Source organism: Cornus florida, unplaced genomic scaffold, assembly GCF_030987335.1.
Source record: "Cornus florida cultivar Cherokee Brave unplaced genomic scaffold, ASM3098733v1 CherokeeBrave_3.0.0_Hap2_Chr11, whole genome shotgun sequence".
NCBI classification, from domain to species: domain Eukaryota; kingdom Viridiplantae; phylum Streptophyta; class Magnoliopsida; order Cornales; family Cornaceae; genus Cornus; species Cornus florida.
The window spans coordinates 53,980,556-54,124,734 of record NW_026775581.1 but is presented as its reverse complement, the minus strand read 5'-3'; the positions used below and the strand labels follow the sequence as shown (position 1 = coordinate 54,124,734).

Here is a 144,179-nt window from a genome sequence, read left to right as displayed (position 1 = left end):
TGAAGGTAAGCTAATTGAGGGAAGCTCACTGAAGAGGTCAATTTTTGTGGCAGTGAGCGATGGGAGCTCACCAGAAAAATAAATTTGTGAAAGTGATCTCATGGAAGGGAATTCTTTAGATAACCCTGAAGTTGTGGCAAACACAAATAATTTGTTATAAAGGATTAAGCTCGTGAACGAGCTTAAAGACTTAGAAATCTTGAGCATGATGGACCTAAGACTGGGAACAAAAAGAGCATAGCACGAGACACGGTTCTAAATCGTGAAGAGTTACGTAGAAGATAAAGTACCAGGCATAGAAGGTTCCTGGTTTAAGTGACCAAAAATAAATAAACAAAATAAAATTAAAAAGTGAGTTGATAGTGAGCAGATAGACCACTTAAAGAAATTACAATAAGTTGTGTCATATGTTGGTGGGTCATCGTAAAATAATATATATATATATATATATATATATATATATATATATATTTGAAGGGCAAAAGATTACCAAAAGTTATGATAGCTCGAAGATTCAAAGGTCAAGAAGTAAATAATGACCGCTACTCAAGAAATTAGGTGGAGGTTGATATAGGTGGGTGATGATGTTTAAGGGTACAAAGAGGTACAAATCTTGTGTTTGAAAAAATTTGATCGGCAGTTCCTCAAGGGGAATCAATGGTGTGCATCGGGTGCTTGAAGACGTGCCAAGCTCTAGGCTCGAGTTTGCAAGGAGTTGGGCAGTATTATTCCAAGGTTCGAAGATGTACCACACTTGGATAATTCCAAGGGAGTCGGACAACAATCGGGCTAAATGATGTTCTTTGAGGATTTAAAGAGGTAACATACTCAAGCTTCAAAGGAGTAGGACAACGTTCCTCGTTTTGGCCTATACAGTTTACTCAAGGTGCTACAAGAAGTTTAGTTGGATGTGAGGTACAAGATCTCACTTCAAGAAGGTGGCTGAGGTGGCAGTCAGTGTTAGGTAGGGTTCACTGTTATTCATAAACGGAAGCAAGATAAGAAATAAAAAAGTTTGTTTTGTTGGATCAAATGGTTTTCTTGATCATGTTGATCTCCATGGAGCCAAGCAAGGAACCAGGAGGGAAAAGGCGTTAGAAAGAGAGAAAAAGAAGAAAAATAATAATAATAATAATAATAATAAAAATAGACAACATTCGCAACTGATAACCGTTGTTCAAGCCACAACAAAGTTTTGGCCCGGAGCTGCCCTCAAGCTATGGAGTAAGTGTCTAAGTAACTACAAGGGACACTGTCCCGAAAGGGATCACTAGAGGATGAGCTTTTTTATTATTGTATTATTATTATTTAAATGTGAATCTGTGATAATATATATCCATATAGCATATTATCCTACTATATTATAGACTTAAAGATGAAATTAGAATAAGGTTGCAGACTAAAACAATGTCAATAAAACTAAAAAGAAGTGAGAAGAGGTAAAGATGTGATAGCTCAATAATAACAGCTGACAAAATTGATGGTGCCTTGGAAACAGTAAACAGAAAGACGATTTGATGGGATAATGACATAAAAAGAAATAAATGAATTAAAAGTTATATTTTATGAGCTCAAAATTATAACTTTATCCTTTTGTATACATAAGTGACATGTACTACTGCTGGGTTACATACCAAAATATAGAGTCAAGTCAATCATTATATATATATTACCAATACAATAATGGAACACTTAAATTGAACACGAAGAAAGTCAGGTGCATAAATGGTGCAGAGAAAAAGAGTGGTTCATCACTTAGCAAAATGACACGCCCCGCAACCAAGAAGTTACACCACGCATGCGCCGCGCAGACGATGACATTGCAGCCTGCATGGACCGAGAGTTTTCTAGACTTCTCTACACAAGTATAGAACTTTCCAGAATTCTCTAGATTAGTGTGGAGTTGTCTAGCATTCTCTGGACTTGTCTAGAGTTGTATAGAATTCTCTAGAATTCTTTAGACTTGTCTTGCACATTGTATATAGTTCTAGAATTGTGTAGATAGTTCTTTGGAGGATTCTAGACACTTATTCTAGGCCACACATTTGTACACATCTAGAATGTTCTTATAAGGGCCAAAGGCCTATAAATAGGAGGTGGGAGTTTATTTGCTCCTCACCAAGCAAACAAGTTGTAATCTCCTCTGAAGTAATACAAGTGTTCATACTTTCACCCAAACTCTCTTGTTCACTTGCCTAACTCTCTTCCTACACACACACTTGTAAGCAAAGCACTTGTCTAACCTCAGTCTTCATTAAGGTAGCACACTCGGGTAGGCTGACTTAGCACTTCAAGGGGCTTGAATGTGTCTAAGGCCGCATGTGAGCTTGGAAAGGCCCAAGTCCATGACAGTTGGTATCAGAGCTAAGGTCATGAGGTATCACACCTTGTGTGGAGGAAGCTATGGCCGAGCACTCAGACGTGGTTAATGTCCCAGAGGAGGAGCCCCGTGGAAGGGATGATACTCGCCTTCCAGTCGGACCGAGGACGAGGGCTAGGACAAATGATGTAATACCCCTAATTTTCAAAAGGATATAATTGAAATTTAATTATTTATTTCATGTGAATTTTATTTTTGATTGATTGGTTGGTTTTTTGTTAGTGGTTAATTGAGTTACTTGTTTACATTTAATTATGTGGCTAATTGTATTTAGTTGGCTTATTTGAATTTACATTTTTAATTGAGTTATTAGTATCTGCTTATGAATTATTTTTGTGTAGCTTATTTGTTAGGAAATAAATGATTTAAATGTTTATTTTATTTTATTTTAAAATTTTATTTAAGGATGGACTTCGACAGTAAAAATGAACCAACGGTTTGGGTCACATGGACTACTTGGATAGGAGGTTTAAATGGGTAGAGATATTACCCATGGATAGTGGTACATATTTATATGGGTATATATGTATTTAAGTTTATATTAATTATTAATTACAATTAATAGTGACATTAGTAATGATTTTCAGTGTACGATATATATTATATAATTATAATGGTATATCTATATATATGATATCACGTTGGATTAGGCTGCTGACATATATTAGAATTAGGTTTTCTAAGCTTATATGTATATATGTTATATGTCTGTCGTAGGGTTTAGAAAACCCTATTCACGTATCTGTCAGAGAGGCAAGGAGAGAGAAATAAATAGAGAGAGAACATGGCAGGGGTTTTGGCAAAAGTCCAAGACCGAACCAAGGAGGAAGAAGGGGAGGTTGTGTGTAGGCTAGAATAGTACAACAAAGGGCTTCGACGTCAACTAGAGTTGTTGGAAAAATCTAGGAAGATGGCGTTGAGATTTCAATCCGAAATCTCAAAGGCAAGTTTTATTCTAACTCTTTCCCTTAGACTTGTGTTTTGTGCATGCCTAGGTAGTCTCCATGATTTAAATGGACATTTAAAATTGAGTTATTAATTATGCTTAAATTGAATGAAATTGAATGGAATTGAATCGAATTAAAACTGTTGTTAGTTAATATATGCTTTCGGTTTAATTCTTGATTTTCTTTGAATGTAAACTTGTTTTGATTCATGTAATTGATGCATAAATACTTCTTATAATTTGTTGGGACTGTCTGGAACCTAGAAAAGAGGGGTAGGAACCTTAATAAGGGCAATCGGAGGGTCAGACAATAGTCAGAGACGAAGAAGATGGAGGCTGGGAGAAGTGGAGGTGGCTTCCCCTTCAATAGAGGCGGCTCCATTGAAGTGGAGCCGGCTCCACATGGTGTAGAGGCAGCTCCTTTGGGAGTGGAGCCAGCTCTACCTAAAATTGGAGTCGGCTCCCCTTTTGTAAATACACAGTAAGTGTATTTTTTATGGTTTTTGGGATTTCGGGGGCTCCGATGTAGTTTTGAATTTGTATGGATGGTTTTAAATGATTTAATTAAGCATGTTAATACCCAAGAATGACTAATCCATACTAGGAACTTGAACATCATGAGATTTAAAATTAAATTTGCATGTTGTTAATGGCTTGGAAGGATATAAATTGCTTATCATTATGTTAGCAAATTAAATGGATGGATATAAATTTACTCTTGTAAATTACAGTATTATATACTCAGTTAAGTATCTGATTTTTATTATACTCTTCTCTGGATGTTAATTGATGAATTACTTAATTTTATTCTATCAATTATTAGATATGGATGATTTAAATTGTTTACTTTCACTCTAACAATTTAAACGGAGATTATATGATTATAATCATATATTGGTTGCATAATAGGATCTTGTATATATCTGACTTCTATTATGCTTATTGCTGAATGTATTTGATGATTATATTAATTGCTGCATCATTTATTGGATTTTGTGGATAATATACACCGGTATGGGACGGTGGCATATTAAAGATGGATTAGATCAAAATGCTAATTCCTGCCTATTCATACATACGGAATGGATTAATTAAAATAGTTAAATCCTACATGGATTCATGTCTTATCAACTAAAACAATTGAACGACATACTGGATGTTTGTTTCATACTCTGTATTAGGATGAGTTTATTTTAAATATATAATTATGTTACCACGATATGAGCTTGAGTCTCAGAATCGATGGTTAGGGAACGTATATGCATTTGGATGCATAGCTGGCTATAACGGTTTGATGTGTACCCTACTAGGTTTAGGTACTCATGCCCACCTCAGGTGCGTTTTACGTGATACCTACTAGTCAGGTTGAGACTGGCCTGTAGTCCAGTGAGAGTCCTGTAGTGTATATATATATATATATATATATATATATATATAATTATGGACTATATATTTATTGTGAGTTATCTAGGATGTATCTGCGTATCGGGTCTCTGCTTAGACTGTAGTAGAGTAGAACTTGTTTGTGGGCCTGACCTACCATTATTTTTTTTAGGTATTCGTCAGGAGGAGGGATTGTTCGTGCTGAGCAAAGATCGTCTACTTCACTCTTCCGGTTTAGTTACATAGAAGTTTTTTTATGTTTTAGTGTTATGATGTAGTCACTTGTTCAGTTGAGATTTTCTAGAGGTCCACATAGTATGGATACCCGAGTTATATCAGTATGGAAGGATTGGATGTATCAAAATATTTTCTTATTTATAAAAAATTTATTCTGAGGATTTCATTAATGGATTATCATTCTAGTTTTCTTTCAACAACTTTATTTATTCCTATTTATCATATTTGTACTCTGTGTTTGTTTATTGCCATTTGTTTTGATATCCTCGGGTATTCGGGCGTGGGCTTGGCCAACCCACATTCGGAAATCTGGGGGGTATCACAGTTGGTTTCAGAGCACTCCAGGTTCAAGTGTCCTTAGGAGTGTCTTTCGTTATATGACTTCGGTGTTGCGTCTTTTAAAACTTAGAGCCATATTAGGATTTGTTGCACTCTATTTACAATTTGTTAAGAGGAGCTGATGTCAATTATATTTCGTAGTTACAGAATGGTTGACACTTGGAAGACCCAAAGGAGTAAAGGAATACGTTATCAATTTCTTTGCCAGAAGGCAGAGTTAGGGATCGAAGGATTAGTTCTGGTTGGCGCTACTCTAAAGTATAAACCTAGGGAAGGATTTAGGTGTGTTAGGTCACCGTATATCGGGGCCAACATGAGTCCGGTTGTTCTCAAAAAGGAGACAAGCAAGGAGTAGGAGTCCAAAGAGGATCCTAATGGAGGAGATTTCAGCTTATCCAAGAAAGAGAGTACTGAATCTGGAAGATGAATGATTGATCGAGACAAATCTTATTTGTTGGTAGTATAGCGAATGATATTAGTAGAGTTGGTATTAATCAATCTACATATTGGTAAGTGTTCGTTTCATCTCTAAAAAAAGTAGATAAAAAGTACTATTTTAAAGGTTAGGGATCTGATGGAGTTCTTATGTGATACCCCCGGATTTCCGGATGCGGGTTGGCCAGGCCCACGCCCGATTACCCGAGGATATCAAATCAATTACCAATTAACGAACACAGAATACAATATAGAAAACAGGAATGAATAAAATTTTGCTGAAAAGAAACTAAATGGAAATCCTTTATTAAAAACTTTAGAATAAATCTTATAAATAAGAACTAGTCTGTTACATCCAACTTCTCCAATTATAATACAACTCGGGAATCCATCTGGTGGACCCCTAATCAAAAGCCAATACTGGAAAGCGAACAACTAAAAAGAAGTCCACTACTAAACCATGAAGAACCCCCTACATCGTCGGTAGAATGAGTAGTCGTCTCTGCTCAGCACGAACAAGCTCTAAGACCTGGAACTGTCCGTTACCTGAAAAATAAGAGTGGGTCAGGCCCACGAACAAGTTCTATCTTAACTACAATCCAAACAGAGACCCGATACGCAGATACATCCTAGACGTCTCAATCATATCTATATAGTCCATAATAGATAAATATATATCCACACTACAGGACTCTCACTAACTATGCTGAGGGTCTTAACCTGAATAAAAGGTAACATGCAATACGCACCTGAGTGGGCATGACTACCTAAGCCTAACAGGGTATACCTCAACCAACATAGCTAGCTACGCATCCTACTGCATATACGCACCCTAACCGTCGACTATGAGACTCAAGCTCAGATCGCGGTACCGTAATTTATATATATAAATTCCCATCCAAACCAATGTAGTGCCGCTCAACTGATTCGTTGCCATGACACGACATAAAATTAGGATTTAAGTGTTTTAATTAAATCCCTACTCCAATTATATATATAAGTTCCTTCCAAATACAATGTTGAGCCGGTCAACTATTCGTTGCCAAAACACAACATATAACTAGGATTTAAATATTTTAATTAAATCCCTATCCTTCCTATTAACAGAAAATATAAACAACCATCCAATATGTCGTTCAACTATTTTAGTTGACAGGACATGAAACCATGTAGGATTTAACTATTTTAGTTAATCCATTCCGTATGTATGAATGGGTTGGAATTAGTGTTTTGATCTAATCCGTCCCTCCGTATGTCACCGTCCCATACCGGTACATACCATGCATATGATCCGTAAATGATGCAACGTTTTATGCAGTACATCAAACACATCCAGATAATCCAAATAGATAATAAACAAAATTTAAATAGTTCATCATCTATAATCCAGAATCCATCCATGTAACTAACAAAACAAGATTTAATAGTTCATCAAGTTAATTATCCAGCATCCATCCAAGTAATTGACAAAAAATATATATATAATTAATTCTAGGCCAACATCCAATTAGATTAACAGAACCTAAGTATTAGTTCAGCAATCTAAGTCCAAACTATAACCCAAATAATTGCAGAAAGATGTTTAAAGGTTCAGCAATTTAAATCCAAGAGTTAAACCATGTATTGTTTAACAGTTCAACGACTAACATCTAGAGCATGAATATATCAGTTTTAATAAATCAATAACTCTATCATATATATAAATAAGTTTTAAAATCATAATATTGTCCAAGAAATTGCTAAAATTAATTCTAGCAATTCAGTTCCTTTTATTCATCAATTATATGCTAGGTTGCATCTTTGCATACTATTTTATTGTTTTAGCACCGAACCATAAACTATGCTACAAGTCCAATTTGTTAATTAAAAGACTCCCTCATACATCTAAAATTTAATTTAGAATCATATTATAGCACCCTAAATTGTCAAATTAAAATTAGACAATTTAACTTCCTTCCAGCAGTTAACCGCGCACAAGTTGTTAAATATCGCACTGTTAAATCCATTAATACAAAGAGGGTATTTTATGCAATACAAGACCTTAATTACATCCTAAATTAATTATTGAAACCCCAATTAAAGTTTTAAAACTGTTCAGAAACCCCAAGAGCCTAAACAGTTTCTGAAAACTTACAGTACGCATCAAAATTGAAAGAGCCTGCTCTAAAAAAAAAAATAGAGCAGGCTCAAACCAACATTGAGCCGGCTCCAAAAACTTTTGGAGCAGGCTCAAAGTGTTTGGAGCCGCCTCCAAAAAGGGGGAGCCCACTGTTCCGCTTCCTTCTTCGTTTCCGATGATCTGCTTCGACCCCAGCCACTTTTTACTCTTCAGTTGGTTTCTAAAACTAATCCTAAGGGTCTTATTAATACCAAATAGCATCCCAATGGTTTGGTTTGACAATTGAAATTTATTACAGTGATTTAAAACCTCTACCGATTCCTTATGCGTTAACATACAACTTGATCTTCGATTTGCAGACATAACTACAGGTAATACTAGAACATATACAGATAATCAAAAATGATCTTAACCATCCTATATATATTCCTTGACATCCTAATCCCTTGTTTATAATAATACGAATTAAATCATTCATTAAAACAGAATCAATCTGTAAGCTTAAAATAAACCAAATACACAAGTCATTCAAGAATTGTTTTAAACAACCATATATATACTGATAATCAACTTGACATATATTTCGCATGCCAGATTAGATTAAAATTCAATTAAAATCCTAGAGACATCTAGGTATGCACAGAACACAGGACAAAGGGACAGAGAGAGAATAAAACTTGTCTTCACCGTCTCTGAATTTTCCGATGAAATCTCCGACGACAGTTCCACCTCTGTTGCTCTTGGTTTTACCCACAAGCCAACCTCTGCTCCTCCTCCTCCTTGGTTCAGCCCTAGCCTAAGGTAAAACCCTAGACTTTCTCCCTTTATCTCTCTCTGTAATTCTCCCTGTAACTCTCTGTTACTCTCTCTGTTTTTCTCTCTATCAACACTGTACGTATATAGGGTTCTCAACCCTTTTTGAAGACATACTACCGTATATATATATAGGCACTAATCAAAACCCTAAGCCTAATCTTAATCCACCATAGAAAACCTAATTGAGGCCCAGTTTAGTCGGCGTGAGATAGTAAGAGACTAAACCCTATTTTTCATTACAACTAGGAATATTCCATTAATCCAATTAATTCCATTCAAAAACCAATAAAATATTTACACAATTAAAAACTATTTACTTTAATTAAAGAAAACAAACATACAAAGAAATAATCAGACAAGTCAATTAAATAACAATTTATCAATTAAATCAATTAAAAATACAAGTAAAGAAAACAATCTATTTAAATCCACAAATCAATTCAAACAACCCGTCATTCAAATACCACACATAGCCACATAAGCACTTAAGAATAATAAAATAAATACTGAAAACAATAAAATAAATAATAAAATTCCGATTATATCCCTTTCAAAACTAGGGGTATTACATTCTTCTCCCCTAACAAACGGAATTCCATCCTCGGAATTCACGAAACCCTGAATTATTGTTATTAAAATTCATTTCCATTGCGTTGTGGATTCTGCCTCTGTGTATGGGCTCCACGTGATTCCAAATCCTGCTAGAAAAATTCATAGTTCTTATTATTAAGAAACACCATAAATGTACAACTCCTAGGTTGTATCTAACAACGACTCAATCCTACCCCATATATATTTTATGGTAACAATCCTTATTCCTCCAAGTTTCATATAATAATTGCACCAATTTGGTATACAATAACAAAAGCCAATACAGAATTGTACAATGAACTAAACACACATAGTCATAGCATGCATTGCATACGCATACCTTAGTTTAAAACCCACCTATCCAAATATACCAATTAACATGTCCTTACATCAACCGGTTTACCTAACCAATTATTTGAGGTCTCAATATACCTTAATCATCCTAGTACATTAGAATAAGTGACGAAAATTTACATCACACTTACTCCGACAATCTTAACAGAAATTAATCCTCCAGTACCTTAAGTTCTATCTGAATAAGGTAACACCTCCACTAAGATCAACCCCAATATTTGAAGTTGACTTCCTTAATTTCCTCGTTAACAGCCAATGTCATTATTATATAGGCTAAAACTCCAATTGTGAACTCAACAACGAACCGAAAGATATTAATATCTTATTAGTTGTTGAAAGTGTCTACATCTATATTCCCTTCCATCAAACAGAACTTAATTGAAAGTGTGAATCACCTCTTTGATGCATCGAAGTCATCCCATAATCCACTCTATCCATATGAACTAATGTTCTACTAGTTCAAATTAAACTAAAAATGGAGTTGATTTCATTAGAAATCAACCGGTATCCCATCCAGAATCCGGATCCTTTGGTAAAATCAGCAATCCCTCAACTAAATCATTGAAGGCAAAGTCAGTTTGTCCCTCATCCTGATCCTCCAAAAAAAAAATCTGCTCCACATCGTGAAGCATCATGCTTCCACCAGAATGCAGAATGAACTAAGTGTTGTGAACTTCAATCCTTACATCCTCCTCTCAATCTGTCTACTAAAAGTACCATTAGTCTAGTACCACCAGCTTTCGTATGCACCCATTGCTTACATCGAAGCATTGTCAAAAGCTAACCCAGAAACTGTATCTATGCATCACCCATTAGTGATAAACTTACCGATAATAAAATTAACTGGTAATTCCATTTATTGAAGGTCAACTCATTATGACTTTTTCACACACAGCGTGCACCGCTTCCTTATATAGGTGTTCAGTCTCACCTTCCTATCCTTAACACACCCTACTTCTCTATTATGGGTAAGTGTCAAGTTAACTCCTTGTCTCGTTTCAATTGAATTTGAAACCTTTCGCATCCTCCATATAGTCATCAATGTCGGAGCAACAGCTAATTGTTGCAAAAGATAACCCTAAAAAAAAAATTCTACCTTTTTTTTTTTTTTTTTTTTCAGTCTAGAAACTTTGGTTCTTCCTCCAAGTGTAACACTAGCAACTCCTCCAAATGACACCCTCGTAAAATAATGTCTTGATTACGAATAGACTGCTAAAGATTTTATCAGCCCACTATCCTCTCTCAGCGTCATTCTAATAAGTACCTACCAGTACAAAATCCTCCGTCTGAACCATAGTGGCATTACAGTGATCTTTACCTACCACAACCTCACGAATAACTAAGATACTAACAACCACCATTATTATAGCGTTGTAAAAATGAATCCCCACTTAGCATTGAGCATATCAAACTAATCTGTTTTTTATTATTTGACTCATTTTGATAGTTTAACTATCACATCCTAACTAGTATACCATATTGATGCATATCCAGATCCATTAGATTGGCTAGAAGTTTGTATTTCTGCTCAATCCTATGACCATACTTTCACAAATCCTAGCATACATAGCGCTATTATCCATGTCATCAACACAATAGTTGGTTGATCACATACTTGTGTTCCCAACCAATCCATACTCCCAATCCGGACTAATTAACAAAAATGAAACACGTAATAACAAAATTGAAACACATAACAATTAAAGATGAAACAAGTAGTACACACAATACACAAAACAACCAAAATAAAATTCCACTTAAGACATATTCCATTCCAGAGAAGAAAACCTCATTTGAACTCAAGTTTCCAAAAGTTCATTCCATAGTTTCGTTGGTAATTATCCAACCTTGAAACTTATCCATTAACCGTAGCTTAACCGCACAATCGTTTGCTTAAATAAATATCCAAAGGCTTATCCCTCATCCTCCTAATATGCGGAATGCAAACCGTCTATCGTGGCTTTACAAACCAACTTAGAATGTCACAACCTAATCCCCATACTCTCCGGAATGTGATATAAAATCACGTCGTTGTTCTGGTAAGAACTCCATCCGGTTCTCAAACTCCTAAAGAGTACTTCGCAATTAACTCTTGGAGAGATGCTATGAAACTTTAACTATATGTAGATTGGTTCACACCAACTTCACTAGTACTATTCACTATACTACTAGTGAATGAGAGCACCCTTGTGCGATACTTCTTCTTCAAGCTTCAATATCCCCTTTCTTGGAGACGCTGATATCTCCTCCCTAAAATCCTCTTCAGAATCCTACTCTTCGCTTGCCTCCTTTTAGAGATCACTCGAAATTGTGTTGGCCCCGACATGTGGTGACCTAACACCTACACCTTAATCCGTTCTTGGCATATACTTCCTAAGCATGCTTTCTATACTCTAATCTTGTGTATTATTGAGGGATTAGTGTTGTATGATACATCTTAATATTCATGTATATATAAATCTTGATTATTTCATGGTTTGTATGGTTTAATGCTTCCAATTGACTATTCTATTCTATCCATATGTCTATGTATGCTAGAGTAGGATATTCATGTGCTTATCTCTAGATTTAGTGTTTTTGATGCATGTCTATGTGTATTGAAGCTATAGATCTAGAGATTATCAAGATGATATGCTTAATGAATGCTATTTTGGTTCATTTGATGGTTTATGCCTATTCTTGATGGTTTGTGCCTCTCCCTTAGTCTAGATAGCTTTATTTTCATGCTAGTAGTGTAGATTTAGTGTATTGGTAGTGTAATGTTAGATGGGAGGACAATATACTCTTGATGTTTGATGTTCCATGCTTGTGAGTCCAAATGGCATATTCCTCTAATATTGTGTTGTATGTGGATTGTGAGCTTAATGAAGGATTAATGACTTGTTTGGATCTATTGTGCTATCCCCATGTTGTCTAGACAATATATGTTCTATTGTTTAGATATATTGTGCTCTTCACATAATGTTTAGACAATACTTGCTTGATTTGTCATCCTTACCAATTGAATCAACCTAATGCACACACACCCTTATCATATTGCAACACATCCATTACCCTCAATTGATCACTTGTTAGTAGTATAGAAAAGTATTGCTTGGTGGTGATCTCTACACCCCAAGACCTCTCTCTCTCTTGTTTACTTCATATTATTTTATTTAGTTGAATTCAATTTAGCTTAATCAACCAATCAATCAATTGTGTGATCACTCGACCTACTAACCCTAATTACCATAGTTTCACAATTCGATACACCATCAAATCCCTTGGGACGATCCCTACTCGCCCTATCTATATTTTATATAGAGAAAGGTAGTAGTGGCTTTTTTATAAATGTAAAACTTGGCCACCTCCTAAATTCACAACTCTTCAAGCTTGACTTGGTATCGCGACCCTTGTAAAGGCAAGGACCGGTCAGTTTTTGGCGCCGTTGCCGGGGATTTTAAATTGGCAACGTCGAATTGTGAAATTCAATTAGGATTAGTACTCTTTTGATCGTGTCTTTACTTTCTTTTTATTTTCTATTTTTGATTGCTTATTGAATTTGCTCTCCATTGACTAGGTGCATTGAGCAAGGAGCTAGCAAAGTAATTCCAAGCTAAGGAGCAAAGCAAAGCAAAGGAAAAATGCTTAAAATGAAAAATTGCTAAGTAAAATTGCTAAGCTAAGCTTTTAATTTTGGAGTTGAAGTGCTAAAGGACTATTGTGAGACCTTCTTACTCAATCTCCTTAGATAAATCGGGGGCCCACGTGGAGGCATTTATTTGACATACATTGCATTTGAAAATTATGGTTGTGAAGTTTAATTGTAGTGTTGAGAAAGTTGCTTATTCGTGTTGCATTGTGCATGCATGGTCGTCGTTCATTGAGACCTACTCTTGTCCCTCTTGATTTGCATTTAGAATCCACTATTAGGAATCCAAGGGGAAGAGGAAGTTCACATAGAACCAATCTACCAACGGACACTCTCAATAATGATCATGTTGAAGACCTTGGTCACATAGACCAACAAGGCATCCTTCATCCTAATACGCAAAATGATAATATGCAAGTTCCATTAGGCATGCCTAGGCCATACATTCATCAACCTCCTCAACAACAAGGCCAAATTCCAATGGGAATTCTAAGGCCAATGTATGCACCACAACCCCCCATCATTAATCAAGCTCAATATAACCAAGGTGTCCATGTTGCACCTCAAGTTACTAATCCACCACTCGCATTGAGAGATCACTATGTGCCTAATGAGTATAATGCACCCACATGCATTCAATTGCCACCATTATGAGATTAAAGCACAAACTATCCAAATGCTACCTAACTTTCATGGACTTCCTAGTGAAGAACCTTACAAACATTTGGATGAGTTTCTTGAAGTTTGTTCTACCGTTCGATACACGGACATGCCGGAAGAAGTTTTAAGGCTGAAACTTTTTCCATTCACCCTTAAAGATAAGGCGAAGTATTGGTTTAACAACCTTATGCCTTTTTCTATAACTTCTTGAGCAGAAATGCAACAAGAATTTTTGAAAAAGTACTATCCGGTTTCTAAAACCAATGCTATGAGAACCGCCATTAGAGAATTCACACATGGGGGAGGAGAAACTTTCCACGAGGCATGGGAACGCTTCAATGAATTGCTTAGGAAGTGTCCTCACCATGACATGCCTAAATGGCAATTGGTCCAATTCTTCTTTGAAATCTTATCGGACAATTATAAAGGCATGGTTGATGCTTCAATGGGAGGTTCTTATATAGACCGGCAAGAGGAAGACGTGTGGCGTCTTTATGAGAGCATGAGTGAAAACTCTTTGCATAGAACATTGTCATCTAGGAATGGTAGAAATTCTCAAGGTAGGAAGAGTGTTGGCTTGCATCAAGTTGACCACTCAAATGATATAACCGCCGAGATGAAGTCTTTATCTCAAAAGTTTGATCAATTGATCAATCAAAACTTAGCGAATCAAGTGTCTTCCTTTCCTAACCATTCTCCTAGAGCTCAAAATGAATCATGTATGACTTGTTCTAGTATTCTTCATTCTACTTCTAATTGTCCTCATGGACAAATTCAAAATGAACCCATTGAGCAAGTTAATGCAACATTTGTGAACCAAGGGAACAATCCTTATGGTAACCATTACAATCCCGGTTGGAGGAATCATCCTAATTTTTCTTGGAAAAACCAAGAGGAGGGCTCAAACTCTTCCCAAGGCGGTTTTCAAGGGAAATACATTCCACCTCCACTTCAAAACCAAGGATCCCAAGGTTCAAGACCATATAACTCACAAGGAAATCAATTTACTAGTTCTCAATTTCCTAACCAATCATATTCTCAAGGAAATTCTAGAGGTTCCGCTTTTGAGGAAAAGGTTTTAAATGCTTTGGGCACTCTAGAAGCAAATACTCAATTGTTACATTCTCATTCTCAATCAATTGCCAAGCTAGAAACCCAAGTAGGGCAAATAGCTGAAACACTTAATGCTAGAGAGAAGGGAAAGATGCACATTAATGCCCCAATCAAACAACAATGTGTTGTAGAAACCAAATCCTCATTGGAAGGGCATAATGTTGAGCATGTCAATGCGGTAACAACCTTGAGAAGTGGTAGGGTAGTAGACAATCAAGTTAGAATGCCTAATGAAGAGAGTGAACCGGTACAACCTCAAGTTGTCACCCATCCCGTTCCACACACTATTCCTCCTTCATTGCATGTGCATGAACTTGAGAATGAGAAGCCCTCAAATTGTGAGTTGAAAGATGATTTCCAAAGAGATTCATTGAAAACAGTGTTGAAAAATGTGTTTGAGAAAAGTTCTTTGAAAAATGTTATTCATGATTCTTCTTTGAAAAGTGATTTGAAATCCAATGAATTGAACAAGTCCAATGCTAAAAATTCTTTGAAAGAAAATGCTGAAAGAGTTTTTGAAAAAGCTCCATTTCCGGACGCCTTGAAAGGGTCCATTTCAAAAGAAAGGCAAAAGACCAAGAACAATGAGATAATGGATATGTTTAGGCAAGTCACAGTCAATCTTCCACTTTTGGATGCAATTAAGCAAATTCCGGCTTATGCCAAATTCTTGAAGGACTTATGCACCCAAAAGCGGAAGAACAAGAGCCAAACATCAAAGAAAGTGGTCTTCACCAAACAAGTGAGTTCCATTCTACAACACAACACTTTGCCAAAGTTTAAGGACCCTGGTGCACCTACAACATCTTGTGTCATTGGTGAACATGTCATCAACCGGGCACTTCTTGACTTAGGGGCTAGTGTTAACCTTCTTCCCTATTCGGTTTATGTCAAATTGGGCCTAAGTGAATTGAAACCGACGTCGGTGGTTTTACAACTTGCCGACCGATCCATTAAGAAGCCTAGGGGGATAATTGAGGATGTGTTGATTAAGATTGATAAGTTCTTCTTCCCAGTTGACTTTGTCGTCATTGACACGGAACCGGTGCCCAATCCAAAGAACCAAATTCCGGTTATCCTTGGCCGTCCTTTCTTGGCAACCTCAAATGCCAACATAAATTGTAGGATGGGGATAATGAAGATTTCTTTTAGGCACATGAGAGTGAAGTTGAACATCTTTAACCCCACACCCAATCCATTTGACAAATATGAGGAAGAGGTTAATGTGGTAGAGGAATGTCATGATCTTGCTTGTGAAAGGAATGAGCTTTTGTGTATGAACAATGTTTCAAAGCCTTCATCTTTATCTTCAGCATTGCATGCAAGAAAAGTGATTTCGAACTCTTGTTGTGAAAGGGCGTGGAAGCCCAAGGAAAGTTTTGACAAGGAACTCAAGACGTCTTTTGAGTTTACCCCAACAAGTTCTTCCAAGAACCATTTGTTGGGAGTGACTCAAAACATCTCTCATCCCAAAAAGGAAGGGATGCATTGCAAGATCTTTGATCCAGGCTGAAAGAGCCCAAGGTCTTGCTAGAGACGTTAAAGACTAGCACCGAAACTCGTAGGATGTCAAAACCCTATTCCTCCCTCATTTCTATCTTGCATTTTGATTCTTGCGAAGTCTAGATACTGTTTTTGTAGTTCATATTCATTGGAAGGAACTGAGTAAGGGATTGCATGAGCATTCAAGTCATTTTGAGCATTTAGGCATAATTTCGATCGATCCAAGTTTTGGTTCGATCGATCCAACTATGGACTCGATCGATCCAGCTCTCATTTTGCACCCAACACTTAGAAAAATTTTGGACCTGCATCCAAATTCCAAAATGCATGCTCTCGGGATCTCCAAATTTTCAAAAGTTCGATCGATCGTAAACCATTTCGATCGATCGAACTACCTTTCGATCGATCTAACATGTGGTTCGATCGATCATGAGTCCCAAAACTTAGAAAAATTTTGGACCTGCATCCAAATTCCAAAATGCATGCTCTCAGGACTTTTCAAAATTTTTCATGTTCGATCGATCGAATTCCAAGTTCGATCGATCCAAGGTTCCAACACGTGTCAACTCTTAAGCCCTTAAACTTGTACATTCTTTATCCTCTTCGATCGATCGAAATCTTTCTTCGATCGATCGAAATTTGCATCTCATTAATTTAATTTCCTTTGATTTTTTTAAAATTCAAAAAAAATCCAAAATTTCAAAAAAAAAAAAAAAAATGCCATTAAGAGTGGAGACCTAAGTTCGATCGATCGAACTCCATCTTCGATCGATCGAACTCTGCATATCGTGTTTTTTTAAATATAACCGAGTTGGATCGATCACTTTGGATCGATCCAACTTCAAAAGGAAACCGAACCCTAGTCTCCCTCTTCTCTCAATCTCATCCTAATCCGGCAAAAACCCAATTCCCAATCATCTTCCCCATCTCTGGCGAGCAAATTCCGGCCAACTCAAGTCTCATTTTCCCCACGGCTTCACACTTTTCTCTCATCTCATCTCTCTCGGTTTAGAGGTAAACCGAATGCAATTTTCTTGATTCCAAGCTTAAATTGATGCATGTTATTGATTTTCTATGTCGAATCATGTTATAAATGTGTAAATCGTCCATTATTGAAGCTTGAATTTCCTGTTACATGATATACATATACATATCTATTCGGCCGAACCAAATTGGGGATTGTGATGTGATTTGTGGAGTTTGGGGAGTGTTTGGGTGTTGAGGATTGGATGTTTGGTGTGTAAATGGGCCCACAAACACGTTTGTGTGGGCCCCGTGCTCTAGATCTCACAGATCTGCGACTTTTCAGATTCGGCATTCGCACAGTTCGATCGATCGAACTTGTGCTTCGATCGATCGAAGTAGTGAACTTCATTTCACTACCTTCGATCGATCCAATCTTGTGCACTTTCATGCTTCGATCGATCCAAGTGTTGGATTGATCCAATTCACTTCGATCGATCCAACTTTTGAACATTTTTCACTTCGATCGATCGAAAATTTCTGTGATTGATCGAACTTAAAGTTCGATCGATCGAACTTTCAAAGATCACACATACACACTCCATTCATCTCATGTTGTCTTCATGCTATCTTTATATGCACAATGCCTGTGATATTCCACATTGGATGCATTTCATACATATATTGCTTAGCATGATTCACATTTTATCATTATCATAGATTTATGTCATCCGTATTTTGTCTATCTTATTTGACATACATGTTTCTATTATGCACTTAAATTTTTATATATCTGGCACTGACTTATATATTGAAATTTTCTTGTCTTTTTTACAGATCATGCCTCCGCGGTACAAGAGTACAGCTAGGAGATCTTCGGGGCCACAGCGACCCCGCCGACATATACGGCCCAGGATAGAGATGGTTGCAGAGCCATCTCATGCTCAGGAGGAGCCCGCACAAGCTACTCCCCCTCAGTCCCCATCCCATGAGGCTGAGGAGGGAGCTGACCACATGCCATCTACATCCCAGGCTCCTCCAGCCTTCACACCATCACCTTCTCCTGCGCGCCATCAGGCAGATGCAGCCGCCATGCCATCACCGCAGCCACCTTTACCGGCTCAGCGCCGTGACCAGTTGCTGCCGAGATATGCAGCCATAACCGTGGCTCAGGAGTCGTACTTCGATACTGAGTACTTCTCTGAGTCTATCCTGACCTGGTCTGGCAATCAGGATATCATGCAGCGGGGCCTCTCAACCATCATTGCCCTAGTCACCGGCCTTGTATACCCGCGACTGGTGCGGCTATTCTTTCAGCATCTCCGGCCCTAGCCACGATCTACCGCGGAGATGATCACTACAGTGGACGGCCACAAGATTGTCATCACAGTTGACACTCTGGCCCGTGCTTGCCAATGCCCACACCGGTGTCCACCTGAGCTTTCAGAGACATACCCGAGGCTGCATAGGCCTTCATTTTCTGACATGGTTGTCTCCTTGACAGGCCATCATGTCGGTGGTCAGACATTCGCCACCTGGACCTTCTTGCCTGATGACCTCTGGTTCATCGACACAGTTCTCTTCCAGAACATTTACATGGCGGGCCACAAGATCCAGAGGAGTCATGACTACTTGACAGCTCTTTACGCTTTTTACACGGGCTACTGGGTATCTATCCCAGCCCTCATCTAGAGCGTGATGAGGTTGCTGTATGATTCTTTCATTTCCAGGGAGGACCCTAAGCGGTCCAAGGTCCTGCCCTTCGGACACCTCATTACGCAGATCCTTCTTGACCAGCGCTAAATAGTGCCCCCAGATGAGGAGCCCCTTGCACGGTCTAGCTTCTATGGGAGAAGCGACTGGAAGAAGAGCTATAATGCTCTTATTCGGAGTCTTCAGGGGCCAGCTGTAGAGGTAGCAGCTGAACTAGAGGAGGAGGAGACAGCACAGGCACAGCCGGCACCTCCAGCAGCAGCAGATATTGCAGCGGACGACGCAACCAGTCGGTCCGGCTGCCAATCGCATGGACATTGACCTGGAGCAACCTGCGGAGGAGTATGCCGATGCTGCAGATGATGCTGATACCGATGATACCAGTGATCGAGCTGCTGCTCAGGAGCGAGTTCGGGAGTCTTCTTCAGAGGCATCTCTGCCTGAGTCTCCAGTTCCCACTCCCGAATTCGGAGCACGCTTGCAAACACTGGAGGAGGACGTAGCAGCCATGCGAGCCGACATCACTGCCCACCGAGCTGAGTTCACCTCTTTCAGGGCGGATGTCATGGCTTGCTGTGCCGATCTCTCCAGCCGACTCCCTGCACCTGCACCCGCACCTGCACCTCCAGCCACTGCAGATCTTCACGATCAGGCCTCCTAAGACTCCACTTCCAGTTGTTCTATGCTTTCATTTCTTTTATTCTGGATCTGTATTATACTGTCACTGTTACTGTATTATACTTTGCGGCCGGTCTGTCGGCTTTATTATTTTATTGATGTACCTGCACTTTATATTCTCTATATATTGCTTTTTGATTATGGATGTCTCTTAGTATCTCATATTTGTATGTTTGACTCCATTAGGTACACTATAGTGACTTCAGTGAGAGAGTGCTGCCCAATTTTTCAGGACCACTCTTACACCTCTCTCTCTATTCTCTATTTATCCCATTTACACTTGCATGTCCACTGTGCACTGATTATCCTACTTTGTTATCTAATGAGTTTATCCAAGTGCAAACTTTTCAGGACCACAGTTTATCCCAAGTTTGGGGGGCCATGCCACCCACTTTGGATACTTCTATCCCGATCATTCATGTCTAAAGCACTGGTATACTCTTTCCTTTGTTCTCTTCACACAATGAGGACAATGTGCAGTTTAAGTTTGGGGTTATTGGTGTATGTTTCAGTGTTGCTTTAAAATTCAAATTTTGAGCATGTTTTGTGTATTTGAGGGATATTTCTATACTTGGTCCATTTTTAGCTATGATTTTGATCTTTTGAGGACTATATTGCTTAAAATTTAAAAATTTCTTGACTTGAGAGTCCAATACTCCTTGTATGCCTTTTGAATGCCATTTAGGAGTAAATTTTTCAAAAGATTGATATCTTGCTTGCATTTGTGGTCCACATCATCCTGAATTTGTGATTGTTTTGAGATTCATTCTAGGATTCTACACTAGCACCGGCACACGCTAGCATTCAATTGTGGGGTACATGTTTTGTTGATTATTGAATTGGTTATATCCCAATTGGGCTAGTAGTGCATTGAAAGCTTTCATTCTTGATAAAGGTGGATAACAACCCCTTTTCATTGAGTAGCCGGGATTCTTGCCTCATTAAGCAGTGAACTTCTCGCGCTAAAAGGTGGAGGGCCCAAACTCTAGGTTAATAATGGAAAAAAAAAAAAAAAAAAAAGGGAAAGAAAGTTGCAAAAGCAATAAAAGTGAAGACTTCTCCCAAAAGGTGAGAAGTAGGAAATGATTAGATGGTTGTTGTCTTGATTTGTAGCCTAATTGATTTGAGTTTGTAAGTCCGTTAGGGTGTTTTAACACCTAATGCCCTAAAGCCATCTGGTTTGGGAGTCATTGACCAAAAGCTCGCTACATGAATCTTCTAGAAAGCTTAAGAGATCAACACATTGCACAATATTTCCATCTTTGATCCTCAATAAAATTAAAAAAAAAAAAAAAAAAAAAAAAAAAAAAAAAAAAGTGTGAAAAGAATAAGCGCACCTAGAACAATAAAGCTTTAATAAATGTCCACTTTTTGTCTTGATGATTAGGACTAGATTTGTGTGCTAGTTTGAGGGTAAGGATGTGATTACATCTCTAGTTGGCTAAGATAGCAACACACTTGATGCCGGATCTCTCACATGGATTCTAGACTTGTTTCGATTTTCATGATCATTTTCTTGATATGTGGAGGACCATACTTGCTTGCTTGATATTGAAATTTTAGGAGATTGCTTAGAAACGGTTGAAAAATTGCATACTTGAGGTAGTTTTCTCCCAATGCTTGTTTGCAATATTGGTGCCTCTTTTGAAAGAATGAGCTTAATATTTATGGGTACCATTTCTGGAAACCCTCACGAGACTTTACTCGTCCACTAGGGGTAACCTAGGGGTTTAAAAGGCTTGTTGCATATGCTAAATGCAATCGTGTTCCCTACGAAAATGGTGTTATCATTTTACTTGCTTTCCAGTTTATACTTGTATAGTTCTTTATTTCATTCCTTTATTTCTTAGTTCATTGCTAGGGACTAGCAATATTTAAGTTTGGGGGTGTGATGAGCACTGAAAAGTGCGCATTTAAACCCGTTAAGCTTAAACATTCTAGTACATTTATCGATCTTACTTTGCCGTTTTAAACTTATTACGTGTTATTTATATTTTCAGGCACTAATCCCAAAATTGAGCTAACTCAGCCAAATAAGAGCTTAATTGAAGCAATCCTGAGATAAACCAAAGGAGGGAGTAAAGTGGAGAAAGAAAGGAGCAAAAGGGAATCAAGTTGTGCAGCTGAAAAGTTCGATCGATCCAACTTAGAGTTCGATCGATCGAACATCTATGATCGATCACAGTACTTCTCGATAGATCCAACCTTGGCCTTTGCTGAAATTCCAAGTTCGATCGATCGAACATCATCTATGATCGATCGAACCCTATTTTGTCCTATTCAAATGATTGATCTTATCCACAGCTGTACGCCTACCAACCACTTTTGTCTTTTTCCTCATAAATATCTTGAAAATATCTCATCATTGTCCTTATCCGGAGGAGTCAGACCACTTCGATCGATCCAAGATGCAGTTCGATCGATCGAACCCATTTTCGATCGATCTAAGTTAAAGTTCAATCGATCGAACTTCCTCCAGCGAGAAAAAGTTAAAGTCCAGCTCATTTATTCCATCCTTCATCCAATGATTGGAGAATATGCCTTGCACGACCGCAGCTCATCATGGGGTGTATTTAACCTACCTATATAAGGAATATGATACACTTTTTGGGAGACTCTCTAGAATCTCTTGTCACACATTGAAAATCATCTTGGAGGCTATTCTTGGAGAGGAAGAAAGGAGGAAGCTAGAGCAACCATTAGAGGAGATCTTCACCAACAAGGAGCAGCCATGGAGTTAGCCCTTGAGGGTTGGATCATCACTACCATGAGCGGCTAGACATCCTCTTGGGGCTAGAGTTAGCCCCAAGCATGCTTTCTATACTCTAATCTTGTGTATTATTGAGGGATTAGTGTTGTATGATACATCTTGATATTCATGTATATATAAATCTTGATTATTTCATGGTTTATATGGTTTAATGCTTCTAATTGACTATTCTATTCTATCCATATGTCTATGTATGCTAGAGTAGGATATTCATGTGCTTATCTCTAGATTTAGTGTTTTTGATGCATGTCTATGTGTATTGATGCTATAGATCTAGAGATTATCAAGATGATATGCTTAATGAATGCTATTTTGGTTCATTTGATGGTTTATGCCTATTCTTGATGGTTTGTGCATCTCCCTTAGTCTAGATAGCTTTATTTTCATGCTAGTAGTGTAGATTTAGTGTATTGGTAGTGTAATGTTAGATGGGAGGACAATCTACTCTTGATGTTTGATGTTCCATGCTTGTGAGTCCAAATTGCATATTCCTCTAATATTGTGTTGTATGTGGATTGTGAGCTTAATGAAGGATTAATGACTTGTTTTGATCTATTGTGCTATCCCCATGTTGTCTAGACAATATATGCTCTATTGTTTAGATATATTGTGCTCTTCACATGATGTTTAGACAATACTTGCTTGATTTTTCATCCTTGCCAATTGAATCAACCTAATGCACACACACCCTTATCATATTGCAACACATCCATTACCCTCAATTGATCACTTGTTAGAAGTATAGAAAAGTATTGCTTGGTGGTGATCTCTACACCCCAAGACCTCTCTCTCTCTTGTTTACTTCATATTATTTTATTTAGTTGAATTCAATTTAGCTTAATTAACCAATCAATCAATTGTGTGATCACTCGACCTACTAACCCTAATTACCATAGTTTCACAATTCGATACACCATCAAATCCCTTGGGACGATCCCTACTCGCTCTATCTATATTTTATATAGAGAAAGGTAGTAGTGGCTTTTTTATAAATGTAAAACTTGGCCACCTCCTAAATTCACAACTCTTCAAGCTTGACTTGGTATCGCGACCCTTGTAAAGGCAAGGACCGGTCAGCCCATGAACAAGTTCTATCCTAACTACAATCCAAACAGAGACCCGATACGCAGATACATCCTAGATGTCTCAATCATATCTATATAGTCCATAATAGATAAATATATATCCACACTACAGGACTCTCACTAACTATGCTGAGGGTCTCAACCTGAATAGAAGGTAACATGCAATACGCACCTGAGTGGGCATGACTACCTAAGCCTAACAGGGTATACCTCAACCAACATAGCTAGCTACGCATCCTACTGCATATACGCACCCTAACCGTCGACTATGAGACTCAAGCTCAGATCGCGGTACCATAATTTATATATATAAATTCCCATCCAAACCAATGTAGTGCCACTCAACTGATTCGTTGCCATGACACGACATAAAATTAGGATTTAAGTGTTTTAATTAAATCCCTACTCCAATTATATATATAAGTTCCTTCCAAATACAATGTTGAGCCGGTCAACGTTTCATTGCCAAAACACAATATATAACTAGGATTTAAATATTTTAATTAAATCCCTATCCTTCCTATTAACAGAAAATATAAACAACCATCCAATATGTCGTTTAACTATTTTAGTTGACAGGACATTAAACCATGTAGGATTTAACTGTTTTAGTTAATCCATACCGTATGTATGAATGGGTTAGAATTAGTGTTTTGATCTAATCCGTCCCTCCGTATGTCACCATCCCATACCGGTACATACCATGTATGTGATCCGTAAATGATGCATTATTTTATGCAGTACATCAAACACATCCATATAATCCAAATAGATAATAAACAGAATTTAAATAGTTCATCATCTATAATCCAGAATCCATCCATGTAACTAACAAAACAAGATTTAATAGTTCATCAAGTTAATTATCCAGCATCCATCCAAGTAATTGATAGAAAATATATATATAATTAATTCTAGGCCAACATCCAATTAGATTAACAGAACCTAAGTATTAGTTCAGCAATCTAAGTCCAAACTATAACCCAAATAATTGCATAAAGATGTTTAAAGGTTCAACAATTTAAATCCAAGAGTTAAACCATGTATTGTTTAACAGTTCAATGACTAACATCCAGAGCATGAATATATCAGTTTTAATAAATCAATAACTCTATCATGCATATAAATAAGTTTTAAAATCATAATATTGTCTAAGAAATTGCTAAAATTAATTCTAACAATTCAGTTCCGTTTATTCATCAATTACATGCTAGGTTGCATCTTTGCATACTATTTTATTGTTTTAGCACCGAACCATAAACTATGCTACAAGTCCAATTTGTTAATTAAAAGACTCCCTCATACATCTAAAATTTAATTTAGAATCATATTATAGCACCCTAAATTGTCAAATTAAAATTAGACAATTTAACTTCCTTCCAGCAGTTAACCGCGCACAAGTTGTTAAATAGCGCACTGTTAAATCCATTAATACAAAGAGGGTATTTTATGCAATACAAGACCTTAATTACATCCTAAATTAATTATTGAAACCCCAATTAAAGTTTTAAAACTGTTCAGAAACCCCAAGAGCCTAAACAGTTTCTGAAAACTTACAATACACATCAAAATTGAAAGAGACTGTTCTAAAAAAAAATAGAGCAGGCTCAAACCAACATTGAGCCGGCTCCAAAAACTTTTGGAGCAGGCTCAAAGTGTTTGGAGCCGCCTCCAAAACATTTTGGAGCCGCCTCCAAAAAGGGGGTGCCCACTGTTCCGTTTCCTTCTTCGTTTCCGATGATCTGCTTCGACCCCGGCCACTTTTTACTCTTCAGTTGGTTTCTAAAACTAATCCTAAGGGTCTTATTAATACCAAATAGCATCCCAATGGTTTGGTTCGATAATTGAAATTTGTTACAGTGATTTAAAACCTCTACCGATTCCTTATGCGTTAACATACAACTTGATCTTCGATTTGCAGACATAACTACAGGTAATACTAGAACATATACAGATAATCAAAATTGATCTTAACCATCCTATATATATTCCTTGACATCCTAATCCCTTGTTTATAATAATACGAATTAAATCATTCATTAAAACAGAACCAATCTGTAAGCTTAAAATAAACCAAAAACACAAGTCATTCAAGAATTGTTTTAAACAACCATATATATATATACTGATAATCAACTTGACATATATTTCGCATGCCAGATTAGATTAAAATTCAATTAAAATCCTAGAGACATCTAGGTATGCACAGAACACAGGACAAAGGGATAGAGAGAGAATAAAACTTGCCCTAACCGTCTCTGAATTTTCCGATGAAATCTCCGACGACCGTTCCACCTCTGTTGCTTTTGGTTTTACCCACAAGCCAACCTCTGCTCCTCCTCCTCCTTGGTTCAGCCCTAGCCTAAGGCAAAACCTTAGACTTTCTCCATTTATCTCTCTCTGTAATTCTCCCTGTAACTCTCTGTTACTCTCTCTGTTTTTCTCTCTATCAACACTGTACGTATATAGGGTTTTCAACCCTTTTTGAAGACATACTACTGTATATATATATAGGCACTAATCAAAACCCTAAGCCTAATCTTAATCCACCATAGAAAACCTAATTAAGGCCCAGTTTAGTCGGTGTGAGATAGTAAGAGACTAAACCCTATTTTTCATTACAACTAGGAATATTCCATTAATCCAATTAATTCCATTCAAAAACCAATAAAACATTTACACAATTAAAAACTATTTACTTTAATTAAAGAAAACAAACATACAAAGAAATAATCAGACAAGTCAATTAAATAACAATTTATCAATTAAATCAATTAAAAATACAAGTAAAGAAAACAATCTATTTAAATCCACAAATCAATTCAAACAACCCGTCATTCAAATGCCACACATAGCCACATAAGCACTTAAGAATAATAAAATAAATACTGAAAATAATAAAATAAATAATAAAATTTTAATTATATCCCTTTCAAAACTAGGGGTATTACATCTTATCACAACGAGATTCATGATTTTATATCACATACAGGAGAGCATTTGTATGAGGTTATGACGTTCTAAGCTGCTTTATAAAGCCACGTTAGACGATTTACATTCCGCGTATAAAGAGGATGAGGGTTAAACCCTTTGATATTTGCTTAGGCAAACGAATGTTGTTTTTAAGCTATGATTAAAGTATATGTTTCGAGGTTGGATGATTATCTATGAAACTATAAAAGGAGATTTTGTGAAATCATTTTAAAAGTTGATTTCAGAGGAGTTTTACCCAAGAAAGGACGATGTTTTAAGTAGGAGTATATTTTGTTGTTTTGTGTTTGACATACGTGTTTTATAATTGTTATTTTTTTTTTTTTTGTTTAGTATGTGGTTTAGTTGGGGACACAAGTATGTGATCAGCCAACTATTATTTGTTTTACCATGGAGTAATAGCACTATTTACGCTTGATTTGTGAACATGCGGTCGTAAGATTTGGTAGATGCACATAAATCTAGCCAATCTATTGGACCTGGACATGCGTTATTATAGTATATTTTCAGGATGGGATAGTTAAACCATCACTATGAATCAAATAATCTGGAATGATTAGTTTAAGATACTTTATGCTAGGTATGGATTCGTAATATTTACAACGCCATGATAATGGTGGTTGTTGTTTTTCGGTATTCGTGAGGTTGTGGTAAGTAAAGACCACTGTAACACTACGATGGTTTTTTGGAGGTGTCGAATTTGCAAAATATCTTCTTTGAGAAATTTCTAAGGTTGTTCCCAAGACGAAAGGAGGATTTAGTATTGGTTTAGGTACTTATTGGAATGATACCTATTAAGGATAGTAGACTGAATAAATTTTCATTAGTATATCCTTAATCAAGATTTTATTCATCAGGGTGTGTCATTAGTAAAAGTTGCCGGTGTTGCACTTGGAGGAGAGAACAAAGTCTTTTCACTTGCACAAATAATATGGGAACTTTTTTTTTTTAGGTCATATTTCGCGACAATTAGTTATTGCTAGGAAATTGATGACTTGTTTGGAGGATTGAAAAATTCCATATTCATTTGAAGTTAGATAAGAAGTCTGATTGACACTCATTTGTATTAAAGAAGCAGGGTGTGTCAAGATAAGAAGGGGAAACCGATCACCTATATAATGGTGCATGGATTCAATTGCAGAATTAGCTTTTGAGGATGCTCCAAATTAAACAATGGGGGTAGAAGGAAGCTGGTGGTACTAGACTAACGGTATTTTCTGTAAACAAATTGGAAGAAGAATGCGAGGACTGAGGTTCACAACACTTAGTTCTTTCTTCATCCGGGTGGAAATATGATGCACTCACAATATGGAATAAATTTTTAGAGGACAGGCAGGAGTAGGGACAAAATGATTTTGTCTTTAATTCTAATATTTATTAGATAATCGAGCTGGATCATTAAAGATCACTAAATCCTTGCAGCCATTTTCTATTCTAAAGTGGAAATGATAGAGTATTTCACGGATTCAGTTCATATGAATAGAGTGGATTATGAGATGACTTAGATGCATCAAAGTGGTGATTCACACTTTGCATTAAGTTCTGCCTGGTGGAAGGGAATATGGAAGTGGACGCTCTCAACAACCGATAGGATATTCAAATCTTTCGGTTAGTTTTTGAGTTAGCAGTTGAAGTTTTAGTTTGTGTAATAATGACACTTGCTATTACCAGGGTAATTGAAGAGGTCAATTTAGAATGTCAGAGCTGACCTGGAGGCGGTGTTATCTTGCTCAGATAAAGTTTAAGGTATTAGAAGAGGTTTAGTAGATTCTGTAACTGATGTTACGGAGGCCGGAGTGCCTAAAATGTAAAATATATAATTTTACGGTGCACTTAGATGGTTATGCGTTTCATCGAGACATTTATTGTTAGTTTTAGTGCACCGGTACGGATAGAGACATGTACAAAACTGTCTATAAAAGTAACACCTGGTAGAAAGACGCAAAATTGATAATCGTATATCATTGGAGATTTTTGCCACTTTCTTTTTCAAATTAGAAGTAGGACTAATCAGGACTGGAAGGCCGGTAGAAATTATCGACATTGATTTGGAATTTTAATTCCATATGGATTAACAGTGATGGATTGAGTAAGTTCGCTTATGAACATTAATTTGAGTAAGGTTTACTTTAGAGTTTTATATCAATTCTACTTTGCACTGACAATGTCGTACGTTATAGCATGTGGATATCCATTATTATGGATAAATCATGTATTTCGAAGGAATTTTCTGATGATATTGGAGCAGCAACTTTGTTTCATATCTCTAGACGGGGGATTTAATCGAGAAATTATATTTGATCATAGAGGATATGCTTGGGACCTATACCCTGAGTTTTCATGGATGGTGGGAAGTGATTACTTCGCTTTACAGGTTTTTGTCAGTCATATTGTTGGCACAAGGAGGTTAGTATGACAACGGTTGAGGTTTGGTATATTACATACTGCAGACCTCTCACCTTTTGGTCTGAAATGGACACGAGGATTATATAGTAAGACCTTGACTTCATTTAAGGATACAATGGAGGGAAATACTCTTTTTTGTAATGGATTATGTGCGGTTTCTAGGAGGCAATAAGATTTTGTAAATAGTTGAACTCGTACACTAGAGTTTTCTATCAGGAAATAGTTGATTTGGAATGACTTCCATAAAGGAAGCACTGTGCTTTTTGGAGGAAGGTCAGTTTTTACGCATTAAATTGACTTTTCACGGATGGTGTTTCTCAATTGAGGCGGTAACCTATGGATTCGTGTTACTAAACGTTAGAGATTGGATGCATAGCAGTTTTGCAAATCTATATTATGGAACTTAGAGGAATATGAATATTTATCCTTGTATAAAAATTTGGGTAAGGATGAGTTATTGTTAAATACAACCTCTATATAGTGTAAATTAAACGACTTTTTTTGGGGTAGGCCGCTCCTTACACGCCAAAAAAATTGATGTAATGAATGTGCCGTTCAAGAAAAGCCTTTTGGGTCAAGTTTAAATTTATAAAAACTACTACCAACACTACTATTAACGTAGTAAGGGTGAGTAGGGATCGTCCCAAGGGATTATGGGGATTGAGCAATGTCGGAGTTAATTGTGAAATCGCAATTAGGGCTAGTAGGTTGAGTGATCAAACAATTGGTTGGTTGGTTGATTAAAGAGCAACTAAATTAGACTAAGTAATTGGACGCAATGGAGAGTAGGCAAGAGAGAGAGAAGAGTCTTGGGGTTTAGAGATCACCACCAAGCAATGCATTTCTATATTATTGACAAGTGATTAATGAGGGCAATTAGGATGTTGCAATATTGGTATGTGTGTATTTGGTTGATTCAACAAGCAATGATGACTAGCTAAGCATGTATTGTCTAAACATCACGTGAAAGGCACAATATATCTAAGCAATGAAGCATATATTGTCTAAACAACATGTGAAAGGCACAATAAATCTAACCAAGTCATTAATCCTTTCATTAGGCTCACAATCTAAATACAACACAAGATTAGAGACATATGTTAATTGCATTCAAAAGCTTGGATCATCAAACAATAAGCATAGATTGTCCTCCCATTTAACACTACACTACAACTACACTACAACTACACTACTAGCATGAAAATAAACTAGGGGAGAGGTACAATCCATCAAGAGATAAGCATGAACCATCAAGAGAATCACAAAAGCATTCTTTTCAGCATAATGTTTTGACAATCTCTAAATCTATGGCATCAATACACATAGACATGCATCAATAACACAAAATCTAGAGACAAGAACATGAACATCAATTCTAGCATACATAGACATATGAATAGAATGAAATGATTAATTGGAAGCATTAAACCACATAAATCATTGAATAAACCAGATCTATATATATCAAAGTGTCAAAACATCAATTACAACACTAATCCCTCAATAATACCTAAGATTAAGATATAGAAAACATGCTTGGGGCTAACTCTAGCCCCAAGAGGATGTCTAGCCACTCATGGTGAGGATGCTCCAACCCTCAAGGGCTAACTCCATGGAAGAGGTTTGCTCCTTGTTGATGAAGATCTCCAATGGTGTCTCTAGCCTTCTCCTCCTCTAAACTTCCTCTCCAAGAGATGATATGAAAAGTAATGTTGGCTCCCTTTTGAAAAAGCAATCCTTATCTTATATAGGTAGGTCAAAATGACACCTAAAATGAGCTGGGGTCGTGCACACAATATTCCCTAATGATTGGATAAAGGACAACTTTTAATGAGATGGAATTTTAACTTTTTCGCACTGGAGGAAGTTCAATCGATCGAAAGTAAGTGAGATCGATCGAAAGTAAGTGAGATCGATCGAACTTAGGCTGGATTGATCCAACTGGCTGAGCTTTTTGGAAAAAGACAAATCCGAGATATTTATGGGAGATATTTATGAGAAAAGGACAAAAGTGGTTAGTGGGCGGTACAGCTGTGGATAGGATCAATCATTTGGATAAGGACAAAGGTGTTCGATAGATCGATGAATGATGTTGGATCGATCGAACTTTTGAACTTAAGTGCTTTGGGTCAAGGCTTGGATCTATCTTGAAGTGCTGAGATCGATCAATGTTCGATCGATCGAACCTTGGACTTAGATTGATCGAACTTGCTGCTTTGCTTCATTTTGCTTCTTTCTTTCTCCACTTTGCTCATTTCTTTGTTTAATCTCAGAATTGCTTCAATTAAGATCTTATTTGGCCGAGTTAGCTTATTTTCGGGATAAGTGCCTGAAAATGGAAATAATACGAAATCAATCTAAAACGGTAATGTAAGATAGATAAAGGTACTAGAATGCCTAAGCTTAAGGGGTTTAAATACGCACTTTTCAGTGCTCATCGTAAATTTTTGTGTTTCTTAAGAATAGGAATCATAAATTTTCTATGAGAATATGGAATTTAGTGGAGCCCATACATAGAGGCAGAGTCCACAATAGAACGGAAATGAGTTTAAAAATAAAAGAATTCAGAGTTTCGCGAATTCTGAGGACAAAATTCATTTTGTTAGAGGGGAAGAATGTAATACCCCTAATTTTCAAAAGGATATAATTGAAATTTAATTATTTATTTCATGTGAATTTTATTTTTAATTGATTATTTGGCTTTTTGTTATGTGGTTAATTGAGTTACTTGTTTACATTTAATTATGTGGTTAATTGTATTTAGGTGGCTTATTTGAATTTACATTTTTAATTGAGTTATTGGTATCTGCTTATGAATTATTTTTGTATAGGTTATTTGTTAGGAAATAAACGATTTAAATGTTTATTTTATTTTATTTTAAAATTTTATTTAAGGATGGACTTCGATAGTAAAAATGGACCAACGGTTTGGGTCACATAGACTACTTAGATAGGAGGTTTAAATGGGTACAGATATTACCCATGGATAGTGGTACATATATATATGGGTATATATGTATTTAAGTTTATATTAATTATTAATAATAATTTATAGTGACATTAATAATGATTTTCAGTATATGATATATATTATATAATTATAATGGTGTATATATATATATATATGATATCACGATGGATTAGGTTGCCAACATATATTAGAATTAGGTTTTCTTAGCTTATATATATATATATATATATATATATATATATATATATATATGTTATATGTCTGCCGTAGGGTTTAGAAACCCTATTCACGTATCTGGTAGAGAGGCAAGGAGAGAGAGATAAACAGAGAGAGAACAGGGCTGGGGTTTTGGCAAAATTCCAAGACCGGACCAAGGAGGAAGAAGGGGAGGCTGTGTGTAGGCTAGAACAGTACAATAGAGGGCTTCGACGTCAACTAGAGTTGCCGAAAAAATCTAGGAAGACGACGTTGAGATTTCAATCCGAAATCTCAAAGGCAAGTTTTATTCTAACTCTTTCACTTAGACTTGTGTTCTGTGCATGCCTAGGTAGTCTCCAGTATTTAAACAGAAATTTAAAATTGATCTATTAATCATGTTTGAATTGAATGGAATTGAATCGAATTAAAACTGTTGTTAGTTAATATATGCTTTCGGTTTAATTCTTGATTTTCTTTGAATGTGAACTTGTTTTGATTCATGTAATTGATGTATAAATACTTCTTATAATTTTTTGGGACTGTCTGGAATAGAATAGAGGGGTAGGAACCTTAATAAGGGTAATCGGAAGGTTAGACAACAGTCAGAGACGAAGAAGATGGAGGCTGGGAAAAGTGGAGGCCGCTCCCCTTTCAAATGAGGCGGCTTCATTGAAGTGGAGCCGGCTCCACATGGTGTAGAGGCGGCTCCTTTGGGAGTAGAGCTAGCTCTACCTTAAATTGGAGCCGGCTCCCCTTTTGTAAATACACAGTAAGTGTATTTTTAATGGTTTTTGGGATTTCGGGGGCTCCGATGCAGTTTTGAATCTGTATGGATGGTTTTAAATGATTTAATTAAGCATGTTAATACCCAAGAATGACTAATCCATACTAGGAACTTGAACATCATGAGATTTAAAATTAAATTTGCATGTTGTTAATGGCTTGGAAGGATTTAAATTACTTGTCGTTATGTTAGCAAATTAAATGGATGGATATAAATTTACTCTTATAATTACAGAATAATATACTCAGTTAAGTATCTGATTTTTATTATACTCTTCTCTGGATGTTAATTGATGAATTACTTAATTTTATTCTATCAATTATTGGATATAGATGATTTAAATTGTTTACTTTCACTTTAACAATTTAAACGGAGATTATATGATTATAATCATATATTGGTTACATAATAGGATCTTATATATATCTGACTTCTACTATGCGTATTGCTAGATGTATTTGATGATCATATTAATTGCTGCATCATTTATTGGATTTTGTGGATTATATGCATCGGTATGGGACGATGGCATATTAAGGATGAATTAGATCAAAATGCTAATTCCTACCTATTCATACATACGGAATGGATTAACTAAAATAGTTAAATCCTACATGGATTCATGTCTTGTCAACTAAAACAGTTGAACGACATACTAGATGTTTGTTTCATACTCTGTATTAGGATAAGTTATATTTTAAATATATAATTATGCTACCACGATATAAGCTTCAGTCTCAGGATCGATGGTTAGGGAGCGTATATGCATTTAGATGCATAGCTGGCTATGATGGTTTGATGTGTACCCTACTAGGTCTAGGTACCCATGCCCACCTCAGGTGCGTTTTGCATGACACCTACTGGTCAAGTTGAGACTGGCCTGTAGTCCAGTGAGAGTCCTGTAGTGTGGATATATATATTTACGGACTATATAGTTATTGTGAGTTATCTAGGATGTATCTGCGTATCGGGTCTCTGCTTGGACTGTAGTAGAGTAGAACTTGTTTGTGGGCCTAACCCACTATTATTTTTTTCAGGTATTCGTCAAGAGTAGGGATTGTTCGTGCTGAGAAGGGATCGTCTACTTCACTCTTTCGGATTAGTTATATAAAAGTTTCTTTATGTTTCAGTATTATGATGTAGTCACTTGTTCATTTGAGATTTTCTAGGGGTCCACATAGTATGGATTCCCGAGTTGTATTAGTATGGAAGGATTGGATGTATCAGAATATTTTTTTATTTATAAAAAATTTATTTTGAGGATTTCATTAATGGATTATTGCTTTAGTTTTGTTTCAGTAATTTTCTTTATTCCTATTTATCATATTTGTACTCTATGTTCGTTTATTGCCATTTATTTTGATATACTCAGGTATTCGGACGTGGGCTTGGCCAACCCACATCCGGAAATCCGGGGGGTATCACAAAGGACATCGTTGCAGGCTTTGAGGCACGCTTGGCACGCATGGAAGAGTCCATGGCCAACGTGAAGGGGCAGCCTGAGGATGCTCACCAGCGCATGGACGAGCTAGAGTTGGAGGATGCTGAAGTCCAGAATGCTGTCAAAGGTCACTCAATGCCCTAAGTGGTGACTTTCGGCAAGAGCTCCAAGCACTTCGGGAACTTATGTTGGGCGAGTTTGCCACCCTACGTGGCTATGTTGATTGGGAGCTTGGCACTTTCCGCGAACAAATGGAAGAAATGCGAGCGGATTGGGCATTGTGCAAACGGGCGGTGGCATCCGGCACAGCTACTACGGGGGTAGTAGCACCCCGGGTTGATATTCCCAAGCCTAAGTGCTATGGTGGAAACTGGGTAGCTGGTGAGTTGGAGAACTTCCTATTCAGCATAGAGTAGTACTTTGAGGCTACGGGCAGGACGGATGAGACCATCAAGATACGCACGATGACCCTCTACCTTACCGACCATGCCATGCTGTGGTGGAGGAAAAAGTATGGTGACATGAGCAAATGTATGGTCTCTATTGATACTTGGGCTGATTTCACAAGAAAAATTAAGAAGCATTTATATCCTGAGAATGCCGAGGATGAAACCAGGGGCAGACTCCAAAGGCTAAAACAGGTTGGGTCGATTCGGGACTATGTGAAGGAATTCACTAACCTAACTCTTGAGATCCCGGATCTATCCGACAAAGACTCTCTTTTCTTTTTCATGAATGGCTTGCAATTATGGGCCAAGACGGAGTTGAGGTGGCGTAACGTGCAAGACCTTGCCATAGCTATTGCAGAGGTGAAGTCCTTTATTAATTTCAGCTCCAAGAAGGACCCCTCGTCCAAGCCGAAGGACAAAGACAAGGACAAGGACAGGGGGCGGAATGATGGCAAAGGTGGGGGAGACAAGGGTGCTACGCCATAGAAGGATTGGTCCCGTAAGCCAAGTGGTGGCCATGGTGGCAAAGAAGGAAGGGAGAACAAGGATAGAACATCCAAACCCAAGGGTTCGTGCTTCCTATGTGACGGGCCACATTGGGTGAGGGATTGCCCAAAGAAGAAGACCCTCAATGCCATAACAAGCCACTATGAGGAGCAGCAACAAAAGGAGGTGCATATGGGATCACTGTAAATCCTTAATGCCATCAAGGCAAAGATGGAAGTCCCTAAGGCGGCGGCTAAAGGGCTAATGTTCGTGGAGGCGAGCATCAATGGGACACCCACACGTGCTTTAGTGGACACGGGTGCATCCCACAACTTTGTGAGCATTGACGAGGCCAAGAGGTTGGGCCTCAAGTATAGCAAAGAAGGAGACTCCATGAAGGAAGTCAACTCGGTGGCAAAAGCTATTGAAAGCATGGCACGTGGCGTCAAGGCATGCATTGGCAAGTGGGGTGGCCACATGGACCTATCGGTGGTACCCATGAACAACTTCAAGCTAGTCCTTGGGTTGGAATTCTTAGACAAGGTAAGAGGCTTCCCCATTCCCTTTGCCAACATTATGTGTATCATGGAAGGAAACACAGCATGTATGGTGCCGGTGGAATAAACCACCAAGTTGGAAGCCCAAGCCTTGTCAACTATGCAGTTTAAGAAGGGCTTCAGGAAGGGGGAGACTAGCTATCTTGCTACGTTGATTGAGACACCCGATGATGAGTTAGTCCCTTCCCCATAAGAAGAGGTGCCTAAGGAGATACGAGCCGTGTTAGACGAGTACACGGACGTGATGCCTAAGGAGCTGCCCAATAAGCTTCCACCTAGGAGGGAGGTGGATCATAAGATTAAGCTGGAACCGGGTTCAAAACCCCCTGTTTTGGTGCCCTACAGGATGGCAACCCCAAAGTTAGAGGAGTTGCAGAGGCAACTCAAGGAGTTACTTGATGCAGGCAATATTCAACCCTCGAAAGCCCCATATGGCACACCGGAGCTATTCTAAAGAAAGAAGGATGGGTCATTGCATATATGCATCGACTACCGGGCGCTAAACAAGGTGACTATCAAGAACAAGTACCTCATCCCTCTCATTGCTGATCTTTTTTATCAGCTTGGTGGAGCACGCTACTTTACTAAGCTTGACTTGCGCTCGGGGTACTATTAGGTGTGGGTAGCGGATGGGGATGAGCCTAAGACTACATATGTGACGAGGTATGGCTCTTATGAGTTTCTTGTTATGCCATTCGGCCTCACCAATGCACCTGCTACTTTCTGTACGTTGATGAACAAGCTCTTCTATCCCTGCTTGGATCACTTTGTGGTGGTGTACTTGGATGATATTGTTGTGTATAGCACCACTTTAGAGGAGCACGTGCAGCACTTGAAGGCAGTCTTCCAAGTCTTACGGGAGAATGACCTATATGTGAAGACAGAGAAATGCTCATTTGACCAAGAGGAGGTGTTGTTCCTAAGGCATAAAATACGGGACGACAAGCTGATGATAGATGAGGCAAATGTGAGGGCCATTCAAGAGTGGGAGCCGCCCACTAAAGTGATAGAGCCACTTCATTAAGGGTTACTTGGCAAGAGCAATCCCATTGATAGACCTTCTCAAGAAGGTGCGTGCTTGGAGTTGGACAAAGTCGTGCCAGGGGGCATTTGATGACTTGAATAGGGCAGTTACAGAGGAGCCGGTACTTAGCTTACCCGACCACTCCAAGCTATATGAGGTGCACACGGATGCATCACACTTTGCTATTGGAGGTGTGTTGATGTAGGAAGAACACCCCATAGCTTATGAGAGCCGTAAGCTTAATAACATCGAGCGGCGCTATACGGTGCAAGAGAAAGAACTGACGGCGGTCATCCATTGCTTACGTACTTGGAAGCACTACTTGCTCAAGGCACAATTTATGATCAAGATGGATAATGTTGCCACCAGCTACTTCTAGACATAGAAGAAGCTCAGCCCCAAGCAAGCTCGATTGTAGGACTTCCTAGCGGAGTTCACTTATCATTTTGAATACAAGCCAGGCAAGGCCAATGTTGTGGCGGATGCGCTTAGTCACAAGGCCGAGCTCGCAGGTATTAGTCGGCCCCAACACCCTCTTATGAAGCAGATCAATGAGGGGTTGCAAAATGATCCTCTAGCCAAAAGTCTTATTTAGCTAGCTAAGGAGGGGAAGACTCGGCGCTTTTGGTTGAGGGATGATTTACTTCTCACCACAAGGGACCAACTCTTTGTTCCCAGGTGAGGCAACTTACGAAAGGAGCTAATACGGGAGTGTCATGACACCAAATGAGTAGGTCACCCAGGCATGCGGCGCACGCTATGGTGTGCCACGAGACCAAAGCTTGCAAAGTGGACTAAGATGAGTATGGCCAAGTTTTACATCTATAATTTGCCACTACTACCTTTCACTAAAAATATAGTTAGGGCGAGTAGGGATCATCCCAAGGGATTGGTGGGTCGTATTAGGTTGTGGAATCGAGATTAGAGTTAGTAGGTCGAGTGATCAAAAGATTGATTGGTGATTGAATTATACTAAGATGCAATTTAAACTAAAGTAAACAATTAAATGCAATAGAGAGAAAATAAGAGAGAGAGAGATCTTGGGGTTTAGAGATTACCACTAAACATAACTTTTCTACACCCTTAATGAATGATTAATGAGGGGAAAACATGTATTGCAACAATAGTGTGTGTGTGTGGTTGTTTCAACAAGCATAGATGACTAATTAAGTATATATTGTCTAAGCAACATAGTGGATAGCATAATATATCAAACTAAGCCATTAATCCTTTCTTTAAGCTTACAATCCAAACACATCACAAGGTTAGAGACATATACTACTTGTTTTCATAAGTATGGAACATCAAACAACAAGCATGGATTGTCCTCCCATTTAACATCTAAACTACAAATACACTACAATTAAGCTAATGACATGAAATTAAACTAATTAAACTAAAGGAGAGGCACAATCCATCAGGAAATAAGTATGAACCATCAAATAAACCACAAGAGTATTCTATTAAGCACTATGTCTTGACAATCTCTAGATATATAGCATCAATACACATAGACATGCATCAATAACACAAAATCCAGAGACAAACACATAAACATCTATTTTAGCATACATAGACATATGGATATAATGAAATGATCAATTGGAAGCATTAAACCACACAAATCATTGAATAAACAAGATCTATGTATATAAAAATGTCAAAACATATATCACAATACAAATCCCCTCAAAAATACATAAATCAAGATGTAGAAAGCATGCTTAGGGCTAACTCTAGCCCCAAGAAGATGTCTAACCACTCATGAATGGTGTCCTCTAACCCTCGAGGGCTAACTCCATGGTAGAAATTGCTCATCTTCTTGGTTGATGGAAGAACTCCAAGCTTGTGTCTCTAGCCTCCTCTCTTCTTTTCTTCCTCACTAAGAATATGATATGGAAATTGAGTCAAAAGTCTTTTTGTAAAAGTGGCTCATATTCCTTATATAGGTAGATCAAATGTCACACCTAATAGTCTGGGCTCGCATATCAATATTCCTCCAATGATTACACCATGAGCCAACCTTTAATGAGCTGGATTTTGTCCTTTTTTTTCAGGTTTGAGGAAGTTCGATCGATCGAACTTGTGGTGAGATCGATTGAACATGGCTGAGATCTATCAAACTTTGGCTGGATCGATCCTCCCATGGTGGCGCCTTTTTGGATAAGGACAGATCTGAGATATTTTGGGGAATGAGACAAAAGTGGTAGGTAGAGTGGTACAACAGGATAAAATAGAATCTTTTCGATCGATTTGAGAATTATTGGATCGATCGAACTTTGTGGGATTTTTGGATAAGGACAAAAGAGTTTGGATCCATCTTGAAATGTCTAGATCGATGAACTTTTGATCGATTGAAATATACTTGTGATCGATCGAACCTACTGAATTCCATACTTTACTTCAATCTGCTTCCACTTTGCTCCTTTCTTCCATCCAGCTTGAGTTAACTTCTTTTAAGCTCTTACTTAGCTAAATTAGCTTATTTTGGGGATAAGTACCTAAAAGGGGCAATAACACGAAATTAGTCTAAAATGAGAAAGTAAGATAGATAAAGGTCCTAGAATACCTAAGCTTAAGGGGTTTAAATGTGCACTTTTCAGCGCTCACCACACCCCCAAACTTAAATATTGCTTTTCCCTAGCAATGAATTATAAAGTAAGGAAATGAAATGAACAACTATACAACTATGAACTAGAAAGCAATAAATGGATAACGCCAACTAAGCCAACTAAAGAAATGATCACATCCTTACCCTCAAACTAGCACACAAATCTAATACCGATCATCAAGACAAAGAGTGGACCTTTTATTAAAGCTTTATTGATCTAGGTGCGTTTATTCTTTTCACTCGATTTTTTTTTTTTTTTTTTTTTTTTTGAATTATCCTAAGGATCAAAGATGGAAGCATAGTGTAATGTGTTGATCTATTAAGCTTTCTAGCAATCCATGAGATCAAGCGTTAGGTCAATGACTCCCAAACAAGACGGTTTTAAGACATTAGGCGTTCAAACACCCCTAAGGACTTACAAGCTCAAATCAACTAGGTTACAAATCAAAACAACCTCTATCTAATCATTTCCCACTTCGCACCTTTTGGGAGAAGTCCTCACTTTTTTTATTGCTTTTGCAACTTTTTTTTTTTTTTTTTTTAAGCAAGTTCAATTATTAACCTAGAGTTTGGGCCTTCCATCTTTCGGCGCGAGAAGTTCAATGCTTGATGAGGCTAGAATCCCGGCTACTCAATGAAAATGGCTTGTTATCCACCTTTATCAAGAATAAAAGCTTTCAATGCACTACTAGCTCAATTGGGATATAACCAATTTAATAATCAACAAAGCATGTACCCCACAAATGAATGTTAGTGTGCGCCTGTGCTAGTGTAGAATCCTTAAGTGAATCTCAAAACAATCACAAAATCAGGATGATGTGGACCACAAAAGCAAGCAAGATATCAATCTTTCAAAAAAATTACTCCTAAATGGCATCCACAAGGCATACAAGGAGTATTGGACTCTCAAGTCAAGCAATTTTTAAATTTTAAGCAATATAGTTCTCAAAAGATCAAAATCATAACTAGTTATGGACCAATCATAGAAAATTCCTCAAATACACAAGTTATACTCAAAATTTTGAAGTTAAAGCAGATACTGTAATTAACACCATTACCCCCCCCCCCCCCCCCCAAAAACTTAAATGGCACAATGTCCTTAATGTGCAAAGAGAACAAAGGAAAGAGTATACCAGTGCAGCTAAGTAAAGAATGACTAGGACACAAGTATCCAAAGTGGGTGGTATAACCCCCCCAAACTTAGGATTAACTGTGGTCTTGAAAAGATGGCACTAGGATAAAACTTCATTAGACAACAAAGGGGATAAAAATAGTGCAAATGTAAATAGGATAAGAAATGAAGTAAGGAGAGAGGAAAAATGTGGTCCTGAAAAATTCGGGCAGCACTCTCTCACTGAAGTCACTGGGATGTACCTGATAAATGGAGTCAATCACAAATAGATATATCAATATAAAATCCAGACATCCAAAAATATCATGCATAATATAGAAGGAAATAGTATATATAGTACATCACAGGAATAGGGCCGACAGACTGGCCTCAAAAATATAATATAACAATATCAAAATAGCAGTCTAATATCATAGATATGGATAAAAATGAAAGAGAAGTAGAGAGATCAGGCAGAGGATATACGGCGGGTGGGGCGTGATCCCTGGATATCTCTAGATATGCCCTGCAGCGAACGTCTGAGCTGAGAGATGCCACATCTGTGTTAAGGGAGACGACGTCTGCTCTGAGAGAGACAACATCTGCCCAGAGAGAGACAACCTCACCCTCCAATGTCTGAAAATGCTCTCCTAGGCTAGGTGTCTGAGTTGGAGTCTCAGGTATGACTAGATCATGAAACTGCGGTATATCTTGAGTCTGCTCCTAAGAATGAACTAGTGACCCTGCTGGAGAGTGATACGGAAGCTCCTCTACTGGTGGCTCTCGCTCTAAATCAATATCCATATGCTCATCAGCAACCACTGGTGGGTCTGCTGGATCGGCTGCTACTGCCTGCTCCATCTCCTTTATCTCAAGCTCCTCAGCTGCCTCTGCAACATCCTCCTGTAGACTCTTGATAAGAGCCTTGTAGCTCTTATCCCAGTCCTTCTTCTTGAATGAGTAGGCCCCAGCCTCAGTATGCTCCTCCTGCTAGAAGGGATAGTGTTGGTCTCGCAATATCTGTGCAATGAGATGGCCAAATGGGAGAAACTTAGCCCGTTTAGGCTAGGCCTTGATGATGTGATCAACCTATAACTTCATCATAATGCTCCAGATGAGCGCAGGAATGGATAGCCAATGCCCTGTATAAAAGGCGTACAGAGCTGTCAGATAGTCGTCGCGCCTCTATATCTTGTGGCCGACCATTAATACATTTCGGAATAAAACCGAATCGAAGAACCACAGGTCGTCTGGCAGATAAGTGCGCGTGGCAAAAGTCTCGCCAGCTGCATAGTGACCTGTGAGTGCCACTGCCATGTTGGCATAAGAAGGCTTCCATAGAGTAGGATATGTAGCCTCGAGATCAGGAGGGTAGACATGTGGACATCGGTAAGATCTAGATAGAGTGTCCATAGTGATACTGATAGGGTGGCCGTCAATGGTAGTCCGTAGCTCCGTCAGGTTACTCGGGGCAGGTCGGAGGTTCTGGAAGAACATCTGGACCAACCTCGGGTACACTGGATATGTAACAGGGGCTAATATGGCTGAAATGCCCCTTCGGTCTATGTCATCGTATGTTGCTCTGGTAAGAACAAATCGGGAGAAGAAGTCTATATCGAAGATCGACTCATCCACCACCTGAAGGTATGAGTATCTCGGCAATGGTCGGTCTAAGTCCTGGGCTGGCTAAGCTGATGGTGGTGATGGAGATGGTATGTGCTCAGCCTCAGCTGAAAAAGATGATGCGGCAGCCGAAGACTGTAGTCTAGAGTCAACGGATGGGGACTGAGTTGTATCTGCCTCTGGCTAGTCCTGTATCTGCTCTGGCTCTGGCTCAGGAATGGGGTCTTGGACGTGAGATAGACCTGCCTGGTCGTCTAATCTCCGCCTGACTCTGCGATGATAATGTCCACGGGCAACAGTCTTGACCCTAGCCATGGCCTACAAAATAAAAGGAAAACTTGTAGAACAATTCAGTAGCTAAATAAGGAAATAAGGCATAGCATATAAAAACATGTATGTCAAATAAAATAGACAAAATATAATAAAAGACATGAATCTATGCAAGTGATGAGAAATAAATGACATTAAGTGACTCATGCTTAGACAGTATAAGTATGGAATGCATCCAATGTGGAAAACACAGGCATTAAGCATGTATGAGATAGCATGAAACACAAGAGATGGTGTGTGAAGTGTGTGATGCAAATCTATGAAGTTCGATTGATCACAAAAATGTGAGATCAATATAAGTTCGATCGATCTTGAATAAGTGAGATCGATCTATTACAGATTGATCTGAGAAAAAGTTCGATCAATTGAACTGTGAGTTGAAATTCGAAAAGTCACAGATCTGTGACGTGGATGGCACGGGGCCTCACAAGCAAGCTCGTGGGCCCCTCTACACAACAAATCAATAATTTTGGTCACTTGATTAGGCTCGTGACCCCCAAAATCAAAAATTAAAATATAAAATATAAAACCGATATATATACATATATATACACATATATACAGTGGGTCAAAGCTTCAAAAATGGAAAGATTAAAAATAGAAAACTTGAAATCTAGCATTGAAAGCAGGGATTTATCAATATAAAGCTTGAGATCAAAAGGGAAATCTCGAATCTTACCCCGAAACTTAGAGAAGTGGATCGAAGGAGAGAGAGGTAAAATCTGAGATCCGAGATAAGAGAGAGAGAATCAGGATGAGATGAAATCGCCGAAGCACTCGCCGGAGATGGAAGAGAAGGTTTGCAGTGGCGATGGGCTCTAGGGTTTGAAGATCGATTTCTTTGAAATCGATCGAATGATCCTAGGTTCGATTTTTAAAAACATTTCCTTTTTAGTTTAATCGATCGAACTGAATCTTCAGATCATTCGAACTAGAATCGATCTCTCCTCTTAAATGACAAAATTATTTTTGAAAATTTTGGATTTTTCTGAATTAAAAATAATTAAAAATTAAAACTACTTTTGAATTTTGGAAAATTAAAATTTAAAAATCAAAAATTTAAAAATTAGAAATTAAAAATCAAAAATGTTTTTTTGGATTTTGTTTGGAAAATGAATAAAATAAAATAAAATAAATGGAAAATTAAAAATGGAAAATTGAAAATATTTAAGTTTTTTAAAAAAATAAAATAAAATAAAATAAACAGAAATATTTTTGTATTTTCAACAATTTCTCTTTTTTTTTTTTTAATTTAAAACAAAAGTCAAAGTCAAAGTCCCAATAGTAAATCAAAGAACAGAGATCGATTTCTCCAAGATCGATCTCAGAAGTACTCCGATCGATCGAACATACAAAAATCTGCTGACATGTTCGAATGATGGGACAGAGAGGTCTTTGGATGCAGGTTCAAAATTTTTCTAAGTGTTAGGACTGCAGATCGATCCAAGACGAATCTGGATCGATCGAATAATTTACGATCGATCAGACAGAGAGCTGAAATATGCAGGTTTTCTTCTAACGATTGGACAGAGAGGTGATTGGATGTAGGTTGGATGTAGGTATGTAGTTCGATCGATCAAACCTCTTTTGAGATCGATCGAACAGGAACAAAATGTCCATTTTCAACATGAAAGTGCATGCAATCCTAATAACAGTTCCTAGAAATGTATATGAACCTAAAAGCAAATATCTAGACTTCGCAAGAAATAAAATTTAAAATAGAAATGAGGGAGGAATAGGGTTGTGACACCCTATGAAATGTACTAGTCTTTAATGTCTCTAGTAAGACGTTGGGCTCTTTTAACCCGGATCAAACATCTTGTAGTGCATCCCCTCCTTAATAGGGTGATAAGTACTTTGAACTCCACCCAACAAATGGTTCCCTAAGGAACTTGTTGGATTAGGCTCAAAGGAATTTGTTGGTCCTTTTTCAATGTGATCTTTGGGCTTCTATGCCCTTTCAAAACAAGATTTTGAAACAACTTTTTTTGAATTCCGGGTTGAAGATAACCCTTTTAAAATTTTGATTTCAAGCAAAGACTCTATTCCTTCACATTTATTCGCATGACATTTCTCTACAACATTCACTTCTTCAAGCTTGTCAAATGAATTCAGAGTTGGATTGAAGATATTCAACTTCACCTTCATATGGCCAAATGAGATCTTCATTATCCTCGTCCTACAATTAATGTTGGCATTCGCGATTGCTAAGAAAGGACGGCCAAGGATTACGGGAATTTGGTTCTTAGGATTTGGGACCGGTTCCGTGTCAATGACAACGAAATCAACGAGGAAGAAAAATTTATCAATCTTAATCAATATGTCCTCAATGATACCCCTAGGCTTTTTGATGGATCGGTCAGCAAGTTGCAAAACCACCGACGTCGGTTTCAAGTCTCCTAAGCCTAATTTGACATATACCGAGTATGGAAGAAGATTAACACTTGCTCCTAAGTCTAAGAGAGCCCGATTAATGACATAATCACCAATGACACAAGATGTAGTAGGTGAACCGAGGTCTTTAAACTTTGGAAGAGTGTTATGTTGCAAAATAGAGCTCACTTGCTCGGTCAAGACCACTTTCCTAGGTGCTTGGCTTTTGTTCTTCCACTTTTGGGTGCAAAGATCTTTTTAAAACTTGGCATAAGCCAGAATTTGCTTGATTGCTTCCAAAAGCAGAAGGTTAACCTTCACTTGCCTAAACACATCAATGATTTCATTTGTCTTTGTCTTTTGCTTGTCAAGATAAATGGATCCTTTCAAGGCATCCGGAAATGGAGCTCTTGGCTTAAAAACTTTTTCAAAATCCTTCTTTGAAACATCATCAACACAAGAATTTTTCAAATCATGCTTTGATTCATCTTTCAAATCAGTTTTGAACTCACTTTTCAAATTACTTTTTGACACTTTCTCATTTGAATGATCATGCATATGTAATGAATAAGGAATAAAACGTGAAACGGGACGGGTGTCAACTTTGGGTTGCACCGGTTCACTCTCTTCATTGGACACACCTACTTGGTTGTCAATGATTCTCCCACTTCTCAAGGTTGTCACCGCATTGACATGCTCTATTATAGGACTTTCCGATGAGGAATGAGTCTCCACAACACATTGTTGCTTTGGTGGGGCATTCAAAGGCATTTTCCCTTTCTCTCTAGCATTTAAAGTACTAGCTATTTGCCCTACTTGGGTTTCTAGCTTAGCAATGGATTGAGAATGAGAATGAAGCAATTGAGTGTTTGCCTCTAGAGTGCCTAAAGCGGTCAAAACTTTCTCTTCAAAAGTGGTACTCCTAGAATTTCCTTGAGAATATGATAGTTGATTAGGAAAATGAGAATTAGAAAATTGTTTACCATGCGATTGAAATGATGATCTAAAACCTTGGGAACCTTGGCTTTACATCGGAGGTGGAACATACTTCCCTTGAAAACCACCTTGGGGAGGGTTTGAGCCTTCCTCTTGGTTTCTCCAAGAGAAATTCGGGTGATTCCTCCAACTAGAATTATAGTGATTGCTATAAGGATTGTTCCCTTGATTAACAAAAGCTGCATTGACTTGTTCATGACGCTCACTTTGCACATGTCCATGGGGACAATTGGAAGTGGAATGTAAAACACTTGAACAAGTCATACATGATTCATTGGATGCATGATGGGAATGGTTAGGGAAGGAAGATACTTGATTTACCGAATTTTAATTGATCAAACCTTTGAGATAAGGATTTCATCTCGGCGGCTATTTCGTTGGAATGGTCAACTTGATGTAAGCTAACACTCTTCCTTCCACTTGAATTCCTACCATTCTTAGAAGATAAAGTTCGATGCAAAGAATTTTCACTCATGCTTTTATAAAGATGCCACACGTCATCCTCATGCCTATCAATATAAGAGCCACCCATGGAAGCATCAACCATGCCCTTGTAATTATCGGATAAACTCTCAAAGAAATATTGAACTAATTGCCATTTGGGCATGTCATGATGTAGACATTTCCTAAGCAATTCATTGAATCTTTCCCATGCCTCATGACATTGGTTTTAGAAACCGAATAATACTTCTTCAAGAACTCTTGTTGCATTTCTGCCCAAGAAGTTATTGAAAAAGGCTTAAAATTGTCAAACCAATATTTTGCCTTGTCTTTAAGGATGAATGGAAAAAGTTTAAGCCTTAAGACCTCTTCTGGCATGTCCGTGTATCTCACGGTGGAACATACTTCAAAAAACTCATCTAAATGTTTATAAGGTTCTTCACTTGGAAGTCCATGATAGTTAGGAAGCATTTGAATGGTTTGTGGCTTGATTTCATAGTGGTGTACTCTAAATGATGGCAATTGAATGCATGTGGGTGCATTATATTCATTAGGCACATAGTGATCTCTTAAAGTAAGGGGAGGGTTAACAATTGGAGGTGCAACATGGGCACCTTGATTGCCTTGAACTTGTGGAGCAAACATTAGCCTAGGCATTCCCAATGGAAGTTGGCCTTGTTGTTGTGGTGGGTGAATGAATGGCCTCAGCATGCCTAATGGTACTTGCATGTTATCATGATGCACATTGGGGTGGAGGATACCTTGTTGGTCTATGTGACCAAGGTCCTCCACATGGTCCTCATAATGTACTTCCATTGTAGAAGTAGAATGATTAAAATTACCCCTTCCCCTAGGTGTACGAACAATGGATTCTAAATTCAAATTAAGAGGGACAAGAGTAGGATTTAATGACCTTCGACTATGCATGCACAAGCAAAACACAAACAAGTAACAAACAATCAACAATCACTTCACCTTCGCAATAATTCAACAATCAACAAACTTCATCCACATACAATGATCCCATACTCCCATCCTATCAACAATATGCAAAGAACAATAAAATTGCCTCCACATGGGCTCACGATTTATCTAAGAATTGAAATACAAACCTTCACACGGACCGACGATTTAACTAGAGATTGAGTTAAGAAAGAGCTCACAGGTCCTTTAGCACTTCAATTCAATTTTTGATTTTAGCCGTGCAATTTTTTTAGATTTTAGCTTTTTCCTTGCTTTTGCTTAGCTTCTTGCTTAAAATGCTCCTTTGCTCAATTCTAACTCAATGCACCTAGTCAAACAAGAACCAACACAATAAGTAACCAAAATGAAAATAAAAATAAAGTAAAGACACGATCAAAAGAGTACTAATTCCTAATTAATTCCACAAATACGACGTTTCCTTCAATCAATCCCCGGCAACGGCGCCAAAAACTTGGTGTGCCGCGAGACCAAAGCTTGCAAAGCGGACGATGAGTGTGGCCAAGTTTTACATTTATAATTTGCCACTACTACCTTTCACTAAAAATATAGTTAGGACGATTAGGGATCGTCCCAAGGGATTGGTGGGTCGTATTAGGTTGTGAAATCGAGATTAGGGTTAGTAGGTCGAATGATCAAAAGATTGGTTGGTGATTGAATTATACTAAGATGCAATTTTAACTAAAGTAAATAATTAAATGCAATAGAGAGAAAATAAGAGAGAGAGAGATCTTGGGGTTTAGAGATCACCACTAAGCATAGCTTTTCTACACCCTTAATGAATGATTAATGAGGGGGAAAACATGTATTGCAACAATAGTGTGTGTGTGTGGTTGTTTCAACAAGTTTGGATGACTAATTAAGTATATATTATCTAAGTAACATAGTGGATAACACAATATATCAAACTAAGCCATTAATTCTTTCTTTAAGCTCACAATCCAAACACATCACAAGGTTAGAGACATATGCTACTTGTTTTCATAAGTATGGAACATCAAACAACAAGCATGGATTGTCCTCCCATTTAACATCTAAACTACAACTACACTACAATTAAGCTAATGACATAAAATTAAACTAATTAAACTAAGGGAGAGGCACAATCCATCAACAAATGAGTATGAACCATCAAATAAACCACAAGAGCATTCTGTTAAGCACTATGTCTTGACAATCTCTAGATCTATAACATCAACACACATAGACATGCATCAATAACACAAAATCTAGAGACAAACACATAAACATATATTCTAGCATACATAGACATATGGATAGAATGAAATGATCAATTGGAAGCATTAAACCACACAAATCATTGAATAAACAAGATCTATGTATATAAAAATGTCAAAACATATATCACAATACAAATCCCCTCAAAAATACATAAATCAAAATGTAGAAAGCATGTTTAGGGCTAACTCTAGCCCCAAGAAGATGTCTAGCCACTCATGAATGGTGTCCTCCAACCCTCAAGGGCTAACTCCATGGTAGAAATTGTTCCTCTTCTTGGTTGATGGAAGAACTTCAAGCTTGTGTCTCTAGCCTCCTCTCTTCTTTTCTTCCCCACTAAGAATATGACATGGAAATTGTGTCAAAAGTCTTTTTGTAAACGTGGCTCATATTCCTTATATAGGTAGGTTAAATGTCACACCCAATAGTTTGGGATCGCACATCAATATTCCTCTAATGATTACACCATGAGCTAACCTTTAATGAGCTGGATTTTGTCTTCTTTTTTTTTTTCAGGCTTGAGGAAGTTCGATCGATCGAACTTGTGGTGAGATCTATCAAACTTTGGATGGATCGATCCTCCCATGGCGGCGCCTTTTTGGATAAGGACAGATCTGAGATATTTTGGGGAATGAGACAAAAGTGGTAGGTAAGGTGGTACAACAGGATAAGATGGAATCTTTTCGATCGATCTGAGAATTGTTGGATCGATTGAATTTTGTGGGATCTTTGTATTAGGACAAAAGAGCTTGGATCCATCTTGAAATGTCTAGATCGATGAACTTTCGATCGATCGAAATATACTTGTGATCGATCAAACCTACTGAATTCTATACTTTGCTTCAATCTGCTTCCACGTTGCTCCTTTCTTCCATCCAGCTTGAGTTAGCTTCTTTTAAGCTCTTACTTGGCTGAATTAGCTTATTTTTGGGATAAGCACCTAAAAAGGGCAATAACACAAAATTAGTCTAAAACGGGAAAGTAAGATAGATAAAGGTCCTAGAATACCTAAGCTTAAGGGGTTTAAATGTGCACTTTTCAGCGCTCATCATGCTAGCACTCCTAGAAGATTCTTATTATTGGCCTCGGATGCATAATGATGTGGAGACATATGTAAGGACTTGCCTTGTGTGCCAACAAGACAAGATAGAGCAATAGCATCCCGCAGGCCTACTAAAGCCCGTACCTATTCCAGAGAGACCATGGGAGAGTGTCTCTATGGATTTTATCACTTGTTTGCCCAAGTCAAAGGGTTGCGGGAGCATTATAGTAGTGGTAAATCGGTTTAGCAAGTATGCCACTTTCATACCCGCACCAGCAGATTGCATGACAGAGAGGGCAGTAGAATTATTTATCGACCATGTGGTTAATCTTTAGGGAGTTCCGCAAAACATTGTCAGTGACATAGACCCGTGTTTCACGGGTAGATTTTGGACGGGGCTCTTCAAGAAGATGGAGATAGATCTCAGCTTCTCTATGAGTTTCCACCCCCAATCAGATGGGTAGACGGAACGCATCAACGCTCTCTTGGAGCTTTACTTGCGGCACTATATAAATGCCAACCAGCGAGATTGGGCCAAACTCCTTGGGGTGGCACAGTTTTCTTGTAACTTGCAGCGGAGTGAGGCTACCAATCATAGTCCATTTGAGGTTGTTGCCGGATGACAGCTTATGACGCCCAACGCCATTGCTTTGACTTGCGATGGTAAAACTCCGGCAGCTTACAAGTTTGCCAAGAGGTGGCATGAGCAGTCGGACTTGGCTAGGGCGTACTTTGACAAGGCGGTAAAGAAGATGAAGAAGTGGGCCAACACCAAACGAAGGCAGGTGGAGTACATAGTAGGAGACCAAGTGATAGTTAAGTTACTACCCCAACAATTTAAGTCTCTACAGAGCGTGCATAAGGGGCTAGTAAAGAGGTACGAGGGCCCATTCCCCATTGTCAAGCGGGTGGGTAAGGTCTCTTACATGGTGAAGCTTCCGCCTAAGTTGAAGATACATCCAGTTTTCCACGTCAGCATACTCAAGCCTTATCATAGAGACGCGAAAGACCTTACTCGAGGCATATCGCAGAGGGCACCCACGGCCATTGTCACATCCTTCGATATGGAAGTTGATTACATCCTTGCAGATCCTGTGATGAGCAGGAGAGGCGTGCCTAAGTATACAGAGTATCTAGTGCAATGGAAGAACCTGCCAGATAGCGAGGCGAGCTGGGAGCATGAGGATACACTTTGGCAGTTCGCAGAGCATATCCAGCGGTTCAAGCAAGAAGACTCGACGAGGGAGTCACGAGCTTAAGTGGGGGAGAATGTCACGCCTCGTAACCAAGAGGCTATATCATGCAGGCGCCACGCAGACGCCTAGCAAACGATGACATGGCAGCCTGCATGGACCGAGAGTTTTCTAGACTTCTCTACAAAAGTATACTCTGATTTGTTTAGCCCTATAACATATACTTTCAACTTTGCCATGTCCTCTGATTGGTTGAGAATTCGATCTATAATAAATTAACCTTCGCAATAGCACGAATCATTGTAAAATAGGGCTATTGGTTGGGTAAGTCGAACCATTGGGACTGCGCTAATCTATGGCAACCTAAGTGTCTAGAGTCTTTTTAGAATGATACGGGGTGTTTATAGAGGATTTGTTGGTTGTCACTTAAGCTATGAAATTAAGATGCATAAAATAAAAGCTTGCAAGAATTTAAAGGAGATGAAATACAAGTAAAGAGGACTAGGGAAGTGAATCCGGCTCCATCCCTATACACATGCTAGGTTAGGATTAATTTAGGAAAAAAATAACAAATATTATGGTCATGATACATAGCAACACTTGGTTGTTATAATATCCTCAAGAAGTTCATTAAATAAAAAGGCAAGAATAGACCATCAAAGATTCACATGATCAACTACCTAAACTAAAATGTAGCCTAGAACATGCTTACTAAGTCAAGGATTATCAAGCCCTAAATTAAATGATGAATGCACATGAAGCTAAGAATCAAGCATAGACCATCAAAGGGGAACCCTAAGCAATGAATTATCTAGGTTCTCTAACTCTATGCCATTAAAACCATTCCATGATCTAACTTCCATTGTCACTATGAAAGTGCAAGCAATATGATTAGGAAAAGTAACCATCTAAGACAAGATGAATAACTCAAAATAACCATTTATAAACATTTAAAATCCATTACAACAAATAGAGGGCTCTAGATCATGGAAAGACCAAAAATATACATTGTTGCCCCAAAATATAACCTAAATTAGAACATGCTTACAAGGGAGGGGCCTCATCACCTCCCTAGATGGAGGTTTAGTTACCCATGGGAGCTTTAGAAGAAGGAAGAAGCTTGGATGCAACCTCCATTTTCGAGCTCCCTTTCCTTGGCCACAAGAACTCTATCTTCTCCTCCTCTTTCTCTCTCTAAAATCTTGCAAGAATGAGATATGATATCTATGTGTGTGGTTCCCCTCACCTTGTACCAATTATCCTACCAAACCCCTACCAAATAAGGCTCTCCTCCCACCAAAAGACATCTCCAACCAACCCATAAAGATGCAAATCAGAAATGAGGGAATCAAGGTGCAAGTGGGCTGAAATGATGGTTCTCGGAGAGCATTCTGCCCAATTTTCAAGCGCTCGAAATAAGCCCTTCGAGCGCTCGAAGTCAACTTGCTCAGCTCTGAGCTACTTTGGTAAAATGGCCATAACTTTCTACTCCGAACTCCAAATGATGAACCGTTTGAAGATTTAGAAAGCTAATTCAAAGATATAAGTATGACATGTTTTAATAGAAGTCCAGTTCTTAAGTTTGGTGGGTCTAAAATGAAGAGCAAAGTCAAACTTTACTGCTACCAGGCTGTTCTGCGCACCTTTGGTAAAAATGACATAACTCTTTGCTCTAAACTCCAAATGAGGCAAACTTTATGTCTATGGAAAGCTGACTCATAGCCCTTCATATTTCATGTTTTACTAAAGACCAAATTCACGCATACAAATTGTCAGAATTGTAGGCCAAAGTCTGATGGAAAATGAACCGGCGCCCGCGCTGTTACAGCCTTGCACCAATTTGCTACTTGCAACCTGAAATGATTTGGCTCGACCCAAAGACGCGGCAATTCTTCCTAGAAATTTTTGCATAGAGCGTTATAAGTCACATGGATCATTAATCTTGGCCAAAATGAAAGTCCCTGGCAACGGCGTGCTTTGATTCTTTAAGAACTCGTCAAAGCATCTCTTTTAACTCTCTTTGGGGAACCAACCTGAAAATAAACAAAAGCATGCAAATGAAGCTAGAATATGCAATATGATAAAATAATAGACTTAAGTAATGCAAATAAGGGCGCTTGAATATGCAATATTTGGCGCTTATCACACCCCCAAACTTACATTTTGCTAGTCCCTTAGCAAAATAAAACTGAACACACAATGGAATAACAAAATGACTCTTCTTTCGTGAGAGTGACGGTTGTATTTAGCATATGCAACAAGCCTTTTAAACCCCTAGGCATCCCTAGAGGATGAGTGAAGTCTCGTGAGGGTTTAACAGGAATGTTTCCCACAAACATTAACATGGTGCATAAAGATGCACAAAGCTCAATTGCAAACTTGGAATATAAAGAACATTGGAAATGGAATCATTATGAAGACTACCTTGTGTATATGAAACATTGATAGAACAAAATGGCTAATCATCTTTCAATTCTCAAGTATCAACATCATAGTCTATATAAATACTTCAATTGTCATATCTATAATAGAAATCATCTCAAGCTTCATTGAAAGTGAACTGGATTCCCAATATGTGGCTTTTACCTTATTTTTTCAATTTCAAAACATAAGTCTTCAAATCATTGACTTTCCCTTTTAAATGAAGTTTCTAAGGCATGATTTATTCAAAATACACATTTTTTTATTATTATTATTATTTTTTTACATACATATTATGGTCGTGCAATACCGAAGTCCCTTAAGCTTTCTAACCGACCCATGTAGCAAGTGTTTGGCCAACAACTCCCAAACCAGATGGCTTTAAGGTGCTAAGTGTAAGGACACTCCATGGGCTTAATAACTCGAGTTGGCAAGGCTACGAACTCCAACGAACCATAATTATTTATTTTTTTATTTCGTGAATAACCGTGCAATGCCTAAGTCCCTTAAGCTTTCTAACTAACCCATGTAGCAAGTGTTAGGCCAACAACTCCCAAACCAGATGGCTTTAGGGTGCTAAGTGTAAAGACACTCCAAGGGCGTAATAACTCGAGTCAACAAGGCTACAAACTTAAACTGGTCATTATCATTATTTATTTCAACTTTTTTTTTTTTTTTTTTTTTTTTTAGATCAATGCCAAAGATATCCATTCATTAGGGTCATTAATTCAGATCAACTAGGTCAAGATCAAGGTCAATCAAGTTGCATGCCTCACAATCAAGTTACTGGTGTGCATATGTGAAGTGTGAAGCATAGAAGAGAGTGATACTCGCAGATAATCTAATTGAAGCATTTATACAAACCATTTTGAATCCACATGTTCATTTTAGATTTTCCTCAATTCAAAACTATCATTTACCTCTATACACAAAGTATTAAACACATGTTTTAATCTCCAACAAGTTCCAAGATCATTGCTTCTATATTTTTTTTAAAAAAAATATTCAATTTTATACTAGTTTATTTGAACAAAATAGCAAATGCAAACACTATACAATACACAATACCCTACACTATACCCCTAAACTTGAATGACACATTGTCCTCAATGTGTGAAGACAAAGATGTATAAATAAAGAGCATGGGGGGTGAAAGGAACAATAATACCAAGTGAGTGAGGCAACTCCGGCATTGTAGCCGCATGCAATCCCGTGAAGAAATGCCAAAATGATCTTCCCCCAAACTTGGACATGAAGACCTGTCAAAACACAACTAATAAACACATGTAAAAGCATAGGTCTCTTAAAAAAAACCAAAACAGAGATAATAACACTAACATGAATTTTATTGAAAGATAAAAAATCCATACAAAACACAAATATGCACACATTAGCCACAAGTTTAAACGGATAACAAAATAATGCCAAAAGCGGTGCCATTTAGAGAGATGAAATTGGTTCAGGAATTTTGTCGAGCAGGTGGTGTGCACTTTGTAAAAATTAGAGGCAAAGACAGTGAATGGTGCTTGAAAACCCAAAAAATTTTACCTGTAATTGACTATATACAAGCCCCAAACACATACTATACCTCTACACAATCAATACCATCCTTCATTTATACAAAAAAAAAAAAAAAAAAAAAAAAAAAAAAAAAAAAAAAAACTCACCCAAAAATAGAGAACCAAAGGCCCCTTGTGCTTGGTGGTGATGTGGATGAGAGAGTGATGGAGATGGGAGAAGGTTGGAGATGAAGAAGTGAGGAAGATGAAGGAGGATGGAGGGGGTGAATATTTATAGAGGTTTAGTGTATGAATGGGGCAGTGGGAAAGATAGGGAAGTTATAGAGGGATGTGATAGAGGGAGGTCGTAGGTTGATGGAAGGAATGTGTGGGGTAACCGAAACAATGGAGAGGGAAATTGGGGTTTTTTTTTTTTTTTAACTCAATGAGCAGTTCGAGCGCTCAAAAAGGACTCTTCGAGCGCTCGAAGAGTGGGCAGAGCTTTAAAAGCTGTGGGTTGAAGCTTTTCGAGCACTCGAAGGGGCTTCTTCGAGCGCTCGAACTTTCGGCAGAATGGTCAGTAAGCTTTTGTGGAACTTTCGAGCGCTCGAAGGGGATGGTTTGAGTGCTCGAACTTTGGCCAGAGAACTTTTGACTGCGGAATGCAGGTTTCGAGCGCTCGAAAGAGAGGCTTCGAGCGCTCGAAAACCTGGCAGTGAGCATTTTGGCACCTTCAAGCACTCGAACTGCAGTGCAAAATTTCTCTAAGTCCTATGAGCACTTGGATTGCAATCTTTACTACACGGTAATGGTAACAAGGTTAGAGAGTTTGCCAATGTAGGACTTAAGTTCTTATGGACTCAGATCACCTCGTAAAACTTTCGGAACAAGATTAGGAAAGTATTTGCAAGAAGTGCTATTTTTGAGGCCCAAATTTCCCGTGATATTTTGATTTATCGAGAAAATTGCCGAAATGACCTTGAAAAATTCTGAAAATGGTACTGAGACCTTAAAATGACTAAGAAAACCGAATGTGGCTTTGGAATGCAACTCGAGACAATTCCGGAAGAGTTCACATTTTGGCTAAACTTAGCTAATTTCTGAAAAATTCTTGGTTAAGGCAACTTGGAAGAGGGAAGCTTGAAAGTTGAAAGAATTGCTTCCCATGAGTGCTAAATTTAATGTCGATAACTAGACGAATCTCAAAGTAGGGTTTACCCTACACCAAGTCTCTCTGGAGAGTTATACTTCCCCAAATAAGAAAGTTCTTTTAAAAGCGGAGGAGAAAGAGCTTGAAGACAAAAGTTGAAAAGAGGTAAAGGAAAGACCTCAACCCACTCTTCCTCCTCAATGAAGAACTTTGGATTATTTAGGGGCTATTTTGGATGATGGAAAGGTGGATCAAGTGAGGGCGCATCAAGTAAAGACTTGTGAAGGGTCATATTGAGCATGGGAATGCTTGACAAATTATCCTTCAGACTTTCAACATCCTCTTCACACTTATCCGGCGGTTCGGGCTCAACAGCTTGAGATAACTCAAGTGAGGGAATGGGAGGAGATGCATGCTCCCAAGAAAGAGATACATTTGATGTTTCCTAATGAGGAGAGTGAATGAGTGGAAGAATATCAAGCAAAGAATTTACCTCCCAAATAGAATTGTCAGTATCAAAATCCTCACAATTGAAATAAGCCAAGCAAGCTTTTAGAGGATTGTCCATTGAAGGAGGTGCATCAAGTGAAGGATTCTTTAGGGGCTGTTGTGGAATTTCAAGGGAGACAATCTCTTCATCATTATTTTCCTCATTTTGAACCACAAATTCTTCAATTTTTTGTATGGCAACAATTTGTTCCTCAACCACAATTTCTTCATTTTCACATATGGTAACCATTTAATCATTCTCATGATGAAGGTCACTAGGAGTAAGCTCATCATTTAGAACTTTAACCATTTGTTGAATTTGGGCTATTTGGTCATCTAGCTCAACTCTAGATTGGGAATGAGAATAGGTGGTGGATTGCATGCTAACAATATCATCCAACATTTGCTTGTTGGAATCCATCATTTGCTTGTTGCTAGACTCCATCATTTATTTGTTTGCAGCAATGAACTCATCCAATTGAGATGGTGGAAAAAGAGAAGAGGGCTGGAAATAATGATCATTGGGTTGAAAATTGGCATGAAAATATTGCCCATGAGATTGTGGGGCTGAATTTCCCATGTCATGCACAAAAAGTTTTGATGATCTCCCCAACCCGAGTCATAACCATTGAAGTATGGATCATTACCCGGTTCAAAGAAATTTTCAGTTGGTTGCTCTAGATAAAAATCTAAGAATTGTCCCGGTGAAGGGCAATCTCTTGTATGATGTGTATGACTAGAGCAAAATGCACAAAACTCATATGGTGTGTAGAATTGAGTTGGAAGATAATGACCCTCCATCTAGGACTAATTCAGCCACTTGTTTAGATACATTAAGATAAATTCACACAAAATATATACAACACAAACAAGATACACAACAACCCTTTACCAAAACATCCACATGCAATGATCCCTTTCTCCTCAATTATCAAGACAGAAATGTAAATGGCCACAACAAGGACCGATGCTTGACACGAAATTTAAACAAGATAATAGCCTCAACAAGGGCTTCAAAACTAAATTATCACTAAGTTTAACACATGCACAATATTCACAATGTCGAAACTAAAAGGTCAAGAAATTACCTGGAGTCCCCTAAACTTACAAATTTGCTAGCGTTCCCTCAATGAGCCCCGAGTTCCTAGAATCTCATACAACTTACAACAACAGAATTGTCAAAACCACACAAGAAATATTCATAAATCACAATATTAACAATCAAACCAAAGTTAACCCTAGAACTTCGGTTGCTAAACCGTTTGCAGTCCTCGGCAACAGCGCCAAAAATTGATCGGTTGAGAATTCGATCTATAATAAATCAACCTTCGCAATAGCACGAATCATTGTAAAATAGGGCTATTGGTTGGGTAAGTCGAACCACTAGGACTGCGCTAATCTATGGCAACCTAAGTGTCTAGAGTCTTTTTAGAATGGTACGGGGTGTTCATAGAGGATTTGTTAGTTATCACTTAAGTTATGAAATTAAGATGCATAAAATAAAAGCTTGCAAGAATTTAAAGGAGATGAAATACAAGTAAAGAGGACTAGGGAAGTGAATCCGGCTCCATCCCTATACACATGCTAGGTTCTGATTAATTTAAGGGAAAAACAACATATATTATGGTCATGATACATAGCAACACTTGGTTGCTATAATATCCTCAAGAAGTTCATTAAATAAAAAGGCAAGAATAAACCATCAAAGATTCACATGATCAACTACCTAAACTAAAATGTAGCCTAGAACATGCTTACTAAGTCAAGGATTATCAAGCCCTAAATTAAATGATAAATGCACAAGAAGCTAAGAATCAAGCATAGACCATCAAAGGGGAACCCTAAGCAATGAACTATCTAGGTTCTCTAACTCCATGCCATTAAAACCATTCCATGATCTAACTTCCATTGTCATTATGAAAGTGCAAGCAATATGATTAGGAAAAGTAACCATCTAAGACAAGATGAATAACTCAAAATAACCATTTATAAACATTTAAAATCCATTACAACAAATAGAGGGCTCTAGATCATGGAAAGACCAAAAATATACATTGTTGCCCCAAAATATAACCTAAATTAGAACATGCTTAAAAGGGAGGGGCCTCATCACCTCCCTAGATGGAGGTTTAGTTACCCATGGGAGCTTTAGAAGAAAGAAGAAGCTTGGATGCAACCTCCATTTTCGAGCTCCCTTTCCTTGGCCACAAGAACTCTATCTTCTCATCCTCTTTCTCTCTCTAAAATCTAGCAAGAATGAGATATGATATCTATGTGTGTGGTTCCCCTCACCTTGTACCCATTATCCTACCAAACCCCTACCAAATGAGGCTCTCCTCCCACCAAAAGACATCTCCAACCAACCCATACAGATGGAAATCAGAAATGAGGGAATCAAGGTGCAAGTGGGCTGAAATGATGGTTCCCGGAGAGCATTCTACCCAATTTTCGAGCGCTCGAAATAAGCCCTTCGAGTGCTCGAAGTCAACTTGTTCAGCTCTAAGTTACTTTGGTAAAATGGTCATAACTTTTTGCTCCAAACTCCAAATGACAAACCGTTTAAAGATTTGGAAAGGTAATTCAAAGCTCTAAGTATGCAATGTTTTAATAGAAGTCCAGTTCTTAAGTTTTGTGGGTCTAAAATGAAGAGCAAAGTCGAACTTCACTGCTGCCAGGCTGTTCTGCGCACCTTTGGTAAAAATGACATAACTCTTTGCTCCAAACTCCAAATGAGGCAAACTTTATGTCTGTGGAAAGATGACTCATAGCCCTTCATATTTCATGTTTTACTAAAGACCAAATTCGCACATACAAAGGGTCAGAAATGGAGACCAAAGTCTGATGGAAAATGAACCGGCGCCCGTGCTATTACAGCCTTGCACCAATTTGCTACTTGCAACCTGAAATGATTTGGCTCTGCCTGAAGACGTGACAATTCTTCCTAGAAATTTTTGCATAGAGTGTCATAAGTCCCATGGATCATTAATCTTGGCCAAAATGAAGGCCCCTGGCAACGGCATGCTTTGATTCTTTAAGAACTCGTCAAAGCATCTCTTTTAACTCTCTTTAGTGAACCAACCTGAAAATAAATAAAAGCATGCAAATGAAGCTAGAATATGCAATATGATAAAATAATGGACTAAACTAATGCAAACAAGGGTGCTTAAATATGCAATATTTGGCGCTTATCATCCTCTCATGAAGACAACACAGATAGTGAGTCTAGCCAACAAAGCTCTGAATCCAAGTATGGTTCGCCTCCTTTGCATAAAAAATACTACGCAAAAAGTGCATAACATAAAAATGCTCACTTTCTTTGGATGATTTAGAATGCTTTAAACTATCATACTCAATCCCAGACAATGTTTTCCTATGACTTCCTTCTCCCGAAAAAAGGGCTTGGACCCTTAATCCAGGTGAGGTCTGCTTTTATGAATTTGCCTTTTTGTCTGGTCTACGCTTTCCCATACCCATTTTTATCAGAGAGATACTCAACTATCTTAATATTGGCCCTACTCAACTTTCCTCCAATGCCTGGAGGACGATGGTAGGCTACATGGTTCTTTGGCGGGCTTGTGGTAATGATTTGCTAACCGTGGACCAATTCCTTTACTGTTATGTTCCAAAGAAGATGGGTGATTGGTGGTACTTTTCAATTAGGGACAAAAAGAAAACACTTATTACTGGGAACCCTTTCCATAACAAAAATTGGAAGGATCGCTTTTTTTTTTTTGGTCTCAGGTGACAACTAGGAATTCTCTTCCAACGAGACAATATTTTTTGGAGGAGGGAGGCCAATCCCTCGAGTGTGGAGTGATACGAACCCTTATGGTGAGTTTGATGATTTATAACATACATGTATACATATTGAATTTTGAATTTTTGACAAAAATGTCTTGTTACCTTTTCAGACTTCAAATAACAACTTGACCTTTCATCGTATGAATGCCAGAAGATAGTGAATGCCATTGACCATCCAGTTGACTTCTCAACTTTAGTAACTGCCCAAGCTCTATTCATTCATGGGCTAGGTCCTCATCCTACGGCCAAACATTCTCCCACCAAAGCAGGTATTTGCCCTTTTTACTCATTTATGTGTGTGTGTGTGTGTGTGTGTGTGTGTGTGTGTGTGTGTATCATGCTAATAATTATATATATTTAGGTATATCGGAAAATTTTAACAAGAAAATTCTCGATCTAGCTCGGGAATCAACTGATATCCCGCTTATTACCCCTCCTAAAAAGAAGCGTGTTTCTGAAGCTATGATAAATGAGCATATACCAAAGTCTAGTGTCGTCTGTTCGCCTTCTCAGCCTCCACCCCACCATGTAAGTTCAGTCGTTGCTAGCGAGCACGCTTCTGCACAGATTGGTGATGCCAATCCTGTTCTGGATCCTTTTGCTTTTGGCACATCAGTCTTAGACAATCAAAACTTTTCATTTGAATGAATAAAGGAGTTTTTAGTGAAAGATGATCTAGTACGGTTGAATTCTCATGCTTCATCTGAGGTGGCCAAAACACTCTTGCATGATCTTGGCAAGGTTATGATTTGATTCTTTTAACCACTTGATTGGTTTGTATTATATATTTGCTCAAACTTGTAACCTTCATTCATGCAGTGCATTACTCGAGTTGCTTACTTATCCTCCTGAGCTGTAGAAGTGGAAAAATCATGTCATGACGAAATAGCTTTTTTCTCACCAAGCATCAAGGTCAGATTGATGCTGCCACTACTGAACTCATTGCCGAAAGAGATGCTCGGGTTAAAGCTAAAGCTATTTTTCAAGAGGAGCATACTAGGGCTAAAAATCTTAAATCTCAAGTAGAGGGACTTACCAAAGAGATGGCACTAACTAGGTCATCTGCGGTTGAAGAATACAAATCTTCCAATAACTTCAAAGTAACCCAAGCAAGGATGTATATAGATGGTTTCGAAGTTTTTCGAGCTCAAGTCATTTCTAATTTTCCAGATATAAACTTTTCTTCGATTCAGTTGGAGAGCGATAATGAAGCTGATGACTAGCTCCAAAAATTATTATTTATTTATTTTTTCTTCGTTCTCCTAGTAGAGTAGTTTTTAGTCGGATTTTTTCGTTCTTCTAATAATAGATCTGCACTCCTTTTATAATAAATGGTGTTGTTTGAACTTGCTTTTTTTGCCCCTTTCTTTCTTTTTAATATTGAAGTAGGCATCATCTATATACATCTATGTATACAAAATGAGTTTTATGAGCTTCACCCAGCTCGCCCTTTAATAAGGGATGGAGTTTTATGAGCTTCACTCAGCTTACCCTTTAATAAGGGGGTAGAGTAGCCTAATTTTGCTTTTTACTAAGCATTTTGTGCTCATTTCTTCGATGTATTTGCAGTAGCAAAAGAGACTACCAAAGAGAAATTATGATATCATAGTTTTATTGAAGAATCAATCCATTTTACTAAAACATCATCATAATGAACATCATCAGAGGAAGACATATTAGTCTTTTTTATTGAAAAGTAAAATCAATCATAGAGAACATAATTCTTTCAGGGAGATAAAGCTAAACTATCAAGCTAGCTAGCTCTTTTATTGAGAAAATAAAATAAGGCACACAAATCTTTTACTAGTAGTACCTCCTTAAATGTTCAACATTCCAAGGATGGTCCACTGACGCCCTCCCAAAGTTTCAAGCCAGTATGCCCCCAGTTTGTTGGTGCTAATAACCTTATAAAGTCCTTCCCAATTAGGGGACAACGTCCCTTCTCTTCTGGTTCTAGTTGTTGGGGTGACTTTGCAAAGCACTAAGTCTCCAGGTTGAAATCTTCTTTGCTTGACCTTGGCATTATAGTATCTAGACACCATCTGTTGATAAGCTGCCATTCAAATTTGAGACTATTCCCGTCTTTCTTCAATCAAGTCTAAGCTCAATAACAACTCTCTCTCATTTGCTCGTGGCTCGTAATGTTCAGTCCTGAAACTGGTTACTCAAACTTCAGTAAGAACAACTGCTTCACTTCCAAAGGTCAGTAGGAATGGGGTTTCCCTTGTAGGGGTTCTTGCCATTGTACGGTAAGCCCACAACATGCTGGGCAACTCTTCAGGCCATGTTCCCTTCTTATCCTTAAGCTTCTTCTCTATCATCTGAAATATCGATCTATTCGCCACCTCAACTTGACCATTTGCCTGAGGGTGTCTAGGTGACAAGTAATGGTTCTTTATCCCTAGTTGAGCACAAAAGTCCTTAAACTTCATGTTATCGAATTGCTTTCCATTATCTGTGACAAACACTCTTGGGATTCCAAACCTGCAAATGATTGACCTCCAAGCAAAATTTCTTATGTTCGTCTCAGCAATACTTGCTAGTGGCTTAGCTTCTATCCATTTGGTGAAGTAGTCTATAGCCACTATAGCATACTGGACCTGGCCCTTTCCCATGGGTAATGGACCTATAATGTTCATTCCCCATTGTGCGAAAGGCCACAGACCCATCATGGGAGTTACCTCTTCAGGTGGTTGTTTTGGAACATTGGCAAACCATTGACATTTATCACATTTTTTCACATAGTCCGTAGCATCCTTTTGTATAGTAGGCCAATAATACCCTTGTCGGATAGTTTTGTGTGCGACCTGCCCCCAGTGTGATTACCACAATCTCCTTCATATATCTCCTTTAGAATGTACCTTGCCTCCTCAGTTGAAACACAACACAGGTATGGTAAAGAAAAACCCCTCTTATACAGTACCCCTTTGATGAGAGTGTACCTTACTGCTAGAATTTTAACTTTTTGGGCCTCATTTCTGTCCTCAGAAAGTTCTCCCTCTTTAATGTATTTTATAATAGGTTCTGCCCATTCCATGTTGAATACTATCTATTGTACCTCCTTTTGAACTTCTTGAAGTATACTTGGCTTATCCAAGTACTCAACACGGTAGCCAATCTAGCTAGAGCATCTACATTCGCAATTTCTTCTCGTGGGATTTGATGGACTAAAAATCTCGTAAAATGATTTTTTAATTCTTCTACCTCTTTTAGGTAGGCCTTCATTTTCTCATCTTTGGATTCATATTCGGCTCAGACCTGCCCTGCTATCAACTGAGAATCTGTGTATGGTATGAGTTGTTCCACCCCAATGACTTTTGCCAGTTTCAACCCAGCTATGAGGGCTTCATATTCTGCCTTGTTATTCGTTACTTTGAAGCCAAATCGAAGGGCATAGGCAATGTTTTCTCCTTCTGGGGAGATTATGATCAACCCTACTCCACTAGCATGCGCAGTTGATGATCCATCAACAAACAAAGTCCGAGTAGTTTCTTTGTTTCTCTGAATATGAGGTGTCACTTCTGTGCAGATGTTAGCATGGTCTTCTTGTGAAGGTGTGAACTCGGCAACAAAATCTTCTACCACCTGAGCTTTTATTGCAATTCGGGGTCTATACTGGATGTCGAACTTCCCAAGTTCTATTGACCATTTCATAAGTCGTCCTGAAGTCTCTTGCTTATGGAAAACCTGCCTTAGGGGTTGGTCTGTTAGTACCACTATTCTGTGAGCTTGGAAATAAGGCCTAAGTTTTCTGGCGAACAAAACTAAAGAAAATCCCAATTTCTCCATTGTTGGATATCTTTCCTTGGCACCCCTAAGTGCCTGACTTATGTAATACACTGGCTTCTGAACCCCATCCTCCTCTCGGATTAAAGTTGAACTTACTGTTGATGAGGAGACAGCCAAGTACAAATACAAGTCCTCTCCCAGTATTACTCTGTATAGAAGTGGCGGTGAAGAGAGGTATTCCTTTAGTTATAGAAATGCCTGCTCATATTCTGGTGTCTATTCGAATGCTTTTTTGAGGATACGAAAGAAAGTTAAACATCTGTCGATTGCTCAAGAGATTAGCCTGTTTAGGGCAGCAATCTTCCCTGTGAGTCACTGGAGGTTCTTCATAGATCTGGGTGACCTCATATCCAGAACTGCTTAGATTTTTTTTGGATTAGCCTCTATTCCTCTTCTACTCACCGTATACCCCAGAAATTTCCCTGAGGCAACTCCGAAAGCACACTTGCTGAGGTTGAGTTTCATTTTATGCTCCTCAATACTTCAAAGGTTTCCCGCAGGTCTGCCAGGTGATCTTCAGCTTTCCAACTTTTCACCAGCATGTTATCCACGTAGACTTCCATGTTTGGTCTGATTTGGTGCTTGAACATTATGTTAACTAGCCTTTAGTATGTTGCTCCCACATTTTTTAGCCTAAATGAAATGACCATGTAACAATACAAACCCTGATCAGTAACAAATGAGGTTTTTTCTATGTCTGGGGGGTACATTGGAATTTGGTTGTATCCGGAGTATGCGTCCATGAAGCTCAGCAGTTCGTGCCCGGCAGTTTCCTCCACCAGTATATCAATACATGGAAAAGGAAAACTATTCTTTGGGCAAGCTTTGTTCAACTCTGTAAAGTCTACGCATAACGTCCACTTACCATTGGCTTTCTTTACGAGGACCATATTCGACAACCAGTTAGGACAATGTACCTCCTGAATGAAGTGAGCTTTCAAGAGTTTTTCCACCTCTTCTGATATGATCTGGTTTCGTTCAGAGACGAATGTCCTTCTTTTTTGTCTAATGGGTTTAAAGTTGGGATGAACATTCAAACGATGTTGTATTATAGCCGGACTTATGCCGGGCGTGTCCTCGTGAGTCTAGGCAAACACATCCTAGTTTTGCTTGAGAAATTGAATGAGTTCACCTTTATTGCCAGGTTGAAGCAAAGATCCTATGCTCACTTTCTTCTTAGCCCCATCATCCAATCTCACCTCTAGTAGGTCTTCCATCGGTTCTGCTCATCGAACTTCTTATTTTTTTACCTCCTCTCGGTCTAACCCTTCAATTATCAGAGTTTCCTGGGACATCTTTTCTCTGAGAGAAGCAAGATAGCATTCACGAGCTGTAGCTTGGTCACCCCTTAATTCACTTACCCCTTGCTCTGTTGGGAAACGCATGAGGAAGTGGTAAGTTGAGGTAATGGCCCTAATAAAGTTTAAGGTTGTCCTCCCAAGGATAACATTATACGCCGAGGTCATAAAAGTGACCTGCTTTGGGCTAGTTCTTGCAGTCACTGGAAGTGTAACTACTCCAAGTAGATATATTTTATCTCCTGAAACCATGAGAGGAGAATTCATGGGTCATAACCTTTCCCAGCCTATTATTATTTGGTCGAATACATTAGAAAATATAATATCAGTGGAACTCCCATTGTCAATAAGTATACGCCTTATGGTGTAGTTAGCTATAACTATGTAGACAACCAGAGGATCATCGTGGGGTTGCTGGATCCCTTTGGCATTGGCCTCTGAAAATATAATGGTAGTGTCACCACACCTGAGTGTTTTTTATTGTGGGTTGAACATTCCTACCTCATTCACCTTTGCTCTTACTCTTCTTACGTATGTTTTTCGGGCCGTGGCTGTTTCACCTCCTCCTATATACCCTCCGGATATAACTCTGATCTCACCTACTAGTTGTTATTCTGGAGGATGATTGTCCCGCCTTCCTTGTGGGATTAGTACCTCGTCTATCATCTCCTGCCATGAACTTTCGCAGGTGACCCCTTCAAATCAAATTATCAATCTGATCTTTTAGGTCGATACAATCCTCCGTGGTATGCCCACGATCTCTGTGGAACCTGCAATATTTATCCCGAGGCCTTCTTGAGGGATTAAATTTCAGCTTTGACGGCCACTTTAGGGAGGGATCATCCTGAATCTGCATTAAAACCTGATCTATAAGCATATTAAGCGGGGTGTAGTTATTGTACTTATCTGAGCTCTTGTAACGAGATGTCCTCTCACTTTGATTGATTAAAGACTTCTTGAATTTAGTCTCCTTCTCATCCTTGGCACCAGGCTGTGATCTCTTTTTATCTGTCTTCCTGTCTTTTCCTTCTTTCCTCTTTCGTGCACTCATAGTGTCATCCACATTCATGTGTTTCCTAGCTTTGACCAATAATTTTGCCATACTAGTTGGAGGTTCCTTTGATAAGGAAAAAAGGAATCTAGATATATGCAGTCCTCCCATGAAGGCAGTGAGTGCTACCTTGTCATCGGCTTCATCCACTTGCAGCATTTCGGTGTTAACCGATTGATATACTCCCATAATGGTTCTCCCTTTTGTTGCTTCACGGTGAGCAAGTGAGTAGCCGGCCTCCTGTGCCTTTGACCTGTAATGAAATGACTTACAAATCCCTTACTCAACTCTGCAAATGTCTCGATCGAGCCTGATTTCAATTTATTAAACCACACGCATGCCGACCCTTTGAGAGTAGTAGGAAAGGCCCAACATATTATCTGGTCTGGTACAGCTTGGAGATACATAAGTGCCTAGAAAGTCTCTAGGTGATCAAGAGGATCACGAGTCCTATCAAAGCTCTCAAGTGTTGGCATCTTGAACTTATTGGGGAATGGGCATTTCATGATAGTCGGGCTAAATGGCAAATTTGTGTTTTGAACAAGGTTGTCTATGGTGGTAGCAGAGCCTTTTCCTTTCATAGCTTGCATCACATTTTCCATTTTGGCATTGAGGTTCTGGATCTATAAGTCGATGTGAGTGACCTCCTCAATCCTTTCACCAATGTAGGTCGAGGTCAATAGCCTAGAGCTACATGGGGGGGATGGGTGACCCGCATCTCTATGTTGATCAGCAATTTGGCTATGCTCTGCAAGAGCCTCCTCATGGGAAGGCTCATTGTTTTGCACCTCATGATTTCCCTCATCAGCATTTAGGCTGGGATGATCTTAAGGTGGGATTTCATTATGGTGATAACCTTGCCCTAGAGGGGGACATGGGGGAACAAAACGTTGTAAGATCATCGTATTTTGCTGGATCAGCTCATTTATTCCCTAATTTAGTGTTTGAACTTGTTGGTCCAATGTTGCGACGCACTCTAGGTCATTTGGGATGTGAAAGGGTTCCCTTAGCATTTCTTCTTGACCAGAGGCCTGCAACGATGTTCCCTCACCACGTTCCAATCCAGATTGTAAGACCATAATCTTATTAAAAGAGAATTAATTTGCTTCCCACAGATGGCGCCAACTGATGATGATTAGTCTGCAACAATCTGAAACGACGACGTTTTCTCTTGACACTGGTGAGGTGCCTGCTAAACAACCTCCGATGGCTAAGTCAGTTTACTGAAGAAATAAAGTAAGCAATTAATGAAGTGGAGTTCAATATTGCTCGTACCTCATTGATTGGTGGGTCGCCTCCTTTTATAATTTGCCGAGCGTGGAGTTTGTTGCAATTTCTGAGGAGACCCTTTGCCGAGAATCACAATTTCACCTTATTATATCAAAACTACTTTTTGAATTTGTAACGCTAACTATATTAATCACCTTACCTTATCTTATCTTATCCATAATCAGCCTATTCAGCTTCTATATCAAATTTCCTCATCTTATAATATCCACATAATAAATAATTCTATGAACAAAATAAAACATGGTTTGTAGTTAAGGAGAAAGGAAGAAAAGGATAAAACAAAAATCTTAAATAACTAATTGAAAATGTCACTTGGGGTGCCTTTTCAAATTCAATATCTAAATGAAAACATTAGATAAAAATGAATGGATATATATACATTAGGTAGTGGTACACTAATTAAATAGATAATATCATATTTATCAACTCCTTAATGAATCTTTTTGTATTTTAAAAAATATGAAAATTTTTTTTTTTTTTTCTTTGCAAACTAAGGGGAGTGTAACGACCTGAACCCGGGGGTCCGAATCACTAACTGGGTCCTTACCCGACTCGGGAACATCCAGGGGTAAAATGGTCATTTTGACCAATACAATGTACTAAGGGTCATAATAGTCATTACTAATCAAATTGATTCATTTATGGTGAAAGAATTAACTCCGTCTTTAAATTGGTCCAATTAGGGTTCCAAGAGTAATTTGGACTTTTTGGACCATGCAACACATTGGAGACCTTATAACTGCCATCTAGGTCATATCTAGTCACTTAGATTCATTTGTAAATGAAAAAAAAAAAAAAAAAAAACTTGGTTTGTGGTCACCTATTTTTCATTCCGGGCCATTTCTTGAGCATTCTAACGGGGCCGTAATGATCTAAACCTCTTAAATACCCTGTGGGACCCATACGATGAAGTTCGGGGCCAACAAAAAACCTTCAAAAAAAAGTACCTAAATTCTAATACGGAGCACTCCGTTGATGTCCTCAGAGCCCTCGGAGGGTGCCATGAGCATCCCAGCGCACGCCCCGAGCACTCAGTGGACACCCTAAGAGCGCTCGGTGGGCATCCTAGGAGCGCTCAGGGTGTGTCATGGGCACCCCAGGGCGCACGTTGAGTGCTCGCAGCAGAGCAGAGAACGCTCGAACAAGCCCAAAAATAAGCTTTCCGCCCTTTTTTTCCCGTTTGTGATCCCAAACACCCGTTGGGTCATTTTTGACCTCCTTACCCCTGTCCCAACTAACAAGCATGCATAAATACGAGATATAATTTCAATGCATCAACTTATGACTTTAAATCATTACATTTAGTCAAATTCATTTACATACTTCATAATACATTAAAAGTGATCCAAAAGAATACAAGTACACATATAGACTTTTACGGTCACAATTACATCATTTTACAAAAGAAATACATATATTAAGCGTCGGTTACAAGGACAACAAATGAAGCTCTCGTCAACCCTAACTTATACATGTGAAGGTCCGTACTTGATCACCTCTTTGTCATGACCTAAAAATGTTTAAGGAATGAGCACCACCACTCAATAGAGGATGCCTAAATGGCATTTTCTCAAGTCGAGTAAGCATGGCATATAACACGTAAGAGCATAGAAATATGAAGGGGGATTATACAAGGGATTTTAATTCACCAATCAACCATTAAGCACACAAACAAGCTCCAAATATCAAATGAATGCCATACATTATGCGTCCACAGAACACACACACAACCGACTCCAAGGCACCCACGCCAAAAAGATATTAATTAACCGAACTTCGGATACCTTCTTCCGTCCTTACAACCAATTAGCACCGCCGTTAAAGGGATACATTCCCAATACCATTTTAAGAAAAACATTTACTCCACAACCTTGCAAGCTCATTTCCACCCACGACTTCCCACACACTGCTCTACTCATTCACACCATGTCATGTAAAATGTCATGAGGATAACATATAACGACTTGGAACAACCATATATTCCATCATCAATACACAATCGCAATTAGAATAATAGACATGCTTTTACATACAAATCTTCAAAGGATTCACATTAGCAAGCAAACCATATAGCATTGAACTTCAATGTACATGCAAGATAGTCCCATTTAAGCATGTTATCACGTAATTAGCGTACTAGCCATAATTCTTCTCAAAACCCCATTTTTAAGCAAGTGGTCATTTTAGCCATTTTCGTGTCAAAGTGGTTTTTTTTTATCACTTTTCATGCCTCAAAGCTCCACTTTTAGGTAAGTGGTCATTTTTGGCCTTTTCGATATCAAAAATCATTTTCCTACCAAAGTGGTCATTTAACAATGATTCCCTGGAGATTGTCCTTAACTTCTAAAAACAGGAAGAGACTTTGGTGATTTTTGATATATATATTTTTACTATCTTCATGAATGACTAATTGCTTTAACCTCTTTATCAACCCAAATTTACTCGTAACATTTTTTTTTCTCTTACCTCCTTGCCATTTTTTTAACTTTCGTTTTTGGCTAATACAGATGGTTAGCATTTTGATCATTTGAATCCAGTCTTCTTCTCTTTCCGTTTAAATGTATTTGCCATCTTCTTATCTTTTTGATTCTTATCCGATAAAAAAAAAATAAATAAATAAATAAAGAAGAAGAAGAAGAAGAAGATGGTTTGCATTTTTTTCTTTCTTTCAAAGTCATGGATATTTGTCATTATCTTTTTTTTTCCCCCAACTATAGCTCAAGTAAATATAATAAAATGTCATGACTTTAATTATAATATTATGATTGCTAATTTAAAATAAAATAAAATAAATAACTTTTTAATTCATGAATAGTCAACAAATTGAGTTAAATGATTCCGAATTCAAAGGCATACACTTTATTTATCTTTACATTTCAGCAATGTATTTCAATATTTTACATTAATACAAGTTACTTTTCCAAGTTCTGCACTTTCATTAATACTTTACATTCTTAGTCTTGCACTTCAATTCATTTTCTTTCCAATCATTTAAAATTTCTTGAAGTCCTTTATTCCAAAGGCAAACCTGAAAGTGGTCATTCCAAACTTTCTTTCAATTGTTTAATCCTCTCAAATTATCATCTAAAATATAGTACGTTTGAATTTTTATTTGGATTTTTCTGAATTCCTGGCACGTCGGCTCTTCCACTAGTGGATAGATTTTTGAGTCCAAGCAGTACTAAGTTCAATATTTAGCTTGGTCTCCATCATTATTATTATTTTAAAATGTGTCGAGTGTAAAACAAATAAATATTTAAAGGAGCTCTTTTGTTGCATAAGGTAGGATTATGTGCATGTGGAATAAGTTTTTTATTAAATTTATTCTCATATATTTTCTTATATTTTTATTTTCTCATGTGTTTATAATAACACATCACCATGTATGTAGCTTTGACATAAATTATACAAGTGAGATTCGTTCCAAACGCAAACACGATCAATTGTATCATTCGTGGTACCTATTTGTTTAAAACGTTAAATTTCAAGATATAAAGAAATTAGTCTAATATGAACAAAATTTTCACTCAATTTGAAGGTTGAGCTTTGGAATTTCATTGAAAACATTCACACAATTATTTTTATTAATTAACTAATACATGAAATGAATTAAACATAACTTCAAATGACCCATCAACGAGGAAATAACAAAAAGCATGCTAATTAAATGTAATTAAATTTTGGGTGACAAAATTTAAGACAAAGATGATAATAATGATACCTTTCAAAAAAAAAAAAAAAAAAAATCCATTATTTTTAAGCAATTATATCGGATTTTTGAACCAGATTTATTTAACAAAATATATATATATATATATATATATATATATATATATATATTATTATAAAAAATAAAGAACAAAATGCTAATTAAAAGAACTAGTCAAAATCTTATGGTCAACCTACCACGGATCAATCTAAGCCATTGAAGAAGCTAGATCCATGGAACAAAGTTCCACGGTAAAGTATGGACTTATTGGGATCGCTGACGTGGCGAAATATAAATGGTTGAATCCACGTGGCACGCAATATCAGACGTTGGAACAACTTATCCAAAACAATATATAATACGCGCACGCATATCATATTATTCTCTCTCTAGTGTAGACTGAGTCACAGAGATCCGAAATTTGAATCTCTGGTAACTTTCTTTTTAACAGATCGATCAGTCTAGAGTTAGGGTTTCACAATTACATGTCTCAGATATTGTAATTTTTTGGTAACAATTTGGGAATTGTTGAGTCTCTTTTAGCGATGGAAGAAGGTAAACGGAGGAAGATTCACCTGCAATTTGTTTTGCTACTTTTGATCGGTTGCTTTGTTTCTCAGCAATGCGCTTCTTCTGATGTGGTGAGAGAGCTCATTTCTATATATACACATAAATACACACACATATATGTATATGTCTCTGTGTGTGTTTGTTTGCGTATAATTTTATATATATATATATATATATATATATATATATATATATATATATATATTTTTTTTTTTTTTTTTTTTTTCTGTATTGGCTGATTGTTTTTTAATGTTGTAGATTTTGTACGAGTCACTATAATATATATTTATATATGTCTCTGTGTGTAATTGTTTAAATGTATTTAAATGTATGCGTTATATATATATATATAGACACAGATAAATTGACCTCTTTATTGTTCTGAAAGTAGTTTTTAATGTTGTAGATATTTTACGAGTCATTTGATGAACATTTCAAGGATCGATGGATTGTGTCCGAGAAAGACGAATATAAAGGTATTTTTTTTTATAATTAGTATTGTTATTATTTCATTAGATTTTTTTATTTTTTCTTCTTGATTTGTTTATAGCAATATGCTGATTGAGCTATGAGTTGTTCTCTTTGTATACATTTGCTGTTATTTACATGTATAGATGACGTGTTTCATTATAGATTGAATTGAAGAGAACATTATGCTATTCTTTTGCTTTTTAGTTGGAAACTGTGATGCATTTGAATAGAAAGAAATCTTTTTTTATTGTCTGAAGGAAATGAGTGTCAAAGGTGGTGATGTAATTATATGTGGATGCAGGCATTAGGCATATATTTTTTTATATATAATTTGAAGAGTTTTTCAACTGCTTTCAGAAATTAAGTTCTAACAATAGTAATGTGACTTATCACTTATGCATAACTTCTCTAAATATGAACCTTTAACGGTTTAACTTGATTGTGAGTAGCAGAGTGTTGAGGTAGCTCTGGAGTTATCAAAATATACTTTTTTTCTATTGATGGTACTCAGTTGAGTCATATGTATTTTGACTGTAAGTTGTGTTCTTACCATTTCTGATTGTATGGCATTTCCATTATTGTTGAAGTAAAGGAAAAAAAAAGGAAAGGGGTGTTGTTTCAATGTTTGGAATTGTTTGCAGTTTAGGTGGAATCACAATTTTTTTTTTTCTTTTTAACATGCATATTGGGTTCAGTGGAAATTATGAAGATAATTTTGAAGTTCTGAATTTGTGAGACCTTTATGATCTGAACCTTTCCTCAAATAAGACTTTTTGGTTCAATTTAGATTTCTGAAATGGATGGCTAGGATATAAAATGCCTTTGAATGTGGTTTCCATATAATAATTATTTTAATTGCTGTTTGTCAACACATTTAGGAAGGATCCAAGATTTTTTTTCTTTTCTAGTGTTTGGCTCTTTTCCTTCTTTATATATATAGGTAAAAAAAAAAAAAAAAAAAAAAAAAAAAAAAAAAAAAAAAAAAAAAACAACTCTTCAACTATTAACTCTTATTGTAGAAAACCTCTCTAACCTATTCTTTGACAAATAGCCCCTTAAGGTATTAAAAATACTACATAAATGACCTGGTGTCAACAGTGTTGTTAAAGGCGCACCTAAGCTGGCTCATGCAAGCGCAACGCTTGCGCTTGTTGTGTGCAGGTGTGCCTTTGACAACATTTGCGCCTTTAATATGGAATATGAATGTGCTTTAATACTATTTGTCCAACATATAAATCTTTTGACATTTCACAAAAATAATTTTTTATTTAAATAAAAGAATGTACAAATTAGTAATTTTAGATTGCAAGTAATAGGAACTTAATTCTACGTTATAATTTGCATAGTTTGGAAGATTAATGTCAAGGGTTATTTGTAAAACGTTGACTTTTTGAATTTTTACCCTTTTATTTAAACAAAGATTGAGCAAAATAATAATTTTTCATTCTTAGTAATAGTAGTCTCACTTGGACTAATTTGCATATTTCAGATAGTTTGGGGGGTTATTCACAAAATGCTAATAGTTCAAGTCATTTTTTCTGCACTTTACCCTTTTCTTTATTTCTTTTTCCATATGGTAAAATAGTTATTTTACATGTTACATTATTACTAATGGTTTACTGAAGTTGTCTTATCAGCCATTTTTTTCGTCGTTTATGGGGTTATTTGCAACAATGATGACTTATTTGCAACTAGCTAATAGATCGGGTGGTTATTTGCAATTCACACACACACACACACACACACACATATATATTTGTATGATTTGGTTGAACTTTGATGCATTATAATTGTGGGTTCATTTGAACCAAGTTTTGTTTTTGCAATACATGGATTGAGGATTAATATACTTATTGTATCCAAGTAAATCTGTGTGTGATACAAATCACAACTTTAAGTGACCAATCCATCCATCCTTCTCATGGAAGTACAATAGATTAGAATTTTCCTTTTTGTGAAGTAGAAAATGATTTATGATCTTTGTCATCAAATGTTAAAAATGCAGCCACAGACTATATCTTTCTGTGACATTTAATTGTAGAAAAAAATAAACTGAGTTGAGGATGACAATATGCCGTGGAAGTCCATAGACATAAATGGCTGTTTTGCAAACGCTTTCATGTTTCAGCAATAAATTTGTTAAGTGGCTAATTTACTTATCTTTCTATTTTTTATTTTTTATTTTTTTATTATTATTATAGGTGTATGGGAACATGAGAAGAGTGAGGGACATGATGACTATGGGCTTCTTGTGAGCGAGAATGCCAGGAAATATGCAATTGTGAAAGAGCTTGATGAGCCTGTGAATCTCAAGGATGGAACTACTGTCCTTCAGTTTGAAACTCGTTTTCAAAATGGACTTGAATGTGGTGGTGCTTATCTGAAATATCTGCGACCTCAGGAAGCTGGGTGGTCATCCAAGGAGTTCAGCAATGAGTCCCCCTACTCTATAATGTTTGGACCTGATAAATGTGGGGCCACAGACAGGGTTCACTTTATTCTCAAGCATAGGAATCCCAAGAGTGGGGAATACGTTGAACACAATCTCAAGTTCCCACCCTCTGTGCCATTGGACAAAGTAACCCATGTTTATACTGCTATTCTGGGACCTGCTAATGAGTTGAAAATCCTGATTGATGGGGACGAGAGGAGGAAGGCTAATTTCCTTGATTCCAGCGATTTCGAGCCAGCACTTATTCCTGACAAGACGATTCCTGATCCAGACGATAACAGGCCTGAGGACTGGGATGAGAGGGAGAAAATCCAGGATCCAGATGCAGTAAAACCAGATGACTGGGATGAGGATGCACCCATTGAAATTGAAGATGAGGAAGCTGTAAAACCTGAGGGATGGTTAGATGATGAGCCTGGAGAGATTGATGATCCTGATGCTACAAAACCAGAAGATTGGGATGACGAGGAGGATGGTGAGTGGGAAGCACCAAAAATTGATAACCCAAAATGCGAGACTGCCCCTGGCTGCGGTGAGTGGAAGAGGCCAATGAAGAAGAATCCCGATTACAAGGGGAAATGGCATGCCCCACTTATTGACAACCCTGATTACAAGGGTGTTTGGAGGCCACAGCAAATTCCAAACCCCAACCACTTTGAACTTGACAGACCTGACTTTGAGCCTATTGCTGCTATTGGCATTGAGATTTGGACAATGCAGGATGGCATACTGTTTGATAACATCTTAATAGCTAGTAACGAAAAAGTAGCGAAATCTTACAGGGAGACCACATGGAAACCGAAATTCACAGTTGAGGAGGAGAAACTAAAAGCTGAAGGAGCAGGTGCAGGTGGTTCCGATGGTCTCAAAAACTTCCAGGTAATATACATACATATATATATATATATACATACATACATATATATATATATATATATATATTTTCCCTCTCTTCGGCTGATGTTTTATTATTGTTATTCTATAACCTATGCCTTTTGGTTAATTATTGTAGAAGGCAGTATCTGATGTCCTCTACAAGATTGCAGACGTCCCTTTTCTTAGTGCACACAAGCTTAAAATTTTGGTGAGTTCTCTCTTTCAAACTTATTCTTATCAGTCCCTTTTATGTTTTAAAAATAAAAAAAAATAAAAAAGGCTATTTTGATGTCATGATCTTTACATAGGACTTCATAGGTGCTTGCTTATATCCTCCCACTATGACTTTTGTCTTGCAGGATATCATTGAACAGGCAGAGAAACAACCAAACCTTACAATTGGCATCGTAGTCTCCATCATAGTGGTTATCTTCACAGTTCTCGGGAAGATCATTTTTGGTGGGAAGAAGCCAGTAAGTTTTAGTACCCTCTTTAACTTGCGCTGTTTTTCCTTCTTTGAAAACTTGTGGAGGAGGATGTGCAGTTATTTAAATTTAGGGTTATTACATGGTCAATCTCCTGTGTGTAGGCAAATGTCAGCGCCCAGACAAAAAACACAGGAGCTGAGGCTTCCAACAATCAAGGAAGTGGCGAAAAGAAGGAAGAGCAGAAAAACAAGGACGACACTACAGCTGCTCCTCGTAAGAGGAACTCCAGGCGCGAGAATTAGGTAAAGAAGAGAGAGGAACCGAGAGGGGCTAGTGGTTGTTAGTTTCACTTTTGGTAGATTCAGAGCATGGTTGCTTTCCGTGCTGAAATTTTCAACTGAGCTACGTAGTATGCAATTTTTTTTTTATATATATTTTTTTCCGCATTGGAAACAATTTAACGTATGAGAATGTATATGAGATTTTTAATCTGGTTCTGAACCACGAATTATTTTCCTTTATCAAGAGAGATAAATTGAGATTTCGGAGTTCATGATTGTTGAAAATCTTTTGCTTCTATAAAGCGTTGCTCTCTATGCTTAATGGCAAGGACACAACGATGTTTGGCCCTTTACCACAGAGACTAGCCTTGTGTTTTTGTTAATCTGATTAATCATTGGAAAAAGATAAACTTGTCGATCGATTTTTATTACATGTAACAATCATTGAATTTATGGAGAGAAAAATACTCTCCAACTAAATAAGTCAAATGCATTAAAAATGTTAAAAATGAACTACTAATAAATGGAATTCAGGTGGTTTAATCGGTTTATATTTTCATTCTATATAACATAATTTATTTATTATTTATTTTAGAGATTGGGGAATCTAACCAGATGGGCTCTAGTCTTCTATAAATCTAATTAGGTCACTTTGCTGGTTCAATATAAATGTCATTTTAATTATTGTTAAACAACTTAAAAGAACTTTTATTTTGTACATTTGCTTGTGCAAAAGCTACTTGGATTTATACTTATGCAAAAGCTAAAATTCTCTCTCTTTAATTCTTCTTAGGATGATTATTGATCTTGTAATAATTTTGTATAAAACAGTAGTAAAAATTACAAAATTTATCATCACCATTATGTGTCGGTTATATGTATAATATAGATCCATAAAGTGACTGATGTTTATGTATCACTAGTTCAATCACAAGTTGGATAGATAGTAATTTTTAGTTTTGTGCGTGTGTGTGTGTTTTGTGCGTGTGTGTGTGTGAGCAAATGAATTCCTTGGAAGTTAAAACGGACACGCAATGTTCGCAACATTGGATTCGAATTCTCAACCTTTTCTTTGTCAACTATTTACATTTTGTTTTTAGACGAAGAAAGCTATAATTAAATTTTGTAATTATTTTCCTTTGTTACATTTGCTTCAATTTTCTTTTCTTTTTCTTTTTTTTCTTTTTTTTTTTTTTTTTTTTTTTTTTGCAGGTATATTTGCTTTGATTCTGATGATAAATTAAACTTTAATCTAAATATATTGATTAATTTATATATATATATATATATATATATATATATATATATATATACACGTTTGATTATTTATATGCCTTATCTGTGATTGAATTATTGAATATTAATTTTGACTAATTATTCTTATTTTAAAGCCAGATAATCTTAGAATTTTTATTTCATTCCCCGTTAATATATAGACAAAAGTGCAAAAAAATTCATTTCACCAAGTGAACACAATACCCCTCTGTGGTATAAAAGTAGGCAAGTAAGTCAACAATTTGCCCCCTTGCATTTTACCAGATCTCGTGTCATTCAAGGTCCGAGGCGAGTTGCTTGCTAACTTCTAGTTATTCAACATTGTGCTTGGTGTCCTTGTTGCAGTTGTATTATATGGTTTTGCAGCTTCAAGGTTTTGGGCATTCTGATTTTAAAAGCTCGATCGCGCACCGCCGAGGATGGACAATATCAGAATTAAACTACAATTTTCAGTTTTACTAGGATAGAATCTGTAAATACATGCACTCATGCATCACCAGAGCCAACTGGAATTTAGAACAGTTCAGAAATTAAAACAATGTGATTGTATGTATGGGTAGTGGTAATTTATGTGCAAAGAAAGTGACTCATTTCAGTGTTCATATGTATCTGGTAATAGGCGGTCAGTTCATTTCCTTCTTGACATAAATACTAGTGGTATTTTGTAAAGGAAAAATACTTGTTTGTAAAGGACAATACTTACCTACTCACTTGTGAATAAGAAACTTATACTCACTATGGCCTAATATTATACTGACAAGTGTACTTACATTTAAAATGATTAAAAATAAATAATTTGATTAAACAATACTTGTCTACTCACCGGTGGTAGGAAACTTATACTCACCACGTATGTAACGCAATGCTAAACTGACAAGTGTACTTACATTTAAAATAATTAAAAATAAATAATTTGATAGCTATCCGGATTAAACCCAAATTAATCCGAATCAAATTATAATTCTCTCTCCCCACCTCTCCTCTCCCCCTTTCTTCTCTCTCCTCTCCCTCTTTCTCACACTTCTTTCTTCTCTCTCCTCTCCCTCTTTCTCACGCCTAATCTTATCCGTTCTCTCCCTCTCCCCCTCTCTCTCGCTCATATTTTTAGGGAGAGAAACTCATGTCTCCGGAGAATTAGTATACGAGCCATGGCTAAGGCTTAGGGTTTTTCTTGTAGAAATTGAAATAAAAAAATTATATATATACACGATCATATTCTTATATATTTATATATATTTATATTTTAATTTTGAGGACATATTCTTATATATATATATATATATATATATATATATTTTTAATTTTGAGGACATATAAGAATATGATCGTGTATGGTGTACATGTGTATTGCACTGATTGATATAAAAATTTTTCGTCGTGCTTTCTCGGCAAATTCTTTGCTAATCTGACCTATCTATGGTTTTTAAACTATATTAAAGTCCGTCTCTAGATCCTATGGATAGGTATCGTACAAGTCTGTCAAATTGTATGGTAACATGATGCATGTAATATAGGCCTCGGAAATAGCTTCATACATAACATTGGCGAAGTAGTCATCCTCGTATTCTAGAGAAACATCTAATTTATCAAGACTCCATATGAGGAGTGTCTTTGACTTTTTTCCTTCAGATGTGATATATTTGATCGACAATTTTTTTTTCGTTGTTACAATGGATGTTCTTCAATTCAGTCTTTCTATGTTTGATGGTGCTTGATATTACTATTATACCCTAATCAGTTGATCTGATTGAATTGGTAAGGGTTGAGAGATCTAAGTTGGGGAAGGTGTGTAAAGGTGTGGTGGTTCCATCTATGTAAAAAGGATGCTTTTGAAATTTTGGAGACACGAGTTTCTCTCTCTAAAAATATCAGAGAGGGAGAGGGAGAAGGAGAGGGAGAGGGACAGAACGGATAAGATTAACATGAGAGAGAGGAGAGAGAATTAGAATTTGATTCGGAATAATTTGAGTTTAACTCGGATAACTATCAAATTAATTATGTTTAATTATTTTAAATATAAATACACTTGTCAATTTAGGAATAATTTGAGTTTAACTCGGATAACTATCAAATTAATTATGTTTAATTATTTTAAATATAAATACACTTGTCAATTTAGTATTGCGCTATATACGTGGTGAGTATAAGTTTTCTATTCACCAGTGAGTAGACAAATATTGTCCTTTTGTAAATCAGAGTGAGATTATATCTCTTCCACCTTATAAAGTAGGAGGTTAAGCATTGCATGTGGTTAAAAAACAACAAAAAGTTACACATAAAAATCACATGGTATTAAGTTAAGAACAATGCTGGCCTCAGGCTGCACAAGTAGGAATGTCTTTCTGATGCTGACATGGATCAATAAAAATATGACATGTGTCAAAAACTTTTTAAAATAATTAATAAAATTTATTTTGATCTTTTTGCGATTCATGAAAGAATTTTTTTTCCTTCATACGTTTGATATTTTTTATTCCAAACCCTTCATATTGCAATCCGTTACACAAAAACCTAAACAATTAGTCTAAACATGGTAAATTAACCACAATTTAAGACTCCAATTATCAATGAAGTTTAAGGAAATCAATTTGGCTTCAGATTGCAACAGGTAGTGATAAATCTTAAAATTTTGAATGCCACTAAAGTTATGCATATTTATTAATTGGTTGCTTGAATCATTTCTAAAGATTAGATGTAAAACATTATGATTTGGGAATGGAGGAGGTGGCAAGCAGTAGAGGTGGTGGAGGTCTGTTGGTGGGGAGAGAGAAGGAATCATGAGTTAAATAGAGGGAGAGCTCGCTACCAGATCTCACACACGCGTGAGAGAAAATCCTCTTCTTTTTTGGATGACCCGTGAAAAGATCAGAATGATTTTATTTTGATTTTTTAATTTTTTTTTAACATATGTCATGTTGTTATTGATTCATATCAACATCAGAATGAGTGCCCTACTTATACGGCCTAAGGTTAGCTTTTTCCTTAAGTTAATTGCACCAAAAAAAACCTACAAGTTATAATAAAAATTGAGTATCACCACCTTGTATATGTTACCCATGCAAGAAAATTTCATAATTCAAAGTTGTTTTATACACTCAAGTCCCATTGAAAAAATTCAAGATAAATTAAAAAAATAATAATAATAATAATTTCAAGATACACTTAATGGTCACATAAAGTTAGTGAAATTTGAGGTTATTGCCCTTAAAATAAATTTTTATGAAAATAATATGCAATTTTTCTTTTTCAAATATTTTAAAAGGGTATTCAATTAACCTTATAACAGAACTGTATGTCTTAAAATTGTAGTAGTAAAGGCTTTGTGACTTTTCTTAATTTTCTCAATCTACACATATATATACAGAACTGATGAACTTAAATCAAACATTTTAATTTTAAGGGCAAAATCATAAAATTATTTTTAATTTTTTATCATAAAACTCTAATCTGTTTCTAAAAATCCCAACACTATTACAAAATTATCATATTGTCCCAATTCTATTAGTTTGGGACGTTAAAGTAGCACGTGTTGCTCACTTGCATTGGCAAAAAAAAAATTAGTGACAAAATTACCCCACCAAAAACATGTGCCAACCATGTGATGTTACACTTTTTTTGTTATTCCAAAAATGCCCCTAAGCATGTTAAATAATATAAGCCGCAGTTTACTCATCCACTAAAAATGATTGAATTTTAATGTTTGAATTAAAATTTTAAATAATTTATGACTAAAGACATTAAAAGATTGTTTAAAAAGATTATTTAAAAAAATTGCCAACAAATTATGTATTTCCTTTTTAAACATAAATGAGGCCTTTCATTTTATTTATTTTTTAGAAATACAATAAATCTAACTTTGAAAATATTCTTCCAATTGAGTTTTGAATCAATTGTTTTTTATATATACCATTTTTCAAAATAAGAATTAAACTTTTGTAATTAGAATTTTATTCAAAATTTAGTAGTTATCCAAAATCTATTAGTTTGCCATTTAAACATATTTGAAAAAAATTATTAGCTATCCCAATTGTTGTCAATTTTTATATTTAAATTGTGTAGTAATTAGTCAATTTTTTGAAGTATGAAAGTGATTCAAATTTTTTTTAAATATAAAATAAATAATGATATTTTAATGACTTATTTAGTTTTTTATTTACCAAATTGCGAATTCTACAAAATATTTTTTTATTTAAATTAAATGAACTAAATTATAATTTAATACATAATGTAATATTCATAAATTGACTTGAACTAAATTATAATATTCAGGTTTGTGTCTTATGATAATTTTGCAATTTGTAAAATATCATTTTTTGCTTTTTTAAAAAAGTGGTATATCATAGGGTAATTTAATCATTTAACAAACTCTTAACTGTACATTGACAGAATTGGGACAATTTGATATCCTAACATAATAGCATTAGTTTCCTCCCATACATCACATAACAAATTTGACAAATATTAAAATTGAGTTCTCTCTGAAAAAGATAGGTAAAATTGTAAATGATTTACTCTATGTATAACTTGCCGAGTGGGTGGACATAGATGCACAAATAAAATGAGAAAAACAATTCGAACTGCATTATTTATTTTGACATTGTGAATATGCATTTTCTGAGTAACTTTCTTGCATGCAGTACTTCTTTCGGATAAAAATGGAAACTGAAATGCATATGCATGTACACACAGGGAGTTAGAAACTTTAGTGTGAGAGTTAGATGTTTGTCCTTCAACGTACTTCGGGTAAAAATGCATAAGTAGTAAATCAATACTTTCTTATTCAACAAAACAAAACAAATTATAGTGGAAAATGAAAATATTTTTATTACGCACGTTTTTCTCAAATTCCAAATTCCAAATCTCATGCAAACCAGTCAGAATCTATATAATGCTACTAATATTTTGCAAAATGTCTCCCTAAAATTTTTCTCTTCTTATAATTTCTCTAATCAATTGATACAAATAGTGTCTATTTCCATTGGAGAGAGAAAGATATTTCCATGCTATTCATGCCTAACCTCCAATTTTCTCATCAACCAAAGGACAATAAAAAAGAGAATTGAAAACTTTGAGAAGAAGATAATATTATGTCTGCTGAATTATTGGTAGATTATGAAGGGTACTCCCAAAGAAGAGAGATTCTAAAATGAAAACCATGCGTATAATAAGCATATTTTCTTGTCAATTTTCAAACCATCCACAATCGATAAAAGTAGAAATATTATTGTTATATTATTACTTTTTTTATGAATGACATGTAAGTACATAAAATTATCGAAGTCTATAAGAGTCTTTTGAACCACTAAAAGTTCAAACGGTGGTTAGATACGTGTTTTTTTTTTTTTTTGAAAGATTGGACAGATACGTTTTGTAAAACCTAATTTACTTAGTATGGATGCTTGTATCCAGGCAACACTTAGGGATGCTAGGTGTTTGGATTTTCACCTTTCTTTGATGGGTGCACTGGAACCAGTCTATGTTTTGGACCGGTTTACTTTGATGTATATCCTAGTCTGAATCTATCTTTGACGGATAGAAATATCTATGAAGCAGCTAGTCTTCGTGTACAGACTCATGGGTATAATTTCTTACCTGGATCGGAAGTGATAAGTGTAATTTATCGCATCCACTATAAGGTACTTGATACCTACTGTCCGAAAGTTATTCGCAAAGACTCCAAAGGAGCAACAGCGATTTGGGATACAAACATGTTCACTTCGAATATTGCCACAAAAAGGATAATTCCTTGGAGTGAAATAACGTTCCCTGACCATTGGACAATTCCTAATGCAGTTCCTGCAAAACCTATTCTTAATAGAAATTTGGACTGTGTTATCCAGGACAATGATGGTGATGTTCTTCTTAATTTCAGAAGATCTTTAGATCTACCCAAATCTACATCATCTGAAGGAATTAAATTTCCTTATAAGGTTTCCTATCCCCCTTCTCGCAACTCTGTTTCAGGAATGTCTAAAGACAAAGATGAATTCACAGAGGCGGATAGACTCAAGTTGAAAGGACTCCAGCAATCACAGAATAAGATTCCACATGCTGTTTATGAACCAGCACCGAAGAATCCATCACATCGGGAATTTGGAATCAACTACACTCCCACACCATCAGAATTGGGTGTTGAAGATCCAACTGAAGAGAAAAGTGATGAAAGAGAAGAATATTAGTTTTAATGGATTTGACGCCAGATCGAAAAGCCATTAATGCTGAATTTCAACAGGAAAAATATCAAGAGTTTAGAAACTGGTATTTTAAAACTTTTGATACAGAAAAATTGCAGTTTTATAAAACACAGTTTTATGAATATCTTCAAGAAAAACAAATGGTTATACCTTCTGTTTCTTGGTTTTGTCTGACACATCATTCCATTATGAATTTAAATATTTTGGATGATTTTCTAAAAACATGGACCACCAAAACTGACAAAGTTATACACTCAGTCCATCCTCCAACTGAACCTTTAATTTTGAAAAAATCAGATGAGGATACCAGTGCCAAAATAGAAACCAAGGCTTATAGACAACCATCTTTTATTGACAAAGCTAGTACTGTTGTTAAAGAAGATATTTACAAAGTATACCGACAGAACAATTATACTAATGTGTGTATGCAAACGATAGGGTCCCAATTGGGAAGAATTGAGACAGGTGTAGACACGGTATTAAACATTCTTAATACTAAGACTATCTCTGTCCAACCTTCCCCAGAAGCTCCCTTATCAAAAGCTCTTGTTCAACCTGCTATTGAGGTTTCAGGTTTCAAGTTATCTAATCAGAAAAAGAATGAAGAATTTCTTCAACATCTTACTCAGAAAATTCAGGGACTTAAAATTCAAACTTTGTCCCATACTGAATCTGACACTGTTTCTGAAAATGAATTTTCTCCTTATATTGAGGATTTTCAGGCTGCTTTTTTCCCATATGCCTGATCTCAACAGAATTGTCTATGATAAAAATATCCACTCCAATATAACTCCTGCTCCGAGTAGATATTACTATCCTAGACCAACCCCTCAAGATATCTTGTATGAAGAAGATTATTTTCATACTCAGAAATCTTTTCATGGGAAAACCATTTATGAATGGAACATCGATGGTAAATCTGACTATTAGAGTTATGAGGTTGTACATCAAATGTTAATGTACAGTCAAGTCTGTAAACTTAGTCACAACAATGATCCAACAATTGCCAAATTTATTGTTGCTGGTTTTACAGGCATCCTTAAAAGATGGTGGGATAATGTTCTCACTGATATTCAGAAGGCAGAAATATTTTCAACTGTCAAAATTGTTAAAGATGAAAATACTCAGCAAGAAGGCCCAACTACTGATGCGGTCTACACTCTCATCACCACAATCATTCAACATTTTGTTGGCCCAGAAGGCACTAACAGTGAACGGAGTAGAGAGTTGTTACAGAACCTAAGATGTCCATCTTTAACTCATTTCCGGTGGTACAAAGATGTCTTCTTAGCCAAGGTTTTACAGCTTCGTGATGCCAATCATGAACACTGGAAAGCAAAATTTGTGGATGGTCTTCCTACCTTTTTGCTGAAAGAATCAGAAAGAAGCTAAGGGATATGAACAATGGAATCTCTATCCCTTACAGGAACTATACCTATGGTGGATTAGTCAGCATCGTAATCCAAGAAGGTTTAGCTCTCTGTAATGATCTGAAGTTACAATCTCAGTTAAAACAATAAAGATTAACAGGAAAAAAAGGAGGTCGGTGAATTTTGTGATCAGTTTGCCTATCAGACTCCTTTGTCTTATCCTAAAGTTAGGAAAAGACATAAGGCTGATAAGCCTCATAAAAAGAAATATTCCAGAAAGAAATATCAACAGAAGGTTGATAATTCAAAGCAGTACACTACGCCCAAAAGGAAAACCTATCCAAAAGCAAAGGGTAAAGGAAAGCCCAAAACAGAGGCTAAGTGTTTCAAATGTGGACGGATAGGCCACTATGCCAATAAGCGTAGAACTAAGGAGAAACTTAACAGTCTTCCAATCAGTGAAGAGTTAAAACTCCAATTAAGTAAATTACTGCTTAATACTAGTTCTTCTGAAAATGAATCTTCTGAGTCTGAAGAACTCATGGAATTACAATCTTCGTCTTCCTCTGAAGAAAAAAATAGTAATCCAGAATGTTCTTGTCATCAGAAGAATGACTATTACAAGACTATTGTTGAAATGAATGGGCTCAGTTTGAATGTTTTAACTGCTCATCAACAATCCTTGTTGGATCTTATAGATCAAGTTTAAGATGTTCAGATTAAAATGAAGATTTTGAAATAGGTTATGCTATTGCATAGCCTCCTCAAGCTCAAGAAGATAATGATAACCCAGACTTTCTAAGATCTGAGAATCATTATAGCATGAAAGAAGTTCTAAACAGGTTAGAACATCAAAGCCAGAACTCTCGTCCTGCTAATCTTCCGGATTTAAGGATGGAGATTAATAATTTAAAAGCTGAAATTCGCCAATTAAAGATCCATCAAACCAATATGGATTTGGAAATTAAGCTTTTAAAAGACAAGGCATATCATACTACAACAGAATCTTCTTCTTCCCAGATTGAGGTACCTAAAGATAAAGATAAAGAATATCTTAATCTTTTGAATCAGGTCACTTATCAAAAATGGTATATCTCCATTAATTTGGTCATCAATCAGGAGTATACTATCAATAATGCTGTTGCTTTGGTTGATAGTGGTGCAGACATGAACTGTATTCAAGAAGGATTGGTCCCTACTCAATATTTTGAGAAAACCACTCAAGGTCTTACCAGTGCAAGTGGTGGTAAGATGCAGATTAAGTATAAGCTTAATCACGTTTTTATCTGTAAACAAGGTATTTGTCTAGCATCTACCTTTTTACTTATGAAAAACATGGGGCAAGAGGTTATTTTGGGCACTCCCTTTTTAGCCTTGATTATGCCAATTGAGAAAATTGATTCCCATAGAATATGCTCCACTTTATAGGGTCAGTCAATCATGTTGGGATTTTTGACCAACCCCGTGAATAAGCATATCAATGCTCTTAAAGATAGCAGTATCTTTAAGGGAAAGCAACTAAACTATTTGCATAAGGAAGTCTCTTCCTTAGCAATCAATCAAAGATTGGTACATCCCACTGAGCAACAGAAAATTAAGTCAATACGACAAAGTTTTCTAAAGGATATCTGCAGTGATGTTCCTAATGCTTTTTGGGACAGAAAGAAGCATATTGTTTCTTTGCCTTATGAAAAAGGATTTACCGATCTTATGATCTCTTCCAAAGCTAGTCCTAGCCATATGAAGGCTGACTATTTGGAATTGTGCAAAACTGAAATTAGCTCTTTAATGGAAAAAAAAGCTAGTTACAGCAAGTTACTCCCCATGGAGTTGCAGAGCTTTTTATGTCAATAAAAACTCTGAAAAAGAACGAGGCGTTCCTCGACTGGTTATTGATTATCGACCACTCAACCTTGCTTTGAGCTGTATTCGATACCCAATTCCCAACATTAAAAATCTATTAGATAGATTACAATCTGCTATAATATTTTTTAAATTTGATCTTAAATTAGGATATTACCAGGTACAGATTGCAGAAAAAGACAGATATAAAACTACTTTTTGTGTACCCTTTGGACAGTATGAATGGACAGTAATGCCCTTTAGGTTAAAAAATGCCCCTTCAGAATTTCAACATATTTTGAATGACATTTTTAATCCTTATACTGAATTTTCTATTATTTATATTGATGATATTTTAATATTTTCAAAATCAATAGAACAACATTATAAACATTTGAAAATCTTTAAAGATGTTATTTACAGAAGTGGTTTAGTAGTTTCTGCTCCTAAACTGAAAATTTTCCTCACTCAAGTAAGATTTCTTGGTCATGAAATTTGTGAAGGAAAAATCAAACCCATTGACAGAAGTATTGAGTTTGCCTCTAAATTCCCTGATAAAATAAAAGACAAAACTCAATTGCAAAGATTTCTTGGTAGTTTGAATTATATTCGTAACCATTACAAGAATCTTGCACAGGATACAACAATTTTATATACACGGCTCAGGAAGTCACCTTCCCCTTGGACTGAAGAACATACGAGAGCCGTCCAGAAGATTAAACTTCGTGCTAAACAGATTCCTTGCTTAGCCTTAGCTAATTCTTCATGGTTCAAAATTGTTGAGACAGATGCATCCAATATTGGATATGGTGGTATTCTTAAGCAAAAGAATCCAGAAACAGGAACAGATGAGCTTGTTCGCTTCACTTTAGGAGCTTGAAAAAATGCACAATTAAATTATTCTACTATTAAGAAGGAAATTCTTTCTTTAGTAAAATGCATTTATAAATTCCAAGATGATTTAATTAATCAGAGATTCTTGTTACGCATTAATTGTAGTGCTGCTAAACAAGTACTGGAAAAGGATGTTAAAAATTTAGTTTCTAAACAAATATTTGCTGGTTGGCAAGCTGATTTATCTGCTTTTGATTTTTCTATTGAATATTTTAAAGGCAGTTCTAATTCTTTACCTGATTTTCTAACCCGTGAATTTTTACAGGGTTCATGAATTCTCCCCATAATGGGCAGGGCCGTGGTAATACCACAAAAGGCCGTGGCAAAGGCAAGGCAAAAGCCAAAGTGGTTATACCACTCACTGATGATCAGTATCCAGCTTTGGAGCATCTCTCTGACTTGCTTCAAACTCCTACTCAAGGAGAAAGCTCACAAAAGAAAACAATGAAGGAGGTTCTTCTTACAGAAACTCCATGGATACCTAATTTAAGGTATCTTCAAACAGTATTGGTTCTGGATCCTCATGATGAACAATGGATGCCAAATCCTTGGGAAGTAAAAACCAGATATTTCCGAATACAGTAATATGCAGTACCAGATGGTCGTCATAGATATGTTTATGAAGCCATGTTTACTGAAACTTCCTCTGTGGAATTTATCCACACAAAGAAATTTCCGAATTCCAAATATAGTCCTCTTACTTATAGTAAAGCTATCTTTAAAAAGCTTTATAAGCCTTCTGACTGGGGATTAAATCCTAATTTATCCAGAAAACTTGCTTTCGGGCATAATTATGATTACTAGGATTATATCTCAGCATGGACATATTTGTTCTTTTTTCAGAATCCGACACATAAACACACTTGGTTCTTCAAGATATGTCCTCAATCTTTTAAGATTGATATCCCATATTGGGCTATTCCTTGGTGGGCTATATTTGGCCCAGATCTGGATATTTTACCAGAACAAGTGAGGCACTTATTCCTCCCATGGCAGCAGTTCCATCCTCAGCTCCGAGGACAGGATAATATTCCTACGGGCAAATCCACCCTCTTATTTTTTACAGAATTTGGAATCCCTTGGATCTGGAGATGGGATTTCCAATGCAGTTATAATTCTGATAAGCTACCCATCTTGCAAAGGATTTTTATTACAGATGGTGGGTTAGCATGTCTCAAAAGCCGTCTCTAACAGCTCTCTTGAACCTCATCAAACAGAAGACAGTGGAGTATCAGGATGCTATTCCAAAGTTATCCTTAACTCAGTTTCTAAATGCCACTGATATCTTTAATCCCTTTGAAATGATTAAAGATATGATCACAAAGCAACAACCATTAATTACTGAAACCGATTTAATGGTTAAATGCATGGATTTTATGAAGACCAAATTTGTCAATACATTTGGTTCCTCTACGTCCACCGTTCCGGATGACATATCAATGGTATCGGTATCCAGCCAAGATGGTAATCAGTATTCCTGTCTAGCTTGCGAAGCACAAGATCCAAATGAAGATCTTATCTAGGATGAGGACCCCTCTGCCGAAGATTATTGGGATTCTTTAACCATCCACTTGAAAGAAAAGATGAAAGCTCCCAAAAAGTAGAGATTCTCTCTTATCCTGCCGACAGAAGATAACAAAGTACTTTCCCTAAAGTCTTTGTTTCTACAGAACTATTTCTTGTCAGAGATTAATCATTCCTACCAGACAAGAAGACAGAACTTAGTGACGGACCACCTGACTACATTATTTTTCAAGCACACGCCATCCAGCCACTACGCGGATTTCAAATGTAAAATTTCAAGTCCAATTTTATGTATAAATAGAGGGCAATGTTTTCCCTCAATGCATCTTTCAGTTTTCTTTTCTTTCTCTCTTGTAATATTTCTCAGTGTACTATATTTTGAAGTTCAATAAAGAATAAAGTTTCTGTAAGTGTTTCAAAGTTATTTTATTACTACTGTTTTGATTATCAGTTTATTTTATATCTATTATATCATCTTTTGTGTTTTTTTCAGTACTGTAGAAGAGTTGTCTAGTTTTTTTTTGAAATATTTGTTTGAGGCTGAGATGAATTCGGATTGAGTTCGATTTTTGGTAGCCAATATCAATAATTAGAAACATATACTTATTTATTTTCAATGTTTGTAACGAGTTTGTTGCCAAATAGTTGTTGTTTTCAAGGATTTTAAGCTTATACATAGTTGTTGTTTCAACAATCTTATTATTATTATTATTATTTCTTAATTAGTTGTTACTCACACACACATACCTCCATCAAGATTCGAACCCCTAACCTCCTTTTAAAAAGTAGGAGCCTGGTACTGCTAGGTCATTGGCCTGTTGGTAACAATCTTACTAATCAAATTTTATTGATTAATAGAATTGATTATTTTTACTCTAAATTATGTGAATTTAAAGTTGTTTAATTTCTGTTTCGACTTTGTCTAACATCTAATTCAAAATTGTGTTTAAATAAGTGGGTGAGTGTGCTTTATGTGAAACTGGGTAGTTAATTAAGATCATTTATATACACCGGATTAATATGTTTTTTTTTGCTTTAATTTTAAGATTGAATATTAATATTTTGTTTGAGTAAATTAACAAAAAAATATATGAAATTCTATAAATGTGCTAACTGCTAAGAGGTGTTGAACCCAAAGATGAGCACAGTTGAGATAAAGAATAGAATAATTATCTTTTTGATGAGTTAATAAAATTTAAATAAAAAAAAAATCTAAACAAATAAATATGCAGTTTTATAATGGTTTTAATTTGATTTAAAATACAATTGAAAAATAACAAAATAGTGTAAGAATAACAATTATTGCATATATATAAACAAATAATATAAAATTGCTACCAATACTTGGATTTGGATAGTGGTAATGGACAAACCAATTAGGTCGCATAGACTATTGTATAGGAGTCTTGATGGGTTTGGATAATTACCCATTAGTATTAGTGTGTGTGTGTGTGTGTGTGTGTGTGTGTGTGTGTGTGTGTATCTAAGGATAGTATGATTATTATTATTATTATTATTATTATTATTACTAATATTATTATTAATAGTATTAATAATAGTATAAGTGGGTAGTCAGTTATATTTATATATATATATACACACACACACACACACACATATTAATGTTTAAATAAATATATATGTATATATGTATATAACAATTATGGTTATTATAATTACTATAGTTATTATTTATTTTCCTTTTCTTTCCCTCTAAGTCAAACTTGGTTTATAACTAGGATTAGGGTAAGATTGGTAGCCTATATATATATCATAAGTCTGTAGAAGGGGAGTTTTTATGTGCATAATTTAGAGGCAGAGAAAAATAGAAAACAAAGAGAAAAAGAGAGGAAACACAAATAGAGAGAAAGAGAGGGATTTGGCCAAGAAAGTTAGGCCGAACTAAGAAGGAAGAGGCTAGGGTTATGCATGGCATTAGGACCAGACCTACAGAGGAGGAGGACGGCATCCAGAGGTTGTCGACATTGAGGTTTTGACCAGAGAAGAAGAGTTTCAAGGTTTTCAATCCGAAACCTTAAAGCAAGTCTTCTTCTATATCTTCTCCTTTGATCACGTATTCTATACATGCTTAAGACAACTACAGGATATATAATTAATTGGAATTAATAAACCTCTTTGCATGCTTAATCGGATCTAAGACAGAAAGTATGTTTATGTATATATGTTTGTTTGATTTTGAATATTGATGCATGATTTCTTGTTTAAAATTGTTCAAATTACGCATAAAGGTTTTAGATAATTAATTGGAATTGTTTGGGACATAGTATTGACCCTTAGGACCCTTAACGGATGAGAATGGAGCAAACAAAGGTCACCGGAGCCAGAGAAGACAAAGGGACACATGGACACGTCAACAAGGTTTGGAAGACCAGTCAACAGGTTTGTGCAAACCGGTCAACGTCTGTAGGTTTCATGTCGACCGATTTGCATGAACCAGTCGACATTTACAGAGGAGACGTCTACCGGTTCCTGAACCCGTCGACTGGTTTGGTGTAGTGTAGTGTTTTTCATGGGATTTTTTGTGCCTAGGATTTGTTCGTGTCTATTTTAATGATTTTAAAGAATTTTAATTAACTCGATAAAGGACTGTAATACATAATACACATTAATATGCTAAGTACATAATTTAATTAACTTTAAAGTTAATTAGTGGATGATTATGTTGTATTAAACTGTTTTAAACAAGTAAATGGAATATGTAAATGATTTTAATCATGTTTTGAAGGTTTACATGATTTAATTGAGATGTAGGTTAATTATTTGTTATGTAAGTTAACTGTATGTTATTTAAATTGTTTATATTGCTTAAATAAATGCAATGGATATCTATATGATTATGTCATGTTTATTGCATCATTGAGTGGATTGGAAACCCTTATTTGATTATGTATTGGATTAATGCACCATTGTTAGGATATGGGGGCATATTATCAGATGAACTAGCTAATAAGTTAAGTCACATCTATTCGTGTTAGGTTACGAAACCATGTGGATGACATGCCATTGAAAGACTATGGCAGATAGTTATTTTATATTATGGATAGGAGATGGATTTATATGTGTGTGTGTGTGCGCGCGCGCCATGATATGAGCTTGAGTACTCAGGATCAGTGGTTAGGGAGCGTATATTTCCTAGGATGCATAGCTATATATAGTGGATAGTTATGTGTCCTGGTAGATCATGGTACTCATGCCCACTATGTGTGCGTTTTGCATATTGTCTATTATCCGGTTAAGGCCACCTTATAGTTCAGTGAAAATCATATAGCGTGTATTTATATAGATACGGACTATGTAGTTATTGTATGACTTGACTAGGATGTATATATTTTATCAGGTCTCTGTTTGGGATGTAGTATAGTAGAACTTGTTCGTGGGCCTGACCCACTATATTTTTCAGGTGTTCATCAAGTGTTGAAATTGTTCGTGCAAAGTAAAGACCTGTCTTCATCACTCTTCTGATTATCTACGTAGGATTCTATTTCATGCTTTCAGACTTTGGATTTAGTTTTACTTATGTTATTGTTGGTTGGAAGATATTTATTTGGATAATGACAAAGTCTTCGATCCTTCAAGGTTTCTGGCTGGATCGATCTGATGAGATCGATCATGGGTCTTGGTTCGATCGATCACAAGTAGGAAATTTTCAACTCAGCGTCTTTTTTGCTCAAGCTTTTCAGTAAGACTTTGGTTGATTTTCCCAAGGCTTTAAAACACCAGAGTTAGCTCATTTCAACCTTATGCACCTGAAAAAGGGAAAAACACAAAATAAGACTAAAACGGGAAAATAAAGATAGAATAAAGTTCTATTATAGTCAAGATTAGGATTGAAATGTGCATATTTCAGCACTTATCACACCCCCAAACTTAAATATTAATAGTCACTTAGCAATGCACAAATAAGAAAATAAAAAGAAACAACTATACAACTAGAATCAAATAAAGCAATAAGAATATAACGGCGTTTTCGTAGGGATCATAGTTGCATTTAGCATATGCAACAAGCCTTTTGAACCCCTAGGTTACCCGTAGAGGACGAGTGAAGTCTTGTAAGGATTTCTAGAAATGATACCCATAAACATCAAAGGCTCGTTCTCATTTAAGAAGCATTAAACACATTTCGAACAAGTATCGAAAGAAGACTACCTCAAGTGTGCAATTTTCAGCCATTTTTAAGTTATTCTCGATATCTCAGTATCAAGCAAGTCAATCATGTAAATCGAAATCAATTCTATCATCCTTTTTTAGTGAACCAGCATCAAACTATGTTGCTATCTTAGCAAAATCAATGTAAAGATCACAAACCGGCCTTAAACTAGCACACATCTCAAATAATAATCATCAAGACGATGAATGAACCTTTTATTCAAAAAAAAAAAAATTAATTAATTAATTTTTTAATTTAATGCAAGTTTTTAATAGGATCGAAGATAAGAGTATGGTCCAATATAAAGATCTCTAAAGCTTTTTAAAGATTTGTGTAACGAGCGTTGGGTCAATGGCTCCAAATCGGACGGCTTTAGGGCATTAGGTGTGAAAACACCCCTAAGGACTTTAATAGCTCAAATCAACTAAGTTACAAATTAAAACAACTCTCTCTTTTCATTTCCCAACTTTTCACTTTTTGGCGCGTGAATTCAATGCTTAATGAGGCAAGAATCCCGGTTACTTGGTGAAAAAGTTCTTATTTCAATTTAGCCCTTCACATTTTGATGCGAGAATCCAATGCTTAATGAGACAAGAATCCCGATTACTCAGTGAACAAGGGTTTGTTATTTAGCATGCAAGGTCATTTTGTTAAGAATGAGAACTTTTCAAAGCCTACTAGTTCAAATGAGATATAACCAAAACAATGATAGTCTAAGTATGTACCCCACAAATCGAATGCTAGTGTGCCTGTGCAAATGTAGTACTTTAGAATCAATTATCAAAGTATTTTCAACAAGCAAGATGATATAGACCACTAAAGCAAACATGATATCAAAAAATTAAAATTTACCCCTAAGTGGCATCCAAAAGCAAACAAGAAGTATTAGACTCTCAAAACTTGTCATTCCAAGGCAACTATGCTTCAAAAGATTAAAACCATAGCCATTTATGGAATAAAAATGGATCTCAAATCTCACATGCACACATGATATGTATAGTTTGAAATGAATGCTAGAAGTCACCTTACCCCTAAACTTAAACCCACATTGTCTTCAATATACAATGAGAATAATGGAAAAAAATGGAAAGAGTACACCAGTGTAGCAATGATGGAGAAGAAACAGGAACGCAAGGATCCAAAATGGGTAGAAGTACCCCCAAACTTGGAATCAACTATGGTCCTGAAAAGATCAAATTGGTATAAGCCTCATCAAAATTACAAATATTATAGGGTATGTGTGCAATGTGCATGCAAATGGCATATGCGAAAAAGATAAAGATAGAGAAGGTCTTGAGTAAGAGAGAAAGAGATCTCTCAAATGGGCCACAACAGCAATGTACTTGATACTTGGATCAACAACATCTATTTATAAAAAAGCACAAAATAACCAAGAATAAAAAATAACAGTCAAGGTACATCACAAAATATAAGGCCAACAAACTAGCCGCAAAAATGAATAATGTATCATCCACAGATATTTATAAAGAGAGATAGAAAAATGGAAAGATCATGGGTATGGCGCAGAAGAAGATGGTTGAGAGGAGTTAGAACTCCAGATCTAACGCATCAAGTCTGATATCATCGACCGCAGCTCTGCACCCAAAGCTGCAAAATCGTCACGCACCTCTACTCGGAGACTGGTCATATCTGCCTGCAAATGTGGCCTAGTCCTCCCTCATGTCCCGCGTGTCATCCCAGAGGGATTGGTAGTGATCCTGTGACATAACGAATAGAGCCCCAGGGTCGAGTCATCTTGTGCAAGCATCGGCGAGTCCACATCAAACTACTGCTTATGCTGGGCATCGGGAAATGGAGTTGGAAGTGAAGGTGCTGCTGTGGCGGGCTGGGGAGGGGCATGAGCTGGGATAGGAGCTGGATGTGCTGGACCGGCCTCAGCAAGGGCTGTCTTCTTCAGAGCATTGAAGCTCTTGTTCCAGTCCTTTCACTTGTAGTGGCAAGACCCGTCTTCCATCTCCTTATCTAGTTCGATAGGATAGCGATGATCTTTAAGAATCTGTGTGATAAGATGGGAGAATGGGAGATACTTGGGCCACTTGGGGTTAGCCTTGGAGATGTAGTCCTCATATAGCTTGAATATGAACCCCCAAATAACAGCAAGCACTGGGAACTAGTGGCCCATGTGAATGGCATAAAGTGCTGCCAAGTAATCTGCCAGCCTCAATTTTTTTAGGATAATTTACACAAACTCTTGCCATAATTACACGGACCTCCCCTATGGTTTAAGAATTTACTTAAACCTCCCCTAATAATGAAACTATTCTACACGGACTTCCCTTATGTGTGACGGACCGTCAATTACACTAACAGGCCTGACTAATTTACCGAAATGCCCTTAAATTTTTATTGTACATTATTGAAGTACCTTATATATATTTATATATTTATATTTATATATATATATATATAGAGAGAGAGAGAGAGAGAGAGAGAGAAACAAAAAAACACAAAAAAAAAAAAAAAAAAAAAATTAAATCTTAAACTATTTGAGGCCACCACCACCAACCACCATGGGCGCCACCGCGGCCACCGGCACCAACATCTCTGCACTTCTTCCTTGATATACATTAAATTTACCTCTACTATCTTGAAATCAAAATTGAGAGCAATATATCTTGATAAATATTTTCTTTCCTTTTCATCTCCTTGTCAAAAATGCATATATATGTGTGTTTGTATATGTATAACTGCAGGAAGTACACAGAAATAAGAGGGGTTGACAAATAGAAACCGCAATTCTTCATCATCATAGAGTAAAATTATTCAAATATGGTGATTGCTTCTTCGTCTTCGCTTCGCCAACTTTGCCACGACCTTTTCCCCAAATACCCTTCTCTTTCTCACAATTCTCAGCTTAAACCCTCTCTCCAATTCTCCTCTCGTGGGTTTTCGTCCAGAATTCGTGCAACCTCAGCTGTCGCTTTAGAAACGGTACTCTCTCTCTCTCTCTCTCTCTCTAGATATATATATATATTTTAATACTTACATGTATTTGGTTTCTGAGAAACTGTTGGAAAAAAGAAGAAAATTGAAATTCTTGGTACTACCTATAAGTAAAGCTAAATTTTTTGGGTAAACAAACGGCATGATGGAATTCTGGAAATTAAAGAGAGACAGAATTTTAATTTTCTTGATTAAACATCAAGATATTTTAAACAGTTTGAAAATGGTACAAAATCTTCCTTGATTAAACCTTGAATATTTATCAATATTTTTACTCTCAATTTTGATTTCCAAAATAAAAACCAAATCACACAGATTAAACCAATTTCGGGACCCAATATTCTCTTGCAGATCATTGAGATCAATGATTGGCTAGGCTATTTTTCATGGCCAGGTTCATGAAATGGGTTTAGTGTGTGTATAAAATATGAAGTGTGTGTATATGTATGTGTGTGTGTGTATATATATATATATATATATATATATATATATATATTTCTTTTACTTATAATATATAATTATATAGGGAAAAGGGTATTGTGGAGATTTTGTAAAATTTATACATAATGTCAGTAATTTTCGTCATTGACTAAAGTTGACTTTAACAAAAAAGAGGTCCTTTAAGAATATTTTCATTCTTAAGGGAAGTATGAGTAAATTCTCAAATCAAATAGGAGGTCTTGTAATTATGACAAATTATAAGATAAAAATAATTTAATTTTTTAAAAATATAAAATAAATAATAATATTTTAATGACTTATTTAGTTTTTTATTTACAAAATTGTGAATTCTACAAAAGATTTTTTTATTTAAATTAAATGAACTAAATTATAATTTAATACCTAATATTTATAAATTGAGTTGAACTAAATTATAATATTAATACCTAATGTAATTTAATACCTGAGGATAATTTTGTAATTTATAAAATATTAATTTTTACTTTTTTAAATAAAGTGGTATAACATAGGGTAATTTAGTCTTTTAACACCCTAAACATTTCTTACACATTCCTTGCCGCCGGTGAACTGATTCATCAACATGTGGAGATTTCGTGAGTCCGATCAAAGAGGTTCCAGGAAACGTTTTCGTGAAGAGGTAAAATCATTGAATTTTTTGTTCTTGTATTTCTTATTCTTCCTTGCAACGTTCATTCCTGAATTGTGATACAGGGCGTTATCTGTTTGTACTCTTTTTTATTTTCATATTTATTTTCTTCAATTCTAGGTTTCTGTTTTTATGGAAAATTTACGGGTTCTTTCATATAATTTGTTGGTATTTCTTTGATCTGCAATTTATGGTTTCTGTCCCCAAATTTCTTTTGATTCCTCAAATGATACATTACACATTAATCCATGTCCCTATCGATTTGTATAGGTCGAGTTTCCTGTTTAGTAATCTAGAGAAACACATTTAATGTCTATTTTTTGGTGTTTTTAAGTTGAATTATAAGTAAAATTGTTGGATCTTAGTAGTTCTTTCTATTTATGGTGAGAAAGTTTTCAGATTATGGATATTTGATAGTACCCGTTTGTTTCTTTTTCTTTTTTTTTTTTCTTTAATTCTAGGTTTCTGTTTTTCTGGAAAATTTACGGGTTCTTTCATATAATTTGTTGGTATTTCTTTGATCTGTAATTTAGGGTTTCTGTCCCCAAATTTCTTTTGATTCCTCAAGTTATACATTACACATTAATCCATGTCCCTATAGATTTGTATAGGTCGAGTTTCCTGTTTAGTAATCTAGAGAAACACATTTAATGTCTATTTTTTGGTTTTTTAATTTGAATTATAAGTAAAATTGTTGGATCTTAGTAGTTCTTTCTATTTATGTTGAGAAAGTTATCAGATTATGGATATTTGATGGTACGCATTTGTTTCTTTTTTTGTTTTTGCTTGTCCTTTTTGTTTGGTTGCTATAGAAAGCAAGGAAAAGAGATGGAAAAATATATTATGTCTTATGGGTTGAGGTTTTCAGATTATGGATCACAAAATCAAATAAGTTTATATGGTTTAGTTGGGTTGAGGTTCCACATGATGAAATTATTAGATTTCAAATGAAAAATCCATTCATCTACCTTTTCTTGTTGAGTAGACAAGCTTTTCTTTGCCTCTGAATTTTGATTTCTATATCTGATTTAGTAATTCCAAATTGTTTATGTGAATCGTGGCTCGTTTATTAGATTCTCCTTCAGCTTCGTACTGAATTTTGTTTATATATGAAGTGGCAGTTTGATAGGTTCATCCCCAACCGGTCTGCAATGGATTTTGACTTTGCACATTACATGTTGAATGGTGGGAAGGTTGCAAACACTGAACAGTGCTCTCCATCCAAACAAGCTTACAGGAAGCTACTTGCAGAGATCTTCAACATGAACAGAACAAGGATACTTGCTTTTAAGAACAAGCCGCCGCCTTCAGTAGATGGTTTTCAAGATCTGTACTCATCTGTTCACCAATATAAACCAACCAAGTCTAGGAGACATATTCCCCAAGTGAGTTTTCATTCTCTCTTTCTTTTCTTTTTCCCCCCATCAATGAGCTTTTTCCCTGTGACTGAACATCTATAGTCTTTTGTTTCCCCTTTTGTTTTTTGCATTTTTTTTTATTACTTCTTCTGGATTGGTTATTTTCTTATGATGTGTCTTGTTTGATAATTATAACAGTCTTCAGAAAGGATTCTTGATGCTCCTGAGCTCGTAGATGACTTCTACCTGAATTTACTGGATTGGGGTAGCAGCAACATTGTTGCTATCGCTCTTGGGAATTCAGTATATTTGTGGCATGCCGCTGATGGCTCTACTTCTGAACTTGTTTCCATTGCTGAGGAGATTGGGCCTGTGACGAGTGTCAGGTGGGCACCGGATGGAAGACAACTTGCTGTTGGCTTGACTAATTCCTATGTTCAGGTGTGGGATGCTTCGGCTACTAAGAAGGTAGGTGTTTTTATATCAATTTTGCTATGTAGTATTTTTTTTTGTGTTTTTTTTGGGTCAATATATGATACTTTTCTTTCTTTAGATAGGTTATTATAGATAATAAGAAGATGCATTGTGATTATCATCATGTTATTGTATTATCCTACTGATGTAATATGAAGTTAAGTGGTAGTAAGTAAACTGCAAGGTTTAACAAGGCATTATATTATTATATTGATCTAAAGCATCAAATAAATATAGGATGTTTAATCATTCTAGAAACCAATATCCTACAAGTTCTGTAATTTATTTTAGAGAGCAGTGAAATACATGTATTTTAAGATGGCACTTTTCTACAACTAATTTGTTTGGTTTTTCTGAACAGATGAGGACTTTGCGAGATGGACACACGTTTTGGGTTGGTTCACTTGATTGGAACAATAACATCCTGACAACAGGGGGACAGGATAGTTTGATCATAAACAACGATTTAAGAATAAGATCACCCATTGTTGGTACATATAGAGGACACAGTCAAGAGGTTTGTGGACTGACATGGTCTGCATCAGGCCAGCAACTAGCAAGTGGAGGAAAAGACAACTTGGTCCACATATGGGACAACTCAATGGCCTCTAGAAATTCTTCCAATCAATGGCTTCACCGCCTGGAAGACCACACAGCTGCTGTCAAAGCTCTCTCTTGGTGTCCTTTCCAGAGTAATCTGCTTGCCTCTGGTGGTGGTACTGGAGATGAGTGCATAAAGTTTTGGAAAACCAACACTGGAGTACGGTTGAACTCCGTGAATACAGGGTCACAGGTCTGTTGCTTGCTCTGGAACAAACATGAGCGTGAGCTTTTGAGTTCTCATGGCCTCAGTGACAACCAACTCACCCTTTGGAAGTACCCTTCTATGGTGAAGATTACAGAGCTTTATGGTCATATGTCAAGGGTTCTCCACATGGCTCAGGTATCTGTCATTCATGGGTTATTTATAAATAAATTTGTTTAATTTGCATTCTTTGAATTGGAAAGAGATTATATAGTTCTGTTATTGTTTTATTGAATAATTGGATTTCTATTTTTCCCCTCACCCCTCTTCTTGGATATATTACAGAGTCCAGATGGGCATGTGGTTGCATCTGCTGCATCAGATGAGACATTAAGAATATGGAATGTGTTTGGGACTCCTGAGTTGGCCAAGTCTGCATTGAAAACAAAGTCAGAGCCTTTTGCTGACTTTGCTCGCATCAGATGAAGAGTTTTATAGATGAAATGGGTGGTGATTAAAAAACATATTCCTCACTGTTGCTTCATTGGGCCATGACAAAGAAATTAGCTTTTGATTTATCTTGAGGTATGACGAATGTCTTCGCATTTAAATTTTAAGGTTGAACTAAGGGTTTTTTCTAAAACCAACCTTCTAAGAGACATTACAGCCACACCAATGACCTTCTCCATACGATTTCCCTGAAAGAAAAGTAGCCTTGATATACATGCCGAGGCATGCAGCATGATTAGAATTTATTCGTTTCAATTGTCAACATGGTTGAGAAGCATGTCTTATTGTAGGAGATTTGTTCTGTGAAAATGCTTGTAAGTATAAGAATTTGACTTGAAAGTTAAAAAGTAACATTTACTTTATTAACAATTCTTCAGTGGTTTACAATTGCGTCCGATTTTGTGACATCCTCTTCTCTTTTGTTTTGGTTTGCCGTCTCCTTACCCTTCGATATGCTTGTATTTTTGCAGATCATATTGTGTATATGCACATCAACCTTCCGCCATTTTTAAGCTGCTAAGAAGTGTTTGGTGAGCCTGGTGGTGCTTATTGTTGGCATCCACGCCCCATGTCGTTGACTACGTGAATTTTTTAGTGAACACACACAGAAACATGTACATTTGACACTTGTAATATATTTCATACATTATCGAATTTAAGCTCAAAATTCGAAAATAAATAAAGTTACAATATTTCTTAGCCACTGATTGATCTTTGCTCCATCTCTACTCTGCACTGTTGGTTTATTTACATTTATATACTTGAGCATACCTCCTCCTTTGAGATAACCAATGCCATCAGATAGATTACCAATGCAATTTCAGACATTTTTTGCTGGTTTGATTGGATGAATGTGTTCAATGTTAAGAAAAGCAACTAAAGGGTTTCATTAAGGTGCAATTTTTCATTAATATGAAGCAAAGTCAAACACATTGTACACTTATATGTCACATTATTGTATCCCTAAAACAAATTGTACACTCGATGCAGAGGCAGTTTTGGAGAATGTGCAGTGGAGTCGATAAATGAGGGTGACTTGATCACAAAGATGAATTTAGTCGAGTTAAAAAATAAACCCTGTTTCAGTTGGATTCGAATAAAAAGTAAACGTAATATGTTGATCTACAAGTCTTAAATGTGGCTAGTTCAATTGAACACAATTTAATTCACAAAAATAAATCGCACTAGATTTTTTCCTAGATTTTTATTTTTATTTTTTTTCTTAATGAATGTAGTTCGTCTTGCCATTCGGGAATATATTGGTCTAGCAGAAAGATGGGACTCTTAGAGGAGTAATATGAATCTATGTTTTAGTATTACATACTGGGTATTGATCATCTCTATTATTTTAATATGATTTATAGTAAAACGCTATTTGTAACCCTAACACCACCAGAATCAGAGTAACTTTCCTACTTGGATTCACTCAAAAGGAAAATTACCCCATAATAGAACACCTTTTAACTTGATAAAAAAATATAACCTTCATAAACCGAACCCTAATTAAGTAGTACAACACAAAGGACCCAGTTTACTAAAAACCTCCACCAGCAAGGACGACAAAAAGGAAGCACATTTAACACAAAGCAGTACATGAAAACCTCATAGCTTTTTTTAACCAAGAAAAAAGAAAATTGTCACTGCTATTCCCAAAGGCTTACAGACATGGAGGAACTCGCCTTATTAAGAGTTTGTATAAATAAACAAATAAAGAAAATTAACTAACTTTTTTTTTTTTTTTTTTTTTTAAGTACAGAACAAAACATAAATTGAAAAAAAAAATAACAAAAAAAACTCAACCTGCAAAATGTTTTTGTTATATTTCTCAAGCCGCAATTGATGCGCCTATAAACTTTTAACTCTTCCTAAAGCAAGAGTTGGTTCATCTAAACCCAACTCATGTCACCGGAGTTTGTGTTCACTTTTTCCCGCCAGTTTTTCTAACAGGTGGACCTGTCTCCTCGTCATCAGACTGGATATCTCCGTATTCCCACATCGCAAGTCTCTTGTCTCGTGCTTCCGACTGGTACTTCTCCAGCTCATCCATGGCTTGTTGCCTATCCTTTGGCTCCCATTTCTTCCTTTTCTCCAACCTAGCAACTCCATCCTACAGGGTTAACAACTTTTTAATTAGGTAACATTTAAGCTCACAAAAAGCACTAGTACAAAAAGGTTGCTACAGTGCCAAGTAATCTGATTTTGACTAAGCTAGATGAATGCAGACAACAGAAGTAAAAAGAAAAAGAAAGCGTGTATCTATTTTCAGATTTTGTCAACGGCAAGGGAAGTCACATTTGCATCCAGAATCTGGATTAGTCGATTCAATCATTGGATTCAACAAACTCGAGAATTACAATTGAGAGTGTGTTATGCACGGTCAACCATAAAAAGTGTGTTCAGTGCCAAAAGTGAAGTTTCAAAAGTTGACTGGCTAAACCAAAAAATAAGGGAAAAATCGAAAAGAGAACATGTTACATAATTCGATCAGTGAGAAATGCCACATTTTGGTAACTATGGAAAGTGGAAAGAGCCGAAGGAGACCTTTTAGAAAGAATACCTGCACCAACTAGATGCACTTTTCTGATTTTCATGTCTTTATCACAACGAAATGATCAAGTACCGACTCCATTTATTTTTCTGATATTAAATTGGATTGGAATATAAGAAATGAGCCATGGCCTAACTGAACTTGGTTCGGTTTATTAAAAAGAGGAAGCATCCTGCAGCACCCTCAATAGGAAATACAAAAATAAAAATTCACCCTTGGTATCGGGCTCTGCATGAAACCATAACTTCAAAGAAACCACACCATATGCAATTTTATCTTTTCTCACTATCTAATCCCAAAAGCGGACATGGTAAGCAATGGTGCAAAATAAAATAGAAAGGAAAAACAAACAAATAAAAGCTAATAGCAGGATATTATTCGAACCTTCAGCATTGCGGCATTGACACTGGAATCAGATTCAGGATCAATCAAAGTTACCACAAGGACAGTCCCAGTTCCCTGTCCTTTCGCTTTTCCTCCTGAAGTATCCCTTTCCTCAATCACAGCCTTGAATTCTGCAGGACCATTTAAAGTGAGCTCACTCAGACGCACTGCAGCTTCTTGCCCATAATCCTCCTCCAAGTTTGGAACCTTTATGTATGCAAGGCTGCAAAGATGAGCAAGGCCAGGTGTAGAGGATACCGATGGATCAATTGGTCTTATCTGGCTATAAGGAACAATTTCTTGGTTCCCATAGTCTATATAGAACACTTCAAATTTGTCCTTTGGAGATTCAACAGCACCTCTTGGTCCATTAACAATCTTGACATGTTCAATGAGAAAGGAATAAGTAAGGTACAGCATAAAAATGACATATTTGAATGACAAAGCATACCCAAAAAGAGGGAGAGACAGAGAAGGAAAAAAAAATAAAAAATCAATAAATAGAACATCGTTTGGTATATGGTGTATGCATAAATTTAATTCAAATCCTCCAGAATCCTCCATTAAAAGAAAAGGCATAGTTAGACCTCAAATATATTAAAATACTAGAAAGACACTGAGGTCAAAGTAAGCACACATTTTGCATGCATGATAAGCTTGAGTTCATATATCAACCAACAGTGGACTCAGCGACATGAGCATTCCAAAAAAATTATTCACGGATATGTATACATCTCATATATACTTCTGTCAGTGTATATACTCACACAGACATGCATGCACAGCATCTCTCAATATTCTTAATAATAAACTACCATATAGTTGTGCTTCCTTAGCCAATTATACACTTCTCATCACACTTCCGATGCACTGAATTGACAGCTCCCACTTGGGAAGAAACAATCTGACTGGGTAGAGAAACTATGAATTTCCAACTGAAAAATAAACAGAGGTATTGGATTTTCACTCTTACCATTGCTCGGTTCCAAGAATTATCAGCACTGAACTGAGCAAGGACAATGTCACCCTTCTTAGGACTGAAGGCACCAATGACAGGAGCTTCTTGTAACTTTAAAGATGCAAGATGCTGCTGAATAGAGGCCACTTTCTGATCTGCAACTATCTGGACATAAAACTTGCCACCACCTAGGACTTCAGTAACCGTTACCTGAAAGTATATATCATTAAGATAAATCATTGATTATTATAGCACATTGAGCAGGGTATGGCATAACACAATTAGCATAACACAACGGTACCTTCAGCTCTTCTTTTTGTTTTCTTTCAGAAGCTGCTGCACCATTAGGAACTTCCTCTCCTTCAACAAAGTTCTCCCATATCTGCAACAAAAAATTCACCAGCATCACTAAAAAGATGAAGAGCAATTGTAAATTTGTAAAATATGATATACATTCTGCCTCTCACTTTTAGCTTCTTCCCTTTGGCAGACCGTTCAGCCTGCACAAGAAGGTGAGCTTCCGGGATCCTGTCAGTGCCAAAGGCAGTTTGAAGCCTCGCCAAGCCAGCTTCCAACAGTGTCACCCCCATATTGGTTTTTGACTCCCATAAAGATCCCAAAAATGTTCCATTTCTATCAACAGTTTCCACTTCAATCTGAGAACAAAAGAATAAATCAAATTTAACAACAAATCATAAAACAGAAACTTGATGAATACCAAATTGAAAGAAAAGCTGTACCTCAACATCCCTCTGCATTATCTTTCGTCTCATTAGTGCAATTGCTTCATCAGAAAATGGCTCATCGCGACTAGGGCATCTAACACCAGATAACGAGAAAGCAATGCTGCATGTTTCCTTAGGAATTAACAGTTTAAACCGATGGCCACTAAGGACATATTCCACAACGGCAGGCATCCTCCTATTCCTTTGTAGAAATGGCAAGAAATCTTTGGCTTTCTTGGCTGAAGCCTGAAGTGACATTTCAACAAAATTAATGAATTTTCCAACTGGTCATTGTAGCAAGGAAATGATCCTCTAAAGTTAGGTTTCTAACCGTGGTCAGGTCTGTTACGTGCATTACTGGAGACTCCTTGGAAGAATGAATCCCCTTCTTCCCAGCAATAGCACGTGACTCTGCAGAAAGAAGAGCATCATAGTAGTTTGATCTTTCCTCAAAATCTCGGTGCCTAATGACAGTGCCGTAGCCACGGGCAATCAACAGCTCAGCAATATTTACCCCAGCCGGCTGGCTGCCTGCAGTAGCAAGAGCAGGTGATGGGGCATCATCACCCTCGCCCTTGCCTGAAGAAAGCAAGAAAACTGATCCAAAATCCATGACCCTTGAATCTGCAGGGCCACCTGGAGCCACGGATCCATCTGCCATGGTGACCTTCCTGGAATATTCCATTGAAACATTCACCTGAAAAAGGAAAAAACAAATGCACATTCACATCAAAAGTACTTGTATGTCAAATATGATGCACATAAAAAGAGTATCCATACTTGACGACCAATTAGTCGCGTTCGTAAAAGTTCCTTTGCTTCACGGGCATAAGGAGCAGGTTTTTCATCTCTACGAGGATTTCCCATTTTGGGACACCTGATACTTGAGAGATTGACTCGTCGCTCTGCTAATGGACTGCCAAATGGGACAGAATCATCAGCTACAACAACGCAATCCCCACTTACTACCTCAACCACCTGGAGAAAAGCCAAATTTAGTTAATATTGAACAATAGTAAATTCAAAACACGAGCTGTAAAACTAAAATAAGCATGGACCTGAAACTAACCTTCCCTGTGAAATTCTGGTCATGAATTGCCTTTGAGTTTGTAGCTGGGGGTACATAGTTTGTCCAAAACCTCAACTTGGTCTTCTTTGCTTCAAGTTCCGCAGACTTCAACCGGCGCTTGGCATCGTCTTCCATCAAGCTTGCACTCCATTCAACATATTTAGCTAAACCCTGCATCAAAAGAAAGAAAAAAAAGGGAATTGTAAATATGCTATGAGAATGGAAATTCTGAGCAAACTAGTCATGGAGAGAAAATTGCATTCAGGTAGCTAGTATTCTCAGGTGAAGGAAAGTGACTTAAATATAAAAATTCTATTTGGATTAATTAAAGGCGCAAAAGTATTCAAACATGGAAAAATAGGCCCATAAGCAGCTGCATGCTGCAGCCAAGGATGTTCGACCATCACACTGGCAAACATCTAAATGAGGTCAAGGTTTGGACAGATGTTATGGTATGTAATCATTGGCAGCTTACATTCATGCAAAACATTGAGAATATTTACCGCCATTTAATAGATGGCTGCCATATATCCTATGGCTCCATTGAGGATAAGTGAATAACAAATTTTCAAACTTGAAATGGCTCTGTAAAATGAAATGGGGCCATTCAAAAACATCCAAACATTTCCTATAAATTTTCCCTGGAAATATCAGAAATTTTGAGGGAAAAGATTGAATTAAACACAGATGAAACAAATAATCAAAGTCAAACAATTAAAAAGAAAAATGTATAAACACCAAGCAATTCTAACTTTTTAAACTATACCATTAAATAATAAGGACTCATTTATGAAAAACACAACCTACAAAGAGCAGATCTCAGCAGGAGTTGACCAATCATAGTACCATACCACATATCATCTTCAGAACTTCCTGCAGTCTCTAGCAACTAATTAAATCAAAGTATCAACAGAACATTCAAAAACAGAAATAAGGTATCAAATTCAAAGTTCTAAGTATCTTTGCACAATCCCTCCAGACATCTATAGGGTAATATTGTAGGTAAAGAACTTTCGCCAGGAGTTGGCTGAAAAAGAAGGATAACAGTTTCCAATTCACATTATATGCCAACATTAAATTTCTCAAGTGAAGGGGACAAAAGAAAGGTAGTTCAAAAGTGCCAAAGAGACTAGATGAGGCCAAGAACAAGGATGGTTGAAGCTATCAGAAAAAGAAAAGGGAAAAAAAAAAAAACAAAAACAAAAAAAAACAAAACAAACAAACAAACAAACAGAAAAAAGGAGCCACAACAGGTAATTAGGATTGACGCTTTGCCTAGTTCAATTGAGTGTTTAATAATGTTCAAAGAACCTCTGTGCCACTGCAGACAAACCAAAGAAACTACGACAACAGAAAATGAATATAAAGATATGTTCAGATCATGAGAACATAATAGATGTTCTTTGAATATTTCCTCAGTCAAGTTTTTTTTTCCTCAGTCAAGTTGTCTAAAACAAGCATTAGCATCAACTGCTTTAATTCTTTATGGTAAAGGTCATAAGCCAAAAGCCCTAAGAATCTTTAAATGGTTATGCAGTAGAGAACAAAAAAGGCTGAATGCATAGCAACACATAGTAGAAAGATTGATCAACACAAAATGCAATAATTCATCACATTATTTAAATTGAAAATTAGTTCACTTCAAGAAATGTTCTATATTCAAGATACCACCACTATCAAATTTATGGCTTACATTTTCAATGAGCTCCAAAGCCAAGTCTTTTGCTGATTCACCATCAGGATAATATACTGAACCAATCAAATTGCTGAATTTGTCAACACCCTCCAGGACAATACGGACCTGTAAGGTAGATTATAAGCTAAGATCACTGGAAATACAATGAAATCACAATGCAATAGGTAGCAGACGTTCACTCACATCTCTATTCAATACACGAATCTCAGTAAAATGTTTGGCCTCCCTTCCAAATGGATCTGGGGAGACTTCTATTGAGGTTGGCGACGAGGCTGCAAGTCTCTGTGCTGATGTTAAGGGGGCCCTAGGTTCAGTGGAAGCTTCTCCATTTGGTTCATCAGGTGGCAAATCAGTTTCAACAACAATATCCGTCGCACCCCTTCTTCCCATTGAAGGTGCCTAGTTCAAACATGAAAGAATGATGAATATTTGGTAGCCAAGCATGTTCTAGAAACTAGTAATGCATAAATTACAACCTGTTTACACCTTTTAGTAAAAGAAGGCAGATTAAGTTTCGATTCTGTACCTGGATTCCGGCCACAAAAACTTGGACAAATTGAAATTGTGGAAGCAAATAGACACGAAGTGTGCTTCCATCACGAACCTGCTCCACAATAGCTTCCATGGGCGTACCCTTGTTTGAAGCTAAGAGGCCCATTGCATCCAAGTTGCTAGAATCCCCAACAGCAGAGGGCGGTAACTTCCTGATGGATGCCTCAGAAGCACCTGGTGTCTGCAACCACCGGTTCAAGAGAGAGAGAGAGAGAGAGAGAGAGTTGGATGTTATTATTCAATGTACATTTCAATTCCAACTGATTTTAGTAACGCCAATAATAGGAACAACAAGGTAAATGATATGTACAAGATGAGAAGTCAAAGTGAAATCCAAATTACAGTATAGTTAATGTTTATTCAGTGTATTTTAAGCTACATATAGACGACGACTCACTCCCCATTGCCAACCCAAACAAAGCTTCCTGCACAAGAAACTAGCTCACAAGTGTGCACCCAATATATGCCAAGGCATAACACCGGAATCGGGCAGGTTACTTCTTTATTTTTTTATAAAAATATATCTTGTCATTTTATCTCTTCCAAACAGGTGATGCCATTGAGCCATTCAACTTCATATATGATGCATAAAGCGGACAAATGACAGAAGTATTTTATAATTACAGAAAGGACAAAAATTATGATGTATGCTAGTAGTTTGGAGGGAAGCATACCGACAGAGCTTCATTCAAGGTAAAAATAAAAAAATAAAAAGAAAAAAGAGAGAAGAAAATAAAATAAATTAAAATAGTCATTCGCCAAATGGAACAGACAAAATTTAAGAAATTATAAAGCTGCTTCCTCATCTCATTTAAGAAAAAGTTACTCATAACGTAAGCAGTAATATGTATCTTTCATACCCTGCAACCTCTCACTTTCCTTCGTAAAGCACCAATGCCACTTGTAAAAAAGTTTTAAGATATTCTAAAAGAAAAAGAAGTCTTTCTATCTCCAGCAAACCTTTCCTTCTTTCCAAATCTCTTGCTTTCCAGTTCCATACGAAATATAATATAAACCAAGTTACAGAACCCTACTCACCAACAACTAAAAGGGTTCTTGCTACTAACATCAATTCTTCCATTATCAATTTCTGTTAGTAACTTGGGGCTTCTTATTTAAGGGTAAACACCTAGCATAATAGAGTTCTTAAAGTATGAAACTTCATCTTGTTTCCCCATCTAGCCAGTACAAAAATATAACAACTTAAATTAAAATAAATAGACAACAACAGAAACCATAACAGCAAGATACTTTTTTAAATACTAAAACACTTTGTCCATTCTTAAATACTTTTTTCAATCCTAAAATACTTTTAAATTTCAACTAAAAGGGTTTTTAATTTGTTCCATTCTTAAATACTTTTTTCAATCCTTGAAGAAAAATGAAACAGAAATTAAGGTTAAAATCCATTTTGCTTCATTGATCTCCAAAAATATTTTCACAAGAGTAAAAAAGATTATCTTCTAGATATATCATACTGATACAGTATATTCTATTTTTGGTTTATGTTAAATGGCCGATATTGCAAGACAAAAGAAGACATCATATTGTCAAGCATTTTCTTTTTCATTCTGAAACTAAAACAAATTGTCCTTCACAAGTGTTTCTTCAGTTCAGTTTTAGTTATTTTGGTCATTTGTGGACTAATTCTGATACTGTTGGATTGCTGCAAAACCAAAAGAAACGACGACTGGCTATTCTTGCACTGAACTCTATGTTATTTCATTCTTCTCCTCTATTTTGTTTTTAGTTTTTTTCCCTTTTTACTTTCTTCCCTTATTTTGCATTTCTTTCCCGCATAAAAAACAAACTGTACACAGTGAAATTTAATTTGAGAGAGAAACACTTCACAGTATATAATTTTACTTATCCAGTAAGAATTAATGGGACTGCTTCCATTGGGACTTTATTTGATTTCTTACTTTAAGAAATGATTTTTCTACCTTGGAAAGCAACTCTCACACCCACTTTTGTCCCTAATTGCACCTGAATCCCTCAACCTTCCACTTAAGAAGGTACAGGAGATACCACTAGCCTAGAGTATTAGTTAAATAAATTATATTTTAGTTCACCTCTTAATTAAAAATTCGTAAATTTCAGTTATTACAGCTCTTAATGATATGCTCTCTCTATTTCTCTCTCTCCCTCTTTCTTACACGCGCGCACACACATACAAAAAGAAAGAAAAAAAGGTACAACTAAAGCAATTAGAAACTTCATTAAATACCAAGTTTTGTGGTTTTCCTTTTACCTGAAGTTGATTTATCATGTAAGTGATAATCCAAGCCACCAATCAACCAAATTGTTGATAATACTAGAAACTATACCTTTAGAATTTTTCTTACCTCTACAAAAAGCACTCATTAAAAAAACAATATTAACATCTGAACTCTTATTTATTGGTGATAGGACCCTTACAAATATATATACATATATGGACAGGAGTCACAGGACCTCTTGAGAAAAAACTAATGTGCAAGTTGCAAGATGTGTTGTTTTTGGTTTGGTAAAAGGGAATAACTTCTTAATCGGTTACGTCTATATTTAACTCTCTTACTTTATTACTTATCAAACAAGACAAAAAATCTCTATTACTTCTCTCGATATATATATGGTTTCCTAAGCGCCTACTAGTCTACTACAGATGACGTAAAGTGTATATTAGTAGTTTTAGTAAGGAAAAATAAATCAACACCTAGAGCCAACTTATGGAGGCCACTCATCCACAACATCAATCACAGCAATCAAAATATCTCACAAGGCCCAACAATGCTTTTGGCCTGTGGGAACAAAGAGACAAATGCCCCCTGAATTCTCAATATATTAGAGGACTGCCAAATGCCACCTAAATTTTCAATATATGAGAGGACTGCTCCAGCAGCAGGAACTCTTGCTCCTGTTAATGTAACCCTCTTCTTTCAGAAAAGGTTATCAACATCCGTGTCTTAGGCATAAAAATAAGTATATATACTGATTGTCTGCCAAATTACCATTATGAATAAACAATGGATAAAGAGCAAGAGCAAAATTTTACCCTGCTCCAACGTCCTAGACCTTTTTGCTTGGCCAGCTCTTCTTTACGTAGTAGTTCTGCCAAGAAAGGACTAAGTTCTCCTTTCTGTTGACCCTGCTCCCTAACCTGCAGCCATCAGATTCAGTATATGCCCATATATAGAAACCAAAGCCAATATTAAAAAATTTAAACTTAGAAACAAAGGGATGTAACCTTTGCCCAGCCTTCAGCAACAACCATTATTGCAACATTCTCGTCACCAAGGAAAACTGAGCCGAATTCTCGACCTATGCTAGGAACAGTGTAATCCACTCTGAAAGTTACCTCCTATTAAGACGGGACAAAAAAAGGAGAGTGAGATGTAATAATTGTATATCATACTTTTTTCTTTTCTTTTTGAAGAAAAAAAAAAATATATTATATATATATATATATAATTGAGAGGAATGATAGATTGCAATGACAGCTGAATTATTCAAGAATGACCACCTTTCCTATGCAAAGTTTCCGTAAGTACTCTCTGCTTTCCCATGCAAATGGCTCATCGACACCACCTCTGCGAGCCTACAAATGGAAAGGGGGAGGAGGAGAGAATATTAAGACATAAAGGACAACTCCAGTATCAGCCACAAGTAACTTAGCAATCATGCAATGCAATTGATTTCGTCAATCAAAACTCAAAATAATTCTTGCAGCTCAGATCAAAAAACAAAATTGCTCACAATTCATATAAACAATTAGCACAATTCAGTGTAGGAACTTTCCTCTGTTACGCAGATTGATAACTTTTCTCAAACAACAGATCGATTCATTTATTCGCATGAACTCTTTTTGGAATGACCAAACTCACTTGAACTTTAAATTGATGTTCATATCATGCAATCACCCTGATTCCAATAACGTTCAAACCATCTGATTCTTAATCTAAATAAACTAGGAAGTTGAGATTGAGCCGTTGTGAAGCCAAAAAATATTGTAAGATTGGAATCTAAACATAAACAAAATGCTAGAGAACGGCAAAATGTAACGGCTTTGGGTAACGAATACACTAAAACGGGTAATTCCACAAAATGGCTCAAGGAACAGTTTATTAGCTAATGCAACTGATTCAGATACCAACTCACGTGAGAATTTTTCCCTTTTTATTGGAACAATTATAACAAACCACCTAAACAAGCTGCTTTTCTGTAACTTGCTAAAAATTTAACTAGGCTGCTGCAGATATGGAACTAATTAAGAAATAAAACTTTCATGAACAAGTCCCAAATTCAGAAACATCCCTTATGAAACAAATATTAAAACTGGAGATTAGAACAACACGGCATAAGTAATTCCATATATAGAATTTACCAGTCTGGGAGCAACAAGGGATGACAGAGTGATGGTCTTCTCAGGGGGAAGTTCAGCCTTGGTGCTCGCCATTATTAACAAAGCATCACCTGAAGGAACAGCTTTGACTTTTCCTCTCAACCATCCTGTGGCTCCAGCTGCTGATGCCATCTCAACAGCTAAAGAACCTGCAAGAAAAAAAATTCACATAAAAGACCCTCCACCTCGACTCGAAAAATTGTTCCAGCTGGCTGCAATTCATATACACATTCGCATAAATTAATACATTAGTGGAAAAGGAGGTCCGGACACGTGTTCATTTTATTGCCCATTTAAGGCTTTTTAGTGGTCTTATTTAGACCATTGTTGCTCATCTTCTCCAATTAGCATCCCTACACACCATTCAATGATGAACTTTATCTTCATAAAACTCATCGAACGCACACCAATCGCAATTAATAACATAAAGTAGAAACCTTTTTGCTAAGGAAACAACCACCACGCGTCGAAACCATCGAAACGCATTAAACCAAAATCATTGATCTTTAAAAAGGACTTGCTCATATAGAATCTTCAGATCCATAAAATAGAACAGTACAAAAAAAAAAAAAAAAATCAGCACTTTGAAAAAGAATATATCTTACAAATCCTTCTATTTAAAAACCGTTAAACTTGATCAGAGCATACACGCACAAACACACACCGAACTGCTTCGCTTTAAACTATCAATAAAAATCAAAACATAGATGCAAAAACACATAGATGCGTAAAAACAGATGATCTGCAATTGCAAAAAAGTCTCATCCAGCATTAACATTACAGCACAAACGAAACAGAGAATACGAAGAAAGGAGCTGAATTCAGTATACACGGATACATGCATTGATGTATACATACACAAATACATACAAAGCGAGAGATCTGTTAATGATACCTTGATGAACATAGCTAAATTCAGCATACAGAGATACATGCATTCACACACACATATGTATACATAAAAAATAAAAATAAAAACATATATATAGATATAAAGCGAGAGATCTGAAAGCAATACCTTGATAAACAGCGCAAAAAGCCTCTACCTTGACAACGATCGGAGCCGGAGGAGAGAGAAAACCAAACCAAATCGATCGAATCAATATTTGGATTTAAATTAGCAAAACTGAACAACAACAAAACCAATAAAGGATTAGAATTGTGATTGATATATATACATATATGTGTATCTACAAATAGATATATATATATTGTGTATAGGAGGAGTGGGAGAGAAGAGTACCGAGGGAGGAGTCTTTTCCGTGAAGGGGTCGGACGGCGGATCCGAGAGTGAAATACTCAGAAATCTCTATATAAAGAGGGATGCGAAAATATGTGCAAATGAGGAAATGTGTAGGAAGTGAAAGGTCGGAAATACCCTTCGTCTTGTAGGGGAATTACTAGAGACTATGTCCAGTTCTCAAATCTATCGAAAATTTACTGCTTTTCAACGGAGTGCCAGTGGACCGATAAGAACAGGTTAAGTAGCCGACTTTATGACGACAATAATGTGATGACTAGGCTGAAAGACCCAATAAGAGCTAGCCAAACAGTCTCTTGTTGAAATCTTTGCCGTGTCAACACTGTGAATGCGAGGACAGTTACCATTGGATTGTGTGTGTGACTCTCTCCGTGTGTGTTTGAATCAAATTGTTTTAGTACGTAACACTTTTTTGAAAAAAGAAAAAAAAAAAAAAGTACGTAACACTTTCAACCTTATAAACTTATCCCTATTAATATTTACTTTTATTATTTCACTACCGTAATAATTAATTTTTATCAACTAAGTAGTGAAATTTCACTATTTAAAGTGATGAAATTAAAGTATAAAATGCGTCAATTTTAAATTTTTTATATTTTCTCACCACTAACCTCTATTAGTGATCCACTTTTCTATTATCCTAAAATAAAATTACAAAAAATTATCTAATTTACTCAAAACATTTTTAATATAATGTTTGTCATTTGTTAACCTAAAATTCTGTATTCTTCCATCTTCTCTACCACGCGCGCTTTCTCTCCCCCTATCCCACTCATCAGCACCCGTTCACATTCTTTACATAATCAAAACTTCTCTCCGAATATGCTCTGTGTTTTTTTTTTTCATTTTTTTTTTTTTTACTTCAAGCTTACCAAATCACCAACATCACATCTCTGTCATGTTGGGGATTTTAGTTATTTTCATACATTCTTAATTTTAAATCTATTAACATAATCATATTAAAATGCTACATATATATATTTATATCACAATGTAATCAAAGTATATTATAGATAGTATAAATAAAACAATATAATAAAGTAATAAGCCAATAAAATGTATAAAATCAATAAGAGAAGAGTAAAGAAACTTTTGGCCTGTGTAATGGAGAGGCACGCAATATTGCGTTATCCTAAAACCTTTATACCATCCCTACATGCAGGTTGTGACGACTATAAAAGGCTTCAAGATATAACTCTAATGTTCTCCATGTGCACGTTCACAGAGTTACGATCACCAATTCTTATAGTGTCACGTTGCACATAAACTCAGGTATATAATTGAATATATATAATATAGTATTTGGTTGAAGAAAGAAGGAACGAGTTTTTAGAAAAAGAAACAAAAGAAGTAAGAACTCATTTATTTGTTGGAATACTCTTATTATTTATAGGCTACTATATGCCTATTCACGAAAGGACATGTCTTTTCTCAAAAGACTTTTCACCATTAACTTTTCATACCCATTCAAACATTTTAGGATTAAAGAAGTTTTAAAAACTTTATTGTAAAAAACCTAACAATCCCCCACAAGTTTTTAAAACTTTTAAAAAAATAATATGGAGATTTAAATATAAATATAAGTATGTAAGAAATAAAATAATTAGGGCAACTGAATATTATGTAATAGGTGCAAGAATCTTCCGGACTTGAACTTGCACTTAGTGTTACTATCTCCATATGAGGAACCTAAGAGACTAGGTCTTGAACTCGGTCCCTTTAATCAGACTTCAACATGTAACACACATAGTATTGACTTAAGACTTGGTTAGCGGTGTAGCGCTATTAATGGCTATGCGTTGGTATCTTGATTCTCATGAGAGTTACTAGATAATAGCCCAATTCTCATAGTCGCAGCCTCACAACTACTCTCATTTAGGTGAGTCCTCCAAAAATACATATGACCAATACCTTGCAAGAGTTTGCTTGCCTCAGACTCATTCAAGGCCATGCCCTTCCTAACATCACACTAAACAACACCGGTGCCATAGGGATGGGTAGGAGTGGATCTTCATGAGAAACCTCCTAATAAGAAAGTGTTATAAATATGTCACGCAATACGGATTGTTTCTACCCGTTGAACCTAATTCATGAAATCTCCAATCACAAAGGACGAGTTACTTCCGAAGGTGGCTCCCTTAGGGTTTAGGTCCACCCCCCTCGACTTGTCTAGGACTACACTCCTATTAAAATAAGACTTTCAGTCTCACTATTATTTTCTTTCTCAAAAGAATTCTAGGACTACGCTCCTAGAAGAAAAAGACATTTGTCTTTTTATTTTAATAATTCATCTTTGTAGTGCATGCAATCTCCAACTTGTATTGATAGCCACTAACTTGTCAAAAATAATTATTAGCATGTTTCATGGACAACAAATAACAATATATTTGTTAACTCATATATAAAAAATTTCATCATTTAACGTAAAATTAAATATATTTGCACACTTACTCTAGTAATTCAAATTTGCAATTTGCATTGAAATGAGCAAATAAATTGAAAATAAAGTTTCAATTTGATGCCACATAAATATTCTTAGCAAGATGAATAATACAAATCATCCAAACTCAATTCATCCCCCACATTTCAAGGGTATAAATTAAATAATTATCACATAGGTGTTCAAAATTTTATAAAGATAATTTTCAAATTTTTTTTTTAGATAGGCCAATACAATACAAGAAGTATAAAGCATCATGCAAGTAGAACTGTAGAATTTCAAATTAAACATATTATTTTAGACATTAGTAAACACAAAATACATTGATTAACCCAAAATCAAATCAAACTTCAAATAATAGTAGCAGCATTCAGAAGAGATTAATGTACTTAAATTTACTCAATGACTCAATAAAAAAGGTGTGGACGTGGTTCAGCCACGTCACCAAGGGCCAAGTCAAACAGTCAACACTTTGACAAAGTCCAACTCAGCAAGGCAAGTGATAGTCAACCACTGGGCCTCAAACTTTAGCCTAACATTCAGTCGATGGGCCCTTGGCCTTGAACCATAAGTTGACCTTTCACAATCGATCGACGGGCCTTGAACTTCGATCTAACCTTTTCACAATCATCGATCAACGGGCCTTGAACCTTGATCCAATACAGCCACAAATTGTCGATCGACGGGTCTTGAACCTCGATCTAACCATTTCACAATATATCGATCGACGGGCGTTGAACCTCGATCTGACCTTCACAATCTGTCGATCGACGGGCCTTGAACCTCGATCTGACCTTCACAATCTGTCGATCGACGGGCCTTGAACCTCGATCCAACCTTCACAATCTGTCGATCGACAGGCCTTGAACCTCGATCTGACATCTGTCGATTGACGGGCCTTGAACCTCAATCCGATTTCTTCACAATCTCGATCTGACATCTGTCGATTGACGGGCCTTGAACCTCAATCCGATTTCTTCACAATCTGTCGATCGACAGGCCTTGAACCTCAATCCAACAGCTGTCAATCAATGGGCCTTGAACCTCGATCCGACTTCTTCACAATCTGTCGATCGATGGGCGTTAAACCTCGATCCAACAGCTGTCGATCGATGGGCTTGAACCTCGATCCAACCCCTTCACAATCTGTCGATCGACGGGCCTTGAACCTCGATCCCTCGTCAAATCTGTTGATCGACGGGCCTTGAACCTCGATCTTACATAGCCATGAACCATCGATTGACAGGCTTCGAACCTCGATCCGAGCAACGAAGAGTTATGGTAGAGCTCTTTAAAAGACTTTGGGATGCAGAAGGGATTTTGGAATGGAGGATGGAAAATCAGTAATGTCTTGCCCACTAAGGTAAGGCCCAGTTTAAGGATAAGAGCAAAAGACAGCTGGAATAATACAATTACCTTTACAGCCTGCCATTTTTGGATCATTCAACAGGAAAGGTACACTTGGCAGTTGATCCAGAAATATAGGAATTAAGGCAACATGACCAAAAGAGGCATGACCCTGACCCGTTCTTAGGACGGAGGCCCAACAATGTACCACCTGAATGACCTAGGGCTATAAAAAGGAGGAAGTGATGAAAAATGAGGGTAGGAACTGACGGCAGCTTCTTCCCTACCATTGCTCCAATTCTCTAACTAGACTGGTTTTCTCTCCCTCCTTCTACCTTTCTACGTTATTCACATTGTCTAGTGATATATTCCTAGGACCCCTCTTGACTATTGGATGATTGATGAGAAGCAAGTATCTACATTTGGTGTCTGCAGTTGGAGCCACCAACGTCAAGGCCGTCAATACCAAAACCACCAGTCAACGAGCCACAAGTGCCAAAGCCACTAGTGCCAGAGATACTAGCACTAGGACTGCCAGCACCAGTTCTCATTCCTCAAAATCTAGACACAGATCCAGCACCGATGCTGTTTTGGAGGCTATGCAGAATATGAACCACTAGCTGATGACCCGAATGGAAAAGTTCAAAAAGGTTCTCCATGTTCTTGATAAGAGGGTTTCGATGTAATACCCCTAGTTTTCAAAAGGATAAAATGGAAATTTAATTTTGATTTTTATTGCATTTTTATTTAATTCTGTGATTTATGTGTTTTGTTTCCTTAATTAATTAATGGTGAATTTGTTTTATGTGTATTTGCTTAATTAATTATTTGTATGTATTTAAATTAATTGTTAATTAGAAATTGTTTATGTGTTTTGAATGATTTAGTTAATTAGATTTATTTGTTTGTTTTCCTTTATTTATTTGTTTTAAATGTCATTATTTAATTATTTATTTAATTGTAATGGATGTAACCGTTTGGTCATTTGTTAATACAGTGTTTGCATAAATTTAAGTTTAGGGTTTTAATTTATGTAATTAGGGTAGCCGACGTATGAGTAGGCTGGGATTAGGATTAGGATTTTGCATGAGTCTATATATATATAACAGTATGTGTCTGCAAGGGTTTGGGGAAACCCTATTCACCTAAGAATCTGGAGAGGTAAAACAGAGGGAAGCTTGATAGAGACTTGAGCGGGACATATAGAGGCTCAAGGAGGAAGAAAGGGAGTTACTTCTAGATGGAACCAAGAAGCAATAGAGGAAGGGAATAGTGATCAGAGGAGGAATACAGACTTGGGGGTTGCCGGAATTTAGAGGCGACGTTGTAAGGTTTCAAATCGAAACCTAAAGGCAAGTTCATTTTATTTCCTTCCTGTAAACTTGTGTTCTGTGCATTCTGTATAGACTCCAGGAACCTAATTAAACTTTTAAAATTGACTTTATGTATGTTAGATTATTTATGTAATCTGTTTTGCATTCTTGTAATTGAAACTGGTATTATTGCATAAACTGTTCGGTTGTAATTTAGGTTTTTGGCAATGGATTCACACTGGAATATGAGGAGTTTCTAGGACTATAAGAAATTAAATTAGAACCCTAAGAATGTTTAAAAGATTTGGGATGGTACAGTGGGCTTCGCCGGAAGCACAGACGGCAACCGGACGAAGTAGAGACGAAGCAGTGAAGCAGAGACGGCTCTTAGGGGGGGAGAGCCGGCTCCCATGAAGGTACATCCGGCTCTCCATGAGGGAGAGCCAACTCTGGAAGATGAAGAGCCGACTCCCATGGTGGGGAGCCAGCTCCTTTGAATAGAAACCCATACGGGGGTATTTTTGGTAATTTTTGGTACTTCTGGGGCTAAAGTGTAGTTTTGGAGTTTCAAGGGGGTTCTTAAATGGTGTACAGAGCATGTTTAAGACCTAGGATTTATTGGTTTGGGCCATGGGAATGGACAACATAACTTTTAAAATATTAATGTGCAATGCTGTCAAGAAGGAAGGAGGACTGAATTGCTAATTGTCTAACAAATTAAATGAACTGCTATACAAGTGAGTGTTAGGATTTTATACCAATCATATAAATAACATGTTTTAGTTCTAGGAAGGTTGGTTATGCTGTGGTTAGGGGCGTCATGTAATTCTAACTAGTATTTTGCATGCCGACAGCAATTGTAGGAGTTTTAGTTGCTAGCTTCATTTTAGCAACCTAAATGGACTAGTTTGGGAATAATTTTGGGGTTTCATAAGATGTACTCCGTGTAGATTTCTGAGTGTCGTTATATCAGACACAGGATTTATAGTGAGGATTAAAGGGACGTCGTGTAATTTAAGCATTAATTGACATATTGTCAAAGATGGTGCAGGTTTTGTCTACTAGTTTTATTTTAGTAAACGAACTGGATTAGTATGGAGGTATTTTTGGCATTTTAGTATAAAGTGTTCAGTTATAATTCTGTCTATCATTATATTGTGCTATGGATGCTAATTGATGAACTATTAAAATTTATGTTCGATCAATTGTATGGATGCGGATAATTTAAATTGTTTATCATTACTTTAACAATTTAAAAGAAGGATTTATGATTATAATCATATACTGGATGCATGATAGGATCTTAATAATATCTGTTTTCTATTATGCTGGTTTCTAGATTGATTTGATGTTCATTTGAGTGTGCATCATTTAAGGATTATATGCATTATATGCACCGGTATGGGACAGTGGCATATCAGAGATGGATTAGATCAAAAAGCTAAGTCCTACCTCTTCATACATATGGAATAGATTAACTAAAATAGTTAAATCCTACATAGATGTATGTCATGTCAACTAAAACAGTTAAACGACATAACGGATGTCTGTTTTATCTTTCTGCATTAGGAAGGAATTTATATATATACCTATGGTACCGTGATACGAACTTGAGTCTCCTAATCATGATTAGGGTGCATATATCGCTTGGATGGATAACTAGACCTAATGACGTTCCCTGGTAGGTCTAGGTGTGCATGACTACGCTATGGCGTTTTGCGTTTAACCTTCTACTCAGGTGTGATGACTATAGGTTGGTGAGTATCCTATAGTGTGTATCTATATCTATATGGACTATTTTAGATATTGTCAAGCTATCTAGGATGTATCTGCGTATCAGGTTTATATATGGATTGTAATAGGATGGAACTGGCATGTGGGCCTGACCCACTCTTATTTTTTTCAGGTGTTCGTCAGTACCAGGCTTAGAGTTTGATCATGTTGATGCAGATACAGATACTCACTCTTCCGACTACCTAAGATTTCTTTTCTTATTTTAGTTTTGGATTTTGGATTTTGTATTTATTGTTCATTTGGAATTGTTAGGGGTCCGCTAGATGGATTCCTGAGTTGTACGAATTTGAAGGATTTAAATGATATTAATTTATTATTTAAAGTTTGAGAATCTTTATTTTAGAGTTCTTTCAGCGTCTTATTATTTTATTCTTATTTCATATTTTTATTCCTGTTTGTTTATATATTGATTGTCTGGTATCCCTCGGATCTGTGCTCGGACTTGATCACCCGTGGCTCTAGAATCGAGGGGTATCACATTCGACGACGCCAACCATAATTCCGACGGAGCTCCCTTCAGCAACTCAGATGGTATTCGCTACCAGTATCCCAGCTGGCTTGATTTTGCCCCCACTGCATGAGCAACAGATCATGAAGTCACCGAGGGGTCAAGATCGTAGTGTAGACCTATCACAGCCCACTCCAGAACTCTACAACCCTGCATTACAGGTAACCCCTATGGCTCCTCGTGCTTTGTTGTCTCAAGGCAAAGAACCCGTGTTTTGCTCCCCACCCACTTATGCTCAGGCCTAAAGCACACCGCCATCTCCCCTCCTATTCCTACTCTACCCCAAAAGAAGTGTTCACACGCTCTGAAGTACGTGATCTTTTCAAGAAAGGCACACCAACTTTTCGTGCATTGGACTTTGGCAGCGAGCCTCCTTACCCTCTTGTTATTACACAGACTCCATATCCGTAGGGATATTTGGTCCCCAAATTCCCACAATTTAATGGCAAGTCCGGCGATCCTAGGGAGCATGTCATGCGCTTTGTTGAGGCTTTGGGTCATTTCGGTGATAATCACGTGGTTCATTGATGAGCGCTGAAAAGTGTGATACCCTCAGATCCGAGACACGGGTTGATCAGGCCCGGCCCAAACCCGAGGGAAATATCAAACAATTAATATATAACCGAACACAGAATACAAGATGAAATAAATAATAACAATAAGCAGGAAGAATACTAATTGAAATCCTCAAAATATAATTAATAAAATCTATTAAATCTAAACTCCAAACTCCATAAGTTACAACTCGGGAATCCATCTAGTGGACCCCTTATTATTAAAAACCCAATTGAAACTAAAATAACTGAAATAGAAACTAAAAGTAAACATAGCAAAGATTCTTACGTAATCGGAGGAATGAGTATCTGTATCTGCTCTGCACGTCCAAGCTCTAACCCTGGAACTGACGAACACCTGAAAAGTAAAAGAGTGGGTCAGGCCCACATGCAAGTCCTATTCTACTACGATCCAAACAGGAATCTGATACGCAGATACATCCTAGAAAGACTCAACAATATCTAGAGTAGTCCATATATGTATATATAGTACACACTATAGGACGCTCACTAGTCCAGTAGGTTTGTCTCAGCCTGAGTAGAGATACCATGCAAATCGCACAATAATGTGGTCATGTGTACCTAGACCTACTAGGGAACAACACCTATGTCCAGTTATCCATCCTAGGCGATATACGCGCCCTAACCATGGTCCTGAGACTCAAGCTCATACCATGATACCATATAATAAATATATAAAGTTCGTACTCCTCCTAATACAAAATACCATCCATCTGTGTAGTGGCCTAGTATATGTATAATCATCCGTCCTGAAAACATATTAAGTCATCCAACTACTTTGTTGACCTGACACAAGTAGGTAATGGACTTAACCTATATGGTTAATCCATACCTTAATCCAAATTAAGTAGGACTTAAGGTTTGATCCAATCCATACCTAGTATGTCACCGTCCCATACTGGTACATACAATCCTCCTGTTTACACGGTTGATCAAATAGTGATAAGTGCAAATCAACTATACTCCAGAATAAGCACACATACAAATCTAATAAGTGTATGATCAAATTATATATCCAGTATATGATCTAGAAGTCACATTCTAGTCCTTTTAAATGTTAGAGTATAATACAGCACCTAACTCCTCTAAACTAGTACCATAACTTGATGTAACAAATAGTACAGTTAAACATCAAATAATTCCATTTAAGCATACCTATATTTTTTTCCAGAATATATAATATATGCTTATACAACAGTTGAACCATGAATAACAGTTTAAAATTTATGCTAGAAACCAGAGTGCTTATTAGGAACAGTAAATAATGTCAATGTAAAAATCAACCTTCCACATGTAGTGTATTAATTAACTGAAGGTTATTTCATACTTTAAAATTAATACCAACATGCTTCCCAATCCTTTTAAAACTCTAGAACAGTTTAATAACCCATCCACAGCCCCTAGAGCAACCCAGAAACCCTCCTACAGGCCAACCGGAAGTCAGAAACGTGAAAAATCAAAAAAATAAAAGAGGAGCCGCCTCCACCAAAAGTGGAGCCGCCTCCCCCCTTGGTGGAGCCGCCTCCACCATAAGTAGAGCCGGCTCTACCCCTTGTAGAGGCGGCTCCACCCTTGTGGTGAGCTGGCTCTACTCCACTGTGACTCCCTGTGACCCGTTTGCGCGTAGTTTGATCATCTTCTTCGCCTCCGGTGGGGTTCAGAGGCTCTGTACAACTTTTATAACTTATTCTAGAGTTCAATTGATGTCCTAGGATTAATTAAAATCATGCATTCATTCCAAAACACACAAGGCTAACAAGTTTAAAAACCCACGCAAACAGACTCTTAACAGAGTAACTTCATACACACAGAACAGATTCATAAAACAATTAACAGTCGATTCAACCATGCTTCCAAGATTGATATTAACTTCAATTTAATCTGTTTTAATGCTTAATTAATCCCTGGAGTCTAAATAGGCATGCACAGAACACGAAGGAGAAGAATAGTGACTTGCCTTTGAGTTTCTGATTTGAAACTCTAAACTGCCGTCTTTGAAACTTCTGTCCACGTCTGAGACTCCTATTCTACACCTCAGGTGCTCTTGGTTCAACCCAGAAACACTCCGTCCAGTGTATCCTTGAACCTCTCCGATAACGTCCTAGTTTCCACTCTCTGTATCTCTCTATCTCACGGTTTAAGTATCAGTGAATAGGGTTTTGTTTTGTAACCCTAAACCAACGTAGAATATACATATTTATAGACTTTTAAATTCTAAACCCTAATCCTTATACAACTTGGCCCATTGAATAACCTAGGTTTAACAGTGCCGGCTACATCCGTGTAAATAAAACCCTAATATAACTATATGTGTGCCTCCCTATTGTCACGTTAAAAACAATTAAATTCAATTAATTTAATTCAATTAAAACAACTAAATTACATCAGTCAAATAATTATCTATAATTAAATCAATTCAATTAAAACAAGTAAATAATTAAAGACCATTAAATCACCACAATGAAAACAATTACAATTAACACATGATCACGTCAACAATTAATACAAATAGAAACAAAAGGTCAGTTAAATAAAAAAGAAAAAATAAACAATTAAATAAAAATAAATGCAATTTAATAAATACCAGGACTATCATTTTGAAATCAGGGGTATTACAAAAAGTGCGCATTTAAACCCCTTAAGCTTAAGTATTCTAGAACCTTTATCTATTTTACTTTCCCGTTTTAGACTACTTTAGTGTTATTGCCCTTTTTAGGTACTTATCCCCAAAAAAAGCTAACTCATTAAATAAGAGCATAATTGAAGCAATCTTCTGATGAATCAAAGAAGGGAGCAAAAGGAAGCAAGTGGTGAAAATTCAGCAAGTTCGTTCCATCTTAGGAAATATTCGATCAATCCAACTTTGATCGATTTCAGCACTTCAAGATTGATCTGAACTATTTTGTTCTTATCCAAAGATCCCACAAAGTTCGGCATATCCAGCTTTCTTTCGATCGATCGAAAAGATTCCATCTTATCCAGTTGTACCACCACACCTACTACTTTTGTCTCTTTCCCAAAAATACCAAAATATCTCAGATTTGTCTTTATCTAAAAAGGCGCTGCCATAGAGGATCGATCCAGCTTAAGTTCGATAGATCTCAGCCATGTTTGATCGATCTCAGAGAATGTTTAATCGATCGAACTTCCCCAAGTGCGAGAAAATTCAATTTCCAGCTCATTAAAAGTTGTCTCATATCCAATCATTGGGAGATATATTGGTGTACGAGCCCAGGTTATTGGGGGTGACATTTTAACCTACTTATATAAGGAATATGAGCCATTCTTTATAAATATATACTTGAAAAAAGACTTTGGACACAATTGATATATCATATTCTTAGTGAGGAAGAAAAGAAGAGAGGAGGTTAGAGACATAAACTTGGAGTTCTTCCGTCAACCAAGAAGAGGAGCAATTTCTACAATGGAGTTAGCCCTTGAGGGTTGGAGGACACCATTCATGAGTGGCTAGACATCCTCTTGGGGCTAGAGTTAGCCCTAAGCATGCTTTCTACATCTTGATTTATGTATTTTTAAGGGGATTTGTGTTATAATACATATTTTGACACTTTTATATACATAGATCTTGTTTATTCAATGATTTGTGTGGTTTAATGCTTCTAATTGATCATTTCATTATATCCATATGTCTATGTATGCTAGAATAGATGTTCATGCATTTGTCTCTAGATTTTGTGTTATTGATGCTTGTATATGTGTATTGATGCTAAAGATCTAGAGATTGTCAAGACATAGTGCTTAATAGAATGCTCTTGTGATTTATTTGATGGTTCATACTCATTTCTTGATGGATTGTGCCTCTCCCTTAGTTTAATTAGTTTAATTTCATGTCATTAGCTTAATTGTAGTGTAGTTATAGTTTAGATTTTAAATGGGAGGACAATCCATGCTTGTTGTTTGATGTTCCATACTTATGAAAACAAGTAACATATGTCTCTAACCTTATGATGTGTTTGGATTTTGAGTTTAAAGAAAGGATTAATGGCTTAGTTTGATATATTGTACTATCCACCACGTTGCTTAGACAATATATACTTAATTAGTCATCCATACTTGTTGAAACAACCACACACACACACAATGGTTGTAATACATGTTTTCTCCCTCATTAATCATTCATTAAGGGTGTAAAAAAGTTATGCTTAGTGGTGATCTCTAAACCCCAAGATCTCTCTCTCTCTTAGTTTCTCTCTATTGCATTTAATTGTTTACTTTAGTTTAAATTGCATCTTAGTATAATTCAATCACCAATCAATCTTTTGATCACTTGACCTACTAACCCTAATCTAAATTCCACAACATAATATGACCCACCAATCCCTTGGGACGATCCCTACTCGCCCTAACTATATTTTTAGTGAAAGATAGTAGTGGCAAATTATAAATGTAAAACTTGGCCACACTCATCATAGTCCATCTCTTTGTAAACTTTGGGTGAACCGCGGCTAAACCACCACCATTCGTTTACGTGAGTTCTCCAAGTCCTTAACTAATCGGGTATATCATTGGTATTTCAACCTCGAGCCAAACTCCATCAACACCTGGGAACAGCTGAAAGATCATTTCCTCACCAAGTTTTTCTAGGCTGAAGGGCATGTCACCACCTTGTCTCTCACAAAAGAGGCTCAAGAAGACAACGAGGACATCGTTGCCTTTATCAACCGATTCAGTGATCGTGTAGGTGAATGCTTCAAAAGTAGTAATGAAATGGACTTAGTTGATATTTGCATCCCGGGCATGTTGCAAATTAAGTTCATTAGTTGTCAACCTAAGAATGGCTAACTTTGGCGAGCTCAAAATCGCAACCCGGAATCTCAGTGATCTCAAGCCAGTCGTTGCTAAGTATGAGCCTCCGAAGTATAATGCTCCTAAGTTTGAAGTTCCAAAACCTTCCAACCGCAGGCCTGCACCTGCAGCAACCATGGAGGGACGCCCACAAAAGCGGTTTGACAAGTCCCAATTTAAGCCACAAGGCGAAGAGCCACCACCTTTCCCTATCCGTATTGAGGAAGTCAAAAATACACTCGCCTAATGGGGCAAGGATGGTGTCATTGTTTTACCCATTCCGCTTTGCGAGCCCACCCCAGCAGATAGAACTAATATTGATTTCTGCGTTTACCACCAGAGTACGTGTTACTCATCCCACTATTAATTGCTGGGGCTGCGTTGCCTTTTTTACCAACGAATGGCAACTGGTGATCTTGAAGTTACCCCTCCTAAGGATGTTCGTAGATTCCCATACCCTGATCATCATGTGGCTATTATCACCTGCTATGATGAGCTCACAAAATCGAATTCAGGCCGTGAGGCAGAACTTTCTTCAGAAATGGATGTGTGTCCTTTGGTCGCCTCTGCCAAACCTAACTCCCCTGCACTAAAGAGGACCCTATCCTTCTCTGATGATGACAAGCAGAGTCCAGGTGCCCAAAATCGACTACTGTATATGCTGGCTTCCATCAAGGGGGTGGAGTTCAAGCGTGCTTTTCTTGACAATGGTTCCTCCATCAATGTCATGCCCCTTTCCACCTTTCACAAAACAGGCATCTTCGAGGATCGTCTGATCAAAGAGCCAATCGAGGTTGCAGGATTCGGTAATGATCTTCGCCGCTAGATGGGCTATGTTAATGTTGATCTAGCTATTAACAAATTCCAAGCCTCCACGAAGTTCCATGTTATTGATAGCGAAACCTCTTATCATATCCTTCTGGGGTGCGCATGGATGCACCGCTTTGGCATTGTCCCTTCCATTTATCATCAATGTTTCAAAGGAATTTGGAACAACAAGTTGTCACGGTCCCATGTTCAGATCGCCCCTTTGCCACCTTTGAGGCTCATTATACTGATGTATTGTTCTTCAATGACTTTAACGATTGGGCACAAGACTGCGATGCGACCATTATCAATACCCCCTTACCTACCTGGGCTGACGCCCAGAAGTGTATTTTTCACCCACCCTCTCCAGTTCAGACCAGCGATGCCACACGTGAATGCAAACGTGTTTGCCTCCCCAACGGTCGTGTCATCTACCGTTTATGATGGTGCTCGGGGTTAGCAGAGGTTCACTTTACTGACTCCCCAGAATATCAGCCTCGGATCCTTGAGAAAGCACCATTGCCAGACCTTGTTGAAATTAAACTTGCCTATCCCAATGAGCAGCCTCGCACTACGTTCCTTTCGGGTACACTCAGCTCTCAAGATCGCACTCACCTTGTCTCTCTCTTCTAGGAATTTCGCGATGTATTTGCATGGACGTACAACGAGATGCCGGGGCTTCACCCTTCATTGGTCTCCCACCACCTTAATGTCTTATCCAACATTCTCTCGGTTAAATAAGGCTCATGACCTTTTCGGCCAGAACTTGAGCTACAAATCAAAGATGAGGTCCAGAAGTTGTTGGCAGCTGGTTTCATCAAGCCTATCATTCACCCCACATGGTTGGCCAATATTGTCCCTGTGCAGAAAAAAAATGGCCAAATCAGGGTGTGTGTCGATTTCAGGGATCTTAACAAGGCCTGCCCAAAATATGACTTTCCCTTGCCCATTATCGACACTCTGGTCGATGGCATTGTAGGCCATGAAATGTTCTCTTTTATGGATGGCTTTAGTGGTTACAATAAAATCCAGATGGCCGAGGGTGATGCAGAAAAAATAGCCTTTCGAACTCCTCTTGGTAATTTCCACTATACTATCATGCCTTTCGGTTTAAAAAATGCAGGTGCCACCTACCATCGCGCCATGAATGCTATCTTTCATGATTTACTTCATCACAATCTTGAAGACTATGTGGACGATTTGGTCATTAAGTCCAAACAGGTAACCAACCATCTCCATGACTTACGCCAAGTGTTTGAGCGCTGTTGCCAGTATAATCTCAAAATGAATCCCCTCAAATGTGCTTTTGGTATCAACCATGGCAAATTCTTAGGTTTTATGGTCACTCGCCAGGGTATTGAAGTTGATCCAGCTAAGTCCAAAGCAATTCTTGACATGCCTTCTCCAACGACTTCTAAATAGCTGAAAAGCTTTTTGGGCAAAGTTTCTTATCTTCGTCGATTCTTGCCAGCCCTCGCTGAGGCAACCTATGCCTTTAGCACCCTTGTTAAAGGGAAAACGAAGTTCTCTTGGACAGATATTCATCAGGTGGCCTTCGAGAGGATCAAGCACGTATTGCTATCCCCATAGATCATACATGCTCCACAAAAAGACCAGCCCCTCATCCTGTATATTACCTCGACACCTCGATCCATAGGGGCACTGCTCGCACAAGAGGTCGATACTCAAGAGCGCCCAGTCTATTACATTAGTTGCCTGATTCGTGATGCTAAAGAATGGTACTCCCTTATTGAAAAACATTGCCTCACTATGGTTTTCACTGCGCATAAGTTCCGGCACTACTTTCTCGCCCATTGGATCATTCTCCTCACTAAATGCGATCCCTATAGGCACCTCCTCTCCAAACCTATGCTTACAGGCAAGGCCATACGATGGTTCTTCTCCCTAGCAGAATTTGACATCACCTGCCAGCAGCCAAAAGCCATCAAAAGTCAAGCCCTCGCAGACTTGTTTGCTCAATTCCCCAATGAAGCTCACGAACCTGTGGATGAACAGTTGCCCCTCGATGATCTACAGGTCGCCTCTCTTGAGCAACCCCAGGAATGGCACTTGTCTTTCGATGGTTCTTCCACAGCAAGGGGAGGAGGCGCAGGTATCGTGTTCTCCTGCCCAACCCTCATTTCTACTGTTGCTGTCAAACTTGACTTTAAATGCACCAACAATGAAGCTGTATATGAAGTACTCATCCTCAGACTCTTAACAGCACTTGACAGGCAAATCTCTCGATTATGCATCGATGGTGATTCAAAGTTAATTGTCAAATAGGCTTCTAGTGAATTTATAATCCGTGAGCCCTCTTTGGCTTCGTACCGCACGATCATTCAAAAGTTTTTCTCTCGGTTCACCTCCATTCGCCTGGCTCATATCCCTCGATCGGCCAATTGATACCCTGACGCTCTTGCCATGCTCGCATCAAAACTTGACATCTCCAGCGATACTGAACAGATCACCGTTCATAAGCAAACACAACCTACCATCGCCAGTCTTCTTCCTCCTGAAGACTTCACTGATTGGCACAGCCCAATTGTAAAGCAAATGCAGACTTTTCGGGTTCCTTGCCTTTTGCTCAGCTCAAAAGCTTCCATCTGATCCAAGGAGTCCTCTATCATCAATCCCCCTCTGGCATCCTCAGTCGATGTCTAGAGGATACAGAAGCCAATGAAGTTATCCACCAAGTTCATCAGCAGCACTGTGCCACAACCGATATTGCCCTTTATCGATGGCTTCAGCGCCAAGGCTATTACTGGCCTCAAATGTCAAGTTAGGCGGCTGCGTTGCAACACGCATATGTCGCCTACCAGAAATGCCCTGATACAGCCAAGCTCCTCGAGCTCGAACCGATTGACTGGCGGATTCCCTTTATCCGCTACTTTCAATACAGCCATCGCCCGGATGACCCAGCCTTGGCCGCCAAACTCCAACACTAAGCACCATGGTTCCAAATTTGTGACGGCCGATTGTTTCGCCTCTCTTGTGCAGGGAATTTCTTACGATGCCTTGTTGGCGCCGAGATTCACGAGGCACTTCAGCAAGCCCACTCCTTTGAGCATCAGGGTGCCTACAAATTATTTCAACACTTGGTCCACAAAGGGCTCTATTGGCCAACCATGGAGCCTGATGCCAAGACACTTGTTCAACACTGCAAGCCGTGTCAATACCATTATCATCAGATCCATACTCCGCCCACTGTGCTTCACCCTCTTACCGCCCCTTGGCCCTTTCACACTTGGGGTCTGGATCTCATTGGCCTAATCAACCCAACGATTCATCAAATGCATTGGATCCTCACGGCTAAGGATTTATTCTCCAAATGGGTTGAAGCCGTCCCCTTGTGACACACTACAGGCATCGTAGTTACAGCCTTTATTCGTGAACACATCATTTGCCGCTTTGGAATCCCAGCGATCATCCTATCGGACAATGGCACCCCCTTTGTCAATTCTCGGGTTGCTCAGCTCCTTCAACGATATAACATCACGCAGCGCCAATTTTCTGCTTACTATCCCAAAGGCAATGGTCAAGCCGAAACAACCAACAAATCTCTCCTCAAAATATTCAGTCGCACGATCACCGAGTACAAGTCTAATTGGGTCGATCAGCTGCCATTAGCTATTTGGGCCCATCGCACCTCAAGGAAGCACGCCACAGGTCAAACTCCTTTTTCCCTCCTATATGGCACAGAAGCTATCCTCCCGATCGAAATCGCCATTCCTGCTGATGCTTTAGCAACCCGGAGTAAAGTTGATCACTTCACTCATCTCAAGGCCTTGGATGAACGTCGAGAATTAGCAAGACAACATCTCAAGGTTTATCAACACACCTTGGCCAAAGCTTACAACAAGCATGTACGGCCTCGTACTTTTCAGGTAGGCGACCTTATTCTTAAAGCTGCTAAACACATCATGCACAACACTTCCGCCCCAAAATTCACCCCCAAAATGGGAAGGGCCCTATGTTGTCATCGAGGTCCAACCCAATGGCTACTGTAGACTGCAGGGTGATGGGTGCAAGGCTGACCCTATAAATTCTAGTTGGTTAAAGTTTTATCACAGTTAGTTCTTTTCTGTATTTAGAGCTAGTTCCATATCCCTAATAATACATGCATATTTGCCATCACATTTCTTATTTCTGTGATCATAACTGCTCAACTTTCATTCAATTCACTAATAACAAAATATAGTACATCATGGACCTACTGGCCTTTTATTTACTACCACTACCTTACTCATAAGATAGCAAAATTGATTCGTCACCACCAAGCTCGTTGTATGTCTCCTGTACAAGAGCCCGTTGTTGCTCTGTGTAATACCCCTAATTTCAAAAGGATAGTTCTGGTATTTTATAAATTGTTTAAATTGCGTTTATATTTATTTAATTGTTTATTTATTAATTTAATGGAGTTGTGTGATTTATTTGTTTGTTTTATTTGTTTTTTTTTTTTAATTTTATTTAACTGACATTTGTTTAGTTAGTACTGGTTTAATTATGTGCTTATGTGGCTATTTAAATATATAGTTTTTTTTTTAATTTAACTGTGGTCTGTGTTTTGGTTTCCATGTATATTAGTATTAGGGTTTTAGTTTTCTTTTAGGATTCACGTTGAGCTGACTTGTAGTTGGTTTAGGATTTAATTTAGGGTTTCAAATAAAACCTATAAATACATAAGTATACGTCTGCCAAGGGTTTTGTTAATCCTATTCACGTAACAGAGAGAAACAGAGAGTTATGAGGGCAGAGAAACAGAGAGGGAGCTTGAGTAATTTACAGGGAGGCTTAAGGAGGAAGGAGTGGAGTGCTTCTGGGTTGAACCAAGAGCACCGAAGGTGGTGAACGGCAGCCTAGGACGTTGATGGAAAATTCAGAGACGACAGTTAGAGATTTAAAACCAAAGTCTCGAAGGTAAGTCTCTGTTCTATTCTTTCCCTTTAATCTGTGTTCTGTGCATGCCTAGCTAGACTCCAGGGGATTAATACATGCTAAAATTGATTAGTCATGCATGCTTAACTAGATTAAAACATAGAGTATATGTTTTTAGTTTCAATTTCTTATTTTGAATGATTCTGAAATTCTTGATGCATAATTTATGTTTAAGTTTAAATCTTTGCATGTAAAAACATCTAAAATAACTTAGTATGGACGTATGGGGCTTAGGTTAAAGCTTAGAGGCCTTGACAATGGAGTTTTAGGGTTTACAGAGGCTAAACAGACGGAGAACAGACGAAGAAGACGATGTCAGCACAAACTCAGCCGACTGAGTTGGGGACTCAGCCGACTGAGTTTGGAACTCAGCTGACTGAGTTGGCAGTTCAGCCGGCTCAGTTGGACCGCGACCTGGATCCTCGTTTTAATTGCCCAGAATTCTTTTGGAACCTATTTTAAGTAATCTAAATGGGTTAAATGGACTTTGGATGGTTCTAAAATGCATAATACACTTCTTATGCTTAGGAGATTTGACAATACGGATATGTAAATAATTTTTATAAATTATTTAAAGGATGAATCAATATAAAAGCATACAACTTAGCATACTGATAATGGATGGAAAGAATCAAATTGCTTAGTTAAATTTTGGGTAACATAATGAATTATAATAAGATTATAAATCTTATATTGGATGCATGATAGATCATTTTATGTTTAAGGTTTAAACTATACATGCTTTGGAGGTTAATTGTTGGAATATCAAATTCTCTAGTGCAATTACATGAATTAATGTTGGGATTTATATTGCTGAAATTTTAAATACTTTTTTGCAATGATATGGATAATGGTTTGAATTATAAATTACTAGCTTATTATTATGTTTTATAATTTACATGGATATAGAGGATTGTATGCACCGGTATGGGACGGTGACATACTAGGGACGGTTTAGCTCAAAACGCTTAAACCTACCCTAATGGATTAAAGGATGGATTGAAAAATATTGAATCCAAATTGTGATTGAGTCAGATCAACTGCGACTAAGTTGAATGGCTTCTTGAAGTAATGGATGGTCATATCAACTGAATAAGTTGAGTGACTAACTAATTTGTATATTGTATGTCATCTCAATAAGTATTTGAATGACATACCCTGGTTTTGGACGGACTTTATATATATGTTTATGGTACCACGAGATGAGCTTGAGTCTCAGACTCGTTGGTTAGGGTGCGTATATGTAGTGGATGCGGAACTGGTTAAAGTAAGTTGAGGTGTACCCTGTTAGGTTTAGGTACTCATGCCCACCTATGGGTGCGTTTTCACATGTTGCCTTCTATTCAGGTTGAGACCCCTACTGTAGTCTAGTGAATGTCCCTTAGTGTGGATATATATATGTATGGACTAGATAGATATTGTTGAGCTATCTAGGATGTATCTGCGTATCGGATTACTGTTTGGATCGTAGTAGGATAGGACTTGCATGTGGGCCTGACCCACTCTTTATTTTTCAGGTGTCCGTCAATTCCAGGGTTAGAGCTTGGACGTGCAGAGCAGATACAGATATTCATTCCTCCGACTACGTAGGAATCTTTTCTATGTTTAGCTTTAGATTCTATTTCAGATATTGTAGTTTCTATTGGGTTTTAATAAAGGGTCCACTGGATGGATTCCCGAGTTGTAAACTTATGGAGTTTTGGATTAATGAATTTAAATAATTATGTTTTGAGGATTTTTATTCTAGTTTCTTTCAGCTTATTATTTTTATTTCTTATTACATTATTTTGTATTCCATGTTCGTTTTAACATATCAATTGTTTGATATTCCCTCGGGTTTGGGCCTGGGCCTGATCAACCCATGTCTTGGATCCGAGGGTTATCACACTCTGCCATCGCCAGGCGAGCCTGGATCTCTCCCATCATATGCCTGTCCCTTACAATTCGCGCATCTAACTGCCATCTGTTAGGCTAGGAAGGCTCGTCCCACCACTCGTTAGCACGCCTCAACCCTTACGTTCAGCCACTGTGTTTCCACCCTGTCTCTTAGCAGCTCGATTAACTCACGTGCTTCCTGTATCAGGTCCTCAGATCCCCCTCCCCGTGCCACCACACCAAATATTTCGAGCACTCGTCCTAAAGCTTCATAGCCAAAACGTCGAAATACTAGATGTTTTCCTCCGATAGTCTCTACGGTCACTGGGTGCGCTCACGTAGCTGCCTCTAGCAACGGGACATAATTAGTGCCAATCACCACTCCCCGCCAAGTAACCTCTACTCTTTCTTCTACGATCGTCACTGCCTCGTGGGTCTCTCCGATCTCTCGCTGACTGTTTGCGCGAGGCATCACCTTCCCTTCTCGACCAACCTTTCCAAGGGGGTCAAGAACATTATGTGCCCCCTCGGTCGCATTGTTTACCCCACTTTCAACCTCCTCTTCCGAGGCTCGCCTATTTACTGCATTGTTCGAGCCTTCCAACGAGGAAAGTGGTTGCATCCCCTCTACCTCGTGCGGCCCATGATGCATCTCCACTTCTATATCCTCCAATTTCACCGTGTCGGCTGAGGTCTGTTCTTCTATCATTTCTTCCTGTACATTCGGAGCCTCACTCGCACGGTACTCTAGCAGTAGCATTGGCATCAGTGCTCTCGGCACCGAAGGCTCCTCTACTCGTGGCATACGCAGGATTGTTATTGGTGTCTTCCTTGCAACCCCCAAATCAAGTCATAAGTTTCACATAAATTAAAAGGAAATAGAAACATTATTGCTCCATCATACTTACCCATAACCGTATGGATTGGAGGAAACGAGCTCTTAGCTGTCATCAACCGCCTCATAATCTCTCTCTTCGAACCTCCAACAGCTAACATTGCCCCAATGCCCCCACTGAACTTCTCCCCTGAACTTGACACATCTTCCCCCCTCGATTCTGCCACATCATCCACACTTGGCAAATCATCATCACTCAGCTCCACCACTCATTCCGATTCCTTCGACGATTCTCTGTCCTCCGATAGGTTGATTACTGAAGCTTTCCGCTTTCGTCGCCTTAGATTGACAATAGGCTCTTCACTATCGTCTGACACTTTATTTTTTTCCGTCGGCCTCGAGGGAGCCCCCTTGCCACCCCCTGTTCACCCTTGGCTCGACGGGTGTGGCAGGCACATATGCTTCGGGTACGGCGTCATACGCTACATCACCCATCTCTGAGACTAATGAAGCCATTATCGACCTATGGCCTTGCACCCCTGGCCTAGGTATGCGAAGAGACACATCATCTTTGTATACAGGCAATGGGGCACAAGGACAAGGGATCTGTAAACAGAACATCCTGAATGCCCCCAAGTAGTCCACCCAAAATCGCCTGTAGTCTCCTGTAATGTCACTTTGACTATTTTGCGAGGGAATCACAATACAGCCAATTTCTTTCTCGGCCAAGTCATATAGCACACTGAATCGAAACAAGGCCTTCTCCAACTCTTCATACTTCTCTACCAAATCACAGTAGCTCGGGACACCTTGATCATACCCAAATTGCCTTGGTAAATGCCTAGGATTATACACCTTAAGCACATCGCCCAGCTCGAATCGCCCAGGCAAATAGCCCGGTAGCACCACCAAAACAAACATTTGCTCTTCTGTGTCCCCCGTCTTTTGCCTTGGCGTAAACACCCTTGCATCTTGTAGTACCCCTAATTTTAAAAGGACAGTCCTGGTATTTTAATTAATTATTTAATTGCATTTTTAATACTTTTATTATTTATTTGCTTGTTATTTGAATTAATTGGGTATTTAATTATCTTTGTTTGTTTAATAAATTGTATTTGTTTGTTAATTGGTTACGATTTGATTAATTGTATAATTATTTGTTTTATTGTTAATTATTTGTTTAATTGAATTTAATTAGTGCAATGGTTAATTTAAATGGAATAAATGGCATTAATTGGATTAAGTTAGGATGGTTAATTAATTAGGGTTTTAGTCAGCTGGGGGTTCTGTATTAGCCGACTTAGTTTACGGATTGAATTGTTTTCTTTTCCTTCTCGTATCATAGTTAGAATTAGGGTTGTATATTTCTAAGCCTATAAATGTATCATTAAGTTTTGGCTTAGGGTTTTAAGAACAAAACACATAAACATAAACCTAAATTTTGTTCACGTAAAGGGAGGGTTGAGAGAACAGAGACACGGTTAGGGCTACCAATGAGGAAAACAGAGAGGACCAAGGAGGTGGATTGTGGATTAGAGCCGGAGCGGTAGGAGGCTTGACGGTATACAGTATTGCCAGAAATTTAGAGACGACGCCGAGATTTCATAACTGAAATCACACGCAAGTTCTTTTCTTCCTCTCTCCCGTCGGCTTGTATTCTGTGCACCTAGATAGACTCTAGGGAATTAATTGGACATTAATTGATGCTTGCATGATTAGTATATGTTAAATTTAATTATCTGTTGTCTGTGAAATTTATCTGAAATAATTCTCGCATGTATGGAGTTCATCGTCTGTTTTTAGCATAACATGTCGCTAGTGTTTAATCATTGTTATGGAGTCTTACGGTTATAAACCAGGTCTAGAATGATACTAGATGCGATTTAAGACCCTTAGGTTCAGTTTAGATGAAGAACAGTAAGGCTAGAAGCGGCCAGAGACGAAGCAGAACGGTCGAAAACAGAGAAAACTGGATTGGAGGCTCTCAGAGAGGGAGAGAGCCGGCTCCATGGAAGTGGGAGCCGGCTCCCACACCCATAGAGCTGGCTCCAAGAGTCATGGAGCCAACTCCATGCACAAAAGAGCCTGCTCCCAAAGTTATGGAGCAGGCTCTCTCAATTTTGCCTTTTTTGAATTTGTTTAACGCACTGTTTTGAGACTGTTAAGGGTTTGAACTGTTCTGATTAAGGCTGGGACTTCACAGAGGGGTTAAGTAGTTAATCTTGGGTGTTATTAAGGCCTCTAATTGATTAAGCTTTACCTCTAAGTTAATGGGACGAACAATATAAAATTAAACTATTTGTTTATGCTGTTAACGGATGGAAGTAAATAAATTGCTTGGATTAATTTTAGCAATTTAATGGGAGATAGTATGATTATAAAACTTATTTTAAATGCATGATAGGGCCATTTATTTATTAGTTTTGATCTATGCATGCTCTGGATGCTAATTGTTGAAATATTAAACCTTTTTTACAATTGCATGGATTAATGCTTGGTTTTAATTGCTGAAATATTAGACACTCTTCTGCAATTATTTGGATAATGGTTTGGGACTGTAAATTGCTAAACTATTATTTATGTGTTATAATTTACATGGATATTGTGGATTGTATGCACCGGTATGGGACGGTGGCATACTAGGGATGGTTTAGCTCAAAATGGTAAAACCTATCCTATTGGATTAAAGGAAAAGATTGTAAAATATTGAATCCTAATTTTATTTAAGTCAGGTCGACTGAGTAAGTTGAATGACTATCTGGATTAATTGTTGTTTGTGGTTAAGTCAAATCGACTGAGTAAGTTGAATGACTACCTGGATTTATTATTATTCGCGGTTAAGTCAGATCGACTGAGTAAGTTGAGTGGCTAATCGGAATAGGAGTCTTATGTCAGATCGACAAAGAATTGAATGACATACTCTGCTTTTGGACGGACTTTATATATATAATTGTGGTACCACGATATGAGCTTAAGTCTCAAAGTCGATGGTTAGGGTGCGTATATGCAGTGGATGCGTAGCTGGCAATGATAGGTTGAGGTATACCCTGTTAGGCTTTGGTACTCATACCCACTGTGCGTTTTGCATGTTGCCTTTTATTCAGGTTGAAACCCCCTATATAGTCCAGTGAATGTCCCTTAGTATGGATATATATATGTATGGACTAGATAGCTATTGTTGAGATATATAGGGTGTGTTTGCGTATCGGCTCATTGCATGAATTGTAGTTAGATTAAAACTTGTTTGTGGACCTTACCCACTCTTATATTTTTCAGGTAGCGGACGATTCCAGTCTTAGGGCTTGTTTAGCGGAGCAGAGACAATCATTCAATCTACTGACGACATAGGATTTCACTCCATGTTTTGGATTTGGATTTTATTTATAGTAGTTTTAGTTTCAATTGGGATTTTATTTAGGGGTCCACCTGATGGATTCCCGATTTGTACTCTTGGAGGTTTTTGAGGAGAGTTGGATTATTTAATCTTTGTTATTTGAGAATTATATATTTTAGAATTTTTTTAGCTTTAATAATTATTTCTTAAATCTTTTTATCATCTGTGTTCGTTTTTAAATATTAATTATTTGATATTCCCTCGGGTTTGGGCCTGGGCCTGATCAACCTGTGTCTCGGATTCAAGGGGTATCACACATCTTCCCAATAAATCCCCAAATCGGCCACCCTAGTTACCTCATCTTGGTAGGGTCTAAAAACAAACTCCCGCTCAGAGTTTATCACTTCCCCAAGTGATAACCTGCACATTCGCCTTGACCAGCGCCTTCCTCGTGCTCTATGGTCGCTCAACTTTAGGGGTAAAGGCCTATACGCGGGGAATCGCTCATATAAGAACATTTGTAAAAACTCAGTCGCCACATAGGACATCATGGGGTATCGACCAACTGAGCATGCACTATCCGCAGCAATCATGTCCAATCGATGGTACAGTGTCCCAAAAAATAATGGCCCTAAAGGAATCGCAATTCCATTAGCTATCTTCACTACTATCAGGCACCATCGACTCAAGGGTGCATCATCTGGAGTCCCTGGGAATACATACTTTGACAACCAGCACAGTACATATGCTGCGAGTTCTGCAGGATGCCTAATCTTGTCCCCATCGACAAAGGGACGCTCTGACTTGTCTCCCTTGAAGGATGGCTGCAGATCCTTAAACCAATATCGTATCCATGCCCTTATTGTGCTTTTCCTGGCTCCCTCTGCCCTCTCATTGCACCTAGCCCCCTTTGTACTAAAAAAGGAACCATAGTTTTTGGTCTTCTCTAAACCCTCTTCTAGCGCAGCCATTATGCCCTTTTCCGCTGCATCCATCGTCAAGAGCACTGCAAATCCCCTACCCATGATATGTAGGCCAAGCAGTTGGGCCACATCCTCCAGCGTGGGTGTAAACTCTCCTCACTTCGCCACAAAGGTGTGTGTCGTACTATACCACCTTGATAACAGCAATTCTAACCCCGAACTATCTTAGGGGACCTTCAACTTACGGGATAGACGTATGGCTCGCGTAACTCGTGATTGACGCAGCCACTGCACATACATATTGTGACTAAAGATGTGCTCAGACCACTCCTCCCACCCTGCACATGGGCCCACTGGCGTTTTGAAATAAAGCAAAACGGATACATCCCTTGTTCAATGGCAAGCCGGTGCACACAGTTCGCTGGCTGCCGAGCCCTGCTTCCACGGCGACATCTTCCTCCATTAGCTGGGCTACCCCACTATCAATCTCGTCTCTGGCCATATCCCCTATTGCAGTCCAAAACCTATCCACTGGCCCAAAAAATCGAACCCTCTTCCACCCCTCCTCCGGTGGCACTTCCAGCACTAGTTCGCTGGTTTTACTCAACTGTTTTCTCTTCGTCATTTTATTAAACACCCTCAATGCTTCTGCAATCAACCTTTGTTACTCTCGCACAGACCAGTATCCTCACAACAATACGTTAGTATCTAGCTCTCTTGCACTGCCTTCTCTTTTACACACTCTATTTGTAACATTCTTCTCTTGCCTCCATGACAACCTTTTATATAGACCACGGTTAGAACTTTGGGGAAGACAAAGACACTGCACAGTTGTGTCTTATCATTTCCCCATTAAATGCATAACCACCGGTAGCCGAAAAGACATCAGTTTCAAAAGCCATTCATTAATACATCTTTATGCACGCGCCCCTTTGTCCTTTTATTTCAAAATTCAAAAGGTCACGTGCAGGGGGACTAAATGTGGACGTGGTTCAGCCACATCACCAAAGGCCAAGTCAAACAGTCAACACTTTGACAAAGTCAACCTCAGCAAAGTAAGTGATAGTCGACCACTGGGCCTCAAACTTTAGCCTAACATTCGGTTGATGGGCTTGGGCCTTGAACCATAAATCTACCTCTTCACAGTCGAACGACGGGCCTTGAACACCGATCTAACCTTTTCACAATCATCGATCAACGGGCGTTGAACCTTGATCTAATACAATCACAAATTGTCGATCAACAGGCCTTGAACCTCGATATGACCTTTTCACAATCTATCGATCGACGAGCCTTGAACCTCGATCCGACCTTCATAATCTGTTGATCGACGGGCCTTAAACCTCGATTTGACATCTGTCGATTGACGGGCCTTGAACCTCAATCTGACTTCTTCACAATCTGTTGATTGACGGGCTTTGAACCTTGATCCGATAGCTGTCGATCGATGGGCCTTGAACCTCGATCTGACTTCTTCACAATCTGTCGATCGACAGGCCTTGAACCTCGATCCAACAGCTGTCGATCGATGGGCTTGAATCTCAATCCAACTCCTTCACAATCTGTCGATCGACGGGCCTTGAACCTCGATCCCTCGTCACAATCTGTCGATCGACAGGCCTTGAACCTCGATCTAACATAGTCACGAACCATCGATCGACGGGCTTCGAACCTCGATCCGAGCAACGAAGAGTTATGGTAGGGCTCTTCAAGCGACTTTGGGATGCAGTAGGGATTTTGCAATGAAGGATGGAAAATCAATAATGTCTTGCCCACTAAAGCAAGGCCCAGTTTGAGGATAAGAGCAAAAGACAGCTGGAATAGTACAATTGCCTTTACAGCCTGCTATTTTTGGATCATTCAACAGGAAAGGTACACTTGGCATTTGATTCAGAAATATAAGAATTAGGGCAACATGACCCAAAAGAGGCATGACCCTGACCCGTTCTCAGGACGGAGGCCCAACAATGTACCACCTGAATGACCTAGGGCTATAAAAAGGAGGCAGTGACAAAAATGAGGGTAAAAACTGACGGCAGCTTCTTCCCTACCATTGCTCCAATTCTCTAACTGGACTGGTTTTCTCTCCCGCCTTCCAACTTTCTGCATTCTTCATATTGTCTAGTGATATATTCCCAGGCCCCCTCTTGAATATTGGACAATTGACGAGAAGCAGGTATGTACAAAAGACAACTACTCCTATTTGTTTTATGCTTTCTACATTGCATTTCTCAAAAGTTTATGTCACCACAATGACTGTATAAAGCGAATTGAATATGAAGTTGTATATACATGACACACACATTGTGGTGACCCTAGATTTATAAACCCAGTGTGTCCTGTGGTGACCCGAAACGGATCCAGAAATGCAGAAGCAAAATATAAAACCAAAGTCTTTAGAGATATAGATTATCTCAAAGATGCCAATGTGATTTTCCATGAAGTCACGAAACTCAAGAAATAATCAAAAGCGAAAGCTAGAATGAAAAGGTCAAATGGTACTTTATGGCACCAAAGACAACCAATGAATAAGATCTAGTTCAAACTAGACCACGTATACCATTAAAAGGCTCAAACAAGATTAACGAAGTTAAGTGGAAACAAGCCAATTGATAAAAGCCTGAACAAATAACAACCAAACAAAACCTACAAGGTAACTCCATTTTGGTCGGTCGAAATAGAGCTTCGGTCGACCGAAGTGAGCCAGGAAAAGAAAAGAATGAGCCTTCATTTTGGTCGACCGAAATAACAAACCAGTCGACCGGTTTGTGGCTTGAAATGAAATTGGCTACTGGAATTTGAAATGCAATTGATCAAATAGCTATCAGTCGGCCGAAATAATGCTTCCGTCGACCGAAACAACCAGAAATTCTACAAAAAGGTCTGCAGAACCAAAAAAATGAAGAAGGACTTCATAAGCCTTACTTGAATCCCCCATGGCATGATCAATTTGAATTATATGCTACAGTGTGCTGATGTGAACATGCACATAAATAAAAAAATGGCATTTTAAACATGGTATAATGGCCCACGGCCTTATTACAATTCATTTACAAAATTTTACATGCAAAACCTCCAAAGTTGATAAAAATACATTTTTAAACAAATTATGGCGCTAAATGAGTACAAGTGCAAATATAATCATGCTTGGCACTTGGCCTCATGTTATATACATAAAATGAATATCAAAGGTGTGCTTAGTCATACATTACATATTTAGAATAAAAAATACAAGCTTTGACATATAAAGCTACAAAATGACATTTCATGCTAACATTTGCATGAAATGGAAACTTAAAAGCTACAAGTCATCCAAGGAATGACGAGTATCACGAACTAAGTCTTCGTATCTGAAAAATGACCCCGGTAACTTTGGGGTGAGTAACATAAAGCTACTCGTAGGAGATAAGCATGCATCGACCTAGCATTTTATAATTATATCACCTTAAGGTGAAACATGTTAAAGGGGCTCATGCCACCTACCGTCTATGTCAAAGTGAGATTCAGGGATCATCCTAAGCTACATAAGTAGTTGAAATGAGATACACGACATGCAAGCATACCGGTTACAAGTGTACCAAACGAAAATGAAAGCATGTGAGGCAAGTATACAAAACACAGGTATACTAAACGAAAATCGGAAACATACAAAGCAAGTATAAGAGACACGAGTATACTAAATAGAATCTAGATACAAAAAAAATAATAATAATAAGTGCACAGTTTCAAGTATGCTAAATGAGATCTATATACATGAAGCAAGAATAATGTCTTTGCAATTAAACGAGGATAGAACATTTCATATAACATGAAAAAGTCTTAAATCTTCAAGGAATACAACACTTGACATTTAAGGAATGAAATCCAAGATGAAGCATAAAGTCTATGCAATTAAATAAGGTTGGAATATTTCATAAAACACGACAAGTTTTAAATCTTCAAGGAATACAACACTTGAAATTTAAAGAATGAAATCAATGGCATGAAAAGGTTCTTAAGTTTTCAAGGAATGGACACTTGAAACTTAAGGATGAAATCCAAGATAAAGCATAATATCTATGTAACTAAACAAGATTGGTGCATTCCACATAACACGACAAGTTTTAAATCTTCAAGGAATAGTAACTTGAAATTAAAAGAGTGAAA

At 37.2% G+C, this 144,179-nt stretch overlaps 7 protein-coding genes across 8 annotated transcripts; 4 read left to right on the top strand and 3 right to left on the bottom strand.

Moving 5' to 3' along the window:
- Window positions 1-62,488: 62,488 nt before the first annotated feature.
- LOC132281085 (uncharacterized) lies at window positions 62,489-65,677 on the bottom strand. The gene is made up of 3 exons (XM_059782823.1): window positions 65,363-65,677; window positions 63,582-64,292; window positions 62,489-63,130 (listed from the first exon to the last, which is right to left on the bottom strand). The coding sequence occupies exons 1-3, from the start codon at window positions 65,675-65,677 to the stop codon at window positions 62,489-62,491; spliced, it is 1,668 nt and encodes a 555-aa protein (XP_059638806.1).
- Window positions 65,678-66,107: 430 nt separating this feature from the next.
- On the bottom strand, window positions 66,108-66,650 carry LOC132281084 (uncharacterized). Its single transcript, XM_059782822.1, has one exon. It carries the CDS (start codon window positions 66,648-66,650, stop codon window positions 66,108-66,110), a length of 543 nt encoding a protein of 180 aa, XP_059638805.1.
- A 5,213-nt stretch (window positions 66,651-71,863) lies between these two features.
- Window positions 71,864-76,808, top strand: LOC132284955 (calnexin homolog). The gene is made up of 6 exons (XM_059787100.1): window positions 71,864-72,101; window positions 72,437-72,506; window positions 74,703-75,832; window positions 75,966-76,037; window positions 76,189-76,302; window positions 76,419-76,808. Exons 1-6 carry the CDS (start codon window positions 72,006-72,008, stop codon window positions 76,557-76,559), a joined length of 1,623 nt encoding a protein of 540 aa, XP_059643083.1. The 5' UTR covers window positions 71,864-72,005; the 3' UTR covers window positions 76,560-76,808.
- Window positions 76,809-97,575: 20,767 nt separating this feature from the next.
- Window positions 97,576-101,667, top strand: LOC132284970 (cell division cycle 20.1, cofactor of APC complex-like). Of its 2 annotated transcripts, none has more exons than XM_059787116.1 (6): window positions 97,576-97,868; window positions 98,999-99,262; window positions 99,434-99,703; window positions 100,071-100,652; window positions 100,800-101,039; window positions 101,435-101,667. In XM_059787116.1, exons 1-5 carry the CDS (start codon window positions 97,812-97,814, stop codon window positions 100,938-100,940), a joined length of 1,314 nt encoding a protein of 437 aa, XP_059643099.1. In that variant the 5' UTR covers window positions 97,576-97,811; the 3' UTR covers window positions 100,941-101,039; window positions 101,435-101,667. The 2 variants fall into 2 exon arrangements, with proteins under 2 accessions (XP_059643099.1, XP_059643098.1); XM_059787115.1 differs by having other exon boundaries at window positions 97,578-97,868; window positions 98,993-99,262.
- An 887-nt stretch (window positions 101,668-102,554) lies between these two features.
- LOC132286812 (ribonuclease TUDOR 1-like) lies at window positions 102,555-114,603 on the bottom strand. The gene is made up of 18 exons (XM_059789203.1): window positions 114,521-114,603; window positions 114,296-114,403; window positions 113,260-113,426; window positions 112,399-112,473; window positions 112,123-112,236; window positions 111,931-112,035; window positions 108,871-109,077; window positions 108,528-108,743; window positions 108,342-108,449; window positions 106,649-106,819; window positions 106,360-106,557; window positions 105,911-106,276; window positions 105,595-105,825; window positions 105,322-105,510; window positions 105,156-105,236; window positions 104,870-105,064; window positions 103,897-104,274; window positions 102,555-103,071 (listed from the first exon to the last, which is right to left on the bottom strand). The coding sequence occupies exons 3-18, from the start codon at window positions 113,407-113,409 to the stop codon at window positions 102,883-102,885; spliced, it is 2,973 nt and encodes a 990-aa protein (XP_059645186.1). The 5' UTR covers window positions 113,410-113,426; window positions 114,296-114,403; window positions 114,521-114,603; the 3' UTR covers window positions 102,555-102,882.
- Window positions 114,604-129,898: 15,295 nt separating this feature from the next.
- Window positions 129,899-130,414, top strand: LOC132281083 (uncharacterized). The gene has a single exon (XM_059782820.1). The coding sequence runs from the start codon at window positions 129,899-129,901 to the stop codon at window positions 130,412-130,414; it is 516 nt and encodes a 171-aa protein (XP_059638803.1).
- An 842-nt stretch (window positions 130,415-131,256) lies between these two features.
- LOC132281082 (uncharacterized) lies at window positions 131,257-132,138 on the top strand. The gene is made up of 2 exons (XM_059782819.1): window positions 131,257-131,380; window positions 131,495-132,138. The coding sequence occupies exons 1-2, from the start codon at window positions 131,257-131,259 to the stop codon at window positions 132,136-132,138; spliced, it is 768 nt and encodes a 255-aa protein (XP_059638802.1).
- Window positions 132,139-144,179: the final 12,041 nt, after the last annotated feature.

Coding starts and splice junctions, on each gene's coding strand:
- LOC132281085 (XM_059782823.1), bottom strand. CDS start 65,677: ATGAATTCTCCTCTCATGGTTTCAGGAGATAAAATATATCTACTTGGA. Junction 64,293..65,362: donor AAGGGTTAGACCGAGAGGAG/GTAAAAAAATAA, acceptor CTATAACTAAAG/GAATACCTCTCTTCACCGCC. Junction 63,131..63,581: donor CTCAGTTGATAGCAGGGCAG/GTCTGAGCCGAA, acceptor CACTGGGGGCAG/GTCGCACACAAAACTATCCG.
- LOC132281084 (XM_059782822.1), bottom strand. CDS start 66,650: ATGGGAGTATATCAATCGGTTAACACCGAAATGCTGCAAGTGGATGAA.
- LOC132284955 (XM_059787100.1), top strand. CDS start 72,006: ATGGAAGAAGGTAAACGGAGGAAGATTCACCTGCAATTTGTTTTGCTA. Junction 72,507..74,702: donor CGAGAAAGACGAATATAAAG/GTATTTTTTTTT, acceptor TTATTATTATAG/GTGTATGGGAACATGAGAAG. Junction 76,303..76,418: donor TTTTTGGTGGGAAGAAGCCA/GTAAGTTTTAGT, acceptor TCCTGTGTGTAG/GCAAATGTCAGCGCCCAGAC.
- LOC132284970 (XM_059787115.1), top strand. CDS start 97,812: ATGTGGAGATTTCGTGAGTCCGATCAAAGAGGTTCCAGGAAACGTTTT. Junction 97,869..98,992: donor GGAAACGTTTTCGTGAAGAG/GTAAAATCATTG, acceptor TTATATATGAAG/TGGCAGTTTGATAGGTTCAT. Junction 100,653..100,799: donor GGGTTCTCCACATGGCTCAG/GTATCTGTCATT, acceptor GATATATTACAG/AGTCCAGATGGGCATGTGGT.
- LOC132286812 (XM_059789203.1), bottom strand. CDS start 113,409: ATGGCATCAGCAGCTGGAGCCACAGGATGGTTGAGAGGAAAAGTCAAA. Junction 112,474..113,259: donor CCCTTGTTGCTCCCAGACTG/GTAAATTCTATA, acceptor TTCCATTTGTAG/GCTCGCAGAGGTGGTGTCGA. Junction 106,820..108,341: donor CTTTGGAGCTCATTGAAAAT/GTAAGCCATAAA, acceptor CTTTTGATGCAG/GGTTTAGCTAAATATGTTGA.
- LOC132281083 (XM_059782820.1), top strand. CDS start 129,899: ATGGTTTTCACTGCGCATAAGTTCCGGCACTACTTTCTCGCCCATTGG.
- LOC132281082 (XM_059782819.1), top strand. CDS start 131,257: ATGGAGCCTGATGCCAAGACACTTGTTCAACACTGCAAGCCGTGTCAA. Junction 131,381..131,494: donor TTGGCCCTTTCACACTTGGG/GTCTGGATCTCA, acceptor GACACACTACAG/GCATCGTAGTTACAGCCTTT.